Raw genomic sequence first — 144179 nt, 5'->3', positions numbered from 1 at the left:
GCGTATGCTGGCATGTTGTGCACCATGTTGCAGCCTCCACAAAAAAAACCTCAACTCTCTAGAGGGGCCGAGGCAGAGAAGGCTGACATGATTGGCAGATGTCATGAAAGGTGCGGGGGCACACTCACAGGTAGACAGGGCCAAACCCGGCCTACCCCGAGAGTTGACTCCGCTACCAACACACCAGGGAACCAACCACCCCCTTGGTTCTAACATGAGGCGGTTGTTCCTATAACCCCCCAAGAAAAAAACTCCAAAACACAACTGCGGGTATACACTGGCTATACCGCAGTACAAGTGTTTCAGTTTTCAAAAAGGGGTTAACCCAGGCCAACGGGTTGACGAAAACAATTTCGAACCCGGGCCCGGCGGACCGGGACGTACACAGGGATGCCAGAGGAGTTCTACAAGAACCACCTCAACAGCCCCCTCCCAGCCCTGCCTAAGCAGGAGAAGAGAGGGGCGAAAAAGAATGGAGAAGGACCAGGCACCCTCAGCACAGCGCAAGGTACAACACAACATGGACCAAGCAACAGTGAGGGGTAACATGTAGTAACATAACCACGAACATCTCCATAACGTCAAACCCTGCAACGCCCGGGCCGACCCGGCATTTTCCCCCCCGAAAAAAGCACAAGTCCCTCAGGGTACCAGAACAGCAGATCTGCGCCCCGGCGGGTTAACTGACCTGGTCCGGCGCGACCAGAATCAGTCCCGTGGCCTAATCACGCCGCCATCCCCAGTCCCAGGGGGGGGGTAGGTACACGTGTCGATCCAAAACATTATAGAGGGCGCCACCCAGACGGTCCCCTTCGTACCGCGCCCGGTGGCCCACCCCAAGGGCGTGAGACCCCTGTACCAATGCTTTGATCTATTCTGTTAACATCCCCCAGATATGAACGAGAATTCATCGAGACAAGCCTAGTACACTGGTAAACTCCATCCCAGTTTCAATGATGAGCAACCAAGGCGCGCAAGCCCATGCGTGGTTCCTATCAGAAGCACCCAGGGCCAGCACTATGTACACGTCGAGACCCAAAACATATCAATGGACATTCTAACAAGAACCCAGATACCGTTCCGCCAAGCCGCCTGGGAGAACGACAAGAAGACGCTTTTTTCACAGAAAAAAATACGGACATGGGTCCCATACGACGCGGCTGAGGGAAAAACAACACACCGTCAACCATGCTCCATAAAAGAGGGGACAGGGAGCGACGTACCATATGACGGGGGGAATCCCATGACTCAACAGACCATTACAGGCGAGGAGTCAGGGAACTCCCTAAATAATACCCTGTCAACCTGCTCCATAAAGGAGGGGACTGGGAACCCCCAGAGAGACTTCCCACGTGAGCAATAAATTGAAAAGACATATTGCAACATTGAGATATGTAACAATTGGACTAGGACTCTCCGAGGAGGAGGCTCTGAAACTCTGAGGAGGCTCCCTCACTGAGAGGGAGGCTCTGAACTCACAGAGGAGGCTCTGAAACTCCCTGAGGAGGAGGCTCTGAAACTCCCTGAGGAGGAGGCTCTGACCCAATATACACACTACTAGTAGGGAGCAGAGCAGAAGAACAAATCGTCTCTACTGCGTTGCATCACCCACCAAGCTCAATACACATACAACAGAGCAGAACTTCTTTTTAAGTTCTACTCACCTTGACAATCTGAGGAGGAGGCTCTGAAACTCTGAGGAGGCTCCCTCACTGAGAGGAAGGGTCTGAACTCACAGGAGGCTCTGAAACTCCCTGAGGAGGAGGCTCTGAAACTCCCTGAGGAGGAGGCTCTGAAACTCCCTGTAACAGAGGTCCACAACATGGAGCCTGAATAACTCACGGAAGTCTCACAACCAATAGAAACGCGCCCAGTGACGTACTCTATGGCGGGGGAATTCCGTGGCCCACCGCCCAATATGGTGCGGGAGCAGGAAACTCCCTCCCCCCCCCCTCCCTACCCTGTGACGTGCTGATCCAGCAACGTGACAGGAAGCCTGAAAGACAGGAGGTTTTGACCCCTGACCAATCAGAAAAAGGGGAGGAAGGTTTTACCAGTTCACCCCCTCATGACCCCTCACCCCTGATACGATGCAATGACAAAGCAGAGCCATGACACCAGTCATAGCGTGCTACATGAAGCGTTAACAGCTTCACATAGACTCATGTGCGAACCTGCCATCTGAATTTTTACACCTTTCCTAAAGGAAGAAAAACACAAACCAAGAGAGGGCCCCTTTAAGGGCCCTGGTACAAGAGCTTACACATGTGACTTCTGTAGGCCAACACCTAACCCAGTTGTGGATCTTAACGACACACACAACCCTCCATCACAACAAAAAAGGCAAAAGTACACTCTCACTACCGTAAGAGGAACGCTGTTTTTCATAACGAGAGAAGACACAAGTCCTCGATTAAGTACTGGCCACAGGCCTTGCTAAGTCCACATGACAGCGAACAAACAATCTTTTCTAGAAAGAAATTGCTTCTCTAAGCAGGAGCACAACCGCAGCAGAAGCTGAGGGGTTACACCGTATCCCCACAAACATAGTGAAACAATATATTGTAAACAAAATCATGTTTGAGGGGAGGGGGGGGGCCCAGGGGAAAACCGGGGGGAAAAACCACCCCTCACCACCTTACCCCTGATACGACTCGTTTGAACAGGTACAGCCCTGTTAATATGTGAACACGCCACCTGTTTATTGTCATCACAAGCTGAGAGAGGGACTCACCCCTCGATCACATGCCACTATGCATAGCTTTGCAGGGTTATTAACCCAGCCAGTTGTGAGCTCAACTACATTGCCTAACATTACATGAACACACAACTTCTCATCATACAACAAAACCTTCATTTTTACTCACATAAAAAACAACGCAGTTTTCTAGGTAGAGAGAAAGCTATACCAGCGATCAAGACAATTCACACACAACACATGTCGCATCCCCAAATGTAGTGAAGCAACATACGTTTTGGAAAAAACATCGTTATTACAAAACATTCAGAAGGGAAGGAAGGAAGAGGCGTTAAGTGTCCAAAGGACCTTTACCTGCACCAATGAACGCAGGCTGAGTGGAACGCAACACTGGTCTCCACGTTGATGAAGGTCCTCGCTGGCGGGGCAAACGGTGATTAACAGACACAGCGGTGCCGGCACAATTCCCTCATGGGCTGCAGCCAACTAGAGTGTGGAGGAATTCTTATAACGAAACACCAAACCCACTTCCCTCGTGCTGGGTAACTTTCATCTTGAAAGGTGGGGCCTCGCACGGTGACAGAGAGTATCCGTTCGTCCAGTGATCTGGGGGTTTGAACCGCAGATTCGGACACGGTCCCAGGCAAATAGAGCTCCCGATGAGGAGCTCATGTAGCGTGGGCGTCAAACCAGAACCCTCTCCACGCCACTAAGAGGCAGCAAAAAGGGTACCAGCCTGGAGCCGGCTTTCGTAAGTCGTGTAGCCATTCCCCCCATAGCAACACAACTGGTGCTCGCATATCAAAACCATCACTCACCCAGAGAGGCAGCTAGCTCTCACAACAGCCGAGCACCTCTCAAGCAAAGTCCAGCTGCAGTAGCAGAGGTAATACCTGTCCAACTGCAGCTTGGAGGAATGCAGGTGGGGATTAGGCCAGCGACGCGAGCCCCTAATACGAAAATGCCGGTGGAGGTCAGAATGATCATCATCTTCTAGACACCCCAGTGGTGAAGACATTATCGCTGTATTTCCTCGAAAATAGTGAGAGAGAAAACAAAGATATAATGTCAACGTAGATCCTGCATCGTAGCTCCTTTCTTCAATATTTCAGCAGTCTCAAAGTGGTGTATACAGGCACTTGCCGTGGTGAAAACTAAAGAAGGAGCTGTTAGTATGGCCACACCCCTGCTTATGTAGAGGAGTGGATGGGGGTGTAGCCAGGCAGATGAGGTGTGTAAAGGTGCATGTGAACATTTATTCAGTGCTAATACTGATATGGAAGTGTATTGCAGTAGACGCAGAGCGGAGCTATACGATATATAACAAGAATACCCTGAAGACTCTGGCAGGAGCACTCATTCAAGGGTACTATGGCTATGCTTGCACCTCATGGTACCAAAGCACCTCAAAGGCACTAAAAACAAAATGACAAACATCACAAAACAAACTGGTCAGACTACTGCTTGACCTTTCTCCTAGAACCCACCTCACCCCTGCCCACTTTGACAACCTAGGATGGCTTAGAGTAGACGACAGAGTACAGCAACTTGCAATGGGCCTGGTCTACAAGATACACTACACGACTAAGGTACCCATGTACATGTCAAAATACTTCCCAAAGGTCAGTGAATACCACCACCACAACACCAGAGGGAGCTCAACAAATCATGTTAAACCCAGATTCGGCACAAACAAGGGACTAAACACGTTTCGCAATTATGCCACATCAATGTGGAACGCCCTACCCACAGCTGTAAAGGAATGTGAATCACTACCCACTTTCAAAACCACTCTCAAAGAGCACCTACGGGAGACTGCAATTCGAAACTGGCCCCTGTAAATGTCCTAACCAAACCCCCTCCAATGTACAGTAAATGTCCTAACCCAACCCCCTCCAATGTACAGTTACCCCCCCCCCACCCCGCCTTCCAATGTACAGTCCCCCCCCCCACCTACCCACCCCACCTCCTCCAATGTAGTTTCTTCGTCAAATGTATATACTCTTTTTTAGACTCTTTTTGTATCACAAACAGTACTGTATTTGCAAATCTGGTATGTCATAAATGTATAGATGTAGCAGTACTGTCTATCTGTATGTCATGTATGTCATATATGTTATGATGAATTGAAAATGGGGGACCCTGATGTAAACAAGACGAAAGTCTTTCTCTGGTCTGCATCCCCTTAACAATTGTGTGTATTGAGCTGTACTGTATTGTACCCATTCTGCAATCTGTTAATACAATTTTCAATCAATCAATCAATCAATGGTCTTGCTGAGTTTGTTATTTGATCCAAAGAGAATGGACTCTGTTTTACCCAGGTGTAATGATAGTTTGTTATAAGCGAGCCAGGGGCAGATTCTGTCGAGTTCAGAGCTGAGGGTTTTTTCAACCTGCAACTTGTCCCTGTCAGAGACCAGCAGGGCTGAGTCGTCCGCGAACAGGAACATGTTGCAGTCACAGGCTGAAGACATTCCATTTGCATAAATTAGGAACAGTAACAGTCCTAAAATGCTTCCTTGTGGAACACCGCAGCTCACTGGGAGGGGGGGGGAATAGTGTACCGTTTACCTCCACCATCTGTTCTCTCCCCCCTGTTAATGTAGTGTGTGGGACTGGGTGTGTGCACGTGAGATGTGGCTGGACTAATGATGTGCAGGTGTGTTCTATCAGTACTAATCATCTACCTAATTGACTCTACTCCTTCCGTGATGGACGTATCTCCCATCCTTCACATATCCAAAGGAGGGGGGAGGAGATCTGTCACAATATACACACAGTCCTCATATCCCTCCTAGACAGTCCTCATATCCCTCCTAGTTACACATACACACAGTCCTCATATCCCTCCTAGTTACACATACACACAGTCCTCATATCCCTCCTAGTTACTATACACACAGTCCTCATATCCCTCCTAGTTACACATACACACAGTCCTCATATCCCTCCTAGTTACACACAGTCCTCATATCCCTCCTAGTTACACATACACACAGTCCTCATATCCCTCCTAGTTACATATACACAGTCCTCATATCCCTCCTAGTTACACATACACACAGTCCTCATATCCCTCCTAGTTACACATACACACAGTCCTCATATCCCTTCTAGTTACTATACACCAGTGGCGGCTGCTGACCAAATTTCTTGGTAAAGCACAAATTATTATATTATATTATATATTAAATTATATTTTTAAAACATCCCCAAGGCTGCAACACCCCCATTCCTCCCAGGTGTCAGGCTCCTCATTCGCTTCCATTCATTTTGGGGACCATGTTTAAATATCATACTTCTGAAGTATAAAAAAACTATACTGCTGTGACGATTTCAATAAAACAGACCATTCTGAGTCAATGGTACATGCTTGTACAACTGTACAAGCAAAACTGTACATTGGAATATCTAACATGTATTTACCACCTTCCTCTGCACGAGGCCACAGATGGGTTTTATGTAACACAAGGACAATTAGGTGGGTAATTCGAAAGTAAACGCATGCATTTCAGCCACACACACGTCACTGACACACTGGACGCAGCGGCCCAATATATATATATATTTTAAATCCACTCACCATTTGATGTACTTCTTACGAGGAAATAGTGTCCCTCCCATCTGATCACTTGTAAATTAAATCCATCCTTCGATATTTTCTGATGAAACGTTCAATGACCTCGTCTGCTTGCAAACAGGCAATGCAACAAACAGCAGTCTTTTGTGATCTAATCGATCCTTCATTTGCTTGAGGATACTGTCGAAATCCACTAAACATTGTTCTGTTGATGCGTGACACACGTTCCATTTTCGGGACTGTCCGACTCCGACAGGTGGTCACTCAGACAGTCACCCAACATCTTGGGCAGGTAACAAAACACTCCACCCTGGTAGCTGCGGTGGTAGCCCTCCGGTAAGCCCTCTTGGGCAGGTAACAAAACACTCCACCCTGGTAGCTGCGGTGGTAGCACTTTAGCTACGTTAGCTACAACAAGTTAGCTTACAGACAGTCCAAGCCGGCACGTTCACGTCAACTACACTACTTCAACTGAGATAGAAAAAAATATATATCATCAAATGATGCACAATAAGTTGATGAACAATTGAATATAGATCTTATTCTCGATGTCAGTCTCTTTCAAGGCAAATTGCACACAGTCAGTCTCAGTGGTGAGATGATGACAGAAAAATCTAGAACATTAGATTAGGGATTAGTCAATAGGGTCTAGCTGCAGGTCCGTAGGTTTAGCTGGGGCCAATCTCTGATTGGATTTCAAGGGTTGACAGACAATGTGGAACGCCAATCAATCAAGTGCGCTCCGTCTCACTACCCGGCTTTTTTAAACTCAAATAGCCTATTTTGATTGGATAATTATATTCTTAATCCCAACCTGTGCAACTTTTTTTGCAGTAAGTGATTGACAGCTGGCCATTACTGCAGTCAGGTCAGAGAGCTCAGAGCTGTCACTTGGACATTTTTGAAGAAAAATAAAATTCACTGGCATTGTTTTTGTTCAAATTCACTGGCATTGTGAACTGGGGACCAATCCAAGTGCTCCTGCCCGTCTTCGTCAGGGACGCGACAGCGTCAGCGATCTGTTTTTCCATTGGGTTTATCTTATCGAGGGGGAACCCTTGCGAGCACGGGGAGAACATGCAAACTCCACACAGAAAAGCCTGGGAGATACCCCACCTGGGTACCTGGCATCGCGGAAACCTGGTCCCCAAGCGGAAATCGAACACTGGACCTTCTTGCTGTGAGGCGACTCGAGACATCCACTCACAGAGAGACAGGGACAGGGGTTAGAAGAGACATCCTGACTATGTTCCCATCTGTCTTCTTGTCTGACTCTGGAGAAGAATGTAAGTGCATTTTCCATAATGTTGGTGTGTTCCTTTAACACTTTAACTGCCACACACGAGATATCTCGGGTTTCCGATAGTTATGTTGAAAGCCACTCACGAGATTTCTCGGATTTTTTTTTTCTTTTTTTTTTAGCAATCTGAAATCATATTGCATCACGCGAGCCTACCCGAGTATACCCGAGCACCGCCGGCGATCATATGTGGAAAAAAGCGCCCCTATCATCTCCCAGATGACATAAGGGATTTTGGAATGGACTCAATGAAAATGGATGGGGAAAAAAATCCGGTACTCCACATTTTCCAGTCCACTGATCCAGCCGGGGTTACCACAGTTCATTCTGGAGCCTCTCAGCCCCGCGGAATCATGTGTACTACTGTATCACGTTGGATCCATACACTTATCGATTTTTTCGAATGGTGATCAGGAATTGGAATACCATCTGATGTCAGGTAAGGAATCTATGTTATCAGTGTTAGGATAATCAGACTAATTTTGATGAAGATATAGGCTGTTTTGTGAAATGGGCTCTTTCGGTTTCACTGTAAAAGTCCAAGAGGAAATCAACACGGCGATTATCCGTGCGCAGCCCGAATGTGCTTGCGTGCACGTATAATATTGATCATCTAGCGTTTATTTGAAAACGATTCATAAATAGGCTGACGAATATCAACGTTGTGGAATATTCCAGTAAAAGACAATTTTCATAGAATGGTCCAGAATGAACTGTTTTTTATCTCAAAACGGGTGCTTTTCTAAATGCTCTGAAACGGAAATGAAGCGATAAAAAACCAATCTGCCTTGACAGCACTGACTGGAAAAGTAGTCTTTGATAAGCGACGGGCAGATTAGACACATAGCCATAATTTAAAACATAGATTAGGCGATATTAACGTTAACATTGAAGTGGACCGTGGCATCAAGGGGGTAAAAAGGAAAACCCGGCGTGGCACTCAAAGTGTTAAAGGTGACATGCATTATAAATGTCATTTTTCAGTCTCTAGCATTGTATTATAGTAATAGGAGTTAGTATCAATGTGTTTTAGTGTCTAAATACCATATTGGCGGATTGCTCTGATTCAGCTCAGACCCTTTCCTCCTCCGCCCCCATTCTACCTAGACTAGAGAAGTACCTCTACCTTCCTACATACCGGAGAACAGGAGTGCAGTAACTTGCCTATCTTCCACGATGAGCAAACCCTGCAGGACATGTTCTGTTCCTGGCTGTAAAGCTACTAATACGTCTTTGCACGCTTTTCCCATGGATGTCGTACTTCGCCAGCAATGGACCAAGTTCGTTTTTGGGGACCCTCCTAGTTCTGTTGCAACGTCTCATACTCGGGTCTGTACTGCACATTTTTGCACCGACAACGTTGCCAATCGAGGTATTTTTGATGCTGGGGTGGCATCCTGGATTGTTCTAAACAAAGGAGTTGTACCTACTATTCGGGACCCGACAGAAGTAGTAAGTAGATATGTCGTAATTAGTCAGCTAACTAACTAACTGTTGCTACGTTCACTGTGTGTGTGTGTGTGTGTGGGGGGGAACCATTGTTTGGGGGGGGGGGGTGAGGTATGTTATCATCAATACAATCTAACGTTACTGTGTGTGTTCGGCGGTGGGGTATATAATTAATAGTGCTGTCGCAACGTGTCATACTCGGGTCTGTACTGCACATTTGTGCACCGACGACGTTGCCAATCTATCTCTTTTTGATGCTGGGGTGTTTTCCTGGATTGTTCTAAAGAAAGGAGTTGTACCAACTATTCGGGACGCGACAGAAGTACTAAGTAGATATGTCGTAATTAGTCAGCTAACTAACTAACTGTTGCTACGTTCACTGTGTGTGTGTGGGGGGGGAACCATTGTTTGGGGGGGGGGGGGTGAGGTATGTTATCATCAATACAATCTAACGTTAGTGTGTGTGTTCGACGATGGGGTATATAATTTCTGTTTATTTATATTTGTGGCTTGGATTATATAATGTAATTGTTTTACTATTTGGCCTTACTTAGGCCACAAGCTCCAGCGCCCATGTTCGCCTGCCTCCAGCTTCCAGGGACATCAGTTGCCAGACCGACCCCCCAAATATGAGTTCTGTTGGTACACAGCTGTCTAAGAACACTCTACGGTCACATGTCAAGAGTCGAGGTTTGTAACATTTCTGATCAATTAGCAATTAATGTATTCCAACACACATGTAGTTTTGGCAGCTATATATAATAGCCTTTACATATATGATTCCACGTTCAACATTGACTCATTGATGAGCGAGCCCTCGATTGTAGCGTAAGTTGTTACAAAAATCTCCATGGCCGGTAAATAGAAAAGCTGTATAGATGTGCCAGTTGTGCTGTGCTGTGTTATTTATTTGTGTTTTTCTCCCTTGAGCGAGCAGGGAACCGTCAAAACTAATCTATGAGGTCCAGAAATACATAGTTTACGAAGACTGTCTACTAGACTTATTCCAACAGTGTCCGGTGTGCGATGCTGGATGTCATATCAAGAAGACTACGCGAGGGACCTTCTTGGCTATCAGCCAGCTCTGCCCGAGTTGTAAATATAGCAGAAAGTGGTCCAGTCAGCCACTGATAGGGAGCACACCAGCCGGAAATATACAGCTGTCGGCTGCTGTTTATTTCACTGGCTCATCTTTCACCCAAATGGAGAAGGTATTTGATTGCACAAGTCAGATATACATTATGTTTTTGTTTGTAATTCACACATGCATATTAACAAAGCGTTATTAATTTATTCTTTTAGGTTCTCAATGCGTTATGCGTCAAGACAATCAAGTACAGAGCGTTTCGGGGACACGCCAAGAAGTTCTTGGAACCGACTGTTCTAAGTATGTGGAAGACGGAGCAAGAGGTCACCCTCGCCAGATTAAGTCAGAAAACGAAGGTCATAATCGGAGGTGACATGCGCACAGACTCTCCAGGTTAGAAAACAGCTCCCCAATGTCAAATTTCGACTTTATGAATACATTTTTAATATTGCACTACATTGATTGAAATTGTTATTATTATTTTCAACAGGCCACAGTGCTAAGTACGGTAGTTACTCTGTGATGGAACTTGCCACCAATCATATCATAGACGTCCAACTAATTCAGGTAATTAACAAGTCTGAAGACACCGCACCCTTCATTGTGCTCAAACACATCTCACAAAGCTCTCGCTCTTGAATCTTGAATCGCTGTAGGTGTGAAGTGGTCTGGCTGTGTGTGTGGGCGGGGGTTAGGAAATGGAAATTGTGGGATGGGGGATGTAGTGTTTTTAACACGGGTGACTATTTTGAAAAGGCTATTTCATTACTCTGTCTCTCTTGCCTTGCTTGTTGTACCTCAACAGAGCAATGAGGTGGGCGGGAGTTACCATATGGAGAAGGAAGGATTGAAGAGAAGCCTCGCTCTTCTGAAGGACAGAAATGTGACCTTGGACTGTATTGTCACAGATCGTCACCCGCAGATTCAAAAGTACCTGAGAGATCTGGGCATCAAACACTTCTACGATGTGTGGCACGTGGCCAAAGGCACCACACATTCAATCTCTTAGGATGTTGTTATCCTGTTCTGTTTAGATTGACGACTGTTATGTTCTGCTTAATTCAAATTCAAGGCCTGTCTAAGAAGCTGGACAAGGTGGCACAAAATAAAGACTGCAAGGTGATAAAAAAAATGGCGGCAACACTTATCGAACCACCTCTACTGGACTGCTGCCACATCAAAGACGCCGGCTGAGAGGTTGGCCAAGTGGAAGTCATCCCTCAATCACCTGATGAATGTACATGAACACGACAAAGAACCACTCTATCTACGTTGTCTTCATGATGACCGTTTGTCGAGAGATAGTAGCAAGTGGGTTAAACCTGGTATGTCTGTCCGTCTTTCATCATGATTATATACTCAACATATTTATTTATGTTCTCATTCTAGATTGGTGTGATTTACAAATGTATACTTGCTTGAATAATTCTAATCTACTGTAATATACTCTAATGAAATATCTGAATGCAATTTCTTTTTTACTTTAGACTCAAAACCGGCCCACCAGCTCGAGAAGGTGCTGCTAAACACGAGGATCATCAAAGATGTCTCCAAACTAAGTCCACACCATCAAACGTCTTCACTGGAGTCCTATCACAGTGTCATTTTACGTTTTGCCCCGAAGAACGTTGTCTTTTCATACATTGGAATGCTTTGCAGGTATTTTATATTGTGTACAAATGACTAATTATGGACTCATGATGTGTCGAATCACTCATTATGTTGCATTAGATAACCTCAGATCAACTACAAATATATTGCTTATAGAAATTTTCCTTTCAGACTATACCTAGCTGCAATGCATTTCAATGAAAACGCCAGCAAGCTTCGGACGCTTCGGGAGCCCCTGCCTACCGAATGAGCTTTCCCAAGGCCAAAAAGGGTGGACACAGTATAAAACCAAGAAAAACCGCTCCCACAGTCAGTAAGTGAAAATATCAACATTTATTATTGCACACACATGACCTATATAAATAGAAAAATATTTCCACTTACAGTGGAACAGCATTAACAACAATAACAATAAATTGAATAAATAATAACTTTTTTAACATGACAAAACAAATAACAATTAGTCATTTACAGGCTATGTGAACCAGCTCATGGAGCTCCTGTTTGACTGCGTCATTCGTGACCCCCAACCATATCTCCAGGCGGTGCAGCAGATTCCCATCCCAGAACATCTGTGCGCACAGTTTGACAGGCCTTCCATGGAAGAAGCGGTTGCTGCATATGTGTCACGCTCAGTGATGGGAATAACGGCACTATAAGTAACTTCGTTACTAACGGCGTTCGTTTTTTCAGTAACGAGTAATCTAACGGATTACTCTTCCAATCTTAATAACGTCGTTACCATTACTACAAAAAAATGCGGCGCGTTACTATGAATGAACCTGTTTCTTTCATCAGACATATCTCTGCACCGAGAGGCAATAATATGTTCTTCCTTGTTTAGTGGACAGTGCGCGAGCCAAGCATACATGCTGACGATTGGCTGAGGTTGAATACAATGTCATGGTAAGCCAATCAGAGGTGGAGGTGGGCGGGTGTCTAAAGCATCCAGAGTCTGACACACAGCGCGACAAGACAAGCGATCACTGATCAGTCAGCATGAGACCGCGGTCCGTGTAGTGTACGTTTTGAGCTCAAAAACGAATCCAACGAACAACACAATGTCAACATGAGACCGCGGGTCCATGAGCGTTTTGTGTTCACTCTTTGCAGCGCAGGGCACTGAGTGGCTCTACTGCAGTGCTGACAGCCTTATCAACAGTGCTGCACTTCCTGGTTCAATAGCACAGGCTTCAGCTGCTCAGAGATATATATGTCATGCATGTCTTAAATGTAATGATTAGATCAGTTTAGATGATTCGATTAGATTCTTATATCTGTATGTTGTGTATGTCATTGATTGATTGATTGAAAAGTTTATTAACAGATTGCAGAATGGGTACAGTACAGTACAGCTCAATACATACAATTGTTAAGGGGATGCAGACCAGAGAAAGACTTTCGTCATAAATGTCATGAATTGAAAATGGGGGACCCTGATGTAAACAAGACGAAACTCTTTCTCTGGTCTGCATCCCCTTAACAATTGTGTGTATTGAGCCATACTGTATTGTACCCATTCTGAAATCTGTTAATTAAAATGTTCAATCAATCAGTATATATTTGTTATTTATTTTTGGTATAGTGCTTAACAAGCATAATTTAATGTTGCCCAGTTGTGGCCTGTTGAGGGGCAATACATATCAAAAGTTCCAAAACATCTATTCTGTTTGTATTTGTATGATCCACTATATAAACATAGTAATTATAATATCTACATAGCCTACATGGCATTTGATTGGAGGCTAGTCTCACTTTGTCCCACAGCAACATTAAAATAGTTTAGATTTGTGTATGTTGTTTATGTAAAAAAAAATCTTGAAAGTAACGCAATAGTTACTTTCTGAAGTAACTAGTTACTTTTATAATTTGTAACTGAGTAAGTAATTTAGTTACTTTTTGGAAGAAGTAACTAGTAACTGTAACACTGGTCACGCTTCAATCTTGTACCGGCCTGAAGCCAGTGTAGACACCATCAGCATCCGGAAATTCGGTGCGGATTCTTAGCACTACACAGGAAGGGATTACTACCCTCACTCTGCGTCCTAAGAACCCCCAACACCAGGCCACAAAACACCGGTATGAGATATATCTGAAACGGCTAAAGAAAAAGAAGGAAGTATTATATTTATGCACAAATTAAAAAAATAAACGCTGTGAAATTACTATTTGTCATGTCATGTCATTGGACAGTAGCAAGCATTGATTATGGGATGTGCAATAAGGATTAGATCGTGTTTGCAAGAAAGATTAGTATAGTCTGAGAGATGCAAGATGGAGAAACACCTGTAAAAAAATATATAAATCTGTAATAAATATTATTTACTTATTGATTCCGCGGGCTGGTATCTGGCCAAAATCTGCCTTGTAGATATTTGTTGTCATTTGGATAGTATATGGGTTGAAGCAGACTGGTTGCAATCCAGGATAAACAACCATGCACAGAAGTCCCTCGGGCTCCTGGTTTATTCTCCTCCTGACCTATATATAGAAAATAAAATAGTTAGCCATATGCATGGTTTTCAGTGCTACCCAGATGCAAGGTTGTGTGACATTACTACTGTACCTGAGGAACCTCCATGCAGCACACATTCTCCACCTCTGTCGGCATTCGTCCACAATTTCCACAGGTACACCTAGTAGATTGATTTGAGGGTGAAGGAAATCAATCTATCAATGATCAAAATGGCTACAATACAGTACTGCTCAATACGAACACAACTGCTTGAGGATGCTAGGATGGAGACCAGGGCTCCGTTCCCCGTACCTGGCTAACTGAGTTAGCCGGATAATTTTCAGCATAGCTTGACTTAAGCCAGACCTTTCCATTCCCCGACTCTCGATTGTCTAAATCACTATGACAACAGATCAAAAGGTTTGAACCTGGTCGAGGGCAGGGTTAAGTTCAGTTAGCTGGATGAACTATGGCCACGCCCTCGCAAAGAAATCCCAGCTCCCTTCCTGAAATATTTCTCACAGTCTAGATCCCATTATGCCATTCTGAATTATGTTTTTGTGCTTCGTTTGAAATGTAAAATAATAGGTCTGCAGTGATTGATTGATTGATTGATTGATTGATTGAAAACTTTATTAACAGATTGCAGAATGGGTACAGTACAGTACGCCTAAGGAAGTTCCAAGTCAGTCAGAAGATCTTTAAGAACTTCTACTCATGTACAATAGAGAGCATCCTGACTGGCAACATCACCTCCTGGTTTGGGAATAGCATTGCACAAGACCGAAGCAGACTACAAAGAGTGACACGTTCAGCCGAACGCACAATTGGAGGGGGGCTCCCCACCCTCCAGAACATTTACAACAAGCGTTGCAGGGGCAAGGCTAAGAGAATCATTAAAGACTCCAGTCACCCGAACAACTGCCTCTTTGAACTGCTGCGGTCAGGCAAGCGATACCGGAGTCTCAAGGCGAGCACAGAAAGACTCAGAAGAAGCTTCTATCCCCAGGCCATCAGGCTGCTAAACGAACAATGAACACTACACAACAACAACCATCAAACGCACATCGCACACACATCCACACGCACACACTCACTTTAAACAAACACACTGTAGCACCCACTCCACACACTTTATAGCACACACCCACTTTAAACAAACACACTGTAGCACCCACTCCCCACACTTTATATTTATTGATGAAGGATTGCACTACAACTCGTACACCTTACTGTAAATTGTACCTAAATTGTACCTCATCCCATTTCTGCTTTGCACTATATAGTACTGTACATTAGTACACTGCATAGTATTGTATATTATATGGTAACTCAGTTACGTCTATTCTGCATCGAACAATGTACATATGTCTATACTGAACACTGTGACCTCATTTTCTACTTCTAAATTACATGCTATACTATGTTATTTGATACTATCTTGTCTAGCACAGTCTCTGGAGCGTAACAGTAAGAAGCATTTTGTATGAAAGTATTCTGTACTTCTGTATGACAACTATTAAAGAAACTTGAAACTTGAAACTTGAGCTCAATACATACAATTGTTAAGGGGATGCAGACCAGAGAAAGACTTTCGTCTTGTTTACATCAGGGTCCCCCATTTTCAATTCATCGTAACATATCGCTGCTGTCGGGACAAAACCTCATAACTCCAAAAACCCAACTTTTCAGCAGATGAAAAAAACTAACACAGATTTGAGGGTGAATAGAGTTAGGAGGTTTAGACAGATGGTCGGTTTAATGCTTTCCCATTGTTTAAACTTTGTAAAACCCACACACACATATGGAGGATGATCTACGGAGTTGATTTATATAATAAAAAAAAATTCAAAAAATGGAGTTATGAGGTTTTGTCCCGACAGCAGCGATATGACATACATGACATACAGTACAGTAACGCTGATAATAAATCATATTCAGCCTATGAATTTACTTTGTCCTATATAATGCACGTCATATTTATACGGATACGGCGCTCGCGAGTCGCGACACACACAGTTATTTTAATAACGGACTAAACGGATCATTGCAAATGTGAATCCCGCTGGGATATTTTTTATGAATGAAACCTATCGGGTGTTTGGCTCTGATTAGTTTAATATTCTTCGCTGTGTATTTGCTTAACGGAGCACCCGGATGCGTTTCATTCAAGCTGAAGCGTCTATGCACGGATTGTGGATATGAATTATGAGGAATCTGAATCTGTGGAGTATTTAATTGTATCACTGTCACTGTGACAGTGTCACACGTTATTGTGATATTGTAACTGGGATTAAAATATATGAGGAGATGCGCTGTTTGATGGATTTGATGACGTGACGTGACTTGATAAATTGAATGAGCCTTTGACGTTTTTGATGAATGAATTTGAGAAAATGCATTTATCTTTTCAAGCACTGTTATCTGATGATGAACATGAGGTGTCACTGGTATAAACCAAAGGGTAATCAATTCAATGCATGTATGGATTAGGTCCGAAACAGATTAAAATCTGATTAATAGTGTAACTGCAAGCCTCCCTCCAAGCCTCTCTTTGGAAACCATGTATTTATATAGTACATAATACCTAAGCACATACAGATATCCTCATAATATAATTCGTATCAATTAGATATACTATTTGGGCTTGTTTTTATCGTTATTCTGAAAGAGCTGAACTAATTATTTTCGCTAGCAAGATCTCATTTGATTATTCATTCCATAAGCCTACTGCCAGCAGGCACGTTTAAAGAAATATAATCTGATTGATTGGGGTAATGAGGGATTTAAAATTAGCCTATAGATTATGCATTTAACTTGTCGGCGAGGCTATTGAGCCGTACTGCATTGTACCCATTCTGCAATCTGTTAATAAAGTTTTAAATCAATCAATCAATCAATGCCGTTAGAAAATCAGGATTTCTGCTATCGACACTTGCTGTCTTTTCAGCTGAGGCGGCCGCGCGCAATTATCCTGAGTCTCAAGTCTGGTTCAAATGAACGAGACTGAATCCACCTTCGAGGAACAGGAAAATCCCGGATTCAAACATCGGGTAAATTGAATCTGGATAATGGGACTCTTGATCGACTTAGTTGAACCAGGTACGGGGAATAGGGCCCAGGAAAATAGTTTCGTCTTGTTTACATCAGGGTCCCCCATTTTCAATTCATTATTACAATTGACATACAGTTAGGGTGACATGACGTCCCACTTTTGATTATACTGCACAGCCAATTGACCTAGGATGCATGTTCCCAAATAACTTTCCTTTATAATAACGTTACTATATAAATTTGCGGGGGGACATTAGGTCAAATGGCTGTCCAGTACAACCAAAAGTATGGGACACCTGGTCGAGTATACAGAACTGTTGCATATAACGGTATGCTGCTCTTTATAAAGTAACGTTATAGCAAACTATTGAAGCAAGCTAGTCATAACAAGTAAGTACTGCTCAATACGAACACAACTGCTTGAGGATGCTAGGATGGAGACCAGGAAAATACTTTCGTCTTGTTTACATCAGGGTCCCCCATTTTCAATTCATTATTACAATTGAATTGACATACAGTTAGGGTGACATGACGTCCCACTTTTGATTATACTGCACAGCCAATTGACCTAGGATGCATGTTCCCAAATAACTTTCCTTTATAATAACGTTACTATATAAATTTGCGGGGGGACATTAGGTCAAATGGCTGTCCAGTACAACCAAAAGTATGGGACACCTGGTCGCGTATACAGAACTGTTGCATATAACGGTATGCTGCTCTTTATAAAGTAACGTTATAGCAAACTATTGAAGCAAGCTAGTCATAAGTAAAAACTGCTCAATACAAACACAACTAGTCAGAGGTAAACAAGGTAACGTTACTTATAGCAAGCTATCGAAGCAAGCTGGTCAGAAGTAAGTACTAACGTTACTGGCTCTTTTCGGCAAGCCATTAGACTAACGTTACAATATAAACGTACCACTCGGAAACTATTTGCAAGCCTCGCTGTTGCAACTCAACTTCTTCTTCCGAAACATAGTCTGGGCCTCTCTCTGGATCCCAAATATACGGTACCGGTACAGCCATGTTGTATAGTATAAAGTGTTTCCTATTCACCTGGAAGGACGGGGAGATGGGCGGAGCTATTTGGTGGGTGGCTGTCACTCAAAGCATTCTGCTAGTATGGGTGGAGCCAAGCCAATAACAGCCTGAAATCCAGAGGCAGAAAAATGCTGGTTTTGAGTACTTGATTAGAAATATAAAACAATGATTATTTTTGGAATAAACCTTACAGATGACTTACATAGACTCACAGGAATTGTGTAAAGTTGCCCAAATAGTGCTAGGAATAGCAGTGCATGTCCCCTTTAAATGACTCCACCTTCAGTCTCAACCATTGTACATAGTTTATATTGTATTATGTTATTTTTGTTTTGTAGTCTAATGTCTGTCTGTGTTCTGTGTGAATACCCTGTGTGTTCTCCTATTGGAATACCCTCTGCAAGAAAGGAGAGACTCAGACTCAGCTTCTTCCCCCAGGCCATCAGAACACTGATCTCTCCACACACACACACACACACACACACACACACACACACACACACACACACACACACACACACACACACACACACACACACACACACACACACACACACACACACACACTCTTAGCTGTCCATCGTGTTCGATGATGACGCTTGCTCCAGGGATGGGGTGAGGGGGGGGGGACTAGCGATTCTGCCGCTGGTGCCACTTCTCGTGGGCGTTGAGTCCGATCCTTGAGCCGCACACCCGTCCACAGATGGCGCAAGGGAAGCCAGATACCTGTGAGGAGGGGGGTTTGCGGAACCCAATAGCAAACACAGGAGGAGAGAGAATGGAGCGGTTTAGGGTGTTTTAATAGTTCTCCTGTGGTAACATTGACTGTGTATTTCATAATCCATATGTCTATAACTAGAAATATATGCAAAGAGCCTGGTGTGCCGTTTGGAACAAACTGAGTTTCAGTTGTCAGTGCTAAATGAGGAACCATGCTAGAAACAGCTGCACCAGCAGACCAGCCCAACAGTCACTCAACCCCCACTCAAGCAATGGCTAATCTATAGAACAAACAACACCTTCTCGAGTTGACTGTATGTAAATGTAGGTGATTACACCCCACTTGCAGAGGGCAGCTGGTCTAAACAGAGAACAGACTTGCTAAAAGAAGAATGTACTTACAGAATGTTAGACTCAAACTAACTAAACCATATAAATTTAAAAGGTAACTGACTCATTGGATTTGAATATCATTTAGAATGTCAATCTGGTTATGAAGGTAATAGAGTGTCATTTCACTCTTGTTGTAAACCATATAAGCTTTAAATCATAGTTGTAATACAAAGTGTCAGTCTGGTAAATAAGGGTTGGTGCTGGCTCTTGTGGACTATTTGGTATTAGCCTAGAAGCAATGACTGTACTGGGTTCATGCTAGATAGTCCATAGATTCATTACACAAACCATGTATATGGGGAAATCAAATAATATAAAGGGAATGTTAAAATGTCTGATTCATCCCAGAGGGGAGAAAAGGGGCCTCTCCCTCCTTAGCAAAGGATGGGGCCACCAGCAGACCTCCTCGCTGTTGATACTGGAAGAAGACACCCCGAGGAGAGACAGGGGGGCGGGACGCCCCCCCAGAAGATCATCTGATTGGGACCAAAGGAACAGAGGAGACTCCATATATAGAATCAACAAATCTAATTGGACCAAACGTATTATTAGAATGTGCTAGGATTGGTAGATATCAGAGTATAAATAAGGATGTATTGATGAGAGAGGGAGGCCAGACAGATATTCCCCACCCCAGGTGGTCTTCTGGTCTCCAACCCCTCCACAGACTGCCCTATTGCCGTGACGTGAGTAAACTGTATGGAATAACCACTGTTTGTTGTGATATAAAGTAAGATGCCTATCTTAGACCAGGTTTAACCATGTGGTGGCAAAAGTAGTAGTCTATTCCATTGATAAACATGACTACTTTTATGTGCAAACTTGTTTTGATGTGAGAGCCACCGTGAATGGGCTATAATTATGTAAACCTCATCAACCCTTTTGTACATCATGTCTTATGAAAAATGATGAATAATCCCTGTATGTAACTGATGCATTCTCACCTTTGGGCCTCTCGGCAATAAATACATGAGTTTTGAATTAGAACTCTGTGGTCTTGGCTGCACGTTTATTCCTTGCTGGCTATATTTGAAGTCAGATGAGGAGACCATTCTATCACTTATGATCTTTCCCTCCTTCCAGATAACAACCTCATTGTGCTGTAAATAACCTTAGGTATGTGCTTAGAATATACCACACTCCCCAAGCAGATAGAATTACATTCAGAAATGTACAACACACAGGAAGGGAATGTTCTTGGGGTTAGTACAGGTGCACTCCTTGTGCAGTATGGGAGAACGTTCTTCAGGACAGGCGCACTCCTTGTGCAGTACTGGAGAAGGTAGACACAGGCTTTGTCGGAGGGTTAGAGCAGGAACTCCTAGTCAAGCTCCAGGGGTCCAGACGGGATAGCTGGAATGGAGGTCCTGGGCACAAGAGAGGGAATGTTAGAACAGGAATAATTACACGAGAGTGTCTAGCAGGTCTTCTGACTCAGGCGTCGTACCTAGGTAGGCAGTTTAACACTGCGACGAGGGACGACAGGATCCATCAGGTGATATAGGGCCTGCTGATGAGGGAATCCCTCACAGCCGCGCTGATTGATGCTCGTCTGGCAGCGTGGGAATGCTGCCGCAGGAAGCTGCCCATATATGGGCGCGGCAGGATGGGGGCAGAGGAAGGCTCAGGCCCGATCGTGACAGCGCCATAGTTCGGTCTTGGTTCGTTTGGTGTATTTGGGAAACTGCAGTGGCACAAGTGACTTGCCAGGCTGATCTGTCGAGTGCCAGAGTTTCAAGCTGCGTGATGTTTGCATACTTTAGGAGGTCCCTGGTGTAGTCCTTAAAGTGTCTCTTTTGGCCTCCAGCAGCCCGCTTTGCTCCTCTCAGTTGGCCATAGGGGACTTGGCGGGGCAGGCGGTGGTCAGGCATATGTATGGTGTGCCCTATCCAACGAAGATGTTTTTTGGCCACAGCTGCGGCCATACAGATTGAGTTGGTGTTGTTGAGGATGTCTGTGTTGGGGACTCGATCTTCCCAGGTCAGGCCGAGGATCCTTTGGAGGCAACGGATGTGGAAAGCATCCAGGTTGGTGATGTGCCGGCGGTATGGGGTCCAGGATTCTGCTCCATAGAGCAGAGTGGAGAGACATACTGCGTTGTAAACGGCAACCTTGGTGCTGATCTTCAGGTTTCGGTTTTCAAAAACCCTGCTGCGTAGGCGTCCAAAGGATGATGCCGCTTTATTGATACGTGTGTGTATCTCCGCATCAAGGGAGCAGCATGAGGACAGAGTGTAGCCGAGGTATGACTATGTTTTTGTATAGTATAGTTAGGCTGTTAGGATAGTTAGTATAGTATAGTTACATTTATACAACGGCATGCAAATTTCTCGATTCTGATTGGCTGAAACAGTCAACTTACACGTGGGTATTTTTCATAACCCAACGCTCTTGTTCCCAGGACCCACCCACAACCGCATTACTATCAATGCGCGTTTGTGGTTTTAGGAATGAAAGCAAGATGGCGGACAAGCCAAACAGGAAACATTACGAAAGGATAATGGTGATAGGGTCAGAAAGACTAAATGAAAAACGATTCTGTCACAGCGAATGTCTTAGTTGCTTAAACAATGTTGGATCTTGACTGGAAACATCACTGCCTGGTATGGAAACAGCACGGCACAGGACAAGAAGGCCCTACAGAGAGTGGTGCGCTCAGCCGAGCATACCACGGGTATTGCACTACCACCCCTGCAGGTCTTATACAACAAGAGGTGCAAATCCAGAGCCTGCAGAATAATGAAAGACCCTCACCACCCCAACAACAGCCTGTTCAAGCTGCTGCAGTCAGGCAAGCGCCTGCGAACACCAGCAACTAGGACAGAGAGACTTCGGCTCAGCTTCTTCCCCCAGGCAATCAGAGCCTTGAACACTGAACTCTCCACACACAAGCATTGATTGATTGATTGATTGATTGAATTGAAAACAGATTGCAGAATGGGTACAATACAGTACAGCTCAATACACACAATTGTTAAGGGGATGCAGACCAGAGAAAGACTTTCATCTGGTTTACATCAGGGTCCCCCATTTTAAATTCATCTGGACATATATGACATACATGACATACAGATATACAGTACTGCTACATCTATACATTTATGACATACCAGATTTGCAAATACAGTACTGTTTGTGATACAAAAAGAGTCCAGAAAAGAGTATATACATTTGACGTAAAAACTGTACATTGGGGAGGTTGGGTAGGTGGGGTGGGGGGGGGGGGGGGGCTGTACATTGGAGGTGGTTCGGTGGGTGGGGGGGGGGGGGGTTGGGCAGGAGGGGTGGGGGGGGGGAACACTGTACAACTGTACAAGCAAAACTGTACATTGGAATATTGACAACCATACTGTACATTGGAGGGGGTTGGGTTAGGACATTTACATGGGCCAGTTTCGAATTGCAGTCTCCCGTAGGTGTTCTTTGAGAGTGTTTTTGAAAGTGGGTAGTGATTCACATTCCTTTACAGCTTTGGGTAGGGCGTTAATTAATTAGTTAATTGCGTTTACACATTGATGTGGCATAATTGCTAAACGTGTTTAGTCCCTTGTTTGGGCCGAATCTGGGTTTAACATGATTTGTGGAGCTCCCTCTGGTGTTGTGATCGTGGTATTCACTGACCTTTGGGAAGTATTTTGACATGTACATGGGTACCTTGGTCGTGTAGTGTATCTTGTAGACCAGGCCCATTGCAAGTTGCTGTACTCTGTCATCTACTCTAAGCCATCCTAGGTTGTCAAAGTGGGCAGGGGTGAGGTGGGTTCTAGGAGTAAGGTCAAGCAGTAATCTGACCAGTTTGTTTTGAGATGTTTGTAATTTTGTTTTTAGCGCCATTGAGGTGCTTTGGTACCATGAGGGGCAAGCATAGTCGTAGTACCCTTGTATGAGTGCTCCTGCCAGAGTCTTCAGGGTGTTCTTGTTTACCAGAGAGGAGATCCGGTACAAGAATCGAGTTCGTTGGTTGACTTTTTTTATTACATTGGATGCCATTTTGTCACAGGAAAGATTAGCCTCTAGGATGGAGCCCAGGTAGGTAATTTCATCTTTCCTTGTGACAATATTGTCACCCACTGTAACTGAGAAGCTGTCGGTCTTGCTGAGTTTGTTATTTGAACCGAAGAGAATGGACTCTGTTTTGCCCATGTGTAATGATAGTTTGTTATCAGCAAGCCATATGCAGATTTTGCCTAGTTCCGAGCTGAGGTTTTTTTCAACCTGTAACTTGTTCTTGTCAGAGACCAGCAGGGCTGAGTCGTCTGCGAACAAGAACAAGTTGCAGTCACAAGCTGACGACATGTCATTTGCATAAATTAGGAACAGTAGCGGTCCTAGTATGCTTCCTTGTGGAACACCACAGCTCACTTTGAGGGGGGGGATAGGGTACCGTTTACCTCCACCATCTGTTCTCTCCCCTCTAGGTAGGATTGCATCCATCTCACTGATAGACTATCAAAACCCATTGCTTTTAGCTTGTCAATCAGAATGGAGTGATTGACCGTGTCGAAGGCTTTTTGTAGGTCCAGCATGACCATGCCGCAGTATTTGCCCCCGCGTCCACCTCTTGTTTGATGTGGTCATTCAAATAGAGAAGGCATGTGTCAGTGGAGTGGGATGTTCTGAAGCCAGATTGGAATTCGTAGATTAGATTTTTTTCCGCTAGGTACTTTTCAATCTGTTCGTAGACCATTTTTTCCATGACTTTCGAGATGGAGGTAAGAATAGATAGAAACAGGGCGGTAGTTGCCTGGGTCTAATTTACTGCCCTTTTTGTGCAGAGGGGTCACTCTCGCAATTTTGAAGTCCTTGGGGACGTGTCCCTGTTTTATGGAGAGGTTTATTATGTGTGTGATGACTGGGGTGATGGCGGCTGCTGAGTCTCTGAGGAATTTGAAGGCCAGTGGCCTTGTTCGGTTGGAGGGCGCTCAGTTTTTTGAGTACCTCATCGTTACCATTTCCAGTTTGAAGTCGTCTTTGTGGACGCCTAGGTTCTTGTAGTATGCTACTATGCGTTCTACCCCATAATGCCCTGAGTGGGAGGGTAGTTTGTTTACCAGTGTTGTGGCTATGTTTGTGAAGAAAGTGTTTAAGTAATTGGCTACATCCAGCTTGTCTTTATGTTTATGTTTATGTTTGAGAACCTGGTTTTAAGTTTTTTACTGCAGCCTAGTTGATTATTAAGTCATTTCCAAAGTTCACATGGTTTATTTTTGTTTTCCTCAGTTTTGTCATTGATGAAATTTTTTTTAGCAGTTTTGATCATGGAGTTTATGTCATTTCTTAGTCTGTTTCTTTCTAGTTTGAGTTCAGTCACGTGGGCTTGGAGTTCACTGCTCGTGCTTTTGTTAAGCTTTGACTGACTTTTACGAAACTCAGAGCATTTTTTGTCTCTGGCTTTCATAGCGGTCAGTATTTCAGTGTGCATCCACGGCTCAGCGCGATTTTTTACCCTGGTGGTTCTTAGGGGGGCCATGTTGTTTAGTATTGTTGAAAATTTGGTTTTGAAGCCAAGCCAGGTTTCTTCAACCAGTGTACCATTGAGCTCATCTGACCAGTCCAGGCTCTCCAGTTCAAGGTTAAAGGCCTCGCTATAGGTTTTGAGGTCTCTAGATTTGACTGTTTTGTGACAGTTGGATGCCTAGTTGAAAGACAGTTGGATATCTTAGTTTGTTGGATGTCTTAGGCCCCGTTTAGACGAGCGTTTTGTGAACAGAAACCGCAAAAGTCATCTTGCGGTTTCACTTTTAATTTTATGTTTAGACGAGCGTTTTGGAGTGGAATTCTCCGTGCAGACGACGCTGTAACGACGGAGACCCGCTGTCACACGATTGGCGCATATGTCACATGACGTGCTGTGAAGACCCGCCCTACTCTGCCTCTGATTCACAGACTGTGGATGGGGAATGTGATTGCACCAAAGCAGAGTCACTCACAGACAGTGGGTCCACTCACGCCGCGGGACAGATTCTTGTGTATTTAACCCTTTCACTGCCACACGACAGCCGGTTGTGTGATAGTAAAGGGGTAACCTTTTGTCGTGTGGCAGTGAAAGGGTTAAAAGTACTGCCAATGTAGCCTTCAGGTGATCTCCGTTGATATAAGTCAGACATACTTGCTTTGTTTACGTCTCGGCTACTGGCGCATACCTGCTACCTGTGACGTAAGCAGTACGCGCGACCAGAGCCGTGACAAACCTTTCGTCATCGTTTTATCAGATTTATACGTTTTAACAGTTTAGACGAGAGCGCAAAGCTTTTGCGTTTCTAGGAATTCCACCCTGGAAGGTAGTCTCACTTTTTTGCGGTTTCACCCCGTAAAAACGCCGTTTCCGTATAAACGAAAGGCACATCCGAAAAAATATTTTTGCGGATTCACCTGCTAGCGTTTCCGTCTAAACGGGGCCTTAGTTGAGAGACAGTTGGATGTGTTAGTTTGTTGGATGTCCTACTGAGAACAGTTGGATGCACTTCCGAGCTGCTTCCACATGGAGGCAACTTCTCTTTTTATTTTTTTGGGAACTACTTTTTCTGGCGGATGGTTTTTTCAATAAATCTTCAATTAATGTGTGTTTATTGTATAGCAATAAGGTTGGATGAATGTGCCAGTTGTATAAAAGCCATTACACCACGCGCAGTCGTGGGTTGTGACAATTAGACCATGCCTAGGGGGGTCTAACGACCACCCCTAGGCATGGTCTAATTGTCACAACCCACTCCTGCGCGTGATGTAATGCTTAAATAGCATAACTGTATAGTAGTGTATATAGGACTCATTACCTTTAATTCATAAGCTTAGCATTGTATTGTATTCTATCTTAGTACCTTTTATCATGTCTATTTTATTATCTATTCTATTTTATTCTATTATTATTTGTATTCTTGCACAATCAAGGTGGGCATGGCCACCTGCATTTCACGTGTTTGTATGTGACAAATAAATATCTTGAATCTTGAATACCCTGTGTGTGGTCCTATTGGAATACCCTGTGGTAAATGGCTGTTTTTTTATATAACAGCTTTTATCCAAAGCACTTTACAATTTTGTTCCTCACATTTTACCCATTCACTCACACTTTCACACACCGACGGCGGAGGCAACCATGCAAGGTGCCAACCTGCTCATCGGGAGCAATTAGGGGTTAAGTATCTTGCTCAAGAGGACACATCAACACACTGCCCGGGAGGAGTGGGAATCGAACCAGGAACCTCCGGATTGCCAGACGACTGCTCTACCTCCCAAGCCACTGTCACCCTATGTTTTGTCCTATTGTAATACCCTGTGTGTTGTCCTATTGGAATAGTACAGATGTTCTTGCGCCGATAACCAAGTCAAATGCCTGTGTATCCCTACATTGGCAAACATGATTTACTGTATTATATATATTATGTACTACATTATATAACATACTACATATTACATTAAAATATGATGTAATGTTTTATATTATGCCCGATATGGGTATACAGACCCTTATCTGTACCTTTGTGTATACTGTTTACTTTTAGTCATACTTTATATTCAGATAAATATTTTGTATTGCCTATATTTATGTCATTCTCCTATTACCCTGCCCTGACCTGTATCTCCCCTCCCCCATGCTGGTATGACGCCTGAATTTCAATAAAGGAATATCTTAACGTATCTTATCTTAACACTTTAATCGCCATGGGTTAAATTCATAATTTACCATCCCTCGCCAGCTCTATTTGCAGGGCTATAACTTTTTAAATTCTATTGCTAAATTGCCATTATTATGGCCCATTCAATGTCCTATATGTATTGTTCAGGGTGTAGCAACGTTAAACTTTTTCATTCACATATTCATACTAAAATATGGTCTAAAGTGTATGTTTTTATCGTTTTCTGCAGCTTTCTTCAGAACGTGATTTATAGCCCCAAATGCATTGATGATCAAATACAGTTTGGTAGGAATCTGTGCGAGATAAAAAATGTCAACTGCACGTACTTCTAGAAGTTTCTACGCATCATCTGATGATGACCGGATGGGCGGGGGATCGTTTATAATTCCGTGGGCAGCGTTAGATGATTCATCCAGAGTGGGTCATATGTTCATCAGATCAGTTAGTATATAAAACGTTTGAAAATAACGCTGAATCTTACCGTGGCTTCCTCGCGCCGCTGGCAGATGAGCGTGGAACAGATTTTTTTCTATTATGGGATGTAGAACTGCCCGATCCATTTCCAGGTTGTATAATAGTATATACGTCCAAATAACGTTGTTTATTGAGTTAGGGCGAGCGATCTATTATCCAGTGTTTCAAGATGGAGTCGCGGGAGCTATAGTGAGTGGCCGGACCACATATGGATGAGCACTACCGGTTCAAAGGTTAATATCCGGTTGGCGATCTGCCGATCGGCCACCAGATTGCGCTCTTGAACCGCTAGAGAGTTGAGAGGAGATCAGCAGTGTGTCTCAGGGCTCCGGAAAGGAAATATGATTTCGATGACAGATTTTTGAAATATTGACATCAAAGACGAGTAACGGCGTCTTCGGCAGAATGAGCATGGCTCGGAATGACGTGAAAACTCGTCCGCGGCGATCATAGTGTTAATGTTTTATGTATGTATTATATCATACTGATCATGGTCAAAGACCTGCCTTAAAGGGGCAGTTCACCCCCAAAAAAAGAAATAATAATAAAGAAAAATATGTTTTTCCTCCTACCCGGAGGGCTATCTTTTCCATCCAGATAGTTTTGTGTGATTTGCCTAGTTTTCGAGATACCTGCTGTAGAGATACCTGCTGTAGAGATATCTGATGAAGAGATACCTGCCATAGAGATATCTGCTGTAGAGATACCTGCTGTAGAGATATCTGCTGTAGATACCTGCTGTAGCTATCTGATGTAGATACCTGCTGCTGCTGTAGAGATATCTGATGTAGAGATACCTGCTGTAGAGATACCTGCTGTAGAGATATCTGATGTAGAGATGTCTGCTGTAGAGATACCTGCTGTAGAGATATCTGCTGTAGAAATATCTGCTGTAGATACCTGCTGTAGAGATACCTGCTGTAGAGATATCTGCTGTAGTGATATCTGCCGTCACTCCAATACAATGGAGGTGACTGGCACCCAGTTTGTGGCGCTTAAAGCACCAATCACATTTTAAAAGCTGAAAAACAATGTATTTTTACAGATATCATGATGACACAATTACTCAAGATAATTTTGTGGTGAGCAGTTTCTTTTAGGAATATAACTACCTACCTCATACTATAGTCTAGCATAACTCGTGTCTGAATGTCTGAATATACATGCATATAATCCTATAATCCTAATATATATATATATATATATATATATATACACATCTGTCTGTACATACCGGCATATAATCCTTTTTACATATCTGTAGATACTATATCTATATATGTACATATCCCTTACCTACTCTTACTATACGCTGCTGGCCAGTATGACTTACTACCACAGTGTCTTTATACCTGTATCACTGTACATATTAATACTACAACTCTGTACATACATCAGATTAGCACTATTACTCAGTAGTACTCATTTATATTTTTTTCGTTGTACTGATTGATTGATTGAATTGATTGAAAACTTTATTAACAGATTGCAGAATGGGTACAGTACAGTACAGCTCAATACATACAATTGTTAAGGGGATGCAGACAAGAGAAAGACTTTCGTCTTGTTTACATCAGGGTCCCCCATTTTCAATTCATTATATGACATACACGACATACAGAATGAATGAATGATGAATGAATGAATGAATGAATGAATGAATGAATGAATGAATGAATGAAAACTTTATTTAACAGATTGCAGAATGGGTACAATACAGTACGGCTCAATACATACAATTGTTAAGGGGATGCAGACCTGAGAAAGACGTTTGTCTTGTTTCCATCAGGGTCCCCCATTTTCAATTCATATAGACATTTATGACATACACAACATACATGACATTTATGGCATAGGGACATATAGGTATTTAGTACTGATACATTTGTGACATAACGGTATTCAAATATACAGTACTGTTACCCCTAGATCCTGACAGAGTATATACATATGATGGGGAGGGGACTGTACATTGGGGGGTGGGTGGGTGGGGGGGAAATATACATACGGCGGGGAGGGAATATATACATGCGGTGGTGAGGAGACTGTCTATTAGGAGGTGGTGGGGGTTTTGGGCATTTACGGTGGCCAGTTTCGAATTGCAGCCTCCCGTAGGTGCTCTTTAAGAGCGGTTTTGAATGTGGGCAGGGATTCACATTCCTTTACAGCTTTGGGTAGGGCGTTCCACATTGTTGTGGCATAATTGCGAAACGTGTTTAGTCCCTTGTTTGAGCCGAATCTGGGTTTAACATGATTTGTTGAGCTTCCTCTGGTGTAGTGGTTGTGGTATTCACTGACCTTTGGGAAGTATTTTGACATGTACATGGGCACCCCGGTCGTATAGTGTATCTTGTAGACCAGGCCCATTGCAAGTTGCTGTACTCTGTCGTCTACTCTAAGCCATCCTAGGTTGGCAAAGTGGGCAGGGGTGAGGTGGGTTCTGGGGTTCAGGTCAAGTAGTAGTCTGACCAGTTTGTTTTGTGATGTTTGTAATTTTGTTTTAAGCGCCTTTGAGGTGCTTTGGTACCATGAGGTGCACGCATAGTCATAGTACCCTTGAATGAGTGCTCCTGCCAGAGTCTTCAGGGTATTCTTGTTTACCAGAGAGGAGATCCGGTACAAGAATCTAGTTCGTTGGTTGACTTTTTTTATTACATTGGATGCCATTTTGTCACAGGAAAGATTTGCCTCTAGGATGGAACCCAGGTAGGTAATTTCGTCTTTCCTTGTGACAATATTGTCACCCACTGTAACTGAGAATCCGTCGGTCTTGCTGAGTTTGTTATTTGAACCGAAGAGAATGGACTCTGTTTTGCCCATGTGTAATGATAGTTTGTTATCAGCGAGCCATATGCAGATTTTGCCTAGTTCCGTGCTGAGGGTTTTTTCAACCTGCAATTTGTTCTTGTCAGAGACCAGCAGGGCTGAGTCGTCCGCAAACAGGAACAAGTTGCAGTCACAGGCTGACGACATGTCATTTGCATAAATTAGGAAGAGTAGCGGTCCTAGTATGCTTCCTTGTGGAACACCACAGCTCACTGTGAGGGGGGGGGGATAGAGTACCGTTTACCTCTACCATCTGTTCTCTCCCCTCCAGGTAGGATTGCATCCAGCTCACTGATAAGCTATCAAAACCAATTGCTTTTAGCTTGTCCATTAGAATGGAGTGATTGACAGTGTCGAAGGCCTTTTGTAGGTCCAGCATGACCATGCCGCAGTATTTGCCCGCGTCCACCTCTTGTTTGATGTAGATAGACAGTACTGCTACATCTATACATTTAAGACTGCACTTGTATAATGGCAATACATTTGAATCTAATCGAATCAAGGGTAAACAAGTTTCAAATCTATAAATGGCTTATTTGTGACTATAAACTTTATAGTCACAATATATAATGTAATATAGTATAAAGCATCACGCCAGGCCTCGGCTGCCTGTGGGACGAGGGCTCCGCCTAGTGGTAGGAAAGCTGCAGCGCACCCGGTTGTCCGGGTCTTGCTCAGCCAACCAGGAAAGAAGGCTTCCCGTGATCTGGACCAAGGCGGATTAGACTAGAATCTTTGTTCCCGACCTCCTCCTCCAACGCCTAGAATTAAAAATAACACGTATTTCGCCCAAATGAGCTGCCAATGTATTTGCCGCAAAATGTCGCTTGAATAATTGCGTCGCTTGTTTTGGACAATCTCGATTATTTGCTCTTTTTTTTTTAGGAAATATCAAAACAGAGACCTCCGATCGTGGAGAAAACCAGAGGCACACGTTCGGCCTTGTTTTCAGTCGGACTGTCGGGATTCAATGGGAACTGAAAGTGAGAGGACTCGAGGTGCGTTTTTTGAGGGATTTTCATAAATTTATGAGCGGAGATGTTCAGTTGTACACAGACTAACGCATTACTACGTCCCCACCACGCTGTAGTTGAGGCGAGGTCAAATCACTATGAATTGAAAATGGGGGGGGGGCCTGATGTAAACAAGACAAACGTCTTTCTCTGGTCTGCATACCCTTAACAATTGTGTGTATTGAGCCGTACTGTATATTGTACCCATCCTGCAATCTGTTAAATAAAGTTTTCATTCATTCATTCAGGTAATTGACCAGATGTTACGTCATTATTAATTCACTAAAGCAACTCGCCAGTGAGCGTCACTCTTTTTTTTCATTGTGTCGGAACGACACCACGGCTAATATCGGGCTACGGTGACGATCCTTATTAAGTGGCCTGGGCGTATTAACTTTAATTTTATACCATCTTACGAGGAATGTATTGGCTATAAAGATTACAATTGGCAAATAAACTGCTATAGGGTACTACTACAGCACTGCCATTCTTCACCCCCGTTGGAACAACCAACGGTCTGTTGTGTTTCCTGATCTTAATATATTCCACACACAATCCCACTAACTGAATGAATTAATGAAACTAACCGCGCCGTCTACCTTACTCAAGGCACACTGGGACGAAGCATGTCTATGGACACACAGAAGAAGCCCCCAAGTGTGGGATTCATTGCAGCTACAGCCAGTCTATCATTGATTGATTGATTGAAAACTTTATTAACAGATTGCAGAATGGGTACAGTACAGTACAGCTCAATACATACAATTGTTAAGGGGATGCAGACCAGAGAAAGACTTTCGTCTTGTTTACATCAGGGTCCCCCATTTTCAATTCATCGTAACATATGTGACATACATGACATACCGATAGACCGTACTGCTACATCTATACATTTATGACATACCAGATTTGCAATTACAGTACTGTTTGTGATACAAAAAGAGTCCAGAAAGAAAAGAGTATATACATTAGACGTAGAAACTGTACATTGGATTGGGTAGGTGGGGGGGACTGTACATTGGAGGTGGTTGGGTGGGTGGGGGGGGGGGGGGGGGGGTTGGGTAGGAGTGGGGGGGGGGGGGTTGGGTAGGAGGAGTGGGTGGGGGACACTGTACAACTGTACAAACAACACTGTACATTGGATTATTGACGAGACCATACTTGGTAATTTACTGTACATTGGAGGGGGTTGTGTTCATTTACAGGGGCCAGTTTCGAGTTGCAGTCTCCCTTAGGTGTTTTTTTAGAGTGTTTTTGAAAGTGGGTAGTGATTCACATTCCTTTACAGCTTTGGGTAGGGCGTTCCACATTGATGTGGCATAATTGCGAAACGTGTTTAGTCCCTTGTTTGAGCCGAATCTGGGTTTAACATGATTTGTGGAGCTCCCTCTGGTGTTGTGATCGTGGTATTCACTGACCTTTGGGAAGTATTTTGTCATGTACATGGGTACCTTGGTCGTGTAGTGTATCTTGTAGACCAGGCCCATTGCAAGTTGCTGTACTCTGTCGTCTACTCTAAGCCATCCTAGGTTGTCAAAGTGGGCAGGGGTGAGGTGGGTTCTAGGAGTAAGGTCAAGCAGTAGTCTGACCAGTTTGTTTTGAGATGTTTGTAATTTTGTTTTTAGCGCCTTTGAGGTGCTTTGGTACCATGAGGTGCAAGCATAGTCGTAGTACCCTTGAATGAGTGCTCCTGCTAGAGTCTTCAGGGTATTCTTGTTTACCAGTGAGGAGATCCGGTACAAGAATCGAGTTCGTTGGTTGACTTTTTTTATTACATTGGATGCCATTTTGTCACAGGAAAGATTTGCCTCTAGGATGGAACCCAGGTAGTAATATCTTCTTTCCTTGTGACAATATTGTCACCCACTGTAACTGAGAAGCCGTCGGTCTTGCTGAGTTTGTTATTTGAACCGAAGAGAATGGACTCTGTTTTGCCCATGTGTAATGATAGTTTGTTATCAGCGAGCCATATGCAGATTTTGCCTAGTTCTGAGCTGAGGGTCATGTGTTGGTCACTAATTCCACTGTGTCTCTCTCTCTCTCTCTCTCTCTCTCTCTCTCTCTCTCTCTCTCTCTCTCATTACAGGTAATGATCTTCCGGTTTCATATCTGCGCCTCTTGGCACCACCCTTGCAGCTCTTCTCGGCTGCAATGTGGCAAGTTGTGCAGCAGCGTCTCGTGGATCACTATGGGATGCTGGAGGAGTTCGTCACCACGGTGACCGACCTGGTTCCGGAACTGATGAGCTACAGACAGAGGGCCCAGCTCGTCATGGGACTCAGAGCGAGGGTTAGTGGGGGCTGAACCAGCTCTGTTTTTCATGTTTAACCCTTTCACTTACCACACTACCAAAGGGTTATAACCCCTTTCACTGCGACACTACAGAAGGTTAACCCCTGGGTTAACTTTCCTGTAGTGTGGTAGTGAAAGGGTTAAGCCGCGGTCTCCTTCCGTGTGGGAGATGGTCGTCGGGTCACTCCCCGCGCTTCTTTCTTTTCGTTTGTTTTGGACGTTGCACAGTGTAGCTAACTAGGAGGAAACAGGGCAGAATGGGACAGTGACACACTTAAAGTTCAGGAGGCCCGTTTCGAGATCAAATATGGGGCCCATATCGTATATGAATCACCCCGATGTACACTTACAGGAGAATGTAACGCGGGCCTTGGACGTGAACTGAAACATGCCTCTCTGACACGCAAATTCACTCTCTGACTTAAATGTGTAACTGCTCTCAGGAAATTCTCTATCTCTCAAACACACACACAGACACACACAGACACACACACACACATACCAGCTAAACCAGAGAAAGATATTTTCTGCTTACTTTTCAACCCTAAAATTAATTCTTACCGAATGAAACGGCAAATTCTGAGGTTTCTGAAGCATTGTATTCTAGTGACCCAGAGTCACAATAGGAAGCCAATGAAAATAGAATGTTTTAGGCAAATTTGCGCATAAGGCGGGAAGCTACTGTGCCAAACTCACCACGACGCGGACGCAGCTCAACTAGACCCTGGAGAGGAAGCTACTGCAGCCACTGAGCCAAACTCACCACGACGCAGCTCAACTAGACCCTGGAGAGGAAGCTACTGCAGCCACTGTGCCAAACTCACCACGACGCAGCTCAACTAGACCCTGGAGAGGAAGCTACTGCAGCCACTGTGCCAAACTCACCACGACGCAGCTCAACTAGACCCTGGAGAGGAAGCTACTGCAGCCACTGAGCCAAACTCACCACGACGCAGCTCAACTAGACCCTGGAGAGGAAGCTACTGCAGCCACTGTGCCAAACTCACCACGACGCAGCTCAACTAGACCCTGGAGAGGAAGCTACTGCAGCCACTGTGCCAAACTCACCACGACGCAGCTCAACTAGACCCTGGAGAGGAAGCTACTGCAGCCACTGTGCCAAACTCACCACGACGCAGCTCAACTAGACCCTGGAGAGGAAGCTACTGCAGCCACTGTGCCAAACTCACCACGACGCAGCTCAACTAGACCCTGGAGAGGAAGCTACTGCAGCCACTGTGCCAAACTCACCACGACGCAGCTCAACTAGACCCTGGAGAGGAAGCTACTGCAGCCACTGTGCCAAACTCACCACGACGCAGCTCAACTAGACCCTGGAGAGGAAGCTACTGCAGCCACTGTGCCAAACTCACCACGACGCAGCTCAACTAGACCCTGGAGAGGAAGCTACTGCAGCCACTGAGCCAAACTCACCACGACGCAGCTCAACTAGACCCTGGAGAGGAAGCTACTGCAGCCACTGAGCCAAACTCACCACGACGCAGCTCAACTAGACCCTGGAGAGGAAGCTACTGCAGCCACTGTGCCAAACTCACCACGACGCAGCTCAACTAGACCCTGGAGAGGAAGCTACTGCAGCCACTGAGCCAAACTCACCACGACGCAGCTCAACTAGACCCTGGAGAGGAAGCTACTGCAGCCACTGAGCCAAACTCACCACGACGCAGCTCAACCAGACCCTGGAGATTCACATGACTTGGTTCATGTCAGGAGCTAGGTTTATTCTACAAGGTTTGAAAGACTTTGTCAGTAAACATCTTTCTGTGTTGGTGATGGTTCCTTTTCAAGCGTTTCCACCGCATCAGTTATCCACATTGGCACAGTGTGGCGCATTTGCTTCATCAATCCAGGGTGCGTTTGCTTCATTAATCCGGGGCCCTGCCAGCGAGTGGGGCCCGTTTCTGTTGAAAATGGTGAAACATAGCTCACTGATTCTTGAGAGTCGGGACAAAACACTTTTTAAATATAATATTTTGAGAATGCACACTATATTGATTAGAGTTATATATTCATGTAGAGAAAGGTCTGAGCTATTTAACCGTGTAAAGGTGCGGTCTCTACATAGAAAAACATTTTCAACAAATTCACATGTTTCCCTTTGAAACTTGACTTGTGTTAACACACAAAAAAGTATATAATTCTAATTATTCCAGTCCAACAAGAATCTAAAGTTCTGAAGTATGTTGTAATAGTGTTTAGTTACTCTGGTATGCAATCAAATATAATATATAAACCTCAGGTGTAATTTCACACTATTCTGAAAACCCAGATTTAGAAATATTTGCATTTTCAAACTTTGTTTTTAATTTTGATATGATACAAAAAAGATCATTAAGTAAATAAGACACAAGGATGAAGATCTAATGCTCCTTTATTACTTAAACAACATAAACTGAAGAAGGAATTTGTATTTTCCCCAAAATTAACAAAAATAAACATCTGACGGTGTTGACAAAGATCTGACGGTGTTGACGAGAAACTGACGGAGTTGATTAAATTGGATTTGCATCTCTGATAAATGAACACATGCATCTTTTAAACAGATGGAAGTGACAATAATAAGAATAATAAAAATTTCTGATTTGTTTCAGTATGATGTCTTGAACTGGGCAGAAACAGACATCCTTCTTGCCACATTTGGGCTGAACCTTTTCTGTTGGACCATGGGGATGCAGAAATTCCACTTTCACATCTTGTTGCTCATTATCCACATCAATGGTCTTGTCTAGCCACCAGTGGTCATCATATACTACTGCTAACCAGTCTCCATTACTAAGGCTGCTAACAGTCGTTACTGTCACTGTACCCTCAGGACCTTTCAAAGGTTCTTCGTCCAACTCCTCCATTACATCTTCCATCTCCCTCCCATCTCATTTTCCATCTCCTCCCACAACATGGCCAAAGGTCTCTTCTTCCTTGCCCTCTGTGTATCACTCTGCTGTTCTCCTCGGTTGCCATGGTAATAGGAGGTAGCTGACTGAATCCAACATCTCGCAGCAAAAGCAGGATAGTTGTCTGTGGTGGATCCTGTCCTTATGTGCGATGATCTGGTGTATTTGTCTTGTTGAGGGAACCGGTTTGAGAGGATTCATGAGAAGTGTGTTGTATCTTTGCATGTCTTCTTCCACAATGTGATACAGCTGAACACCATTCAGACTGTTTGAGACCTTTTTGAAGAATGTGTCCATCCGTCACATCATTTCCTCTCAGGACCAGGTTGTCAGCTGTTCTTTTTACAGTTCCGCCAATACCGTCTGGTGCGCCCTTACCATGGGATGTGGGGAAGAATTTCCAAGTTGTCCTTTCAAACCCCAGTGTAGGTGAGATACCAGACGGAAGAAAAAAGTTCTTCTTGTTCTCATTTGTTCTTGTTTACTTGGACCATCAGACCAAAAGTGCACGGTGGTAACCTGTGGATATTTTGTCTTGATATCTTTTAGGACTGGATCCATTTGTGTGCAAAACCCTGCCTTTCCACCCTTAGTGTAATACATTCCGGTATGGAGTGTTATCTGTGGCAGATTTTGTCCGAAATGGCAGGCCTGAACTTCAGCTTTATATTTGAATTTCCAGGTTTCTGAAAAGTCAACATGGACAATTGCTGTACTTTCATCACAGGACTCAATTGTGTTGTTGTATTCTTTTGACTGGTTTCGCACTGAACACACGTGTTGTGGTTTCCTTTCTGAGTTTTTGCTCATAGAGTTTGATGAGCTCTGAAAGGCTGCCTCGGTGTTCAACGAGCTTAGTGTTGATGTGGATTCCATTGCGTGTGTCTTCTTGAACTCTCCCACTGCCTCCATTGAACATCGATTTTGTCTTGCTCTTGGGTTGTAACTGTACCTTTGTTTAGACATTGTGAGCAGGCGCGAAGAAGGCAGGCCTCACTTGCTGGAGAGCAACAAACTAATTGAAAACTGTCATCCAGTTTGTTTGACTTCACAACACCAGACATTTTAAGGACCTCGAGCATTAAGCATGCATTTTCATGTATTTGACACAGACATGTCTTCCGATCAGATGCTTTTGGTGCTGTGACATAGAAGGGCCTCAGAGCACAGAATGAAGAATATCTCAGCTTTACAGTGGGGTTCATAATCTGGAATTCAGTGTGGAGGTTGAGCATGGAGTCTGGCAGGATCATTCTCTGCTGCTTGATCTTGTTCCTGGTGATTGTGTCAGTCTTATCCATCGTCACACATGCAGAGTTCAGGAAGAAATCCTGAACAGTCTGTGTTATACCCTGTATGAATGTTGGATTTTTCTGAGGCTGCTCCTTTTCTCTCATTAACTTGTAGGTTAACCCAAGCTTCATTTGTTGAAGAAGACAATACTTTTTAAGAATCGTGCCTGATGACACACTCAGTGCTGGTTTTTGGCGCCGTGGGCCAGGAGTTTGTTTGTTTGTCTTCAGCTCTCTTCTGAGGATGTTGTGGAATAGAAGGGCCTTTTGGATTTTCAGATTCCTTACTTTGCTTCCTGATAGCATCTTCTTTGTTTCCGTGCCTGGAGAGTCCAGTGGTGATGTATTTGTAGCCTTTTTTCTGCGCATTATTGTTTTTATCAGGTTGTTTCGTTGCTTTGTTACATTTGTAATCTTATCTTTCATAGTTTTTATTTCTCTTGAATGCCTTTTTCACGTTTTACTTCGCTGCTTTTCCTGTCTGAGAGACTCCCTGCGCTGTCTGGCATTGTTATCTAGAATATCCTGATCTTGCAGACTATCTGGGGGGGTGTCTGCCTCCAGCACCGCACCTTCACAGGACCTTTTCTGTCTGCACCTTTTCTCGACCTCTCTCCAATATTTTCTCCGATACCTCTGTGCACTGTCTCCCATCTTGTCTATTTCTATAACTTTTTTTTTACTTGAACCCTCTTCTTTCACCTTTGTCTTTCCTGCTCTTGCATGGCATGTTTGCTCTCTTTGTCACTGTATAATTTGTCTCTTTTGTTGATACTCTCTATTTCTTCTCTTTCGCTCCTCAACTGACAATTTTTGTCTAGCCATGCTTTCCTATAATACAAAAGTCATGAAAATGTATTAGAATAAAACTATAAAATCAGGTGTCTATTTACTAAACATGATTGATTGATTGATTGATTGATTGACATCTACAACTAGATGTTGCAAACATCTTCACACTGGCTTGTGCAGACAACATCCATGTTCAGTGGAAGCAGTGGGAGCAAATTCAAGAAGAGTCATTCCAATATTTCTGGGGTATATTACAAAATGTCCAGGATTATTTTTCTTGAACTCTACACTTGTGACAACTGATAAGATTGTGACAACTGACTAGCAAAATATTATCCTGTTGATCACTCCATACCATAATGTATTACACTGTGGATGGAAAGAGTCAGATAAAGGATGATGCAGCAATCTACAGTAGACGCACATGGACCAGTCCTATATTAAGAATTATTATAAAGATATTAAGATGAAATATCCACAGTTTACCACCATGCACCTTTGCTCTGATGATCTAAGTAAACAGTACAAGAACAAGAATAACTGTTTTCTTCTGTCTTGTATCCCTACTGGGATATGAAAGGGCAACATGGAACTCCTTCCCTGCTCTATAAGAGGCAAGAGTGTAGATGTTTGGTAGTGAAAACTACACACTGCACCAATATGATTTTACATCAATCAATCAATCAAGCAATCAATCAACCACATAGACAAGTGATATATTTATATTTATGTATTAACACATGTGCTGGGAAAGTAAGACAATTATTCAATAAGCAGACCACAGCCTGCCCATGCTCTAAAAGTCAGAAGTGTATTGTAATGCATGCTATTATGTGCACACTTCTGTGCAGATACAACTCTGAAATAACATTTAAATCCTTTACCATGTTCAAAAATAGTATAATAATAGCATATTATGAGGTTATTGATGGATTTGTCAACTCCGTCAGCTTACACGTCAACTCCGTCAGACACAAAATCTGACGGAGTTGATGTCTGACGGAGTTGATAAAAGGGCACACATTTTCCCTCCAAGCCTGTATTGTGTACTGCAGCTAGCTAGTTTTTTGGCAGTTGCTAGCTGTTTTAATAATCTCACTGAAACACTTGAATTCAATCCACTATTGTTTTTTAAAAGTATAATAACGGAGAGACGGTGTTGACATGTTCCAGCTGTGACCATAGGAATATTGACATTGTTTGTCTAAAATATCAAAAAGTGTAAAATTGACCAGACCATGTGTGGTAGTGTTGCATTCACCACAGGCAGGGAAGCGTGTTGCTTTTTAACAGCGGAGCAGTGCAAGAATGTAACAATGTGACCGCGGGAGAGCGGCAGTGCGGAAATAGGCTGTCTCTAAGACAAACTCTAACCTTAACCAGCTCCTTAACAGCGCCTAAACTTAACCGTTCTAACCTTAACCAACTCCGAAAACAATGCCTAACCTTAACCTTAACCTTAACCATGCCTAACCTTAACCTTAACCATAGAAAGAATATTGCCATTCTCTAAGACAAACTCTAACCTTAACCAGCTCCTTAACAGCGCCTAAACTTAACCGTTCTAACCTTAACCAACTCCGAAACAATGCCTAACCTTAACCTTAACCATGCCTAACCTTAACCGGCGAAAGAATACACGTTAAAAAAAAAATCACGTTAAAAAAAAAATGTCATGGGATTCGAACTCGTCAACAACGGACCGCAGGACCGCTGCGCTGCCAGGTGAGCTGTAGCGCCGAATGAAAATCATGGCGGATTAGGGCGGTTACATAATTCCGCAAGCTCTGCCGCTCCGCTCTGCGGTTGCCGCGCCTGCCGCGGGGCGTGTCGCAGCCAATCAGGGAAAACGCGGAAGCAACGGCAGCACTGCTCCGCTGTTATTAAGCAATAGGCGGCAGGGAAAGGAAAAGGGGTCCTCAGGGATAGAGCTGGCCATGCTATTGCCTGATTTAATTAGGTTTATGAAAAAGTCTATTAAGTCTAATATTATTTGAGCATGCATTGTTTTATACATTTATAACCCTTATCCTTGATTTGATATGTATGTTTTTACAAGTGGAGAGGTTTTTCAAGCTTTTTTGGGCTGGTCAATAATGTGACCCTTGCTGAGGACAAGCAAATTAACATGGGAGCTTCTAACCACAGATTATACATTTAAACAAATATCCCCCCAAAAACAAATATATGTGCTAAAACATAACATCAGTATACACAATACCTTTAGATTGAACTTTGTGAGCATTTCAATCATTATAAATTTATTTATTTTTGATATAAATTAGACTTTTCTATGTAGGACATGTTTTGTCCCGACTCTCAAGAATCAGTGAGCTAAGGCCTTCTATGACGGAGACCTTTGGTTTTAATTTCTCTGCACGTGTTGTTCACTCCTCTCCAGAATAGACTAAATCAAATCAAATCACATTTATTTGTAACACACGTTAATGTCCCCATGGGCCAGACACGTCTTCTTTAAACAAGTCAAGAAATATCACAATAAATCAAGTACAAAACAAAAACACCATGAAGTCCAAAATAAAATAAAAGATTTATTAATTAATAAATGAATGCAGGGTGCTCCAGTAGCACACCATGTTACCGCGCTCGCGCGGGACTCCGTGCTGCGTCACGGATCTGGTTGACTCCGAGTTCGATTCCCGGACCCGCCGTCATTTGCCGAATGTCTCCCCCTGCTCTCTCTCCCGTTTCACCCTGCAACTGTCGGTCATGCTTGACCAGGAAAGCGATAAACGCTAAAAAATAAAGTAAAAAAAAAAAAAAAAATGAATGCAACACTCCCAGACATACGAAGGTAAGGTAAGGAAAAACTCACTAAAAACCTAGCAAACTAGTGCAAGTGATGACCGCAGACATCACATCTAGCATAGGATGCCTACCGGGAAAATCTGAGTGTAAATGGCTGCATTTATATAGCGCTTTTATCCAAAGCGCTTTACAATTTGTTCCTCACACTTTACCCATTCACTCACATTCACACACCGATGGCAGAGGCAACCATGCAAGGTGCCAACCTGCACATCGGGAGCAATTAGGGGTTAAGTGTCTTGCTCAAGGACACTTCGACGCGCTGCCCGGGAGGAGTGAGAATGCTGTTCATCGACTACAGCTCAGCATTCAATACCATAGTCCCCTCCAAACTCATAGCCAAGCTCAGGGACCTGGGCTTGAACTATGACCTCTGCCAGTGGGTCTTGGACTTCCTGACGGGCAGACCCCAGGTGGTAAGAGCCGGCAACTGCACCTCCTCATCCATCACGCTCAACATAGGGGCCCCCCAGGGCTGTGTTCTGAGCCCCCTCCTCTACTCCCTGTACACACATGACTGCATAGCACAGCGGAACAACAACACCATCATCAAATTTGCTGATGACACAGTAGTGGTGGGCCTGATCTCTGCCAACGACGAAAGGGCCTACCTGGAAGAGGTAGAGAACCTGTCACAGTGGTGTCAGGAGAACTGCCTCTCCCTGAACGTCAGCAAAACAAAAGAGATGATTGTGGACTTCAGGAGGTCGGGGGTCAAGGACTACAGCCCCCTCAGCATCGACGGGGCACCGGTTGAGAGAGTGAACAGTTTCAAGTACCTCGGAGCCCACATATCCGAGGACTTGACATGGACCACACACATCGACAGTGTTGTGAAGAAGGCACGACAACGCCTCTACTTCCTCAGGCGCCTAAGGAAGTTCCAAGTCAGTCAGAAGATCCTTAGGAACTTCTACTCATGTACAATAGAGAGCATCCTGACCGGCAACATCACCTCCTGGTTTGGGAATAGCACTGCACAAGACCGTAGCAGACTACAAAGAGTGACACGTTCAGCCGAACGCACAATTGGAGGGGGGCTTCCCACCCTCCAGAACATTTACAACAAGCGGTGCAAGGGGAAGGCTAAGAGAATTATTAAGGACTCGAGCCACCCGAACAACTGCCTCTTTGAACTGCTGCGGTCAGGCAAGCGATACCGGAGTCTTAAGGCGAGCACAGAAAGACTCAGAAGAAGCTTCTATCCCCAGGCCATCAGGCTGCTAAACGAACAATAAACACTATGCAACAACCATCAAATGCACACAGCACACACACCCACACGCACACACTCACTCAAACAAACAACACACTGCAGCACCCACTCTCCACACTTTAGATCACACAAACACACTTTACACTTTATATTTATTGATAAAGGATTTGCACTACAACTCGTACACCTACTGTGAATTGTACCTAAATTGCACCTCGTCCCATTTTTGCCTTGCACTATATAGTATTGTATATTAGTACACTGCACAGTATTGTATATTGTATGGTAACTCAGTTACGTCTATTCTGCATCGAACATTGTACATATGTCTAAACTGAACACTGTGACCTAATTTTTTTTACTTCTAATTTTACTATGTTATTTTATTTCATACTTATCTTGTCTTGCACAGTCTCTGGAGCGAAACAGTAAGAAGCATTTTGTATAAAAGTATTCTGTACTTCTGTATGACAACTATTAAAGAAACTTGAACTTGGGAATCGAACCGGGAACCTCTGGATTACCAAACGACTGCTAGCCTAGTTGAGATGCTGTTGCCATAACAATCTGGGATGTTTTATCTACAAGGCGGCCCAAATCTACTTCAACACGATGTGAACACGCTTGACAGAAATACATTTGTGAATGGGACGGCTTTTGCTGTTCGATCGTTTCACGTGACATTGTTTGTTTTTTTGCCCCAAAACAGCTGGTCCTGGAGCTGTGTCGAGGCGAGCACCCCGCTGCCCTGCAGACCATCCAGTCACACCTGGACCGGATCAAAGCTCCCGTCAGCACCGCCAAGGACCACCACGTGAGTGTTCTACTGGTCACCAGGAAGAGGGAAATAAACACATGTTACGCATGCCCATGTGTCTATGTGCATGTCTATGTGCATGTGTCTATGTGCATATGTCTATGTGCACATGTGCATATGTCTATGTGCATATGTCTATGTGCACATGTGCATATGTCTATGTGCATATGTGTGTGCATAATGTGTATGTGCATATGTCTGTGCATAATGTCTGTGCATATGTGCATGTGCATATGTCTAGGTGCAAATGTCTATGTGTCTATGTGCATACAGGCCTGGGCCCTCATTTATCAACAATTCTTAGAAAGTGTTCTATTTTTGTTCTTAAGCACAGAATTTAGAATGTGTGTACGCACAGAAAAATCGGGATTTATCACACGTGCGTACACAGGTCCTCGTGCACGATTTTAAGTATTTGCATATAGCACCGCCCGTAATGAACCATATACGGTAATGGAACACCCCCATGAAATGTGGGAAAATGGACTAAGCCGAGCAAAGCGTGTTATCCATAAGTTGATATCTATTAACTTAAAGACCATATTAACTAATAAAGACTAGGGATGCACCGAAAATTCGGCTACCGAAAATTATCGGCCGAAAATGGTTAAAAAGGCTCTTTCGGCTTTCGGCCGAAAGGGTTTTAGCACCGAAAATATATGACCGAAAGTCAAATAACGTGTTCGGACGTAACGGACTCGAGCCACCCGAACAACTGCCTCTTTGAACTGCTGCGGTCAGGCAAGCGATACCGGAGTCTTAAGGCGAGCACAGAAAGACTCAGAAGAAGCTTCTATCCCCAGGCCATCAGGCTGCTAAACGAACAATAAACACTATGCAACAACCATCAAATGCACACAGCACACACACCCACACGCACACACTCACTTAAACAAACAACACACTGCAGCACCCACTCTCCACACTTTAGATCACACAAACACACTTTATATTTATTGATAAAGGATTTGCACTACAACTCGTACGGTACACCTACTGTAAATTGTACCTAAATTGCACCTCATCCCATTTCTGCCTTGCACTATAATAATAATAATAATAGATTGGATTTGTAATGCACTTTTTGTTCGCTGGGATCCCAAAGTGCTACACTACATGGTTAAAACAGTTAAACAAAATAGAATAAAATAGTTATTAGTAAAACAAATAAAATAAAATACAGAATAAAAATAGAACATAGTTAATTAAAAACATAGTATAAACAGACAATTTAAAAACAGAGCGCAATAAAATTTAAATAAAAAGCTAACAGTCAAAGGCCTTTTTGAACAGATAGGTTTTCAGGCCTGCTTTGAAAGAGTCCAGGCTCTGTGGTGCCCTCAGCTGGATGGGGAGGCTGTTCCACAGGCGTGGTGCAGCCGTGCAGAAGGCTCGGTCACCCATGGTGCAGAGCCGGGTATTGGGGACCTGAAGGAGCAGGCTACCTGCAGATCTGAGGGTGCGGGTGAAGGATTGTGGAGTGATGAGTTCCTGAAGGTAGAGGGGTGCGTGTCCGTTTATGCAGTTATGGGTGATTGTAAGGATTTTGTAGTTGATCCGGGATGAGACGGGGAGCCAGTGTAGTGAGTGAAGGATGGGGGTTATGTGATCGTGTTTACGGACTCTCATCAGGATCCTGGCAGCGCTGTTCTGGATGTATTGCAGCTTTTGGATGCTCTTGCCAGGAATCCCGATGAAGAGTCCGTTACAGTAGTCCAGTCTTGAGGAGATAAAGGCATGGACAAGCTTCTCTGCATCTGACAGGGTTAGAATGGGACGGAGTTTTGATATGTTTTTTAGGTGATAGAATGAGGTCTTGCAGAGGTGTTTTATGTGGGTGTTGAAGGTCAGGTGGGGGTCAAATCGAACCCCCAGATTTGTGACTGAGGGGGAGAGGGGGATTACCTGGCCGTCAAAGGTGAGATGGGATATGGATGAAGACTGAACCTGGTGGGGGGTGCCAATTAGGAGTGCCTCGGTTTTCTTGCTGTTTAGTTGGAGGAAGTTGCTGTTCATCCATGCCTTTATCTCCCCAAGACAGGTGGTGAGGCATGACAGAGCTGCAGAGGGGTTTGGGGCCGTTTTTATGTAGAGTTGTGTGTCATCGGCATAACAGTGGAAAGACATTCCATGTCTGCCGATGACACGACCGAGGGGGAGCATGTAGGTGATGAATAGAATGGGACCAAGAACCGACCCCTGCGGAACACCACAGGTGACCTCGAGCAGCCTGGACTTGTGTCCTCCCAGTGAGACATATTCTGTCCTGCCTAAGAGGTAGGACTGGAACCACTGTAGTGCATGGCTCGACAGTCCAACAGTGTTGTGGAGGCGCTCCAGGAGGATGGTGTGGTCCACAGTGTCAAACGCCGCTGTCAGATCGAGGAGGATGAGGAGTGATGGTGATCCTGCGTCAGCGGTCATTAGGAGGTCATTCGTCACCCTGAGCAGAGCTGTTTCCGTGCTGTGGGATGAGCGAAAGCCTGACTGGAACTTCTCGAACAGGGTGTTATTTTTAAGGTGGTCCTGGAGCTGGGAGGCAACTACCTTTACCAAAACCTTGGATAGAAAGGAAAGGTTCGAAATAGGCCTGTAGTTGGCAAGAACCTCCGGGTCCAGGGTGGGCTTCTTTAGGAGGGGGCTGATGATGGCAACTTTGAGGGTGGATGGGATATGGCCAGTTTGAAGGGAGAGGTTAACAGCCTGGGTGATGATTGGGCTGATGCTGGGGATGTTTGATTTGAGCAGGGCAGTTGGAATGGGATCCAGGGTGCAGGTGGATGGTTTCATTCCTCTGAGTGTTTTTTCAATGTGGCTCTGCTGAACCTCAGTGAAACATGGGAGAGATGGCAAGCTCTCAGGTGGTGGGTTAGAGGCAGGGGGAAACAGAGAGGAAGAGCTGGGCATCAGAGAGCGGATGTTGTTTACTTTAGATCTGAAAAAGTCCATAAAGTTATTGCATCGCTCTTCTGTAGCTTCAGTGGATGAGGATGGTTGTGGCTTCAGTAGGTGATTTATGGTGGAAAAAAGCTGCTTAGAGTTGCCAGTGTTTTTATTGATGAGGTTGGAGTAGAAATTTGACCGTGCATCTTTCAGTACTATATAGTATTGTATATTAGTACACTGCATAGTATTGTATATTATATGGTAACTCAGTTACGTCTATTCTGCATTGAACATTGTACATATGTCTATACTGAACACTGTGACCTCATTTTTTTTACTTCTAATTTACATACTATACTATGTTATTTTATTTCATACTTATCTTATCTTGTCTTGCACAGTCTCTGGAGCGTAACAGTAAGAAGCATTTTGTATAAAAGTATTCTGTACTTCTGTATGACAACTATTAAAGAAACTTGAAACTTGACGTCATTAAAACGCGACTACAGACATACCGGTAGCATGCACAACATGTAACGTGAGCAGCTTGGCAGCTCTTCCTGCATTCTACAGCCTGTGATAACTAACTCCTCTTGGGAGTAGGGATGCCCCCCGAAAACCCGGTTCTAAACTAAATTAGAAAAAACCAGAGTATTGATCAGCTCCGACGTTAACGGTACTGCTATCAGTAGTCTAGGAGCGGATTAGCTACGGAGCTAACAGTGTACCATCCATCTGCGACGCAACGGTGGCAGCAACAGTGGACACTGAGTAATGTTAACGTTATGACGAGTTCATACTACACTACACGTATGAACTCGACATAACGTTAACGTTACTCCGTTTAAATGAAGTGTTTAATTAGCAGCAATCTGTTGTTGAAAATGTATTATCGTTAAACCGGAAATGGAAATGCGAGGACAGGAAGTCGTCATCAATCGTTGTAGTCTTTTAGTCTTAACAGTCTGGAATTAATGTATGCATTCAAAAGTGCTGAATAAATGTTTTATGGGCCCATAATAGTGATTATTAATATTATTTAAGTTAAGTTTAGCCATAATCATGTCTTTTGCCATAATCAGGTAGCTAAAAAAATATATATATATATATTTATATTAATCATATTCTGCCTTTCGGCATTCGGTTTTCGGCCAACTGTTTCCTATTTTCGGTATCTGTTTCGGCCAAGAATTTCCCATTCGGTGCATCCCTAATAAAGACTGTGCTGGAATATGACTGCCTTTTTCCGTTTCGTTCGATTAATACCCAGGGATTAAAGCTCTCCTCAATTTTATTCCAAATTGCGACGGATTTTCCGTAAATTTTCTACCTGCTGCATATGATTTGTAAAGGCATACAATCTATTTTGATGTCGGTATTGGGTAGCCTATATAAACAATAATACGAGAGCATATACAAGAACAATGAATCTCACTGCCATGTATGATGTAGCCCAGGGATCGGCAATAGGCGGCCCGCGGGCCGACATTGGCCCGCCAGCAATCATTTCTGGCCCGTCGGATTATTTTGAGAATATGATATTTATTTTACGCGTGGGAAATATTCACTCGGGACGCCAAGGTGTCTTTTATTGTGAAGCTGTATCTATCTACCGGTAGTCATCAAAAGCATGTCTGTCACTATAGCCAATTGAAATGCTAGAAATGGTCACATGGACTGGGAGAACCGCGTGTATATTTCCCTAACGCACTTTCACTTCCGCGTTCGAGATGGAGCGAGTAACAAAATGTGTTAAAAAAAACAAAACAAACATCTTTGGATAGCTTCTTTGCAACGGGGAAATATAACGCTTCTTTTAATAAACGGGAGCCATACTTAAAATACGAGTTTATCGCAACAGGTCGGTGATTCTTGCGTGCCGAGCCGACGTCCTCTGCATAATATGTGGCGACAACAACAACAACGAGGAAATGATGACAACTGTGTTCAAGTTGGCAGATAAAGTAGCTGCATTCAACGCCAATCTGGAATTGGAGGGCGGCGAGTGGATATGTGACATGTTTCAAACATTAGCAGGGATTTTGGAGGACTTAACAACAAACAAGGTATGGTGAGTCGTGTTTTCATGCATTCTGATCTGTTCATCACTCGCCGCGGTGATCTGCAACAGCTGATCTGCTGTTCATGAATGAATGAATGAATGAAAACGTTATTTAACAGATTGCAGAATGGGTACAATACAGTACGGCGCAATACACACAATTGTTAAGGGGATGCAGACCAGAGAAAAACGTTTGTCTTTTTTCACTATATTAAATTAGCCATTGTTTTTGATCCTGGCCCGCCAAGCAATGGCTTGGGGAAAATCTGGCCCGTGGCCAGATCTAATTGCCGACCCCTGATGTAGCCTATACGCCATGTGTAGCCTGCCTATATGTGATCAATACAAACTTGAACTTGAATTCCATCATGTCTGTGTGCGGGTCTGCGGGAGCTCACAAGGCTGTTGTCACAATGTAAATAAGAACGTGCACTGAAAAGTTACAGTATGTAGTTGGTTGATTATTTGTATGACAGTCGGTAAACCCTTGCAAAAAGTATCAGTTTTATTTAATGAATTGAAAACATGCAGCATTGCCTTCCTCCCGGCATGCAGCAACGACATGTATCAGGCAAATGCGCATCACTATGCGCATCAATATTCACATAACTGCATTTCTGATGGAGCTTTGACAGCTACAGTAACAGTCTATTGCTCGATCCATCTCCAATATCACGATGGACCGTGCCGGTGGCAAAGACCCGAGGGTGGAGAGGACTTGAATGAATTCCATCATCATATTTATATGTTGTGTCTGTCCACTATGTTTGTTACTTTGTTATTTCTCACCCCTATCTATGTAAAGCGACCTTGGGTCTCTTGAAAGGCGCTATATAAAATGAAGCTATTATTATTATTGTTATTATTATTATTATCACGTCTGTGCGGGAGCTCACAAAAAAAACTGTCTTTTAGTCTCAGTGAAGTTTCAACAGAGGTAATCTATTCTAACCAACAAATTGAAGTAGAAAGCATTTCGTTGTGACCAATCTTATTTGGAAACATGACACAAAATAATAGTATTTCGCTTTTTATTTGAAACAATATTTAATCGCGTTTGGAGGTGGGTGTTCTGCGTCTGCCCCCCCATGCCAAACAAGCAGGCCAACCTCTTGTTCGCGCGTGAGCACGTTATAATTACACTACTGTCACTATTTTACAATGAACTATAATGAATTACGGGTCATACAGAAGTTGAACACGGCAGTGTTGAAACTAATGCACGGAAGCTTATTTCCGCGTTGTAGACTGCAGTCTTCATATTCTACCACCGGGCGCCAGGTACGCACGGCCGGAGCTGTGCGTAAATATACGCACAAAGTCAAGCACACGTTGATTGATTGATTGATTGAAAACTTTATTAACAGATTGCAGAATGGGTACAATACAGTACAGCTCAATACACACAATTGTTAAGGGGATGCAGACCAGAGAAAGACTTTAGTCTTGTTTACATCAGGGTCCCCCATTTTCAATTCATCAGGACATATATGACATACATGACATACAGATAGACAGTACTGCTACATCTATACATTTATGACATACCAGATTTGCAAATACAGTACTGTTTGTAATACAAAAAGAGTCCAGAAAAGGGAGTATATACATTTGACGTAAAAACTGTACATTGGAGGAGGTTGGGTGGGGTGGGGTTGGGGGGGGAAAACACTGTACAACTGTACAAGCAAGACTGTACATTGGAATATTGACAACCATACTAGGTAATTTACTGTACATTGGAGCGGGTTGGGGGGGGGGGGGACACTGTACAAACAAGCAAAACTGTTCAAATTGATAAGTCCCACACTTTGCCTAGAAACGATCGTACGCACGGGTTACGCACATATCTGTGCGTACGCAACGTTGATAAATGAGGGCCCTGGACTGGCCATCTGGCATACCGGGCATTTTTGGGCCGTTATGATTTGATAATATATATATATTTTTTTTTTAACCTTTTTTTAAATAAAAAAAAAAAAAAATGTGTTCAACGACTGGCCCACTACTAGGCTGGGACAGTGGCCCATTGGTACTGACTGACACTGGGCTGGCCCAATCACATATCTTACTAAGCACCCCCCCGCCAGTCGTGCAGGTACATGACTGAGAGAGGGGCTGGTACATGACTGAGATGGGGCTGTGGTACATGACTGAGATGGGGCTGTGGTACATGACAGAGGGGGCTGTGGTACATGACTGAGAGGGGGCTGGTACATGACTGAGAGGGGGCTGGTATACAGGACTGAGAGGGGGGCTGGTATACATGACTGAGAGGGGGCTGGCTGGTACATGACTGAGAGGGGGCTGGCTGGTACATGACTGAGAGGGGGCTGGCTGGTACATGATTGAGAGGGGGCTGGTAGGTACCATGTATTGGTACTGACTAACACTGGGCTGGCCCAATCACATATCTTACTAAGAACCCCCCGCCAGTCGTGTGGTACATGACTGAGAGGGGGGCTGGTACATGACTGAGATGGTGCTGTGGTACATGACTGAGAGGGGGCTGTGGTACATGACTGAGATGGGGCTGTGGTACATGACTGAGAGGAGGCTGGTACAGGACTGAGAGGGGGCTGGTATACAGGACTGAGAGGGGGCTGGTACATGACTGAGAGGGGGCTGGTATATAGGACTGAGAGGGGGCTGGTACATGACTGAGAGGGGACTGGTATACAGGACTGAGAGGGGGTTGGTATACATGGCTTGAGAGGAGGCTGGTACATGACTGAGAGGGGGCTGGCTGGTACAGGACTGAGAGGGCTGGCTGGTACATGACTGTGAGGGGGCCCAGCTAGTACATGACTGAGAGGGGGCTGGTCCATGTATTTGTGCATCATTGTAGGTCAAACCATTAAAAAGTTAATTTCCACAGCAGCCATTTTGGATTTTGGTCTCTCACAAATTTCCCCCGCCTTTTAAAAAAAATACACCCCGGCTAAATTTGTTTATTAACCCTCCTAGATGACAAATCCATTGAGAAACGAAGTGCCACAGGTCCATATCGTATCATCATAATATTATTTAAAAAATCATTAGGATAAGGGTTCCCTTGATAAAGATGCATGAAAAGGCTGTATAATATACAACACCTGTACCTCAACTGCAAAAACTGCTTTTTTGATTTGATTAGATTTGTATTTGGAAATTAAAAACTCATCATAAAAACTAGGGATGTCCGATATTATCGGCCTACCAATATTATCGACCGATATCGGCATTAAAATGTGATATCGGAAAATATCGGTATCTGTTTTAAAAAAAAACTTTATTTACCCAGGCAAGCAAGTAAGAACAAATTCTGATTTTATTTATTGTCAAAAGTATGCATAATGTTGTGTTAATTCCACAACAAGAGATATGTAATGTTAATTACCTGAAATAATAAAAAAAATTGGGGGGGGGGGGAAACCCTGCATATATCTATCGGTTGATATCGGTATCGGAAATTAAGAGTTGGACAATATCGGTATATCGTATAGGTAAAAAAGCCAATATCGAGCATCCCTAATAAAAACGAATTATCTTCCTGAGGATATCACCTAAAAGCATTCATTAAAACACTTATTTCCAAGGTGGTCCTCGATGGAAGACATAAAAACACAGCACATATAGCCTACTCAACTGCAAATTTTTGCTCAACTGCAAAAATGTATGCCTACTTATGTATTATCCTACAGAGAAAAACACATTCACAACAGGCAGCAAAGTTTATTTTCAGCCAAGTATGGTAATAAGGTAACTATTAGGATATATATGTGGTATGGATTACTTACTCTTATAACTTATTACTATCTGTCTCCACCTACACAAATTGTTTTTGTACTGTCCATTTGGCATGCACCTTCACATGGTAGGCACATTAACTGTAGGTCAAACTCCCCAAACAAACAAGCACACCATTGATTTAATTGCCATATAAATCACATACAAAGATCTAACTATTACTCCTCTCTGAACATGAATATAAAACAAGAAGGTGATCTATTAAGGCGAGACACTACAGGTGAATAGGGTAACAAATTTAACTATTAGATATCACAATGAAACTTCCCCAGTTGATTACTTATATTAAGACAAGACTTTTTTGTATTACAAGTTTTCTGAAATTGTATGTTTAAATATGCAAATGAGGCATGATCTACTTAAATATGCACTAATTTGCATATAATTCCAGGACAGAAATCTGAACATTGGATAAAGCCATTTTCAAAATTATAGTTTAATTTTGTTGACATATTAGAGCCAAAGGTTATTACAGAGGGGATTTTGGATATCTCTTTTTATCACTCTATAAATCAGAAAATACTCCATTCAGTAAATCTTTATGGTAAAATTCCATATTTCGCCATGTTTTTAGGAATAAAATGTGATATAAATCAGGGTATGAATGCGATATCAACAAACCCTTCTGTAAATACCTTCAGAACATAGATATGAATAGAACTGGAAGGTTTGGTGTATGTGAGTGCTACTGAAGTGGAGATTTCTGGCTCAGAGTATGAGGAAAAACTCTCATTTGACGCCGGAAATGCCACTCAGAAAGGGTTAAAAAGGTCCACGCACGAATAACATGCACGCGCGAATAAAAAAAGCTTATCGGATGCTAGCACGGCCGTGACGTCACTCGGTGCAACATATGCCTTATGCCCCTCCGGGTCATAGTACTACTGGGCTGGCTATATGGCTCCTGCTAACGTTAGCATTATGTCTACTGTCGTGAATCATTTTAAATCGGGCCATGCAAAAGAGTTTGGGGAACGAGCAAAACGTGCAGGTCCTCCTCTCAGACCCGCGGGGCACACACCACACCGGCCAGCAAGCCACACATCCCGGCATGTTGATACGATTAGTAGCTAGCTAAGTTAGCCAACGTAGCCCAGCTCAGCCCGGCAGCCAGAACTCTCGAAACTCACAACAATGCCCGATCCAAAATGGTTATCTCCTCTTTGTATACCTTTGTCCTCACACGTATTCTGCCAGGGAACTTATGGACACGACAATAGTAGTAGTTATAAGGTGTTTGAGATTGTAACGTTAGTTAGCTCATAGCTATCGTGATTGACGCACCGAGTGGGGCTAAAATCGTATCAACATGCCAGGATGTGTAGCTTGCCAGCCGGCACGACGTGCGCCCCACAGGTCAGAGAAGAGGACCCGCACACCCCACTCGTTCCCCAAACTCCTCTGCATGGCCCGATTCAAAATGATTTTAGCCCCACTCGGTGCATCAGTCACGATAGCTATGAGCTAACCAACGTATACAAGGAGGAGAGAACCACCTCAAATCGGGCATTGCTATGAGCCTCGAGAACTCCGGCCACCAAGCCACGCCAGCCAACCTAGCCAGCTACTAACACAATATGTACACATATGTAACACAATGATTTACATTATTACAAATAGTGGTTCACTTTAGAGATGAATGGCTATGATCACGGAGCAATAGTGTTAGGTGAAACAGAGACTAGCTCCTCGGCTAGTAGTAACAAGAAGGCTCTCTGCTTCCTGCCGTCTGCCTGTGAGTCTCAGAGCCCCTGCTGCCCTGTACTCAGTGTGACGTCATCATTAAGATGACACACGCACGCTATGAAACCATGGATTAAAATATGCATGTGCGTGGAGGTTGTGGTTTGGTCAACAAAATGTTTGATAAAAACGCTAAAACTGGGTCAATTTCGATAATTTTTTCCCCTCTCTTCATGAAAGTCACCGTTGCCCTAGTCACATTGTTTATTGAACAAAAATACAACCTGCAAGTTGGCCTTTAAAACTCATTTTTGGGAAAACGCCTTCAAAGTTCTGTATTGTAAAATACCATACTTTTTTTTTTAAACAGATATTTACAAACACAATACCTAATCAAACCATTAGTAATAGACAACCTAAACACATGCCTGATAACTGAATAATAATAATGATGTTATTGAACTGAACAGAACTACACACAGTGTAGTACCCCCTAATAGGCAAAAAATATTTGAATAGATATCACTATGAAACTTAACCAGTTTGTTATGTACATATAAACTAAGAAAAAATATATTGCAAGTTTTCTGAATTTTATGTTTATATATGCAAATGAGGCACTTCCCCATTAACACTTTAACTGCCGGAAGACGCTTTTAGGCGTCCTTCCCCGCCATGCTCAAGTTGCCGAAGACGCCGTAACTCGTCTTTGATATCAATATTTCAAAAATCTGTGATCGGAATAATATTTCCTTTCCGGGGGCCCTGAGACACAAGTGTGATCTCCTCTCAATCCTCTAGCGGTTCAAGACCGCCATCTGGTGGCCGATCGGCAGATCGAAAAAACGGATGTTACCTTTAACCCGGTAGGACTCACTCCATATGGGGTCCGGGCACTCGCTAGTGTTAGAGAGACTCAGTCTTCACACAGTGAACATCGATCGCTGCAAATAACTCGAAAAAACAACATGATTTGGACGTATATATTACTATACAATCTGGAAATGGACCGGATATTTCTATATCCCATAATAGGAAAATGTCTGTTCCACGCTCATCGCCCAACGGCGCGAGGAAGATACGGTAATATTCAGCGTTATTTTTCAATGTCTCCTATACTAACTGATCTGATGAACATTTGACCCACATTAGATGAATGGTATAACGCTGCCCACGGAATTATAAACGCCCCCTCGGCCATCCGGTAAACATCAGATTACGTGTAGTAACTTCCAGAAGTCCGTCCAGTTGGATTTTTTTATATCGCGCCGATTGCTATCAAACTGTATTTGATCATCAATATAATGCATTTGGGGCTATAAATCACGTTCTGGAGAAATCTGCAGAAAGAGATGAAAACATACTTATACTTTAGATCATATTTTAGTATGAATATGTGAATGAAAAAGTTTAACGTTGCAATATACCGGGCTATAATGACCAGCAAGGGACACACGACCGATTATATAAGGGAGAAATGGGAGAGAGAACTAGAGATAGGAATAACAGGGAAGGAATGGGGGAACATATGCGAGGTACAACATTCAACAACAGGATCGAGAATATGGAAAGAATTTGGATGGAAAAACATAATCAGATTCTTTATAACCCCAGAGCTGAAGGGAAAATATGCACCAACACAAAAAGCATGCTGGAGGATGTGTGGGAAGGAGGGGGCAAATCACACGCACATATTCTGGGGATGTCAGAAGCTGAAGGGGTATTGGGAGGAGATAGGGGAAGCGATGATCAGAATATTAGGATACGGGCTACCACAAACAGGACTGGTGCTTTACCTGACACACGAGGGAATACAAGGGGGGGACAAATATTTAATAAAGATAATGTTGATAGCGGCCAGAAAAGCAATAACGAGACTGTGGTACAAGGAAGACCCACCGACAATAGCAAAATGGGTAGGAATAGTGGAAGAAATACAGGATATGGAAAGGATAACACACATGCTGAGGTTACAGGAAGAGAAATTTGGGGAAAGATGGGGAAAGTGGGAGGATTATAAAAGGAACGAGAACGACATCACAGAGGAAGAACCAAATGCAACACAAGAGGGCGAAGGGTAAAGGAGGAAAGATGTTCAAGGAGGGTCTATGAACCCATGTCACACACCTGTGCTTTAGTTAGTATTTTCTATTTTGTTTTTGGGATATTACAATTGCTGAATGCTTTTATACCTTATTATTTATGTCTGTTTAATGGTGTGATATTAAATATTCAGGGATGATGTGGTTTGTGTATGGGTGAACCAAAAGGCAAAGTGAAAGTTAATAAACAAGAGAAAAAAAAAGAAAGGACGAAGGATAAGGGAAGAAAGAAGCTCAAGGAGGGTCTCTGGACCCAGATCACACATACAAGCCTTAGTCAGCATTTATCATCTTTGAGTAGGAATTACCTGTTTATGCCTGTTTAAGGGAGATACACAATCAGCCTTTGTATCAAATACCTAGAAAACAACAGTAGGGGAACCAGACAACTAACCATGATACCCATGTAAATATTTATGTGCACTGTTTTTTCTTTTTGTTTTTATTGTGATGCTAGTTTCTTTATTTTTTATTATTTATTTTTTGTAAGTGCTGTCTGTCTAAAAACTGTTAATAAAAAATTTAAGTTTAAAAAAAAAAAAAAAAAAGTTTAACATTGCTTCACCCTGAACAATACATATAGGACATTGAATGGGCCCTAATAATGGCAATTTAGCAATAGAATTTAAAAAGTTATAGCCCTGCAAAGAAGGGGAATTTCTCCATAGACAAATAGAGCCGGCAACCTATGGTATATCATGAATTTAGCCTTAGGCAATCAAAGTGTTAAATATGTGCACATTTATGGATGCAATAAGGCAAAATGAAGTAAAATAAACAACTAAATGTGTGTTATTGATGTTTTATTGTCACTAGTTTCATAGAAGACATGTTTAGGAAGCAAAATATAACAATCTCAAAATCAACAAAAAAAGTATAGTTGCCTATTCACCTGGGGTGTCTCGCCTTAACTGTGTAAACCTTATGCAATATTCATCATTGATATTTGAATACTTGAAATCTGTACGAACTGAGTAGTTGGTATCAAATGAAATAAGATGGAACAGCTCCATGCATTCATTGAATAAACAACTATTTGCTCATTATTTGATTATATGCCGTTTTTATTTTTCTAAGCTCCTGCCCCTTGCCAGAATAACATCTTTTAAATTTAGGTGTCAAATGTTTTATGTTTTTATGTACTAACGATTACTGTCGAATCAATATATAATAAGAAATTAAACCATTTGCCCAAAATCTGCGGTAGACTATTGATCCTTTAATAGACAAATCTGTAGAATCTGTGTTTCCCACATTATGACATGTGGCTGTCATTACTCACAGAGCGTCTGGCATTACTCACAGAGCACCTGCCTGCCTGTTTTATTCACATGAGAAGTGTAGGGATGGATCCAGTCAGGTTTGTGGGTGGAGTGTCGCTTACCATCTGTGAAGACGTTTAAAGAGGGGCCCTAATTGCTATGTATTACAGGTGATGATTAACCAGGTGGAGGAATCTGAAGTCAACTTCGTAGAGCTGGTCCACACCCTGCTGGAGGACCCTTCTGAGAGGGAACACTTCTTCCAGGTGGGATAACGCGCCGGCTCTATCCACGAGTTCAACTCCTTCAGTCTAACAGTAGTAGTAGTGAACAGTAGTGAGTGGCAGGATCCAATCAGACAGTAGTAATAGTGATGATGGTGTACATGGTCCAAACCGTAGTAACACACTGCACCAGAGTCCATGCAGTGTTTTTTATTAAGAGTCAGATAGTCCTAACAGTGTTTATTATTAAGAGTCGGATAGTCCTAACAGTGTTTATTATTAAGAGTCAGATAGTCCTAACAGTGTTTATTATTAAGAGTCAGATAGTCCTAACAGTGTTTATTATTAAGAGTCGGATAGTCCTAACTGTGTTTATTATTAAGAGTCAGATAGTCCTAACAGTGTTTATTATTAAGAGTCAGATAGTCCTAACAGTGTTTAATATTAAGAGTCAGATAGTCCTAACAGTGTCTATTATTAAGTCAGATAGTCCTAACAGTGTTTATCATTATTAAGAGTCAGATAGTCCTAACTGTGTTTATTATTAAGAGTCAGATAGTCCTAACCGTGTTTATTATTATTAAGAGTCAGATAGTCCTAACTGTTTATTATTAAGCGTCAGATAGTCCTAACAGTGTTTATCATTATTAAGAGTCAGATAGTCCTAACTGTGTTTATTATTAAGAGTCAGATAGTCCTAACAGTGTTTATTATTAAGAGTCAGATAGTCCTAACAGTGTTTATTATTAAGAGTCAGATAGTCCTAACTGTTTATTATTAAGCGTCAGATAGTCCTAACAGTGTTTATCATTATTAAGAGTCAGATGGTCCTAACAGTGTTTATTATTAAGAGTCAGATAGTCCTAACAGTGTTTATTATTATTAAGAGTTAGATAGTCCTAACAGTGTTTATTATTAAGAGTCAGATAGTCCTAACAGTGTTTATTATTAAGAGTCAGACGGTCCTAACAGTGTTTATTATTATTTTATTAAGAGTTAGATAGTCATAAACAGTGTTTATTATTAAGAGTCAGATAGTCATAACAGTGTTTATTATTAAGAGTTATTAACAGTTCTCAAGTTCACCAGCCGATATCTCTCATCAGAGTCTTGACTTGTACCTGTCACAGACAGGTAGTGGAATAAATGTGTGGTCGGTCGATTCACACTTTAATTTAACACTCTAGTGTTGTTAATTTAACACTAGATGCTCGCTCTTTCCCTCTCTCTCTCTGACTAAAAGGAGATCTTCCCAGTTCACTTTGGCTCCAGGTACGAAACAGCACTTGAGATGCTGGTGTGGGAGTTTATCACCAGACTAGAGGAACTGCTTCCTGTTCCAGACTTCACTCAGGTACTGTGTTGTTAACATAAACTAAATCAAATGCACTCCTATCATAGCAAATGTTAAAAAGGCTTTTATTTTATTGGCTTAGAATTGTGCATTTAGTGCATAGCATAGGATCAAAATATATATGCTAATATATATGCTAACATATTGTAGTGCAGACAGGTTTTCCTGTCAAAAAACGAGAGCAGAGAAAAACGAAACACCCCGAGGAAGACCTGTCCTTGTCGCTACACGTTGGTTTTTTAGTCACTACAGTGTTTCCCCTGAAAAAAATCAGCAGCGGTGCTGTGCCTCTAGGGGGGTCCGGGGACATTTTAAAGTTAAATGCATCAATCTGGTGCACTTTGAGAGCAAAATAAAGAGGCTATCTATGATGAACTTTGTGCTCAAAACACAAAATCGACTAGACTGCAGTGCTTTCTCCCTGCAGCCTTTTCCTCAGGTCAGTCTTTTACATTAACACTTTCAGTGCCCATGACGTCCTTTGACGTTTTATCAGCCCAATGCCTGAATGCCCAAGACATGTATTAGCGTTTTTATTTTTTTATTAGCAATCTGATTTCATATTTCATCAACCGAGTCTCCCGTTGGTACAGCAGCTCCTCCAGCAGCTCAGAATGGAAAAAAGCGCCCCCTATCGTCTATCCCTGTGTAACTGCAGGTCAGTCGCTTAGATCAGTCGATATGTAGAGGCGGAGCCAGCTGGCTCCTTGAGCTGGCAAGCTGTCTGCTCAACATGGAAGTCATCGCGGGACGGGAATCAGCCTGGAATATATATTCACAGTAGCCAATCGATAGTAGACAGTAGTGATCGATATTTGGAATGACGATCAGGAATTGGAAGGATCTTTTTGGAGAACATCTGATCTGAGGTAAGGAATCTATTTTACCAGTCTTGGGATAATCAGAGTTGTATTCACTGAGATGTCAGCGTTTGCCCTATTTGTGTGTGTGTGTGCGCGATCGCTGATGAGGAAATCAGATAATCGATTTTTCAGCTTGCGTCTCCAGCGTGCATACGTACACATATACTATCGATAATCTAGCTTTTATTTGAAAACGATTCATAAATAGGCCGAAAAATGACAAAGTTTTTGTGTATTCTAGAATATTCCAGTAAACGTCTTTTATCATGGAATCTTTTTATTTTCCTTGAAAACGAGGGCTTTTCAAAATGCTATAAAACGAAAATGAACCGATAAAAAAACAATCCGCTTCGACAATGTTGACTGGAAAACGAGTCATTGATAAGCGACGGGCAGATTAGACACATAGCCATAATTTAAAACATAGATTAGGCGTTATTAACGCTAACATTGAAGTGGATGGTGGGCATTCAACCGGTAAATCAAGGTTAAGCTTGAGCTCTGAAAGTGTTAAGCACCCCCCACAGCCCAAATAAAATGATTAATTTTTTTTTATAAAATTATAATATATATATATATATATTTTTTTTTTATATACTTTTTTTTAAATAGTCTAGTTCATAGCAGTGGCGGCCGCTGCTGAATGCATATAGGGGAAACACTGCACTAAAACACATAGATCTTCTCCAGAGCAAGAGAGGTCTGGAGAAATTCACAGTATAATAAATGACTAAACTCCAATCCACACATCTCTAAGGTGCAATATCTTCTGCTGATATTTATTTTCTCTACTGTATGATGTTTTGCAATGTTTTTTTTAATGTTCTTGTGAATAAGTGCATGTGTAGCTGTAGCAGAGGGTATGGGTACATGAATGTGTGGTGTGATAGTGAGTATGGGCAGTGTGCGAACCATACCATGGTCTTCGGGGGAGCTCATTATTTTTCTTTCGGGGGGGGGGGGGGGGTCAGCAGCGCTGCGCGTGCCTCACAGGGAGGACTTTACTGTGACGCTTGCTGCTATAGGAGTAACATTACAGAACCACACATAGTCCACACCACACAGGTCTGCATGCATGATGAAGACGCACATATTGACATACACATGCTCAGATGAACCCCTCTGATCCAACACTAAAATTCACACACAACAGTCCTATTTACACATAAACACACGGATGAACCAATACCGAACAACAAGTCCACGACCAAACACATAGAGTCTAACATTATTATAGTAGGCATATGCAACGTTATCGCCACCCACCTGATGGTGACACACAACAGTCCTATTTACACATAAACACACGGATGAACCAATACCGAACAACAAGTCCACGACCAAACACATCGAGTCTAATATTATTATAGTAGGCATATGCAACATTATCGCCACGCACCTGATGGTGAAGATCTGCCCAATTCTCAAAATCGGCATGTCACAGAAGTAGTCCCCGCAGCAGGCTGCTTCGCCTTCTTTGTAAAACCAAAATTGGTTAGGAGGCTCTTTGGTTAGGAGGCTCTTGGTTCTTTGATATTTCGTTTAACTTTTGACATTATCTGACCTGAATACCTGTATTTTCTTTTTTTTAAACGGCGGGTGAAGTTTTATTTGTGCCTGCAGGCTGCAGCGCCGCCACGCTCCGAATGGTAAACGCAAGAATAGCCATCTATTACGAGTAGGGTATATCTGCAGTGCCGCAACCCCATAGAGTTATGCTATTGTCTATTATGGTGAATTAGTGCGCAAATCATTAATCATACATCAAAATAGCCTAATTTTATTATTATACACGACGATGACGATACCGAAAATTACAGAAAAATTTGAAATGCATGGCAAAAATAGCATTTATTGTCGGTATTTTAGAGACCCCCCAAAAATTCACAAATCATGTTTTCAGGGGGGCTGATGTCTCATATAGGGCAGCCATGGCTCCCCCAGCTCCCCCATGATTCGCACCCTGAGTATGGGTACACTAATGTATGTATGGTAGTGTGTGTATGGAATGTATGTCTCTGGTAGTGTGTGTGTAGTAGGGCTGAGCCCGAACGTTCGGACCTTCGTTCGTTATGTTGGCATTCGAATTCTAAATCAACATTCAAATTAATTTTTTTTTATAAATTATTATAATTTTCTTTATTTTTATTTTTTAATATATATTTTTTATGTGTCTATTCATTCTGTTTAAACCAATGGGGGTTTTCTTCACAGTTGCAGATAAAGATTAGGCTACACTAATATTATAGTATTAAAACTGATGAGTTATATTCATTAAATAAAGTTGATTTAATCAAATAAAAAGACTCATTTAATGAGATTAATCACTTTATTCAAATTGAGGATTTAGTTTGAAGATATTTATTTAAAAAAAATAATAATGATAAAAAAAAATTATTGTTATTTTTTTATTATTAAAAACGAAGGTTCGAACGTCTGTACGAAAAACCCTGACGAAGTTTAGTGTTTCTAGGTGCTGCACAAACTAATTCTGTTGTACTGTATTGTGCTTAATGACAATAAAGCTTTCTACTTCTACTTCAGATGGTGGCCTGGCTTGGAGAAACGCCGACACTGCTGGATGCCTGTTTACAATCCTTTTCTCCTCCAGAAGATATAAAGGCTGTACTTGAACACCACAGGAATATGGGTCACGTTCAGGAGAAAGGTAGTTCATAATGTCGCACCGTAATTATCATCTTTTTAGGCTTAAAACAAGCGCTGATGAATTAAGGCATGAAGCATCAATACAGTGTCCTTATTATCTCTCAATTATATATGTTGCCTTTCCTGAAATATGCTCTTGTCCCATTATGCAGTACAGATTGTCAAAGTGCAGAACATAAATACACCAGTCCAGTTACAGCATGTACAATAATGCTGTATATATATATATATTTATTCTTACCGTATGTATATATATATATATATATCCACATCTGTCTGTACATACCTGCATATAATCCTTGTTACATATCTGTAGATACTATTATCTATATATGTACATATCTTACTTGTTACGCTGCTGGCCTGCTACGACTTACTACTATAGTGTCTTTATACCTGTATCACTGTACATATTAATACTACAACTCTGTACATACATCTGATAAGCACTATTACTCAGTAGTACTCATTTTATATTTTATACCCAGTTTAATCACCTGTACATTGTATATTACTATTGCACTTTAGAGTTACATTTGCACTCTGGTTGGAAGCCAAACCTCTTTTCATTGTAGGCTACTGTACTTGTGCTGTATAATGACAATACATTTGAATCTAATACATTTTCTAGAGGCAAAGTACATCATAAACTGTTAATGTCACTCATTCAACTCACACAGGGCACTTTGTGTGAGACCAGTGCCACAGAGGAATGCTTTCAGTGGGTGACAATATTGTCACAAGGAAAGATGAAATTACATACCTGGGTTCCATCCTAGAGGCAAATCTTTCCTGTGACAAAATGGCAACCAATGTAATCAAAAAAGTCAACCAACGAACAAGATTCTTGTACCGGATCTCCTCTGGTAAACAAGAATACCCTGAAGACTATAACAGGAGCACTCATTCAAGGGTACTACGACTATGCTTGCACCTCATGGTACAAAAGCACCTCAAAGGCACAAAAAACAAGATTACAAACATCACAAAACAAACTGGTCAGAGTACTGCTTGACCTTACTCCTAAAACCCACCTCACCCCTGCCCATTTTGACAACCTAGGATGACTTAGAGTAGACGACAGAGTACAGCAACTTGCAATGGGCCTGGTCTACAAGATACACTACACCACTAAGGTTCCCATGTACATGTCGAAATACTTCCCAAAGGTCAATGAATACCACGACCACAACACCAGAGGGAGTTCCACAAATCATATCCAACCCAGATTCGGCTCAAACAAGGGACTAAACACGTTTCGCAATTATGCCACAACAATGTGGAATGCCCTATCCACAGCCGTAAAATAATGTGAATCCCTACCCACCTTCAAAACCGCTCTAAAAAAGCACCTACGTGAGGCCGCAATTCGAAACTGGCCCCGGTAAATGTCCAAACCCCCCCCCCAATGCAAAGTATATATTCTCTTTTAGAAACTCTGTAAATAGACAGTACTGTATATTTGTATATCTTGTATGTCATAAATGTCTGGATGTAACAGTACTGTATGTACTGTTATGTACATACAGTACTGTTATGTATGTCGTGTATGTCATAAATGTTATGAATTGAAAATGGGGGACCCTGATGTAAACAAGACGAAAGTCTTTCTCTGGTCTGCATCCCCTTAACAATTGTGTGTATTGGGGCGGATAGGTGGCGCAGTGGGCAAGGCGCTCGCCACCAACGCAGGAGATGCTGGGTTCGAGCCCAGCTCTCGGCGTTGCTACCAGCTTGGCTGGTCGTTCATACTAATACAATTGGCAGTATTAGGGGGTGGGAAGCTGGTGGGTGGGGATCGGACGTTGTGGACAGCGACTCCTACAGGTCGGTTGGTGCGCCTGCGCAGTAGAATCAGGAAGCGAGGAGGGCGGCGTGTCCCTCCCACGCAGACCCTCGCCGCTGAGAGATCGCGCTGTTCAGGTGAAAAGATGTGACGGCTGCCTCCTCGAGTACCGGCGGGGGCACGTGATGCAAGGCTTCGTCCACATTGCAGCCGGCTTGTGGGAGGCATGGCCAACAGCGTTCGAGACAGGGGAGGGTAGAATTGGACAATACGAAATTGGGGAAGCGAGAAAAATAGAAAAATGGGGAGAAAAAGTAGATCAAAAAAATTAAAAACAATTGTGTGTATTGAGCCGTACTGTAGTGTATTGTACCCATTCTGCAATCTGTTAATAAAATGTTCAATCAATCAATCAAGCTCACTTTCCCTCATCTTTGAAACATAATGGTCGTCGAACCAGACGAGAGTCTCACGTCTCATCTCGTCGTTGCAGATCCTAGTTTACTGCCCATGGACGACTGCATCCTCTCCTCCCTGTCCCTGTCACCCCTGATGAGACTGGCGACCGCCGCCGCCTTGCCCTCGTGTGCCCCGGACGATGCGCCTTGCCCGAAGAAAGAGGAAAACTCCGACATTCCAATCGACCAGGAGCGTCCGGAAAGCGACGGGAGGAGTCTGGCGGACAGACCCAGATACGGACTCAGGGAGAAACGTGGTCTCTGGTTGAAAGTCGGGAGCGTGCCCGGTGGCCTTCTGCAAGAGAAGAGAGAGCAAAACGCGGACGGCACGTTTCAAGCGACACCCGGCGTTGACCTTTCGCCATCCGCTGAGGCCGCAGTCTCCACGACCAGTGAGAGCCTGAGGGGAGGAAGGGCAGCGAGGAAGAGGAAGCTGAGCGGTAGTTCAGAGAATCCCTCAGTGCAGCCCGCGGAGGCATCCCTCTTTCTGTGAGAACATCCTCCTTTGGAATATAAACGTATTACTCGTGAAGACGTATTACTTCATTGACATTTTAAAGGAACACGCCCACATTTTGGGAAATTAGCTTATCGTCTTCTCCAGAGAGGGACAAGAAGATGGATACCAGTTTTCCTCTCTGCGTTCAGTAGAAAGCTATCTGACTGCACGGTAGCCTAGCTTAGCACAATGAATGGAAGCGGACATGGCCTTGTCCAACTAACACCTCTCCCGAAGGCTAACCGCTCATGTCCGCTTCCATTCATTGTGCTAAGCTAGGCTAACATGCAGCCAGATCGCTTTCTACTGAACGTACAGAGAGGAAACTGGTATCTATCTTCTTGTCTCTCTCTCTGGAGAAGACGGTAAGCAAATTGCCCAAAATGTTGGCGTGTTCCTTTAAGGGCGGGGGATATGGCCAAAATATCATATCATGATATTTCTACACGTTTTCACTATGTATCATGGTATTTTACGTTTTTGCTTTTCTACGGTTATTTTGCGAGTTACTGAATAGTATTTAATTTCATTTTTATTTGTTCCGTTCGTGGTAATTCCATAAAATACTTCATAAAAGCACCTCTCAATTTGCGCATTGCATGAGTGAAAAGGAGCAGGGAGAAGAACATTTTATCTAGCCTGCTGCCCCCATACTCAAAACAATAAATAAACAATTGAAATAGATGGTCTGTCAATTACCCATAAATATGTAAACAATCAATACTTACAATAACACGAAAAAAAAAATTGTCACATGGAAAGCTATTGCCCCTTAACTCAATCAGCGCCGGACCCGATGATAGTCGGGTTAATTCGCCAACCGTTCAGCGCCAGACCCGAGTATAGTCGGGTTTTCATCGTTATTTCTTTTATTCGGTATTCCCATTCATTACAGGCACACGGACATCTGGGTTAACATGGGGAATCATCCTGAGAATGCCAAAGTGCAATACCGGCCGCATCCACCCAGGTGGCAGTATCGAGCACCCTTTGAAACATTATATCTTGGCCGGTCGGATTTTTATTGGTCGGGCAAGGGGATCGGTTGTCCCAATCGGATTGAGAAGCGTGAAATGCTCCCGGTGCATGATGTGTGGCGGATTATGTTGGCGACACGATCGACACCAATACTATGACTCGCAATCAGATAATTGGAATATTCTTTTTGGGGTACATCCTAGTGAAGGTAAGGCCTGCTGTGATCCAACCATGACTTAACTTCGATCACAATATATGTGTGTAACGTTACTCCACAACGTGTGCCGTTGGTCACGATCAAAGCATCAAAAAACTACCACCCCCACCCACCCTTTCATGCATTCATGATGAAACATAATACCGATAATATAGATGTGATTTCGAAATAGTAGCGAGAAACAGAAATTTCTTTAGTGAATTGCACGTATTGCTGCATAGCGTAGTTTTCTGGGATTAGACAGGATTACTCTAAAACTATACTCATATTCACCACGGTATAAAACGGGAATGTATGGATGATTTCTTTAAATCATTCTGTTTTACCGTCTTACAGATTTACGGCACATACTGAAATACACATCTGTTTTAAAGAAGTCTAGTAGCAGTATCTAAATCAACTGATAACAAAATAGTACTCTGTTGTCAGCCTTTAAACGTATAGGCCCAAATTAAAATATTTGAGATTATTAAACAAGTAAAAGTAAGTAAATCAGGAATGTCAGAGTGGCTGTGACCAAAAATATCGTAGAAATGTGGATTGTGCAATGAATGGATGAATATATATAATATATAATATATTACCACGCTGAGGTTTTAACCAGTGATCGCTCACCCCTTCTCTTATTCTCTGTGTACTTGTTTTATTACAACCTGTCTCTGTTTTGAACATTTTCAGGGACTCTGTGGAACTTGAGAGTTCTGGAGATTCTCCTCTCATCTCCATTTGGGGAGAATACACAGGTGGGTGTCTTTGTTCTTCTGTCTTATATTATGACACATTTGTGATGCTAGATTTGAGCTCTAAAACTCTGTTCTGAATTCAACTTAAAGGGGAATTCCACATTAACATTCAACTGATTCATTCTTTCTATGTGGCCGATCTCTGCTCGGGAACATTGGCTGCAGAGGGTGTGAATTTATTCTCTAGTAAAACAACATTTTTACAAATACAAGAGACCCAGAGTGGAATTCCCCTTTAAGTATACTCAGAAACCCTCCATATAGACAGTCAAGTCCTATGTTTAAGTTTATTTGGAACCCCATTAGCCACAGCAGTGCTGTGGCTATTCTTCCTGGGGTCCATAACACATAAAATACAGTTACAGACTGTATACAGACATCCACATGGCATACAGACAAATGAAAAACAACAAGAAATACTCCTAATCAATTCATAATACAATACAACAAGACATACTCCTAATCAATTCATAATACAATACAACAAGACATACTCCTAATCAATTCATAATACAATACAACATACTTCTAATCAATTCATAATACAATACAGCATAATATACAATTTAGCTTTTTCATACATTATCTACGTTTATATGAACCAATTATTCAATCTTCTAATATATCCATATCAGACACATACATTTAAATTCAAGTTCAAGTTTGTTTATTATTTGTCACAACAAAATACAGAATACTTTATGATGGAATGTTTGTTTCTGTATGAGCCCCTGAGAGTGTGCTACACATATAGTAAAAAAATAAGTAAGTAAAAGGTAGGTAAAGGAATGTTCAGTCAATATACATGTAACAGGGAGGTACGATGCAGAAATCAGATGAGGTACAAAACGTAGGGTAGGGTGCAAATGAGGTATGAATGTAGTGCAAATCTCTTTAATAATAGATAAATATAAAGTGGGTAAAGTGAGTGGTAAGGTGAGTGTTTGTTTAAAGTGAGTGTGTACATGTGGATGTGTGTGCAGTGAGTGTAGATGATGGGTTGTTACATAGTGTCATTGTCATTGAGCATCCTGATGGACTGGGGATAGAAGTTCCTTCTGAGTCTCTCTGTACTGGCCATGAGTACATTTACACATTTACACATATCCCTATTTCCTTATCAGACACATACGTTTTCATTTATGTACACACTAGGGATGTTCGATATTGGCTTTTTTACCTATACCGATATTGTCAACCGATACCTATATACCGATACCTAATATATGCAGGGTCCCCCCCCCCCCCCCCCCCCCAAACGGAATAATTTCAGGTAATTAACATTACATATCTCTTGTCGTGGAATTAACACAACATTATGCATACTTTTGACAATAAATAAAATCATTATTTGTTCTTACTTGCTTGCCTGGGTAAATAAAGGTTAAATAACTGTAAAAAAAAATATATGTATACCGATAATTTCGAATATCACATTTTAATGCCAATATCGGCCGATAATATCGGACATCCCTAGTACACACCTTTAATATCCATTAGGGAATGTCAATTTCTCTTGTTGAAAATGTTGAAATTTTTGTTGAAAGTAATAATATTATTTTATTATATACATTTTAGATCTTCGGGAGCCTGCTTGTCCTGTAATAACTGACACAAAGGTCCCCTGGTCGGACGAAGAGACTCTCTGCCTGCTGGACATCTGGGGGAAAGACTCAGTGCAGCGGGTTCTGAAAGGCTGCTTGAAGAATCGCCACGTCTTCACCATGATCTCGCAGAAGATGGTGGAGCGCGGCTACATGAGGACGGTGGAACAGTGTCAGACCAGGATCAAACGTCTGAAGAAATGCTTCCGCCAGTGCATCCAACACAACAAGTCAGTGCCACACCACCCAACAACACCCACGTTTTCACGATTCACAATATGTATCGTGTTATTTTACACTTGCTTTTCTATTGTTATTTTGCGAGATACTGAACAGTATTTCATTTTATTTTTATTTGTTCGCCGCTCGTGGTAATGCACAGTTCCGTAAAAAAATATTTCATAATCAAAGCACATCTCAATTTGCACATTCTATGAGCGAAAAGCCGTTGCTGTTTTTTGGCAATATTTTATATTTCTTATTATATCTTGATTGTAATCAATAGTATGAAAAAAATAAGACCATTTAAAAAAATCATTCCGGTAAGGGGCAGGAGCTAAAACAACGACATCCAATCAAACGAACAAACAAGTCAAATGATTGGAACGAGCAAGCTGTCTATCAAACCCTCTAGTGACACGCATGCTTGTTATGCGCATAACAGGTTTGCGCGAGTACACAAAGACCTGCTGCTGACACATAGCTGCCTGCTAGCTACCTAGCTACCTGCTGCTAACACATAGCTGTCTGCTAGCTACCTAGCTACCTGCTGCTAACACATAGCTGCCTGCTAGCTACCTAGCTACCTGCTGCTAACACATAACTGCCTATTAGCTACCTGCTGCTGACACATAGCTGCCTGCTAGCTACCTAGCTACCTACTGCTGACACATAGCTGCCTGCTAGCTACATAGCTACCTGCTGCTGACACATAGCTGCCTGTTAGCTACCTGCCGCTAACACATAGCTGCCTGCTAGCTACCTAGCTACCTGCTGCTGACACATAGCTGCCTGCTAGCTACCTAGCTACCTGCTGCTAACACATAGCTGCCTACTAGCTACCTGCTGCTGACACATAGCTGCCTACTAGCTACCTAGCTACCTTCTGCTGACACATAGCTGCCTATTAGCTACCTAGCTACCTGCTGCTGACACATAGCTGCCTGCCAGCTACCTAGCTACCTTCTGCTGACACATAGCTGCCTGCTAGGTACCTAGCTACCTTCTGCTGACACATAGCTGCCTGCTAGCTACTAGGCTTGGGCGGTATAACGGTATTACGATATACCGGGGTATTTAGAAATACCGACGGTATTGAAAATCAATACCGTCCGTCACCGTCAAAATCACAGATGCGCTTCAGCTTCTATTACAGTGAAACATAGTTTTGAGTGTAGTGCACACACGGGAGTGTAGTGCACACACGCGCCAGCAGAGGGCGAGACCAGTCTAGTGGACCGAGTGGGTCACAACGGTGTTCACGTTTTACAGTAATGTTGCGACAGTGCTGTGAAAATACCGTAAAGCGTTGTGACGAGAGTTGGTGTGTGTTGTTGTGGAGTGGTGCACTGGTGGAGCAAGCAAATAATCCGTCTCTTATTATATGTGAACTAAAGAGTACAAGGTTTACACAACAGCCCCCACCCGCCTTTTTATTGTATTTGTATCGTCCTGTACTATCCGCTGTCAGCTGTTTATCTCTCTGTGAGCTACTGAGCTTGATTAGCTAGCGTTAGCTCACGCTAACTAGCGTTAGCTCTGCGGCTAATCTTAGATTACCCTGAACTAAATCAATGACTAGGTTATAAAGCATTCGAGTAGTTTTCACTGCACATAGAAGTAGCCAAACAACGGGAGCATTTCGGGAGCATATGACCAAAACTCATGCAATTTCGAGCCCTTAACGAATCAAATAGTCTGCCAAGGCTAGATGCTAACGCAGTAACGCTAACGGTGCAGGCTTCTGACTACCAATCTGAGAGCTGACGATGATTTGTTTACTTGGTAACACGGGTTGCAACCCCCCCGCCCCCCGCCCCCCGCTGGTGAAAATGAAAGTCATACCGTCAAATACCGTGCACCGGGGTATTATGTGATAAAGGTATAACGGTATGAAAAAAAGGTTACCGCCCAAGCCTACTAGCTACCTAGCTACCTGCTGCTAACACATAGCTGCCTGTTAGCTACCTGCTGCTGACACATAGCTGCCTGCTAGCTACCTAGCTACCTGCTGCTAACACATAGCTGCCTGTTAGCTACCTGCCGCTAACACATAGCTGCCTGCTAGCTACCTAGCTACCTGCTGCTGACACATAGCTGCCTGCTAGCTACCTAGCTACCTGCTGCTAACACATAGCTGCCTACTAGCTACCTGCTGCTAACACATAGCTGCCTACTAGCTACCTGCTGCTGACACATAGCTGCCTACTAGCTACCTAGCTACCTTCTGCTGACACATAGCTGCCTATTAGCTACCTAGCTACCTGCTGCTGACACATAGCTGCCTGCCAGCTACCTAGCTACCTTCTGCTGACACATAGCTGCCTGCTAGCTACCTAGCTACCTGCTGCTGACACATAGCTTAGGGTGACCATATTTTGATTTCCAAAAAAGAGGACATGCTGGCCCCAGCCTCAAGATTCTTAATGATACTTTGCACAATCGAAGCGGGCATGGCCACCTTCATTTTACTATGTCTTATGTATGTGATGAATACACCTCTTGTATCTTGAATCTCTACTCAAAGTTTACTCAAAGATGCCTTATTGTTTTAACTTCTTAACATGCACCCAGAAAAGTGGCAATTTTTTTTACTTGAACTTGAGGACTGCATACTTTTTTTGCAAAGCTTATCTTTATACTTTATGCTTAGCACACGCATAAGCCTGGTCTCTTTTGAAAGATAATGTAGTAAATTCCCACAGACTTTCTACAATAATTTGAGGTTATTGTAGCACAATTACAATGAGATTGACTATCTGGAAGGAGGAGGAAAGATTCATACTGATAGAATTGTTGGTCTCCTCATTCTGACTTAGCAGATGAGGAATAAAACGTGTAGGCCAGACAAACCAGAATTGTAGTTCAACTCAGCTGATTTATTTGATCAGAGCCAGGAGTCCAAGGTGAATAGAACAAAGGATTTATCAGAAAACATCAACATGGCTGCTGTACAGAAATATCACAATCAGGTTTGCATCTCAAACCTAAATACTGCACATCAAACAGTCACTTGGTTAACATAATTTGAACATACATGGTTTACTGTACACATTATACATGAGTAAATCTGGTTTACAGATCAGGGATCTGTACATTACTCTAATCTATAAACAACCATTGGTGTTTCCCATGATTTACTCACGTAAAATGCAATCAGCTCACAGTAGTCTCTGGGTGGTGAAGCGGTGGCGGAGCCCCCAGACCCCCTTTTGGTGGTCCCGGTCTGAGAGCTCTCGAATTATCATTTAGGGCCCTCCTATATACTATAATTTCTAGCCAATAATACATATGGCTGGTCCAATCCAGCGTCTTCTTGTGGGGGTTGATCTCTTGTGGGGGGTTGGTGTTTTCTTCCTGTTGGGGCTGGTTACCCCTTTGATCTCCTGTGTGGATCTTGACTCAATACCCAGAGGGGGCCGCTAGTGGCCCCCGTCATGGTCTTCCTGATGGTTCTGTCCCAACAGGTCCCAACTTTAACATTCCTTCTATATGGCTATAGATGTCTAATATCATCCCAGTACAGTCAGTGCTTTCTTAGACTGATACCAGACATCATATGAGACCTTTTGATACTAAACAGTTGATTAATAGATTACTTTGTCTGTGAGTTAGTGTCCATGCTTCAACAAGTCTAAACTGGTCTGCCCTGTGTTCAACCCAGCTGTCTCTGCTTCTACATTTACATACTGTGTGTTGTTTGTTCTCTAAATTAGTCATTGCTTGAGTGGGGGTTTATTGACTATTTCTGTAACACCAGTATCACTTAAAACACCCTCTACTGTTGAAAGGGCACACATTCCTTTTTGCAGTATGGTTCTCTAATTTATTCACACATATTAATTATGAAATTCCAAGGCAATATTACCACATTCCCCACTTTGGCAATTCACATTGTCATATACTGTATATTGACTTGATTTTCATACTAACCATACATTATAATAATAAAAATCATATTTTTCCCAATTTTTCTCAATTTTTCTTTTTTCTCATATTTTCTTTTTTTTTCATTATTCTTTGGTACATATCATCAATTAGTTTCTTCTTGTCTTCTTCTTTTCTCCCCCACATTCCCCTGACTATGGCCCCCTCCCGGGGAATCCTGGTGACCCATTCATCCAGATCCCCAATTAACCTATTCTGCCTTAATGAAACAGTGTTTACCACCTACTATCATCAGGCTTTGTTCCTCTGGGCTCACAGCCAGAGGCTTATTTGTTGAAAACAATTAAAACAATGTAATCTAAACATTACACATTAAAGTATAATAATCACAAATTCTAAAACCCAATTTTCTTAAGTTATATGAAAGTCTGTTTCCACATTTTTTTTAGATGATCTGGTTGAGAGAAACATACATTAGTATCACAATCACAGAATTCATTTTACATTAATTTTTTTTTTTTTTCTTTTTCTTCGCTTTGACCCTTTTAACCTCCTTCCAGTTAAGAGTACCCTCCTCCCGTTCGGATGCACTCCTTTCCCTACTTAGATGCACCTCTCCCCTCCAGGATCAGGAGATACCACGTGTGGGGAAACCGGCTTTTTCAGGGCCGCATTGCCGCCTACACTGGACCCCCTCTCACCCAACCAAGGATACAGGCCTCCACTTCCAGGCTAAGGTCTCCTCACATGAACATAAGAAGTCCCCTTATTTTACCTTCAGGTGCAGTTTAAGGCTGGGTCCCTTTCCAATCTTAGGAGAGACAATTCAGATTCCTCTGAACTGACACCCCTCATCCCTCTGCTTCCCAGTGGTTCTTTTCAAACCTGCTGATCACAGAAGCACAACTCGCCTACTAACGCATTCGGTTTCGGCTTATTGTGGCCTGACTGTACATTGAGCCCGACGCATTTATGCCCATACTGTCCAGTCACTCACAGTCCCACTTCCTGCGTTTCTGTGACTATAAGCAGGGTCATAATGCTCATCGGACCGACCGGTGACGCAGTCGATAGAGATCTCATAGTCCATCATCAAGTCAGGACCCCAAGCAGCTGAGGTCCGTAGTACCTCCCAGCCACTCAGTTTTGAAACCTACGGTCTGCTCCCCATCCCACTTGCTTTGGGTATGGAAACTTTGACCGTTTTCACCAGCCTGGCCTGTTCAAAGCAGGTGCTGTGCCCCTTCCGGCGCACTGCCCCACTACTAGGTTTGGACCGTCGTCCACCTACCACCCAGTGCCCACATATACATTACATGCGACGTTATCTGGGCCGACTAGACGGTAACACAGTAAGATGTTGGTCACCTTGCCAGACACGAGGGCCTTCAGTTTCTCCCCAGCACTATAGAATTGATTTAACGTGCCCAGGGAATCTTCCGATTCCACCGCCGCCTGTTGAGGAGTAGAGGTTCGGAGTGCCCACCTCCTCCCTACTCCTGCTAATCCTTTTCCCAAGTCAGCCCAATCACATTTTGCATAATCAACTCAGTTGGTCTTCTCACCTCTCCCCCCTTTTATGAACATCCCTATGGACATAAACCTTACCACCTCTGCGCACAGACGGACAGGGAGGGCGGAGCAGCACCCAAGGGAGAAAAAAAAAATGTTCACCAGAAATTACCGGCCATAACCTACACCTAATCTCCTACCTATGTGTATGTGTTTAGTTCAGTACTCTTGCGTTGTGTCATAATCTATACCAGTTGTTACCGTTCAGTCACCTCCCGTTCAACATACCCAATCAATCACACAGAGGCCCTTGTTCAACGCTTTGGTTGCACAGTCTCCGACCGTTTTCGCCCCCCCCCCCCCTCCACCCCATGTCGGCCAGCCTCAGCTGAAGCCAATGTTTTTAGGCCTGGACCTTGTCATATTCTGTCCCATGACTGTATTTTCATGGATCTACAGACGAACGACTCTGTCAGTCTGGAGGTTTATCTCAAACCCCCGGCCTTCGTATCCGGGGCTATACTGAAGGAGGGGTAGCGTCCCAAGCGACCTCTCTTCATAATCCAACAATCTCCCACAGGAACTGACTGAACGGGTTCACACCATCGTGTCATAATCTAATGAAATGTATTCCTACACATTTTCCCCATGATCCCTCCACTTGTGATGGTCCATCCTCCCTCTCCGACTGAACTGCAAGGGAACAAAAACACAGAACAAATTTTCCTTATACAATATGTCAAATATTTCTCAAGAGACGCCAAATGGTTAATCATTATGCAAAACGTAATGGGACCACTTAACTGCCATCGATCTGTCCCAATGTATCCTTACGCCTCAACCGTCCTCTCACCAGATCATAGAGAAACAACAAACAAAAGGCAAATAATCAAAAAAACATTCCAACAGATGTGAAAATCAAATGAAATTAACCAGCTCCAACCGCAGACCACCCTAATGGTTATTTAGAACGAAAAGAAAAGAAATCAAAACTCTACATCTAACGCTTTCATAACCAAAACAGTAAATCAACACATCTCATCACGCAACCGTACCATTCACACATGTCAGTGACTTTGACACCTCTTAAGCCAGCACATTCTCTTTCTACAGGCTCCATCCACACCCATTCAGGCCACACAACATAGATTAAAAATAGAAAAGAAATCTAAAAATGTAACTTCAATACCTCATCCCTACAAAACATTCAACAGAAATCAAATCAAATGAAAGTAATAAAGACAAACTCCTTCAGTAAAACAGATGATATGAAACAAATGATAATGGTATAACCCAAGTGGTTCGATACACTCCTTACCTAAACACATTTTGTTATTTTTAAGACTAGTTTCACCTTAAGTGAAAGCTAAGTTGTGTGTGTGTATGCATGTGTGACCAAATCGTGTGAATGTGTCTGTGTGTGTCTGTGTGTGTGTGTGTGTGTGTGTGTGTGTCTGCGTGTGTGTGTGTCTGTGTGTGTGTGTGTGTGTGTGTGTATGGGTAATGTAAGGCAGAACATGGGGCCCATCCCCCGCTCAAGCACCCACTGAAATCAAAAGACACTCAGCTCATCCTCACATTTCTAGGTAAACACTCATAAACAAAGCCATTCACGCTTGTTTCACTCATGCATCCAAACTCTCTCATTCAACACACACATTTAACTCATTAATCATCACTCAGGTCCACAGACAACGTTAGTTTCCCTTCCTTCCTGCTCTCATCTCTTCTACTCTCTCATCAGGCTACACTCATCCCTGGCTAATACAATTCACACTTTCTCACCATACAGTTCTCACTGTATCTTCTACTCCTCACATCCAGAGGAAGTCTGGGAACCCCCTCAGCGATAGACCCCAAAACATACCCAGTGTCCTGAGAGCCAAAGCTAATCCTTCTAATCAAACAGGTAGCCCCCCAATGTAATTAACCTCATCTGAGCTGGCTATCCTAATTCAATTACTGTGCTCACTCCTCCATCAGCTGTGTTCTGTATTAGCACGCTTCCTGTCTCAACATTTCCCCTGTCATAAAAATAACTGCCAACTGTTCTCTCACTCTACAACTGTCTCCTGCATCTTCACCTCTGACCTCTCTCTCCTGTTGCATCTAATCTCACGTCATCCTGTCATATAAGAACAGCTATTGTAAGCAGCTGTACACACGACCCCCCTGGGCCGTTTACTGCCTCAAACGGATTCCTACCCCCCGGGCAATATCACCTCCTCACTTTCGTCTCTCCATGCATACAGTCTCCCCTGAGCATAAAGGCTTTTGACACAAAGACCCTATCTCCTCACTTCATGAAATAACCCTCATCTGTAAATCATTAAATGGTTAATCACACTTCTCATCTTCCCAGAGGCAAGCCGCCCCCAGGTTTTTGAATTAATCACACATTCCCAGGGAGAAGGCCAACCCCCTCCCCAGCGTATAAAATTATTAAGGATTAATAAAAACAATCATGTCAAAATTTGTCATCTTCAGCAAGCCTCCATCAATAAATTATCCTACAAGTCGGAGGCTTGTGTCAACATTTTAACACTGTATTAAAGATTTAACAATCTAAAACAAGCATAAACACATGTCCTAACCATATTAACAGTGTATTAAAGATTTAACAATCTAAAACAAGCATCAGTAAATTATCCTGCTTCACAACCGGGCTTGTATCAAATTCCACTACAAAAACATTTAGCAAATAATATAAACATTATCCTATTTAAATCTTCAGTGTTATTAAAGCTATAACAAGTATCAACATCTGACATTTCAACATCAATGCATTCTATACAAGCATCTTAATTCAAGCTAGCATAACATTTATAGTGGTTAGTTTTAAATGCTCTTTTCCTCATACACGTGTGAAACTGGGGGACCCTGATGTAAACAAGACAAAAGTCTTCCTTTGGTCTGCATGCCCTTAACAATTGTGTGTATTGAGCTGTACTGATTTTTAATCAATCCCTAGTCTTTCCCCCCTGGTTAAAAATATATCCCTGTGCATCACAGACAATACTACAATCTTAGTATATGTCTAGCCGGATTGTGAACCCCAGATTTATCATAGGCAATGTATCCATTATTTCATTCCTCCTCAATAGGCTCACTGTATTGTTTGCACCCTAAGTAAACCCTTACTGACTATCACCCCTAACCTAACCACTATACATGTTACATCCCTTCCCCTGCTTACACAAAAATACAATGCACAATATACAAATACAACCATATTACATAATGCAGAATATCCTCTTACCAGTTATTTCTATCCTCTGAGCGAACTATTCCGAATGCACGAGACCCCATCCACGTTGTACCGCGCATGCGCAGTGGCAACCGAAGCGGCTGTTAACGTTGCTATAACAACCAAATTCTGCCACGACATTCATAAATCTGCCACGATATTCATAATCTGCCACGACATTTATCACGTTATCTATCACGTTATCTACCCCTTCCCCAACATCGTCCTCAAAACTCGAAACGTGACATCTGCCGCCCTCAAACGCCACAAAACAACGGCATGCAAGCTAACTAGCTTTAGCCAGCTCTAATGCGACGTTCAAGGCCCTCACGGGAGCCGTGCCTTTCAAGATCCGTTCATCCACGCAATTCGCTCAGTACCAACCAAAGCATAAACAATTCACACAAGCTTAAAATAGCCAACCACTCTAACAGAAATTAAATTTTTAAAACAAATACACCAACCAACGCCGCACATATAGTTCAACACGAATCCTTTCTCCTACCTACTCCGCCTCACTTCATAGCACCGCGAACGTTACATACTCTCCACAACACTATGACGTCAACAAGCAGCTTCTCCCTCACATCAAACACTATCGCTACCGCATCAATAATAACCCCCAAAACGGCAACAATCACTCCAGTCTACGTCTAGATTCGCCTTACCTGCAATCGCCGCCACAGTGTTTAAACAATTCTCTCATAACGCCATCGTAACGTCCCCAGCTTCACCGCGGACTTTTCCACAGAGCTAAGCCAGCTATCCCTAACCACCAGCAGGACTCGCCTCCAAATATGTCCGTTGGTCATCAAAATATCATAACAAAATAACAATAAGCTCCTACGTTTCGCCAATCATTCATAACCATAGCCATACTCTCCATACAACCATTAAGTACTTATCAGCCAGTTTGACCGAATTGTTTTTGTATCACAGCGAACGTAATTAATCAACAGGCCGGTTTCGCTCAAGATTATTGTGCTATAATTCTATCATAGAACGTACAACGCACCCTGAACACGCCGGCACCCTACACTTCTATCAATTACTACGTCTTTGTCCTGTAATCGCACAGACCCCTGCGCTGATCATGCCAGGGTCTAACAATCTTTCACCATACTTGACTTGCATGTTCTGAAATAGTAACAGAGCCCTTAGCCCGACGCATTTATGCCCATACTGACCCACTCACGGTCCCCGTCCCGCCTATTCTGTAGCTACAAGCAGGGACACAATGCACCTTGGACCCAGCTCCCCTTCCATTTCAGAACAGTCAAATCTCCTCGTCTTACCTGCGCCCTCTTCCTGAGAATAATTTTAGGGCAATTACATACTCAGAACGCGCTCCTGTCGTATACAACAGAATAACCGTGCTTCCTAGCAAGAAAAGCCTTTTACCTGCCGTCTGATACGACGCCACCCCCGTTATAACATGACCAGATATCCTGTGCGGCACCAATACGCAATCACATTATTATAACATGAGGCCTTGTAATTACTCCAACTTCCCCGTACAGTTCATAAAGCATATTCCATACGAGTTAACCAACCCAACCCCCGTGGCCCGCTGGGCCGAGACCGGCCTCCTGTGTCTGAATGAACACACAAACACAAAAAGCCCACGTTTGCATGTTCACTGCACAACAAGCGCGATCGTCATACCTCCGGACATCCTAACCTAAGACACCGCACTCCCCAACCCTGCATGCAAAAAGCCATATTCACCGTGGGCCCCAACAGTGGCGTACACAACCAACCTTCATCCTGCTCCTCTCCCTCCTCCATTCAGACAACAAGCCCATCGTTAATCACTTCAAACGCAGCAACACCCCAGCTCTTCGCCCCGTGTCCCCAACACACAGCAAGGTCCAGATATGATACATACAACAAGACCCTACCGCACCTTTTCAGGGGGAGACACAAAGGGTAGGGAAGAACGGCACCATTTCTGTAGTAAATTCCCACAGACTTTCTACAATAATTTGAGGTTATTGTAGCACAATTACAATGAGATTGACTATCTGGAAGGAGGAGGAAAGATTCATACTGATAGAATTGTTGGTCTCCTCATTCTGACTTAGCAGATGAGGAATAAAACGTGTAGGCCAGACAAACCAGAATTGTAGTTCAACTCAGCTGATTTATTTGATCAGAGCCAGGAGTCCAAGGTGAATAGAACAAAGGATTTATCAGAAAACATCAACATGGCTGCTGTACAGAAATATCACAATCAGGTTTGCATCTCAAACCTAAATACTGCACATCAAACAGTCACTTGGTTAACATAATTTGAACATACATGGTTTACTGTACACATTATACATGAGTAAATCTGGTTTACAGATCAGGGATCTGTACATTACTCTAATCTATAAACAACCATTGGTGTTTCCCATGATTTACTCACGTAAAATGCAATCAGCTCACAGTAGTCTCTGGGTGGTGAAGCGGTGGCGGAGCCCCCAGACCCCCTTTTGGTGGTCCCGGTCTGAGAGCTCTCGAATTATCATTTAGGGCCCTCCTATATACTATAATTTCTAGCCAATAATACATATGGCTGGTCCAATCCAGCGTCTTCTTGTGGGGGTTGATCTCTTGTGGGGGGTTGGTGTTTTCTTCCTGTTGGGGCTGGTTACCCCTTTGATCTCCTGTGTGGATCTTGACTCAATACCCAGAGGGGGCCGCTAGTGGCCCCCGTCATGGTCTTCCTGATGGTTCTGTCCCAACAGGTCCCAACTTTAACATTCCTTCTATATGGCTATAGATGTCTAATATCATCCCAGTACAGTCAGTGCTTTCTTAGACTGATACCAGACATCATATGAGACCTTTTGATACTAAACAGTTGATTAATAGATTACTTTGTCTGTGAGTTAGTGTCCATGCTTCAACAAGTCTAAACTGGTCTGCCCTGTGTTCAACCCAGCTGTCTCTGCTTCTACATTTACATACTGTGTGTTGTTTGTTCTCTAAATTAGTCATTGCTTGAGTGGGGGTTTATTGACTATTTCTGTAACACCAGTATCACTTAAAACACCCTCTACTGTTGAAAGGGCACACATTCCTTTTTGCAGTATGGTTCTCTAATTTATTCACACATATTAATTATGAAATTCCAAGGCAATATTACCACAATAACATTCTGAAGTTTCTTACACAATAAAGAAAAATCACTTTATAGTGCTAATGAGTAACATAGGGCTGAACTTGAGTTGAACTTGAACTTGTGTACTCACGTTTTTGTCTTGTGTAGTAGTTGCAATATTCCAAAATAATATATATTTTTTTTTGTATAAGCTGGAAAACACAGCAAATCCATAGCCTGAAGTCCAGGTCCAAAATCTTATAAAAATCCATTCAGAAATTAGTCTTCTAGAGCAGTGGTTCTCAAACTGTGGTATGCGTACCACTAGTGGTACTTGGTGGTACTGCTGGTGGTACTTGAAAACATTTACAAAAAAGCACAATTTTCTTTTTCTTTTTTTTTTCAGTCAGGCCACTGAAAAAGCAGGAGCAGGCCAGGCCAGTGTTTCTGGTTGTGGCGGCGCGATAGTTAGATAACCTAAGTGGGGAACAACCAGGAGATCACTGTGACGGAGAGTAATTCAGTCTAAACAGTCATAAATCTTTAATTCAACTGCAGCCCTGATCATAACCTTTATTTTTATTTTTTTTTGTAATGTCAGATAAAAAATGAAATACTCCCACTTTTCTGAAAAGAGTTGGTGTTAAATCTGACATTACAAAAAATCCATCAAAATCTGTGTTGCTGCTAATCATTGACACATGCCTAGCCTGTAATAATCCCCCCCAGAAAAATGTACTTTGCATTTGATATATTGAAAATATTTTACTTTGTGCGTTTCTTTTAACAATAATTTGTGATGCCATCACACAAACTGGCATTTAAAGGGTAAAAATTCAAAAATGTATTGAATATGTGTTTTCTTTTATTTTTTACAATAATTTGTGATGCCCATCACAAACACTGGCATTTAAAGGGTAAAATTTCAAAAAGTCCTGCACCAGAATGCAGGAAATTAAGTTTTTGTAACAAAATAATTGTGTGTGTGTGTGTGTGTGTGTGTGTGTGTGTGTGTGTGTGTGTGTGTGTGTGTGTGTGTGTGTGTGTGTGTGTGTGTGTGTGTGTGTGTGTGTGTGTGTGTGTGTGTGTGTGTGTGTGTGTGTGTGAGATATGATAGACAATTGCTTGCTGTGTGAGAGAGAGAGATAGAGAGAGAATTAAGTACATTTGCTGAAATACAGTTCTTAATTTTCTCACTTGCTATGTGAGAATGTTAGTTATTATGTTCTCAATGCCCCTTGCATTGTATGAGTTGTGTGGAAGCGTTTGCTAGTTCTAGTGCTATCCCTTTGTACATTGTGGCTGTGTCTGACAAAAGTTAACAATAAATAATGGTATTAGGAATACATTTGCCCCCTGCGTGAACTGTGCATAGCTGAATAGACTGTATTTTAACGCCGGTCATATGGTGGTACTTGGAGAGCCAGCTACATTCTCAGGTGGTACTTGGTGTAAAAAGTTTGAGAACCACTGTTCTAGAGACATCCGGGTCAGCGTTTCCGTTAGCCGGTAATTACCGGTATTTGACCGGCAAAATCTGTTGAAGTCCGACATATTTAATCTCTCCGGTCTTAATGTCCGGTGAAAATAATTCCCTGAGTCTAAGCACAATTTGATTATTTGAATTGTATTAAAATAGGCTAAAATTAAATAGCCTATGCGATGAACGAAACGATCATTACATTTGTTTCCTCGTTGCTTCTAATAATGACAACGACGTTGTCAGCGAGAGCTTAGTGCTGGGTGTGCAAACTTTTGTGAAGCTGCAGAGCCGGAGCAGCAGCAGCACAATGCAGTATTCCAGCAGTACTCCAATTCAGCCATTTTCAGCCAATGTTGGGTGGGGGGCGCTGCTGTGCGGTTCCCAGAAAAGAGCCAATAACAGCTGAATCAGCTGCTCTGCAGCGCCATACTCTTTGCAAATAAGTCGTTGCGAGGTGGAGAGAGTCGTCACGCAAACCACGATACCGATAATGTTGCCGTCTCTCTGCTTTCTCAGTTCTTCGCTTGATATAATTAATACAAATGTCCAATATAACGGAATTCGTTAGCTCATAAAAATGTGATTATAACAGACTGCTGTTTAGTGTCGGACCGACTGCCCACATACGCGGTCTATTTTATTTCAAGTCAGCAGCAGCACGGAGTATCGAGGGACTTATTTTATTTGGAATATATTAATGACTGTATACGCAAAAGTAGCCTAGTTTTAAGTAATAATATTATAAATCTACATGCCTTGAGGATGACATTCTTTATATAGCCTGCCTATCAATTGTTTTAAAGCTCAATAAACTATGACCGGGGGACTTCCGGTTTAACGTACTATGGAGTGACACGCAGATTTAAGAGCTCCGGCAGAATTGCCTAATTATATAATCTAAAGGCACCCTTTCAAGAAGACGTTTTTACTAGTATTGAATATAATACACCCGTGAACTAGACAGTTTTTGTTTGGGCTTCAAAATGCCTCCAAAAGTTACTAAAATACCGTGTATAATATCTCAGTCGCAGCAGAAAATAACGCAATGTGGTGCGGCCCCGCTCTCACGTGAGCCTTCGATCCACTCTCTCCCAGTGGATACCAGGGAGTCAGAAGCCGCGGCCTTCAAGTTGGACATTCTTGCAACTGTGCGCAATGATATTGCTGAAATCTTTAAAGCTGAGTTGCACTCGGCTCTGGGAAATGACCTAGTAACCATCAAATCCGAACTACAAGCCATGAACACTGAATGGTCAGCCAAGATAACAACTTTACAATCTGAGGTAACGCTGATAAAAGGCACAGTGGCAGGAGTGGAAGACGCGCTAACCACATGCACCGACGACGTCGCCATTTTGAAGGAGAAAGTTGAACATCTTGTCAAAGAACTGATTAAAACAGAAGATAAATGTGAAGATCTCGAATCTAGGTCTCGTCGCAACAACATACGGATTGTTGGCGTTCCTGAAGGTACAGGCTCCCCCCTCACGACTGCAGCCGTCTCCAGGCTGCTTAAGGAGGCTTTCAACATGGAGAAGGAACCTGTGTTGGACAGGGCGCACCGTACACTCCAGGCCAAACCCCGACCAGGGGAGCGACTCCGACCGGGGGAGCGACCTCGCACAATTGTGGCCAGACTACACTACTTTTCAGACTGTGTCGACATCCTAAAGAAAGCAAGAGAGACGAAGAGGATCATGTACGAGGGGGTGTCAATCTCCGTTTTTCCAGACCACACCGCCAAGATAGCACGGGCGCGTGCAGCGTTTAACGAGGTGAGAAGCCAGCTCCGAGAGGTGGAGGGGCTCCGTTTTGGAATTCGCCATCCAGCCCGCCTCATCGTTACCTATCGCGGCAAAGAGAGTCAGTTCGACACACCTGAGGAGGCTGCAAATTTTGTCAAATCGTTGAACAGAAACGGGGACTAGACTGAATTAAAGATGGGACTGTTTTCTATTAGTTTCCACGGACTGATTGGTGAGTCAACGACATATTCGGGCCAACTATTTAAGTTGTATAAAAGAAGAAAAATGAAAGCCTCAACTTGTGCTCGCTACACATAATAGGATGTCAGTCAACTGCTATTTTATTTTTTAGATTTGAAAATTCCCCACGTTGCATTTTTAGATTTGAGTGGTACAGTGTTTATCATTACTGTGTAGCTGCTGCCACCGCAACCAGGTATGGTGTAGGTCAATACAACAGTCATTTTCTAAACATTAGAGTTGGGTGGTACAGTGTGTATTTTTATTTTTGTTGTTATTATTATTCTATGGCTGTTCCCGTGTGGGTGCGCTGTCCTTCGTGTGCGCTCTGGCCGCGGTCCGTCGCGGTCCGCGGGGGAGACACTCCTCCGCCTGCGGGTGGTGTGGGGCCGTGCCGTACGAGGGCGATCAAGATACCACTTATTCCATTATATCTGAAAATGTACCACGTTTATTTAAGTTGTAGGGTGTTTTCATCATTATTTTCTGTAGCTGCCGTCCCCACGACACACATAGTGTGATGTCGGTTAGTGCCAGATGTTTTTTGTATCTGGGAACTGACCACGTTTAATTTACATTTATAGCACATGGCCAAGGGGGTCGGGGGTAAACACTAGATTTAAGATGCCCTATAACTGTGAAGGGAACACGTTCTATATCTGAAAATTGACCATGTTTAATTTACATTTATATCATATAGCCATAAAGCCGTAGGTTGAACAATAGAATTAAGTTGTAATAAGATCTTATCATTACTCTTTGTAGCTGTTGTTCCCACTACACATAGGCGAGAGGTTGGTCAATACACCATTTATTCACTATACCTGAAAATTGACCATGTTTGATTTACATTTATATCATATGGCCATAAAGTCATAGGTTAAATACTGGATTTAAGTTGCACTGTACTCTTATCATTGCTCTTAGTAACAGTTGTGCCCCTAATCGTATGGTTTGAGGTTGGTCAATATACCATATATATATATGTATAATTTGTTTTATACCTAATCACGCCTGATTTAAACATCTACCAATTTTCTCCTATTTTTGAAAATTGGCAGGTTCAATCTGCATTTATACCCTATGACCATACATGTTGTAGGTTAAGCACTAGATCTAAGTTGCACTGTATTCTATGTTTAATGAGGTTGACATTGGGAGGGGGGATATTCCAGAGCCTGAATATTCTTTGTAATGGGTGTACCCACTACATATAAGGTCTGGTGTCGGTCAATAACCAGTGGTTTTCTATTTTTGAAAGTTGACCATGTTTAATTTGCATTTACATCCAAGGACCATAAAGTCATAGAATAAACATTAGATAAAATGATCCTTTATTTTGACTCAGGTTGCACTGTATTCTAGGTGCCTAATATTTACATATAACCCTGCTGAGCTCTTTTTTTTTGTTTTTGTTAGCCATGGTTATAGCCGTAAGTATCACTGAAGGGAAAGGCTCCTGTTGGAGTCAGCACGGTTGTTCCCATCATTCGGGGATGGAACACTTGATGTGCGGGGGGAGGGGGGAGGGGGGTGGGAGGGTTTGCTTTTGTTTTTGTTTTATGGTACTCTGTTATTCTTATACACTCTGTCTGTTTGCTGTGATTGACATTTTAGCGTGTGCTCTTCTAGGTCCGATGCACGGCAGTCTACGTTGGTACCCTTCCCTGGTTGGGATACTATTATACACTCTGCAACTATTATTATGTATGATGTCTGACCCACTAACAACTGACAATGACTAACGCAAAGGTTTCGGTGGGACTGGGGAACACAGTCAGATTCTTCTCATGGAATGTGGGGGGAATAAATGGGCCGGTCAAAAGGGCTAGGGTCTTCTCCCACATAAAAAAATTGAGAGGCGATATTATATTTCTTCAAGAAACACATTTACGTACCACTGACCAGGGGAGACTCGCTAGACCATGGATCGGTCAGATTTTCCACTCTAAATTTGAAATTAAAACACGAGGGACAGCCATACTGATAGGCAAGAAAGTACAGTTCACTCCCGTTAAGACTGTTTCAGACCCCAATGGTCGCTATATAATAGTAACTGGCTCACTATATCAGACCCCAGTGGTCCTTGTGAGTGTGTATGCACCTAACTGGGATGATGTTAACTTTATAAAGAAACTGCTGTCCTCACTTCCCGACTTAGACACACATCACTTAATACTGGGAGGAGATATCAACTGTGTAATGGACCCCCACCTTGATAGATCGAGTACCAGGACTGCTGTGCCCTCAAAGATGTCTCAAACATTGTCCACTTTTATGAATAACAATGGCTACATTGACCCGTGGCGATTTCTGTATTCTACAGATAAACAATTCTCTTTTTTTTCTCATGTGCATCACTCCTACACACGCATAGACTATTTTTTCTTTGATAAGGCCTTATTACCGTCTTTGTCCTCAGCTAGCTATTCTGCTATAACTATTTCAGACCACGCCCCCGTAACCTTTGAACTTATTTTCAAATCTAAACCCAAAGAGGCCCGTTTCTGGAGACTGGACTCTACCCTACTGGCATCGGATGAATTCTGTAACGTGGTATCTCAAGCGATTGACCTATTTCTCGAGACAAATAAAAATGACGAAACCTCACCCTCATTATTATGGGAGACTTTCCCCACCTTTACAAAGTGGAGTGACTTAAAAGATTGTTTATGAGAGTGTTGTCGCAGATTTACTGTAGATAGCCTAGGTCCCTTACACATGTTCAAGACTGCCAAACTCGCAGACGGTAAAGTGTAAGAAGAAAGAAATTCCTCTTCCAAGTTGGTTGACAGGTCAATCAGTCTGCCAATATTAGTCCCTTGGGGAGATGGCATGTGAATTGACATATAGCGCAGAATAGCTAAATACCAACCCCCCCTAAAATCCCCCTAGCCAAAGTTAAGAAGGACAAGACAAAAACCAAGACAGACAAGACATTTCCTCCTCCCCCTCCCCAGAGTCCGCCGGACCCCCCCGATCAAGCGCCCCAACCCCGCTCAGCCGCACACGGCGGTCTTTACCTTCTCAGCTGCTGCGAACCACAGGTCAATGCCAGCCTGCCCTACCCCAATCACCCGAGCCGTGGATATCTCAAGATAAATCACATCCAATAGAGTTAGGGACCAGTTGATCATTGTCAGCTTCTCAGGCTCCTTCCATCTCATTGCTATAAGCTTCTTCGCTGCTGTGACGCCCGCTAGGACAACCCTTTTCAGTTGTACGGACGCGGGTAGTGTCGTTATATCGTTCAGGAGTAGCGTAACAGCTGTGAATGGGATAGTTAAGCCACACAGATCTGAAAGTTTGTCCGTTATTGACCTCCAGAAACGGGCCACTGGTGGGCAATCCCAATACATATGCATATAAGTGCCAGTGGCCTTTTGAGAGCACAAAGTGCACCGAGAGTCGGTTATCAGTCCCATAGCAAATAGCTTCCTAGGTGTAAGATAGGTCCTATGAATATAATTAAAATTAATTTGCTGGTGATTGGGGTTGCGGGAAGATAATGCCACATTTGCCCAAACATCATCCCAGTCAAACTCGGGGTCCAACTCCGGGATATCCACACGCCAGATTGTATCCAATGATACATTTTTATACGTGGATTGAATTAAGAACGTATAAAAGTCTGAGACAAACCCTCTGGATGTCGTTCTGTCCACTATGAGCCTGAGGAAGGGGTGTGGTTGCAAAGCTTGAGCCCACGGTACGCCATGCGCCCTCAGTGCTGACCTTAGTTGAAGGTAAAGAAAGAAGGACTCGCCGGGAAGATCATAAAATTCTCTTAAGTCCTGAAACGCACGGAGGCCGTTCTTATCATAAATATCCTCCAGAGTATGCACTCCCCTCCTTTGCCATTGAGGAATATTAACCGGCTTGTGTCCAACAAGTAATTGCTGGTTATTAAAAATTGGAGAGTCCAGGTGCCAAGGGCATTTAACCCCACACGACCTCTGTACATTACGCCACGTTTGGATCACGTGAGTAATGATCGGTCCATACCTCAGCCGGCATTTCGCAATAGAGACAGTGGAGTACACTACATCCTGCAATCTTAGCGGAGACACCGCCGCCGCTTCTAAGGAGCGCCACGATACAGCCTCTACAGGGTCTAGCCAGCACATCAGAGGTCTCAGTGAAAAGGACCAGAAATAAAGTTTAAAATCAGGGATTGCGAGGCCCCCATCTTGTTTCCTACGTTGAGTAGTAGCCCTTTTGATTCTCGGGCGTTTGTTATTCCAGACAAACTTAGATACCATCGATTGTACCTTGCGCCAGTGGTCTATTGGAGGGGGCAGGGGGAGCATTGAGCTAATAAAATTTATCCTAGGCAGGATGTTCATTTTGATTATGGAAGCCCGGGCTTGTAAGGAGTTAGGAAGGGACGACCACCTGTCTAGATCCTGGCGTATTTTATCATAAGTACCCGTGAAGTTGTACTTAGTAGTTTGGTTCAGCGTGGGGAATATCTCTATGCCCAGGTATTTAAAATGTTCTACTATGGGGATATCAGCTGGTAGTCGTACCGCCTTGGCCAGTTCATTAAGAGGTAGGCAGGCTGATTTGTTCCAGTTAATCTTAAAACCTGACAATTTACCAAAGTCGTCGATTATCCTCAATAATTTTGTGGCCGACCGGGAGGGGTCGTCCATGAAAATCAGCAGGTCATCCGCATAGAGAGCAATTTTGTGTGGAGTATTGTTGACCATTATGGGGACGATGTCCTCCGATTGCCTAATAAATTGGGCCAAAGGTTCGAGGGAAAGCGCGAACAGTCCCGGGCTCAGAGGGCAACCCTGTCTAGAAGATCTGGAGACTGGAAAGAGTGTGGAACAGTTTTTGCCTGTCAGTATCATCGCAGACGGCGAGGCATACAGGACTTTAATCATATGAATGAAACTCTTTCCAAGACCCATGACCTCAAGTACCTTCCACAGGTATGACCACTCAAGTCTGTCAAACGCCTTCATGGCATCCAAAGACAGAACTGTGGATGGAGTTGTATTGTCTTTACTGTTATCGATTACATGCAACAGCCTCCTAAGATTATCTGCAGCCAGACGCCCCGGGATAAAACCAGTTTGATCGCAGTGTACCAATACAGACATAAATCTCTGCAGGCGACGGGCCAGCACCTTGGCAAACACCTTTAAATCGGCCCCAAGAAGACTCAAGGGTCTATAGCTACCACAATCATTGGGATCTTTGTCCTTTTTGAGAAGTAAAGAAATCAACGCCATATTGACATCTCTTGAGAACTCCCCTTGTTCGATAGCGTAATTGATCATATCGAGCATCAATGGACCCAGTTGGTCCCAGAAAGCTAAATACACTTCGGGTGGAATACCATCCCAGCCTGGCGCCTTACCCCTCTGCATTTCAACAATAGTCTCCCTCAATTCTACGAGAGTAATCGGTCTCCCCAGTTCCTTGGCCTCTTCCTCAGAAATGTGGGGTATCTCAAGCCCGCCAATGAACGATTCAAATCTAGAGTCATCCAGATTACCCTCTGAGCTATATAACTGTGAGTAAAACTCTTTAAAAGTGTCATTGATCTTTTTCGAATCAGTAGTGACTGCACCCTGGCTCGTCCTAATCGAGGGGATATCTGAGAAATGATCATTTGAGCGTATTTTCATTGCCAATAGATGGCTAGGTCTGGAGCCGTGAAAATAGTAATTTTGTCTTGTCCTATGAATCAAGAACTCAGACTGTTGTTTAAGTATGGAGTTTATTTCTTTTTTGACTATCTTACGTTGTGTGTTTAGTCGTTCATTATAGTCAGTTTGCAAGGATGCGTATAGGTCCGCATATAAAGATTCCAGTCCTTCTAGCTTTTTTGACCGGGATTTTCGCAAATTGGAGGCAAATAGTGTGACATGACCCCTGATGAATCCTTTCAATGCGTTCCACAGGACCCTAGGGTCTTCTACCGTGCCAACGTTGATCTGCAAAAATTCAGCTAGTTTACTCCTGAACTCAGAACAGAAGTCATCGTTCTTTAGCAAGGTCGAATTAAAACGCCATCTGGGAGCTCTTGCGGAGAGCCTGCCAAAGGTTGCCGTAAGGAAAATCCCCTTGTGGTCTGAGAGAGCCAAGGGAACCAATGAGACATCGAAACTATCAAACATATTAGGGGACGCGAATGCATAGTCAATTCGAGAGAAGCTTTTGTGTCTGGCTGACAGGTGAGAGTAATCTCTGAGGGTGGGGTTGCATAAGCGCCAGAGGTCTGTGAGCCCCGTGTCTTTGGCCCACATCCTGAGGGCCTTAGAGGCCCGTTTCTGGTCGCTCGTTTCAGAGGGCCCGGACCTATCCATCTCCGCATCCCAGCACGCATTAAAATCGCCACCCACAATGAGAGCGTATCCATTAAGTTCCAACATATTCTTCGTGATTGTATTATAGAACGCTGAATCAAATGTGTTAGGAGCATACAATGCTATTATAGCCATCTTCCTATGCAAGAATTCAACTTTTGCTATAGTAATCCTTCCCTCCGTGTCCGACCATACATCCAAGATTTTGATATCAAGGTTACGTCTTGTAACTATGACTACTCCTTTCGTCTTATCATCGGCTGAGGATGAGGAGATAACGTGATATTGCCGATTTGCCAGTCTTGATACGTCACCTACCATTAAATGCGTCTCACTAAGGAGAGCAAGGTCAATATTTCTCCTCTTCAATAGCCAAAGGACACTGGCACGCTTGTGTGGGGCGTTAAGCCCTCCTGCGTTCCAAATTAAAATATTCAATTTAGCCATGGTCGAGCTTGTATAAGTGCGTAGAGAACATACCCGTGCAGCCAGGCTGAGTACAGAGGTGCCGATCCCGGCGGGCCCGGACGGTCAATCCCAGGAGTTCAGAGGAGGAACACTTACACATATATAAGACAACAGTACATAGAACACATAAAAATACCACCCCAGCTACAGCCCCCCCTCCTTCTACTCTACACCCTAACCCACCCGTCCTACTATAAGTTCCTCTATACCCACTCTCCAATCCCCACCCTATGCCCCATCCACTGAGGATGGTCATCTTCCTATCACTTCCCACTAGAGACATGGATCAATAAGACGCTTCCCACTCCCACCCCCCTCTAGATAAACCCCTGAGTAAACCCCCACTAGTCCAATAAACACAAATAATAATAAAATAAAATTCAATAAAGATATCGGTCGAAACCCACCTGAGCCCTGGCCCCAACATGAGACAACCATAATGGTAAAAATAGCCATTATTAAATAATAACTCCGCATCAACCTGCAGCCCTCTATTTCCGAATCTGCGCTTCAACATCACATTGTTATAGCCCAAAAAGGTATAGGAAAATTCAAAACAAAATTAAATTAAAGCATCCCAGCCGATAGTCTAAGGCAGGTTCGGGTCACAGGTTAATTGTGCAAAATTGTGTGAACAGTGTCAATTAAACAATGACAAAAAAAAAGGAGGAAGGGAAAAAAAAAGGTTATGGTCAAAGTGCACCCCTTTAGCCGTCCCTCTGATCAGGCACAACGGCTGAATTGACCTAACCTATGTAAGAATAGAATTAAACACAATCATTCATTAATCAATCCGGGGATGGTAATAGGCAACACCTGACACCACCTGTCATCATACATTGTTTCAATAAAGATATCGGTCGGAGCAGTTAGTCCAAGGTAGGATCGAATCACAGTTAAATTGCTCATTCAAATGCCCTTAAAACAGCGACACTAATTATTATACAATTACTCAGCATCAACCCTGTAACCAACTACCTTGGAGTCTGCATATTAATGTCGCAACGTTATAGCATAAGTGGATCACGGAAAATTCAAAACACATTTAAGGCAGATTAGCAGTTAGTCCAAGGTAGGATCGGATCACAGTTAAATTGCTCATTCAAATGCCATTAAAACAGCGACAATAATTATTATATAATTACTCAGCATCAACCTGTAACCATCTACCTTGGAGTCTGCATATTAATGTATCAACGTTATAGCATAAGTGCCTCACGGAAAATTCAAAACAAAATTAAGGCGAGTCAGCAGTTAGTCCAAGGTAGAACCGGATCACATTTAAATCGCGCATATAGATGACATAAAAACAGCGACAATAGGAAAGAAAAAAGAAAGGAAAAGAGGGTAATGGCTAGAGTGCAAGCCATATAACCATATAGCCATGAAGTGCAAGCCATACCCGACCCAACCTGTTATCAAATATTGTATATGCATATTCAACCGACCTTGGCATCTACTTTGGATCACCAAAGCTCAAAACAACCTGGACATAAAAATAAAAAGCATACCAGAAGTTAGTTAGGGACTCGGTCACTCTTGAACTGTGCAAACCAATGTCCCTTTGAACAGCAACAGCGACCAAAATACGTAACCATTAACGGGTCTCGAATGTCTCGGCGCAGACCATAGTCGAAGCCCGCTGGCTAGCCCGAGGCTAGCGCGTAAGCTAGTGGCGAATCCGGATAGCACGTTAGCCTACTATGTACATTGTTCAGCTAGCTCGTTAGCTTCCAAAGAGGCGATACACAAGTACGACCATGAGGTCAGCTTTAGCAAGTAACAGAAGTCATTGGGAAGCCCCGCTAGTTGGATGGGCAGAGGACAGTTAGCATGTCTGGGCATGACAGCAAGTGTTTGTGAATAGTCGACCTAATCAATGTATATAGGCCCAAACCGCCAAGTCACTCACCCTCCATAGATATCAAGCAACAGACTCGGGTGTCTCCGCGAGATATTCCTTCGCTTTAGCCAACGACCAAAACAAACGCTGACCACCGACCTTCTCCAACACAGATAGTTTCGCGGGAGCGAATAACGTGGGCCTTAGGCCTAGTTTCCATAGCTTAGTCAGGACCACCTTGTACTCGGCTCTCTGAGCTTGAACCTCCGGTGTAAAGTCCTCGAAAATGGCCACTTTGTGATCGCCAAGCCTCAGAGTACCCCTTCTGGTACGAGCCGACCGCATGATGATTTCTCTTTGTTGGAGTCTGTTCAGCTTGACTATGATGGGCCTCGGTTCTTTGTTCACGCCGGGAGAAAACCTGCCCGCTCTGTAGGCCGACTCACAGATAGGAGGCGAGGGGAGGACGTCCGTCCCTAGTATCTTCTGCAGCAGTTCGGGCATGGTCTCAGAGAGACGGCCTTCACCGCTGGTCTCCGGTACTCCAACAATCCTGACGTTGTGGCGTCTATCCCGGGACTGCATCTCCTCCATCGCCGACTGTAGTTTGTTGACTTCAGCCTGCCTAGCCAGCAGGACGGATTCAAGACCCGCCATCTTCTCACACTGTGATGATACCTCCGTCGTTAGCATGGCTAGTTCGTTAGCATTAGCCGATGAGGCAGCGTGAATCGTCTCCATCTTGTCTGTCAGCGGGACTACCGCCAGCCGTATTTCTTCTGATATCTCACGACGGAGGCTGATACAGAAATCCGCCAACACTTTCTTCTGTGCTTCAGCGATGCGTGCCTCAGAGTCTGCGTGTACTTTCTTCTGTGCTTCAGCGATGCGTGTCTCAGAGTCTGCGTGTAGCTTGGTCATGACCAAGAGCACAGCTTCGCTTAACTCCCCGACAGCGGGAGACGGTGCGGCCATGCTCAGCGGCGCCGGTGTCGTGCCTAATTCTTTCATGGCTCTGGTTTCCACCCCCGCCATCGTAGAAAGTCGAAAAAAGTTGATGAATGTATACTAAACACGACGACCTAGCAAACAGATAAAAAACAAATAAAAATAAAATAAAGACTAATGGGGAGAAACGTATATTCAGCACGGTAGAAGGGAGCTCATGTGAAACACGTCTACTCCATGATCGCTCAGCTCCCACCCCTCGCCGAGCTGTGTCTCTTCTTAATGTGGACAATAAAATATTAGCTAAAGCGTTGGCATGTAGACTAGAGGCTGTTCTCCCCACAGTAATATCTGAGGACCAGACAGGCTTTATAAAGAACCGCCATTCCTTTACAAATATTCGTAGACTGTTGAGCATTATTGGACTACCAAGCTCTCAAATAGTCCCGGAGGTAGTGGTTTCTCTGGACGCGGAAAAAGCCTTCGATAGAGTGGAGTGGGACTATTTGTTCTTTACATTAAAACAGTTTGGATTTGGGGAAGAAATGTTGGCGTGGATACGCTTACTGTACACCGCCCCCCAGGCATGTGTCACAACTAATGGCTTCAGTTCTAAGCCCTTCCCACTCACACGTGGGACACGCCAAGGGTGCCCACTGTCTCCATTGATTTTTGCGGCGGCCATTGAACCCCTGTCCATAGCTCTTAGAGCTGAATCCTTGTTCTCTGGCATTAGGAGGGGAGGTAGCGAGCATAAAGTATCTCTTTATGCAGACGATCTATTGCTCTACATATCAGACCCAATGGCCGGTATCCCAAATATTTTGTCTCTTCTAAAGGTTTTTGGAAGCTTTTCTGGCTACAAATTAAACGTACAGAAAAGTGAATGCTTCCCAATTAATGATCTCGCCCGGAATATTTCCCATCGCCTTCCATCTTTCCAGATAGCGGATACTGGTTTTAAGTACCTGGGCATTAACATCTCCCAATCTCTTTGCTCTCTTCGAAAACAAAACTTTACCACATTAACAACAAAGGTAAAGGCTGACTTACAGAGGTGGAATGGCTTACCCCTGTCCTTAGCTGGCAGAGTACATTCCATTAAAATGAATGTATTACCCAGATATTTATACTTATTCCAAAGTCTTCCCTTATTTCTCCCCAAAGCATTTTTTCTTGATCTGGATAAGATGATCTCTTCATTTATCTGGGAGGGCAAAACACCAAGAATAAAATTATCCTTGCTGCAAAGGGATAGGAGTCAGGGAGGAATGGGCCTACCAAATTTCATGTTCTATTACTGGGCCGCCAATCTTCACAAAATTGTCTTGTGGACGAGTGAACCGGACAGCAGCTGGGGTCAACTTGAGGCCAGTTCTTGCCCAACATCTTCCCTTCAAGCTTTAGCTTGTGGTGAAATGCCACTATCACCAACAAAATATAGTAAGAACCCAATTGTTGTTTCCACATTAAAGATATGGGCCCAGATGAGAAAGATATGCGGGTGGACTAAGCTCACTATGTCAGCACCCATCTGTAATAACCACCTTTTCTTACCTGCTACACTGGACTCTGGGTTCGCTAGATGGAAGAAAGAGGGACTAATAACTTTGAGTGACTTATACATAGATGGTGTATTTGCAGAATTTGGGGACCTATGTGACACATATAACTTACCTCACTCTGACCGGTTTAGATATTTCCAGATTCGGCATTTTGTGAGGACCCATTCCCCTACGTTTCCACAGTTGCCCCCTCCATCAGGTGTGGAGCGTTTTCGACACTCGGCTAGTATGGATAGGGGCCATGTTTCATATCTCTATGATACCATACCTAGAAAAGACACGGCCATAAACAGGATTAGGTCGGGGTGGGAGACTGAACTAGGGGTGGCCTTCTCGGATGAATGGTGGGGGGACGCACTAGAGGGAGTTAATACCTCTTCCTCCTGTGCCAGACTTGGCCTTATTCAGTTTAAGGTCCTTCACAGAGTCCATTATAGCAATGCCAGATTGGCTAAAATATATCCCAATGTGACGGACAACTGTAACAGATGTGCACAGTCACCAGGGGATCTAACCCACATGTTCTGGTCCTGCTCGAAATTGATAACATTCTGGAAGTTCTTTTTTGATACCATCTCGGAGGTACTGGAGATTACTATAGTGCCCTGCCCCCAAATTGCTATCTTTGGGATCCCCGAGGAGGATGTGATCTTGACCAAAAAACAATACAATGTAGTGTCCTTTGCCTCACTGATTGCCCGCAGGAGGATACTCTTGCATTGGAAAGCAGAACCTCCCCCATCATCCAGATTATGGCTGAATGATGTGATGTCATTCCTAAAACTGGAAAAAATTAAATTTACAATTCGAGGATCAGCTGATAAATTCTACACACATTGGCAACCGCTAATCTCATATGTAGATAGAATAGATCCGTTTCCTCCTGACTGAAGTTATGTCGAGTGCCATGTAGGGGGGGGACAGTTTTCACTGAGTGGGTTTACCTGTTGATTGGGGGTGTTGGGGACAGTAGGCGTGTATTTATTTAATCTCCCACCTCACGTATTTAGGGTCATGCGACCTGGCTGGTGTATCGGACCTGGAGTTGCACTTATGTTTCATTATATCCATAGCAAATATACTTATCCTTTAAGAGTACCATATTGCTGTTAAAGTGGATCCTAATGTCACATTTTGTATTTGTCTTGTTTTATTTTGTATGTATTTATTTACTTTTGTACTGTCTTTTTTATTTTTCTGGGTGGGGCGGGAGGGAGGGATATTCAGTAAGGAAACAACAAAGGACATGACATCTGTATGCAGGATATGAATGTAAATGTAATCTTTGAATAAAAAACTTTGTTTATAAATAAACTATGACCGGAATTAATCTCATTTGTCCGGTAGATTGAAATCTTGCAGGTCACGGAGACCGGCAACAGTTTTTTCTAACGGAAACCCTGATCCGGGTAAAGCCACACATTTCACAGTGCGCCAAGAAAAAAGCTCTCCATCTCTCCATTTCCTGATCCAAGTAAATTCATTGGAATTTGTATCACTTGATCATGTCTTCGTTTGTAAATGTTCACCTAGATCCTTGATTCGTACACCCCCACGTGGGATATCACTGTAAAGCTATACACTCATTGTTGGCTATAAGTTACAACGCTGACCAATAATTTTTGCTATCGGCGGATGATTGACTTCTGGAGCCTCGGGAGTCCGGGGTGATAATCTGACGCGCCGCATAAAAAGACGCTCACCTGACATATCGGCATGTAACTCGAGAACCGATGAACGGATTTTGTCGAGTGAGATGGCATTCGAACGGCAACAAATAACGCTTCAATTCGGTAATTTATATGTTCGGCGAGAAATGCAGCCCGAGCCTTCAGACACTCGTAAAGTGCTGTGAAATTGAAACTGAAACTGAAAAACCCGGACATTTTCATGAATTTATAAACCCCCCCCGGACGCCCTGGACAGGGCGTGAAAAGAGGACATGTCCGGGCAAAAGAGGACCTTTGGTCACCCTAACATAGCTGCCTGCTAGCTACCTAGCGGGACGTGGCTTTGGAGGCATCCTGATGTGTCCTGATTGGGAAGGGCGTTGTTGAATTCGGTTTTGAAAATACTAGTTCTGCCCAAAATCAACGGCCGCCTATTGCTCCTTAGGATGTATATTTACAAAGTATATGAGATATATAATATTTCAGTGATATTTTTAATGGCTCGAGCCCCACTTATAGATTGGGCTTACAGCTGGAATGGAATGCAAATATGCAATACTAGTTTTAGTGCAAGAAATGACCTTTTATGAATGCAAAAAGAATTACCTTTTCCGGGTGTATGTCATGTGAGATGGAATTTTTGAAAACGGAACATTGTGATGACGATGTAACATTGGCTGCTGGCCGTTGAAAGCTTGTTCCAAAACACTACCTGTAAGGGTTATATTTAAAGGAACAAGCCAACATTATGGGAAATGTTCTTACCGTCTTCTCCAGAGTCAGACAAGAAGATGGATACCGATTTCCTCTCTGTGCATTCAGTAGAAAGCTATCCGGCTGCAAGCTAGCCTAGCTTAGCACAAATGAATGGAAGCATATACGGACCACTGGCCTAGCTGTTGGCCAAAAATACCTCTCCCGGAGTTTTAAGCTAGGCTAGAGGTCCATATCCGCTTCCATTAATTTGTGCTAAGCTAGGCTAGCTTTCAGCCGGATAGCTTTTCTACTGAACGCACAGAAATTGGTATCTATCTTTTATTCTGACGCTATTCCAGAGGATTGCATTTGCACCTAAAAGCATTACCTAAAACACTTATTTCCAAAGTGGTCCACGATGGAAAACATAAAAATACAATAAAAACATAAAAAACACAATGCAACTTAAAAAAAACACATAAATCTTGACGCCTTCCTTTTAAATCCTCACGCTCTTTCCCCTCGGCTGCTGCTTTCTCCGAACCAGTACCAGAGGGAACGCCAGGCTGGAGTGCAAGTTCTACGACGATCTGGAGCGCGTGCTCGGCAGCGAGGCCCCGTCGTCGGTCCCGGAGGTCACCTACCAGGTGGAGGACGGCCTCCTGGAGGGCCTCCTGGACGGGGACCAGTCCCAAGATGCAGAGGACTGCCAGTTCCTGGGCCAAGAGGACGTCGGTTTGTAACACAGACTTTGTATTAACCATTTGTCGTGTGGCAGTGAAAGGGTTAATGGCTTTATCCAAGTTTCACGTTTGTTTTTATTTGTCACGTTGACTCACGTACAGTATAAGGTACATGTACATTACAGGGAAATGCTTGGTTCTGTATGAGCCCCTGAGAATGTGCTTCATGATTGATTGATGATGAATAGTTTATTTTCGGTATTTGTTTACAGACAAATCAAAAACACACGTGTGGACTTTCAAAAGGAAAAGAAAAAAAGAAAAAATCACAAATGTACATAATCAAAGTAAGCTCACACACAAAATCCAAACTCAATGACAGAAAAAAGGAATAGGCTGAAGCACATGCTTATTTTTGCCTATCCTTTACAATTCTTAAAAACTAAATATATGGCCAATTGCGGCCCGCTGGATGATATTTTGCGGCCCCCCAGACGATTTTTTTTTTCTTTTTTTTTTTTCTTTTTTTTTTTTTTTTTTTTTGCAGTTATGTCATCACAAACACTGGCATTTAAATGGTACAAATAAAACAATTCCTGCACCAGAATGCACAAAATCACAAAATCTCCTGGTGGGGGACCCCCCGCTTAAAAAGTGGCCCAACTGCAGGGCCGGATTAACGAACGGGCCGTCCGGGCCGCGGCCTGTGGGCCTCTAGTGATGAGGGGCCTAAAAAAATATATATATATATATATATATATATATATTTTTTGTATTTTATTTTTTTATAATTTTTTAAACAAACACATAAACAAACATGACAACACACGATAAGATATACAAGCATTAGTTGACAGTGCACATCCAATGAAATCACCATTTAGTTAATTGTCTTATACAGGATATACCCCTAATACCTGTTATCTAAAAACCTATACACATATGCTCTAGCTCGTACCCCCCCCTCCCGGACCCCCCATTGGATAATCCAACCATTATAACTTGTTCCTAACCATACACTACCATTATATGCTAGCTTTTATTCTCTCCGCCACTTCTAACCACATTGTCATTTTGGATTCATTGAGACCCAAAATTCTTGCTGTAGATATTTCTTGATAAATCACATCGAGATATGTAAGAATCCAGACCTTCCGGCACATTTTTTCCGGTTGAAACCATCGTGATGCTATCAGCTTTTTAGCCACTGTGATACCAGATAAAACCAATCTCTTTCGCTGTGGATGTTCTGCATACTCAAAAACATCATTCAGCAGTAATACAGAGGGGTGTACAGGTATATTCAGAATTAAGAGATTTGATAATTGCTGGGTCACTTCTTTCCAGAATATCTTAACTGGTGGGCAGTCCCAGTACATGTGCATAAATGTCCCCTCGTCCCCATTTGTACATAAGGAGCATTTGGAGTCTTGTTTAAGACCCATTCTGTTCAGTCTTATAGGAGTCAAGTATGTCCTATGGATATAGTTAAGATTGATTTGTTGATGGTCCGGGTTCCTTGATGCAAGTCGAACATTTGCCCAGGCTTCTTGCCACTCAAAATCTATTTCCAGGTCTGGTATATCCCTCCTCCAAATAGAGTATAGGTGGAGGGTTTCATACGAGGCCGTTAGTAATTGATGATAAAAATAAAATAATTTTTTTTTTAACTTAAATTTTTTTTTGAACGCCCCTCGTCACTAGAGGCCTTTTGGAGGCCCCTCATCACAAGAGGCCCCAAATTAGTATTATTATTTTTTTAACTTTTATTTTTTATTTTTTTGGAGGACCCTCGTCACTCGAGGCCTTTTGGAGGCCCCTCGTCACTCGAGGCCTTTTGGAGGCCTCACATTTATTTAAATTTTTTTTCTTATTTTGGAGATCGATGTCATACTGTGACACTGAAATTAAAACATATTTCATCAACTAAAATATACAGTACGTCACACCCTGCCGTCTGCAAGTGGCTAATCTTGAGTATTTTTTCTCCTCTTCATAAGAGTTTGAGGTTTTCCGTTTGAGGTAAAAACAGCAATAAAAAGTCAAAACTTGCATCTCCACATCCCAGCCCCGACGCCTGAATACTTTTACCAACGGATTTCCAGTTCCGCATTCGCGTTCTGCGCTCTGATTGGCCACTGACGTTTCTGGTAGCGCCAATCGTGTGACGCCTCTTTCTTTCACCGGTTAAGCTTAGGCACTCTTTCGAAGTTGGTTAAGGTTAGAGTTTGTCTTAGAGCAGGGCGATAGAACACCAGCCCTGATTCCATACTCTAACCTTAACCAACTTCGAAAGAGTCGCCTAAGAAACGTCAGTCAATATTTCTATTGTATTTTTTTTCTTTTATACATACATACATACATACATACATACATACATACATACATACATACATACATACATACATACATACATACATACATACATACATACATACATACAGCTCCACCCCCACCTAATAGACAGTCCCCTCCCCACCGTATGTAATGTAATGTATATATTCTCTCCCCACCATATGTATATTTCTCTCCCACCCACCCACCCCCCCCCTAATGTACAGTCCCCTCCCCATCATATGTATATACTCTCTGTCAGGATCTATGGGTAACAGTACTGTATATTTGCATATCATATATGTCACAAATGTAACAGTACTATATACAGTACCTGTATGTCATGTATGTCCCTATGCCATAAATGTCATGATGTCATATATGTTGTGCATTTCATTGTATACTTGCCGTGACAAATAAAACTCTTGACTTGACTTGACATGTCATACATGTCACTATGAATTGAAAATGGGGGACCCTGATGTAAACAAGACAAACGTCTTTCTCTGGTCTGCATCCCCTTAACTCTTTCAGTGCCACTCACGAGATTTCTCGTGTTTTTTTATAGGTGGTTGCTAGCCACTCACGAGATTTGTCGGATTTTTTTTTTTTTTTTTTTTTTGCGATCTAAAAAATTATTGCATCACCCGAGCCTACCCGAGTATAGCCGAGGGGCGCCGACGATCACTGTGGAAAAAAGCGCCCCCTGTCGTCTCCCAGATGACATAAGTGATTTTGGAATGGACTCAATGAAAATGAATGGGGAAAAAAATCCGGTACTCCACATTTTCCAGTTCACTGATCCAGCCGGGGTTACCACAGTTAATTCTGGAGCCTCAGATCCCCGCGGATCATAGAGATCTACTGTGTCGCGTTGGATCCATACACTTATCGATTTTTTCGAATGGTGATCAGGAATTGGAATATACCAGTTGGATACCATCTGATGTCAGGTAAGGACTCTGTGTTATCAGTGGTAGGATAATCGGAGTAAGTTTGATGAAGTTATAAGCTGTTTTGTGAAATGTCTTCTTTCGGTTTCATTGTAAAAGTCCGAGAGGAAATCAACAGGGCGATTATCAGTGCGCGGCCGTAATGTGCGTGCGTGCACGTATAATATTGATCATCTAGCGTTTATTTGAAAACGATTCATAAAAAGGCCGACGAATATCAACGTTGTGGAATATTCCACTAAAAGACGATTTTCATAGAATGCTCCAGAATGAGCTGTTTTTTATATCAAAACGGGGGCTTTTCTAACTGCTCTGAAACGGAAACGACGCGATAAAAAAAGAATCTGCCTTCACAGCACTGACTGGAAAATAGTATTTGATAATGCGATGGGCAGATTAGACACATAGCCATAATTTAAAACATAGATTAGGCGATATTAACGTTAACATTGGCGCGGATGGTGGCATTCAAGCGGTAAAACGGAAAACCAGGCATGGCATTGAAAGAGTTAACAATTGTGTGTATTGAGCCGTACTGTATTATTTGTACCCATTCTGCAATCTGTTAAATACAATTTTCATTAATTAATTAATTCATTCACAGACAGTAACACAGGACAAAAACACATTTCAACCCCCTCCCTTCCCTAATTATAATTTAAATTGACATTCACGTAAAAGTAAGCTTACTATTCTAATATTATATTCTTGTCTCCAAAGTGTGTGCATGTTTTTTTTCTTCCTGAGGATAGCGCCATCCCCCCATCTAAACATGATGTGTTTCTTTTCTCTTCATGATTGATTGATTGAAAACTTTATTAACAGATTGTAGAATGGGTACAGTACAATACAGTACAGCTCAATAATTGTTAAGGGGATGCAGACCAGAGAATGACTTTCGTCTTGTTTACATCAGGGTCCCCCATTTTCAATTCATCATAACATATATGACATACATGACATACAGATAGACAGTACTGCTACATCTATACATTTATGACATACCAGATGTGCAAATACAGTACTGTTTGTGATACGAAAAGAGTCCAGAAAAGAGAGTATATACATTTGACGTAGAAACTGTACATTGGAGGAGGTTGGGTAGGTGGGGTGGGGTTGGGGGGTGGGGGGGACTGTACATTGGAGGTGGTTCGGTGGGTGGGAGGGGTGGGTGGGTGGGGGACACTGTACAACTGTACAAGCAAAACTGTACATTGGAATATTGACAACCATACTTGGTAATTTACTGTACATTGGAGGGGGTTGTGTTAGGACATTTACAGGGGCCAGTTTCGAATTGCAGTCTCCCGTAGGTGTTCTTTGAGAGTGTTTTTGAAAGTGGGTAGTGATTCACATTCCTTTACAGCTTTGGGTAGGGCGTTCCACATTGATGTGGCATAATTGCGAAACGTGTTTAGTCCCTTGTTTGAGCCGAATCTGGGTTTAACATGATTTGTGGAGCTCCCTCTGGTGTTGTGATCGTGGTATTCACTGACCTTTGGGAAGTATTTTGACATGTACATGGGTACCTTGGTCGTGTAGTGTATCTTGTAGACCAGGCCCATTGCAAGTTGCTGTACTCTGTCGTCTACTCTAAGCCATCCTAGGTTGTCAAAGTGGGCAGGGGTGATCAAAGTCCTTTTAGCTTGGCCCTCAGAGCCTACCACTTCTAAATATTCTATATATTTTTTTAAGTGACATATAAAAACGCCACTGTGCGTGCGTGCGTGCACGTGTATGTGTGTGTGGGGGGACCTCCACAAGAATCTGGCCCAGGGGCCTCTGAAGTCTTAATCTGGCCTTGCCTAACTGGGGCTATATTTCGCACTATATTTCCTGGCCTGAATGATTTCCCCAATCTGGCCCTGGTTAAAAGCCTCCAATGCTTATTAGTGTGTGTGCGTTTGAACGTTTGCATGTTTCAACCATACATTTCCATAAAAAATTTTAAAAAAATACTTGAAACCCTTTTTGTGTGGAATATTTGATGCGGCCCAGCCTCACCCAGACTCTACCTCCAGCGGCCCCCAGGTAAATTGAGTTTGAGACCCCTGGCCTAGGTCCATTTCCGGTTTGTATGTCGCAATAAACGCCGAAATCATATCGATTTATTAAGTTTATAAAGCGATCCATTATGTACATAATGTCTGTCGGGAGCCTTGCAACAATGTCTGACGGCCGGATGAATTTAATCGACGGACATCGGCCACTTCCTGTTGTTCCGAGTGTAACTTGCCCGACCATCCACCAGGCGGCGGTATTGAGCCGTCGTTGCCTTCACTTTTAGGGTCCAGCTGCAGCGTCGGAGGTGTATATATGAATTATGAATGCCATGGCGAAAAAATTTAATATTGATCTCAATAACGCTGTACAGCGAGATCTGGCGGTCAAAGCATGGCGGGCAATAACGCTTTAAAGCGTGGATGGCGGTGGATGTGTTAATGTCAAGCCCTGCCTAACAGTGTTTATTATTAACACTTTGATCGCCGAGGTTAAATTCATAATTTACCATCCCTCGCCAGCCCTATTTAACATGGAGAAGTTCCCCTTCTTTGCAGGACTATAACTTTTTAAATTGTATTGCTAAATTGACATTACTATGGCCCATTCAACGTCCTATATCTATTGTTCAGGGTGTAGCAACGTTATACTTTTTCATTCACATATTCATACTAAAATACGGTCTAAAGTATAAGTATGTTTTTATCGTTTTCTGCAGCTTTCTCCAGAACTTGATTTATAGCCCTAAATGCATTATATTGATGATCAAATACAGTTTGGTAGGAATCTGTGCGAGATAAAACATTTCAACTGGACGTGGTTCTAGGAGTTACTACGTATGATCTGATGTTGACCGGATGGGGGGGGGGGGGGGGTCGTTTATAATTTCGTGGGCAACGTTATATCATTCATCTAGTGTGGGTGATATGATCATTAGAGCAGTTAGTATCGAAGACATTAAAAAATAACGCTGAAACTCACCGTAGCTTCCTCGCGACGTTGGGAGATGAGCGTGGAACAGAATTTTTTCTATTATGGGATGTTGAAATATCCGTTCCATTTCCAGGTTGTATAATAGTATATACGTCCAAATCATGTTGTTTATCGAGTTATTGGTAACGGATCACTATCCGTTGTGATCAGCTCGAGTCCTGGGACTATTAGCGAGTGATCGGACCGAATTGAAATGAGCACCAGCTTCCACTTACTGTTTCTCCCCTGGGCGATCGGCCACCAGATGGCGCTCTTGAACCGTTGTAGAGTTGAGAGGGACTCAACAGTACATCTCATGTCTCCGGGGGAGAAATATGATTTCGATCACAGATTTTTGAAATATTGATATCAAAGACGCTGTCCAGCGTCTTCGGCAGAATGAGCATGGCGGGGAAAGACGTGTTTCAGCGTTTCCGGCGATTAAAGTGTTAAGAGTCAGATAGTCCTAATAGTGTTTATCATTAAAACCTGTTAACCTGCAATGAGTCTCCTGGCCATTTTCGTTTTTGAGGACTGCATACTTTTTTGCAAACCAAAACAACATACTTTATACTTATAGCACATTCTGAAGTTTCTGATTCCAGATAAAATATTCACTTTTAGTGCTAACGTAATAGAGTACCATAGGTCTGAACTGTTACTCAAGTTTTTCTGTAGTAGTTAGTAGTCCAGAGGTAGTATTTCCCCAGAAGGTGGTATGGCTTACAAATTCAGATGGAGCCATCGCCTGAAGCCTTATGTAGTACATATCCAAATTTCATAAAGATCCATTCAGAAATGAGTGATTAGGAGTGATTCTGGTAAACTGTGTACAAAGAAAAACTCAGTTTTCTCATAGACTTCAATTAATTTGGCTTCCTGTTAAAGAATTTTGTTGTTCACCTAGATCCCTGATTCACATATCCCGACATGGGGTAGCATTGGAAGCCACACTCATTGGCTACAACGATCCACAATCATTTTCGAGATCGGATCTAGATTGACGGAACTACTGCAGCCTGAGTCGGGAGTGGTATTTTGCACAATACTGTGTACTTTGCACAAGCCTCAAATACCGGCATGTAACTCGAGAACCGCTGAACGGATTTTGTCGCTATCGACAAAACAAATAAGCCTTCAATGCGATATATATATTGTATTAATTAAAATATGCACACCCGAGCCACTAGGGGTCGCCAAAGTGCCGGTTGCAAAAAGTCCGAAAAACGTCCCATATGAGGGACGTTGCAGCTTAACACATCCTGCGCCATAAACGTTGTACAACGTGTTTCAAGTTCATGCGAATTCTGCCAATCCACGTTGGCAGAATTATGTTATTCATAATTCCCTCACGCAGCCTGGTATGATGCAGTGGGAGCATGCACAACTCTGCGACGCTTCAATACTGCCACCTGGTGGATGATCGGCGAGTTGCCAAACCGGAAGTGGATCTTTTGTGCGTCTTGGAAATACGTCCGGCACTCGCATATTGTCGCGGGACTCAAGACACACACCGTGTATATGGATCGCTGCCATAACTCAATAATCTATATGATTTGGGCTGTTATTATTATTATACAAACCGGAAATGGATCGACTCGATCGCCATCAAATAAGTGGGATCTTTTTGCTCCAGTCTCACCGGCCAACGGTAAGAGGACACTGACGTCATTTTCAGCGCGTTTGTTTATTATTATCCATGCAAACTGCTCCGATCAATATATCACCCATACTACATAAAGCATTTACCGACGATCACGGAATTATAAACGACCCGTTCACCCGCGCATGATCAGTCATAACGTTTAGGATCATGTACAGTTGACATTTTTTATATAGCGTGTATCGCCAACAAACGGCATTTGATAATCTATATATGTGTTATGCCTATATCTCACGTTCTAGGAATTACTGCAGAAAATGATAAAAACATATTTATATTCTAGACGGTATTTTCGTATGAACCTATGAATGAAAAAGTAAAACGTTCCTACATCCTGAACGATAGATAATCGATGTTGAATGGGCCATAGTAATGTCAATTTAGCAATACAATTTAAAAAGTTATAGCCCTGCAAAGAAGGTAAACATCTCCATAGGCTTAGACTGGTGGCAGTGATCAAACATTGATGGATATAAGCGTGGCAGGGAATGTGTTAAGAGAGTCAGATAGTCCTAACAGTGTTTATTATTATTAAGAGTTAGATAGTCCTAACAGTGTTTATTATTAAGAGTCAGACAGTCCTAACAGTGTTTATTATTAAGAGTCAGATAGTCCTAACAGTGTTTATTATTAAGAGTCAGATAGTCCTAACAGTTCTCAAGTTCACCAGCCGTTAGCTCTCCAGCAATTGGAAGCAGTCCGTGCCCACGGTTGTGGAGCTTGATGGCTACCGGCACAAAGGACTGGCCGAGGCGGTTTGTGGCATGTCGTGTTTACAGTAGTTACATGAAGGTATCACAACTAATCTGACCATGATGATACATTATTGTAATTTGTAGAAAATTCTACACGTAAGGGGCTTTAACACGGACGACATGAATCGTAGTGATGCACGATATATCGGTCGCCGATTTAATCAGCCGATATGGCTGTTCTTTTACACATCTGTATCGGCCCGATATCAAGATAGGGCCGATATGGGCAAAATAAATTCAAAAATATTTTTTTTAAATCTTTTTACATGTTTTGTATAGTATATATGTATAGTTTCAAAATATCTGTCATTTCTGAAAATAAGTTACAAAAGTTTAAAAAATAAATGCGTTTTGGAAAATACCTCTTTATTTGATTATCATAAAGTGTTTTCTATACAGAGATATCGACATCGGTAAATATCATTATCGGCCAGAACAGCAATATTAATATCGGTTATCGGTATCGGCCACAATTTTCACATCGGTGCATCACTAATGAATCGTGATTGTGGAAATCGCATCCCCAAAAAAAAGCGCAGTTTCTTCACGTTTTCATTCAAGGAACCAGGAGCGTGGCGTGGACTGACTTGGAGACCCTGGCCCTCATAAACACCTGGGGAGAGGACAAGATGCAGCAGGACCTCCGGGGCATGCACAGGAATGGACACATCTTCGCGGTCATATCCAACAAGATGGCTGCCCAAGGCTTCTCCCGCTCGGCGGAGCAGTGCCAAACGAGGATCAAGAGACTGAAAGCAGGTTTCAGGCAGTGTTATGACAACAAGTATGTATGTTTTACTGCTGTTCTATTAATTTTCTACATCATGATTGAGTGACTGGTGGTAAATGTGTATGTTAACCCTTTCGCTACCACACTACAGAAGGTTAACCCTTTCACTGCCACACTACAGACGGTTAACTGCACTTCCAAAATATATCCATTCTTTCAACTCTTTTAAAAAAATAACATTGTTCCAAGGTTGTTAAGAATTCACGATTCGACAAGCGTTCATGAAATCTGCTCTTGAACCGTTTTTTTTATTATTATCTTAAATCTGTCTTTTCCTTCTCACCCAACGCCCAGCACGCAAGGAGAGGAGCAAGTTGAGTGCAAGTTTTATGAGCAACTGGAGCTAATCTTAATGAAGGAGCTGCCCTCCTTCACGGTGTCGGTGGAGAGCAGCATTGATCTGGACATGGATTCTAGCCAAGGAGAGCCGACAGAGGAAGAGTTCTCCACCTACGCTCTTCAGGATATTGGTATGTACCAAGGTCCTCCACTAATGTAATAAAATGCATTTAGCTGTGTTGCAGTAATGGTAACACATCAAGATCATCTCATTTCTCTTTTGGAATGAATAGACAAGCCTACATCACCTTCATAATCACCTACATATTACCTTCATATCACCTTCATATGACCTACATATCATCTTGTTTTTTTAATGGTATTTTAGAGTTTGTAATTTCCAGGAAAACTGTAAAAAAAAATTCATCCTGCACACGGGGGAGTGTACTAATTTAGCATCCAATGAAATGCTTTCTAGAAGGACATTTACAGCACATTGTAACTAAGCAGCACTCTGCCTCTTTAACTAAATTGAACAAATGTTCAATGTTAGCTTGTTAGCTAACGTTACTAATGTTGCATCACGTTGCTAACGTACGTTGCTAACATTAGCTTGCTAGCTAATGGGTCGACCGTAATGCACATTCAGCACCTTAGGCCCTCAGTTCACGGTTTCCTTAGGCCCTAAAAAACTAATGTAATTGTAGAGTGCTAACATTAGCTTGCTAGCTAATGGGTCGACATCAGCGCTATTGGTTAACACTTTCAGTGCCCAGCAGGGGGCGCACGATTTAGTGCTTGAATGCCCACCATCCACTTCAATGTTAGCGTTAATATCGCCTAATCTATGTTTTAAATTATGGCTATGTGTCTAATCTGCCCGTCGCTTATCAATGACTCATTTTCCAGTCAACATTGTCGAAGCGGATTTTTTTTTATCGGTTCATTTCCGTTTTATAGCATCTTGAAAAGCCCTCGTTTTCAAGGAAAATAAAAATATTCCATAATAAACGGAATGTTCTAGAATACACAAAAAACGTTCGAATTTTTCGGCCTATTTATGAATCGCTTTCAAATAAACGCTAGATTATCGATAATATATGTGTACGTATGCACGCTGGGGCCGCGATCTGATATCTGATCTGATATATTTCCTGATCGCTCGCACAGCCAAACAGCCATATGACATATAGGGGAAAAGCTTATATCTCCGTGAAAACAGGTCTGATTATCCTAAGACTGGTAAAATAGATTCCTTACCTGAGATCGGATGGTATCCAAAAAGATTATTCCAATTCCTGATTGCCATTCCAAAAATCTATCCTTTTATTGATCCAACGCGTATACTGTAAAACACATATTACACGCTGTTCGGAGGCTCCACAATGACTGGGATCATCTCCGGTTACATGCGTGAGAAGTAAAATGTGGATTCCGGATTTTTTTTTCTCATCCATTTTCATTGAGTCCATTCCAAAAGGGTGCATTACCATCTGGGAGACGATAGGGGGTGCCTTTTTCATATCTGAGCTCCTGGTGGGGCTGGTTTCCCAACGGTAGACTTGGTTGATGAAATATGAATTCAGATCGCTAATAAAAAATAAATCACGCTAATGGGCATTCAGGGGGCGGGCTGCTAACACGTGTTATGTCGTGGCTGGCATTCAAAGTGTTAACGTAAATCACCATTCAATATCCACGACAAGTCTCTCCCTACCTTCCTGTTTTTAAATGGAACACGTAAATGTGTGGAATCAAATAGTATTCTGCTAGCCATTTCATGGGGACTTTAAGAATCAACAGCCTTTTGCAGACTATAAAAAGCAACACACAAGGGGTAAACAGTGCTGGATCATAGGGCTGGGCGATAAAACGATAACGATAACTATCGCGATAAATTATTTCCTCGAAATAAACATGAAACCTGGTCGCAAAGTTTCGATATATCGATTTTCCAAGCTTGGATATGAGCACACGCACTAACAACCAATCAGTGAAGGAGATGGCCGATAGCGGAAGGAGACCCGGAAGGAGGCACGGAGGTAGGACTCAGTAAACAAGGCTGGCTATGGCTAATTAGCTTGCACAGCGCTATTTTACAGTTTACCTGCCGAGTTGGTGTGTGTTTTGAATTCTGAGGGTAACTGTTATAGTAGTGTGGGGTATACGGTGGACGTCGTTGCAATGAATTGGGCGGAACAGAGTATTTTAGGGTCATTTCTAGTACATTATCATGAGATATTCCGCTCGGAAACGAGGCTGGCTATGGCTAATTAGCTTGCACGGCGCTATTTTACAGGTTACCTGCCGAGTTGGTGTGTGTTTTGAATTCTGAGGGTAACTGTTATAGTAGTGTGGGGTATACGGTGGACGTCGTTGCAATGAATTGGGCGGAACAGAGTATTTTAGGGTCATTTTTGAGTCATGAGATACTCCGCTTGAGATACTCCGCTTGCTTTGGCTAACTGCTAACGTGCGCGGACTGATGACGACATCAACTCGACTCTCGAGACATTCACAGCAGCAAAACAAGTCAGCCCGCGTATCGGCGCCAGGCATAATAAGTTAATTAAACTTGACAGACATTATATCGACGATAATTATCCATATCGAGTTATATGAAAATAATTTTATAATTTTATCGCGATAACGTTTTTGGTCATATCGCCCAGCCTTACTGGATCATAACAACTGATTTACTTGTTTTGGCGCAGCCTTGGTGACATGAGCTGAATTGGTGTAACGGACAACTGGGGTACTGTTGTGTATATTATAGTATGCACTCTCAGGCATTAAAGCGTTCCGTCTCCAGATGGATTTCCGTCAATTTGATTCGGAGTTCCGTCAATTTGATTCGGAGTCTGACGGAATTGGCTACCTGCCCTGGTATAATATGATTTGTAGATGCATACAGATTGAAACTAAATTGAACCAATCAGAGGCGTCAAATATCATGAAAAAGGGATTTTTTTTTTACCGCGGCATAGCCGCGCCAAGCAGTCATTGGAGAGCTGCGGAGCAATAATGGCAGGACTCAGCGACTCGAGAGACAGGATAACGCTGCTCGCTCTGCGGTTGCAGCTGGAGGCTATTGGGCGAGTGACATTTGCGAGGTCTGAGAGGTCTGTCCGCCACATGGCGGGTAACAAAATAGTAATGTAATTTATTATTAAAACTGCAGTGTGTTTTGTTTTTTTACGACAGTCGCCTTTTTTGCAGCCTCGCGCGTCAACTCTCCTTGTTTACCGACGTCACATCCACCACCTGCTTGCAATGTAACGCTGCTATACCGATTAGCTAACGTTAGCTTAATAGCGTCGGTTAAATGGAAGGAGTAAGCTGGCCACTAAAAAGAAAAACCACTGCGGTTTTCTCAGACGAAAGGGATGAGCGGCACCACCCAACAAAAGAAAGTTTCGAGAGGAATGGAAGTTTGAAGATAGCGGTGTTTCAAGAGACTGGCTAGGCTACTGGGGGCTGAAGTGATGAGTTAACTTGTTCCGTGTTCCGCAACTATGTCAAAAAGAAAAACAGAAACAACACATTTTTCATTGTTGTGTTACTTAACAGTACAAATACGTGAGTCCCCTGTTGTGGTTGTGAGTATCCTTTATTAGCTTAACTCCGTAGCAACATCACACAGGTGTATCTGTGTAGACAGTCTCCTCCCCACCGTATATTCTCTCCCCACCCATATGTATTTTTTTTCTTATTATTATTTATTTATCATATGTATATACTCTGTCAGGATCTATGGGTAACATTACTGTATATTTGCATATCGTATATGTCACAAATGTAACATTACTATATACCTGTAGTATGTCATGTATGTCCCTATGCCATAAATGTCATGATGTCATGTATGTTGTGTATGTCATAAATGTCACTATGAATTGAAAATGGGGGACCCTGATGTAAACAAGACAAACGTCTTTCTCTGGTCTGCATCCCCTTAATTTAACAATTGTGTGTATTGAGCCGTACTGTATTGTACCCATTCTGCAATCTGTTAAATATTGATTGATTGATTGATTGATTGAACATTTTATTAACAGATTGCAGAATGGGTACAATACAGTACAGCTCAATACACACAATTGTTAAAGGAAAACTCCAAAATGTTGGCAAATTAGCTTATTTAACATCTTCCCTGGAGTTAGACAAGAAGATGCATACCTTTTTTGTCTCTGTGCGTGCATTTAGCTTTGGGAACAGTCGCTCCGTTAGCGTAGCTTAGCTTCATCACTGGAAGTGGGGGGGGGGCCGGAGCCTGACGTTCCTGTAAACATGTTGTGACCTGTGTATTCACCACGTGGAGAAATAAAAAATGATTGAATTAGACAATTACGTTTTATAAGCAAATATACTCTGACATTTTTTTTGCCTAACCACTCGAGTCTCTGGGCGCAGTCAGTGGTTTCAACGTGAAGCCGTGTTTGTTGATATTCTCATTCCTTCAAAGGATCCGAACCGATTGAAGTTTATGGATACCATGACTTAAAATCCTCTTACCTTGACGGTTAAAAGCCTCCCCAATTTAGAAAACAGTAATCCAATGGCTGGTATTGATAATATAATACTAACTACTGCACGCTCGGAGCTAACACAGAACAGGATGGTAAAGGTTTTCAAAATAAAAGTGCAACGTTTATAGCAGCGGAAAACGTTTATTTTGTACATTATCTAACGTTAACACGAACCTAAACTAACGTTACAACTAACCTAAAGTTAGTTTAGGTTCGTGTTAACGTTAGATAATGTACAAAATAAACGTTTTCCGCTGCTATAAACGTTGCACTTTTATTTTGAAAACCCCAGAAAGGAAGTCATTATATTTGCTTTACCATCCTGTTCTGTGTTAGCTCCGAGCGTGCAGTAGTTAGTATTATATTATCAATACCAGCCATTGGATTACTGTTTTCTAAATTGGGGAGGCTTTTAATCGTCAAGGTAAGAGGATTTTAAGTCATGGTATCCATAAACTTCAATCGGTTCGGATCCTTTGAAGGAATGAGAATATCAACAAACACGGCTTCACGTTGAAACCACTGACTGTGCCCAGAGACTCGAGTGGTCAGGCAAAAAATAGTTCCGAGTATATTTGCTTATAAAATGTAATTGTCTAATTTTTTATTTCTCCACGTGGTGAATACACAGGTCACAACATGTTTACAGGAACGTTTTGGAGTTGTATTTGGTGACTGTAAGACCCTGTAGGGAACGTCAGGCTCCGGCCCCCCCCCCCCCCACTTCCAGTGATGAAGCTAAGCTACGCTAACGGAGCGACTGTTCCCAAAGCTAAATGCACGCACAGAGACAAAAAAGGTATGTATCTTCTTGTCTAACTCCAGGGAAGATGTTAAATAAGCTAATTTCCCAAAATGTTGGAGTTTTCCTTTAAGGGGATGCAGACCAGAGAAAGACTTTCGTCTTGTTTACATCAGGGTCCCCCATTTTCAATTCATCATAACATATATGACATACATGACATACAGATAGACAATACTGCTACATCTATACATTTATGACATACCAGATTTACAAATACAGTATTGTTTGTGATACAAAAATAGTCTATAAAAGAGAGTATATACATTTGACGAAGAAACTGTACATTGGAGGAGGTTGGGTAGGTGGGGTGGGGGGACTGTACATTGGAGGTGGTTGGGTGGGGTGGGGGGGGGGGGGGGTAACTGTACATTGGATTATCGACGAAACCTTACTTGGTCCCAAGAAGAGGCTCTCGTGTATTAAATAAAGTATTCATTCATTCACTCTGGATCTGGTAAATCCGGTAGCAATACACACAATTGTTAAGGGGATGCAGACCAGAGAAAGACGTTTGTCTTGTTTACATCATCAGGGTCCCCCATTTTCAATTCATAGTGACATTTATGACATACACAACATACATGACATCATGACATTTATGACATAGGGACATACATGACTTACAGGTATATAGTACTGTTACATTTGTCACATATACGATATGCAAATATACAGTACTGTTACCCAGAGACCCTAACAGTAAATATATACATATGATGAGGAGGAGACTGTACATTAGGAGGGGGTGGGTGGGTGGTAAAAAATATATACAAACGATGGGGAGGAGACTGTCCATTGTTGTTGTGGCATAATTGCGAAACGTGTTTAGTCCCTTGTTTGTATGACAACAAGCCGTTTAGTTCATGGTTCAAAGTAATGGGAAAAGGGTGCTAGCTCGCCATCAATCAGAAGCTAGCCACAAGACTTGCATTCACGCTCTCCAGCACAGCCTCCCTGCCTGGCACAACAACCACAACAGTAGGGTCTATAGTCACAGTCAGGACAGTAGGCTCTACAAGTAGGCTCCCTTAAAACGCTAATGCTATTAAAAGAAAAATACAGTGTTTGTTAACACATTGGTCGCCAAAATCGCTTTTCAGCGTTATTACCCGCCATGCGTTGACCGTTTTTGAGATCAATATTTCATTTCTTCGCCATGGCATTCATAATTTCATCCACCCAACCCCCGATGCCCTAGCGGGACCCTAGATGGGACTGCAACGGCTCAATAACGCCGCCTGGTGGATGGTCGGGCGAGTTACACTCTCGCAAAAACCGGAAGTGTCATCGGTGCATCGAGGAAATTCCTCCGGCAGTCACATCTCGCTACGGGACTCCTGACAGACACTATAGTACATGATTTCGGCGTTTATTGCGCCATACAAACCGGAAATGGACCTAGGCGATCGAATAATTGGGATCTTTCACCGCCAGTCTCATCTGCCCACGGTAAGAGAACAGTAACGTTATTTTCAGCCCGATTGTTTATTCATTTCACTGCAAACCATCTGATCAATATATCACCCATACTACATAAAGCCGTTACTGATGATCAAGTAATTATAAACGACCCCCCCCCCCCTTTCCTCCACGCATGATGAAGCATAATGTATACCGATCATACACATTTGAATTTTTTAATATAGCGTGTATGGGAAAGAAACGCCAATCGATAATCTATCATATGCGTTTGGGCCTATAACTAGCGTTTTTGGAATTACAACAGAAAAGATTAAAAACATACTTATATTCTCGAAGGTATTAACCCTTTGTCGTGTGGCAGTGAAATTGTTAACCTTCTGTATTGTCGCAGTGAAAGGCTTAACCATTTGGTAGAGTGGTAGTGAAAGGGTTAACACAACGTTCCCACATCCTGAACGATAGATAATCGATGTTGAATGGGCCATAGTAATGTCAATATAGCAATACAATTTTAAAAGTTATAGCCCTGCAAAGAAGGTAAACATCTCCATAGGCTTTTAACGTGGCAGAGAGGGGTATGAGATGGGCACAACCCCCGGCGGTCAATGTGTTAAAATAAGAATGACTTGGCCTGAAAAAAAGTTCAGTCAGGAGAATTTTTTTTGCTTTAATCCCTGCACTCTACCCTTCATAGAGATCTTCTCTATGTTCCCTCGGCACCATGGTTACCTCAGATCAAGGTTGCCTTAGGCCCATTGTTACCTCAACATAAATTGACAAATACCCAAAGGGAACTTATATTAGGTTACGTTCACACTGCAGTAGGCTGGGCGATTCTTGCTAAAATGTGAATCACGATTTTTCTCTAAGAATTGAGATCACGATTCTCTCACGATTCTTATTTTTTCAATAAAATCATTTAAAAAGTAAAGTAAAAAGTAAAAAAATAATAATAATAAGATTTTTATAACGTTATTTTTTTTTATATAAAAAAAGAATTGTCATAATTTAGAAATGAGATTGCATAGGTAAAGTAAAAAGTAAAAAAAAAATAATAATAATAATAAGATTTTTATAACTTTATTTTTTTTTATATAAAAAAATAATTGTCATAATTTAGAAATGAGATTGCATAGGTCTATGAATCGAGATCGCGATTTTTTTTTTCGATTAATTGCCCAGCACTACACTGCAGGCCTTAGTGCTCAATTCAGATTTATTGCTCAGATCTGCTTTCTTTGGCTGTTTACATCATTTTTTAAATGTTGCAAATATCAGATTCCAGTGTGAACTGGTCACTGCTCCTGAACTGACCCACATGTGCAAATGAACAATAACAAATGATGAATGTAAAAAATTGTGACGAATGTAACTGTAGAGAGACGTAAAAGTCACATGACTGTTCAGACTGAGGTCACATTGCAAAAAAAAATCAGACCTGTGTCTTGAGTTAGGACCACATAATGAAAGTGGCCCAAACCTGAATTGAAAAGATCACATTCACATGTGATTTTTTGTGAAAAAAATCTGACCTGAGTCACATTATGAGCAAAGACATCTGGGCCATTTTTGTCTGCAGTGTGAACGTAGCCTTGGAGCTGTTAAACATCCCTTTCTCATGAATGGATGAATGCCATTATTATCTCCACCAAGCGGAAGTCTGGGGGGAGATCACGTAATCGGTCCGGTGTGTGTTTGTGTATCTGCCCTCTGTCTGATTCGGATGAAACGTTGCACATATAGGCTGACGGCAGGCCAAGCACCTGAATTCTCTAATATTTTTCAAATGTTTTGAATCAGTGTCCATTGAAATAGATATTCTGTACAAGGTTACACCTTTTGGACTCAAGGGGGCGATACTAAACACAGGTAGTGGTGGAGAGTTGCTCTCTACTGAGCACTCCTTTCTAGTTTCAGGTCAGTTTGGGGGTGGGACACAAAATGACTAAAACAACCCATAGGGGCTCAAATTGGTGCAGAATGCAAACAATGTGCCAGAAATTGTAAACAAACAAACCAAAAGTTCCACGCAAACATGAGGTGGACCACCCTTAACACTTTGAGTGCCAACGACGCTATATGTCGTTAGTTCATGCCGACCGTTGAGTGCCAGCGACGACAAATAGCATTTTTTTGTCTTTTTTTGTATTAGCGATTTGAATTCATATTTCATCAATCTAGTCTCACGTTAGTGCTGCAAACTCTCTCTGAGCTCCATTGGGAAAATACCGCCCCCTATCGTCTCTCCCTGTTGTACTGCACCCCATTGGATTAGACTGAATGAAACACATGGGGGGGGGGGGGGGATTTTACTTCTCCGGCAAGCCATCCGAAGAGATCCAAGTCATTGCCGAGCCGCAAAACAGCGTGGAATACATATTTCCACTACCCAGCGCTGAATCAATAAACACGGTCGATATTTGGAATGGCGATCAGGAATTGGAATAATCTTTTTGGAGAACATCTGATCTGAGGTAAGGAATCTATTTGACCAGTCTTAGGATAATCAGAGCTGTTTTCACAGAGATATCAGCGTGTGCCATATGTGTGTGTGTGTGCTCTGATCAGGAAATGAGAGAATCTATTTTTCAGCTCGCTTCTCTAGCGTGCATAAGTACACGTATACTATCGATAATCTAGCATTTATTTGAAAACTATTCATAAATAGGCCGAAAAATTACAATGTTTTTTGTGTATTCCAGAATATTCCAGTAAAGGGCGATTATCACAGACTCTTTATATTTTCCTTAAACTTTCAAGAAAACGAGGGTTTTTCAAAATGGTATAAAACGGAAATGAACCGATAAAAAAAAAACCAAAAAAAAAAAAAAAATCTGTTTCGACTGTTGACTGCAAACAAGTCATTAATAATAATAATAATAATAATAATAATAGATTCAATTTGTACCGCACTTTATATTCGCGAGAATCTCAGAGTGCTACAGGAGATAGACAAAAAGTTAAATGAATAAAATGAATAAAAACTATTAAAAAGACTAACAACCAGTGAAATGGAAGAACATAAGAGTAAAATAAAATTTAAATAATAATAAAATGAATAGAAGTAAAAAATAAAAGTAAAAGAAAAATTCAGGCAAAAGCCTTGTTAAAAAGAAATGATAAGCGACGGCCAGATTAGACACAGCCATAATTTAAGACGTAGTTTATGCGTTCACAACGCTATCATTGAAGTGGGTGCTGGCATTCAACCATGTTTTGAGACGGGGAGGCGTGGCATCCAAAGTGTTAACATGTCAAGTTTCTTTATCACCTGCTTGTCTCTAGAGTCTAATGTCAGAGTGCATCTTTACTACCTGCTTCTCTCTAGAGGCTAACATGGGTGTGCATCTTTATCATCTGCCTGTCTCTAGAGTCTAATGTCGGTGTGCATCTTTATCATCTGCCTGTCTCTAGAATCTAATGTCGGAGTGCATCTTTATCATCTGCCTGTCTCTAGAGTCTAATGTCGGAGTGCATCTTTATCATCTGCCTGTCTCTAGAGTCTAATGTCGGAGTGCATCTTTATCACCTGCCTGTCTCTAGAGTCTAATGTCGGAGTGCATCTTTATCATCTGCCTGTCTCTAGAGTCTAATGTCGGAGTGCATCTTTATCATCTGCCTGTCTCTAGAGTCTAATGTCGGAGTGCATCTTTATCATCTGCCTGTCTCTAGAGTCTAATGTCGGTGTGCATCTTTATCATCTGCCTGTCTCTAAAGTCTAATGTCGGAGTGCATCTTTATCATCTGCCTGTCTCTAGAGTCTAATGTCGGAGTGCATCTTTATCACCTGCCTGTCTCTAGAGTCTAATGTCGGAGTGCATCTTTATCATCTGCCTGTCTCTAGAGTCTAATGTCGGAGTGCATCTTTATCATCTGCCTGTCTCTAGAGTCTAATGTCGGAGTGCATCTTTATCATCTGCCTGTCTAGAGCAGGGGTCAGGAACCTTTTTGACTGGGAGAGCCATAAAAGCCAAATATTTCTAAATATATTTCATTGAGAGCCATATAGTATTTTTAACGTATAATAAATTAAATATGTCTTACTTTTAATGCGACTTCTGGTGCTGCATGGTTTTGCTGATGGCCTTGTAATCTGGTTCATACGTGGTGAGGTTGAGCTTCATGCAGGCGTTGAGGCTTCCATCAGTTAAACGTGAGCGTAGGTTGGTCTTAATGTTCCTCATATGCGAGAATGACTGCCCACATGCATATGTAGAGCCAAACATGGTCAATACGGCAATACTCACGCTGCATTGTGTGGTATGTCACAGGAAGCTTGTTCCAAGTTTTAAGAATCAGCTGGTCTTCAGGTTGAAGATTTTTAATTTCTGTCCACTTGTCCCTCGCCAGCTCTGCTCGCTATATCTTCAGCTACAGATACTATTAGCTGTATCTTCAAAACTAATTTCTGTTTACTTTAAAATGACACAGTATTATTAAGAAATATCACAAGTATTAAAAAAAAGAAAAAGAAAAAAAAAATCTTTTTTTTTTTACTCAAAAATTTCTGGGAGCCATATGCTGTCACCAGAAGAGCCATAGGTTCCCGACCCCTGCTCTAGAGTAATGTCGGAGTGCATCTTTATCATCTGCCTGTCTCTAGAGTCTAATGTCGGAGTGCATCTTTATCATCTGCCTGTCTCTAGAGTCTAATGTCGGAGTGCATCTTTATCACCTGCCTGTCTCTAGAGTCTAATGTCGGTGTGCATTTTTATCATCTGCCTGTCTCTAGAGTCTAATGTCGGAGTGCTTCTTTATCACCTGCCTGTCTCTAGAGTCTAATGTCGGAGTGCATCTTTATCATCTGCCTGTCTCTAGAGTCTAATGTCGCAGTGCATCTTTATCATCTGCCTGTGTCTAGAGTCTAATGTCGGAGTGCATCTTTATCACCTGCCTGTCTCTAGAGTCTAATGTCGGTGTGCATTTTTATCATCTGCCTGTCTCTAGAGTCTAATGTCGGAGTGCATCTTTATCATCTGCCTGTCTCTAGTCTAATGTCGGAGTGCATCTTTATCATCTGCCTGTCTCTAGAGTCTAATGTCGGAGTGCTTCTTTATCACCTGCCTGTCTCTAGAGTCTAATGTCGGAGTGCATCTTTATCATCTGCCTGTCTCTAGAGTCTAATGTCGCAGTGCATCTTTATCATCTGCCTGTGTCTAGAGTCTAATGTCGGAGTGCATCTTTATCACCTGCCTGTCTCTAGAGTCTAATGTCGGTGTGCATTTTTATCATCTGCCTGTCTCTAGAGTCTAATGTCGGAGTGCATCTTTATTATCTGCCTGTCTCTAGTCTAATGTCGGAGTGCATCTTTATCATCTGCCTGTCTCTAGAGTCTAATGTCGGAGTGCATCTTTATCATCTGCCTGTCTCTAGAGTCTAATGTCTGAGTGCATCTTTATCACCTGCCTGTCTCTAGAGTCTAATGTCGGAGTGCATCTTTATCACCTGCCTGTCTCTAGAGTCTAATGTCGGAGTGCATCTTTATCACCTGCCTGTCTCTAGAGTCTAATGTCGGTGTGCATCTTTATCATCTGCTTGTCTCTAGAGTCTAATGTCGGAGTGCAGGCGGAGAGAAAGAAGGTCCCTTGGAACGACAGCGAAACCCTCATCCTGCTGGAGATCTGGGGAGATCAGCAGGTCCAGCAGAACCTCCGACGCTGTCCCCACAACGGTCACATCTACTCCGAGATATCGGAGAAGCTCAGCTCCAGCGGCTACTGCCGCAGCTCCGAGCAGTGTCACACCAGGATCAAGCGGCTGAAAGCCAGCTATCGCCAGTGTCAGGAGAGCATGAGGTAAGAACACTGTGTTAACCTTTTCACTGCCACACTAAAGAAGGTTAACCCTTTACTATCACACTACCAGTGTGGCAGTGAAAGGGTTAACCTTCTGTATATTGTCGCAGTGAAAGGGTTAACCGTTTGTTAGTGCGGCAGTGAAAGGGTTAATCACCAGTGTCAGGAGAGCATGAGGTAAGAACACCATGTTAATCCTTCAGCCCTTAGGACAGTCCGAGCTCAGTTAAAATATTATGTAAATAAAATACTCATCAACCACAGGAAAAAGGTACATATTGTACATTATGTCATAGCCATAAGTAATATATTTATGTATTTACAAATAAGTACCGTAATTCCTCTAATAGTGACCCGGGCTTGTATTTGTTTCAACTGTAGCGGGTACCAGGCTTTTATTAGGAGGAGGCATGTATAAGAGAGAGGCCTATATTTCTAATTTTCAAACGGATCATAATGAATAAATCAACATTTTGTGTCAGTTTGAACCCAGTAAAATGTACTGGGTTCATTTATTGAAACCAAGTACTGTATGAAACAGGTGGTCTCTGGTCATTTCAACGTTTTCAAAGTGAAATCAAGTAACTTTACCTTGGCAGCTCCGGGTACTCTAGGTAGCAACGTTAGCTCTCATAACGTTAGCCAGTTAGCAGCTCCGGGTACTGTAGGTAGCAACGTTAGTTCTCATAACGTTAGCCAGTTAGCAGCTCCGGGTACTGTAGGTAGCAACGTTAGCTCTCATAACGTTAGCCAGTTAGCAGCTCCGGGTACTGTAGGTAGCAACGTTAGCTCTCATAACGTTAGCCAGTTAGCAGCTCCAGGTACTGTAGGTAGCAACGTTAGCTCTCATAACGTTAGCCAGTTAGCAGCTCCGGGTACTGTAGGTAGCAACGTTAGCTCTCATAAAGTTAGCCAGTTAGCAGCTCCGGGTACTGTAGGTAGCAACGTTAGCTCTCATAACGTTAGCCAGTTAGCAGCTCCGGGTACTGTAGGTAGCAACGTTAGCTCTCATAACGTTAGCCAGTTAACAGCTCCGGGTACTGTAGGTAGCAACGTTAGCTCTCATAACGTTAGCCAGTTAACAGCTCCGGGTACTGTAGGTCAGTGGCGGCCGGCCGATAGTGGGCGCTAGAGCGCCGCCCTCCCTGGTTAAAAGAAGAAGAAGAAAGAATTATTTGCGTGAGGAGGAAGTAGCCTATTCATCCCCCAGCCGGCGCCTAGCCCCCTCCACTCCGTTTTCATGGGCGCTCATTTCTGCTCCGCCGTAATTGCGCAACTCACAGGGCAAAATGCAAATACGTATAAATAAATACGTACGTACAACATAGCGCTGTCAAATACAATACCAGAGGGTGCTTGCTCGAGTGCCCGATGTAGTCACTATTGGCTGAGAGTGGCATGTGACATTGCGTCCCCAGACGTTGGGCTCTGGGCTCTGCAGATTATGCTATTCGAGGGGCTACTAGGAAATAGTAGTTGTCGGAAATTGATAATAATCACAAGATACTGTACATTCAGACAGTGTTGGATCTAACTAAATAGATTTATATGGACACTTTTATGGAAAGTTCAAGCCTGGAGTCTGGACCACAAAGCTTCTCGAAGGGTAGGCTATACTCTGTCTTAGCTGGTTCGACAACAAACAACAACACGCTATAATGGCTAGCTGGATGCAGTCTGGACAGTGGATATACATCAACAGTCTGGGACAGTGGACATATACACTTTATCAAGCCCTCCTGGACCGCGTTTCAACTAAACAAAGTGAGTTGCGGTCTCTCTCTCGCTCTCTCTCTGTTATCTGAGCGATGCTGTGTTGTTGTTGAACGAACTAATTAATTTCGCCGCGGGTGGGGCATAATCAACCAGACAATGAATGGTAACTTTGGATTTAAAATAAGTGGATTATGGCTTGTTCAATATCTCGCCCAGTCTATGTTTGAATGAATGAATGAAAACTTCATTTAACAGATTGCAGAATGGGTACAATACAGTACGGCTCAATACACACAATTGTTAAGGGGATGCAGACCAGAGAAAGACGTTTGTCTTGTTTACATCAGGGTCCCCCATTTTCAATTCATATCGATAGTTTAATAGCTAGCCTTGGCTCGTTTAACAATATGCAAAATATGTGTACAGCCCTGTACTCATACTGAAGTTATTCTTGGTATATAAGCACTTTGAACTGCAACCTCTGTATGAAAAGTGCTATACAAATAAAGTTATTATTATTATATACTACACATACTACTAGGTTTGATTGTGTAACGAATCGATTCCACGTCGCGCTGTAACGAATCGATTCTCCCCCCCCCGGAGAAGAATTCACGAGCCGCCACTGCTGTAGGTAGCAACGTTAGCTCTCATAACGTTAGCCAGTTAGCAGCTCCGGGTACTCTAGGTAGCAACGTTAGCTCTCATAACGTTAGCCAGTTAGCAGCTCCGGGTACTGTAGGTAGCAACGTTAGCTCTCATAACGTTAGCCAGTTAGCAGCTCCGGGTACTGTAGGTAGCAACGTTAGCTCTCATAACGTTAGCCAGTTAGCAGCTCCGGGTACTGTAGGTAGCAACGTTAGCTCTCATAACGTTTCCACTCGGAAAGTAGTGTCACCATGCTTGCTCTGTTGTTGTTGTGTTTTACGTGCTGCGCGCGACCCGTGTTCCATACGGAAGTAAGGAGAGGTTCGCTCACGCGTATATTAGTAACCCGGTTTGTATTAGGAGGTCGGCTTATAATTGCTTAGCTCAACAGCGCACCCGGACATTAATAGAGAGTCGGTTTTTAATTGAATACAGGTCACTATTAGAGGAAATACGGTACATATATTACATATAAAAAATCTTTTACCGTTTTGGGAAAACGTTTGAGTTCCCTTGCTGGCGAATGAACCCGGGACGCTCTGGGACGCAAGAGCCTTTACCTCAAGACTACCAAGACACACCTTTGATTATGGCCACCAGTTATGTCATCAGGGACATTGAATGAGTGTTGTGTTAAAGGGGAACTATCTTACTATTTCTTTCACTATTTGGGCAATTTTACACAATTCCTGTGAGTCTATGGAACACATCTGTAAGGTTTCTTTAAAAAAAATCATTGTTTTGTATTTCTAATCAAGTACTCTCAAGCAGCATTTTCTGCATTCAAGATTCCAAGCTGTTTTTGGCAGGGCTCTGCCCTGCGCTTCCGCATTATTCCCACTGCTCCGTTGTTGGGCGAATTGTTGATTGTGGGCGGTGCCTGCAACCACAGAAGGGGCTGAGATATGCAAATCAAGATATGCAAATCAGCATCTCTACGTAGACAAGCGAGGAAATTCTGAATGGCTTAGTTCACTGGGGGAGGATCTTGTATCAACTGAAGTGGAGGAGTGGGACTGAATGAGAATTTCATATCTAGTCAGTGTTGGTACAACCCCACATTGCTAGAAAACAATGCTAACCACTGGAAAAGGCCATTTATAAGATAGTTCCCCTTTAATTGCAGTCCTATTGTCTTATAGTGACGGCCACCTTATCATTAAGTATTCAATGTCCCCGATGGCATCACTGGTGACCATTTTCAAACAAATTTTCTCTCGATAACCGTCAAACTAAATGAACGTGTGGAAAACGAGTACATTATTGGAGGAAACGATTGTGTACCGTGTGCTCATGTGTGACTAACTCATTGCTACCATCTCTGCATCGCTGTTGTCCTCAGTTCATCTGGAAGCGATCGAGTGGATTTCAAATTCTATGACCTAATGGAGCAGATACTCGAGAAGCAGCCGTCATCTTCCACGTTGGTCACAGAGTCTATCGAGATATCGGAGGATTCCAGCGGGGAGTCGATAGATGGCACAGGTAAGAGATCCCTGACCCGAGTGCTATGATCTGGGCCCTATTCCCCGTACCTGGTTCAACTAAGTCGATCAAAAGTCCCATTATCCAGATTCAATTAACCCGATGTTTGAATCCAGGCTTTCCCTGTTCCTTGAACGCTGATTCACTCTCGTTAATTCGAACCAGACTTGATACTCAGGATAATTGCGCGCGGCCGCCTCACCTGAAAAGACAGCAGGTGTCGATCGCAGAAATCCTGATTTTCTAACGGCATTGATTGATTGATTGAAAACTTTATTAACAGATTGCAGAATGGGTACAATACAGTACGGCTCAATAGCCTTGCAGACAAGTTAAATGCATAATCTATAGGCAAATTTTAAGTCCCTCATTACCCCAATCAATCCGATTATATTTCTTTAAATGTGCCTGCTGGCAGTAGGCTTAATGGAATGAATAATCGAATGAGATCTTGCTAGCGAAAATAATTAGTTGAACTCTTTCATAATAAGTAGATAAAAACAAGCCCAAAGAGTATCTAATTGATACGAATTATATTATGAGGATATCTGTACTGTATGCGCTCTGCTTAGGTCTTTGAGCACCTGGAAAAGCGCTATATAAGATAGATGTATTATTATTAGGGATGTCCGATATTATTGGCCTACCGATATTGGCATTAAATTGTGATATCGGAAAATATCGGTATCTGTTTTCAAAAAAAATATATATATATATTTTTTTTTTTACATTTCTATAACCTTTATTTACCCAGGCAAGCAAGTAAGAACAAACTCTGATTTTACTTATTGTCAAAAGTATGCATAATGTTGTGTTAATTCCACAACAAGATATATGTAATGTTAATTACCTGAAATTATTATGTTTTTTTGGGGGGGGGAAACCCTGCATATATCTGTTGATATTGGTTGATATCGGTATCGGAAATTAAGAGTTGGACAATATCGGTATATCGGTATCGGTAAAGAAGCCAATATCGAGCATCCCTAATTATTATTATTATTATTATTATTATCATGTACTATATAAATACATGGTTCCCAAAGTTTTCAAGGCGCGACCCCCGAAATAACATGTCAGAGAGGCTTAGGGAGGCTATACAGTTTCACTATTAATCAGGTTTTAATCTGTTTCGGAAAATCATCCATACATGCATTGAATTAATTAACCTTTGGTTTATACCAGTGACACCTCATGTTCATCATCAGATAACAGTGCTTGAACAGATAAATGCATTTTCTCAAATTCATTCATCAAAACGTCAAAGGCTCATTCAATTTATCAAGTCACGTCACATCATCAAATCCGTCAAACAGCGCATCTCCTCATATATTTTAAACCCAGTTACAATATCACAATAACGTGTGAGTGACAGTGATACAATTCAACAATCCACAGATTCAGATTCCTCGTAATTCATATCCACAATCCACGCATATAAAGACGCTTCAATTTATGCTTAAATGAAACACAATCCGGGCGCTCCGTTAAGCAAATACATCTACAGCGAAAAATATGAAACTAATCAGAGCCAAACAGCTGATAGGTTTCATTCATTAAAAATATCCCTGCGAGATTCACATTTGCAATGCTCCGTTATTAAAATAACCACATAGTGTGTGTCGCGATCGCGAGCGCCGTATCCGTATAACTATGACGTGCATTATTTAGGACAAAGTAAATTCATAGGCTGAATATGATTTATTGTCCGAATTTTTGGTCTATTATTTTACATTTCAAAAGCCCCCTCTAGAAAAACGAAGCACAAAAACATAATTCAGAATGGTATAATGGGATCTAGACTATCCTCTTTCAGGAAGGGAGCTGGCATTTATTTGCGAGGGTGTGGCCATGCAGGTTATCCAGCTAACTGAACTTAACCCTGCCCTCGACCAGGTTCAAACTTTCTGATCTGTTGCCATATTGATTTAGATAATCGCACGTCGGGGAACGGAAAGGTCTAGCTTAAGTCAAGTTATCCTGAGAATTATCCGGCTAACTCAGTTTAGTACTCCAGTAATATAACATAAGCAGTATAGTACAGTACTCCAGTAATATAACATACCGTAATTCCTCTAATAGTAACCGGTATTCAATTAAAAACCGGGTCTCTATTAATGACCGGGTGCGCTGTTGAGCTAAGCAATTATAAGCCGGCCTCCTAATACAAGCCGGGTTTCATGTATATGCTGGCCTGGCTGTGCAGTAAATACCATATAATGGTATGGTGTTAATGTTTACCAAGAGAGTAAGCCTACCTCAGAATTGTATAAAACGAAGTTGTTATTATTATTATTATTATTATTATTATTATTATTATTATTATTATTATTATTATTATTATTATTATTATTATTATTATTATTATTATTATACCAGTATTGTGATTGCACTATTTTACTTTATTTTACTTTTTTTGACCACCTGTAATTGCACTGTTTACTACCGTATTTCATACAGTACTTGGTTTCAATAAATGAACCCAGTACATTTTACTGGGTTCAAACTGACACAAAATGTTGATTTATTCATTATGATCTGTTTGAAAATTAGAAATATAGGCCTCTCTCTAACATGCCTCCTCCTAATACAAGCCTGGTATCAGCTACAGTTGAAACAAATACAAGCCGGGGTTACTATTAGAGGAATTACGGTAAGCAGTATAGTACAGTACTCCAGTAGTATAACATAAGCAGTATAGTACAGTGTACTCCAGCAGAATAACATGAGCAGTATAGTACAGTGTATTCCAGCAGTATAACATAAACAGTATACATGCCTGCAACAACATTCATTTTGGACCCGCCAAAATTTTTTAAATGATAAATTAATGAATCAATCATTTATTTTGGGACTCTGTGGATGTATTATTTAAGACGGATGTTTATCTATAGCACCTTTAATCACACCAGCTATCAACTACAACTAACCAAAACGACCAGAAATTGCTATTGAATGTAATTTTGTCTCGATGCTCTAAAGAGGGAGAGGTCAACACACCATGTGAGAAGGCGACGCCCGGCACGTGGTCGGACTCCGAGACCCTCGCTCTGATCCACGTCTGGGGGGAGGAGGACGTGCAGAGGGCGCTGAAGGGCTGCGTCCACAACGGACACGTCTACGCCGACATCGCGGAGAAGATCCACGACCGGGGCTTCTCCAAGACACCGGACCAGTGCCGCTGGAAAGTCAAGTCCCTCCGGAGCAACTTCCGCCAGAGCTACGACAGGAAGAAGTAGGCATCCATGTTGTTCACTCTTCATCATTTAGTACATTTACATGATTTAGTACATTTATATCAGAGCTACGACAGGAAGAAGTAGGCATCCATGTTCACGCTTCATCATTTAGTACATTATAGTTACATTTACATCATTTAGTACATTATATTTACATTTACATCATTTAGTAAATTTACATAATTTAGTACATTATATTTACATTTTCATAATTTAGCACTTTTACATAATTTAGTACATTATATTTACATGTTCATCATTTAGTACATTTACATCATTTACTACATTATATTTACATTTACATCATTTAGTACATTATATTTACATTTACATCATTTAGTACATTATATTTACATAATTTAGTACATTTACATCATTTAGTACATTTACATCATTTAGTACATTTACATTTTCATAATTGAGTACATTTACATAATTTAGTACATTTACATCATTTAGTACATTATATTTACATTTACCCCATTTAGTACATTTACATCATTTAGTACATTATATTTACATTTTCATCATTTAGTACATTTTCAGTTCAGTTCAGTTTCAGTTTATTTAAAAAGGACAGGACACATTAATTAACATTTCTGTAAATGTGCCAGTTTTAGCCAGCTGGCTAATTCGCAACTGTAGTCCTTTTGGCAAGATGTTATAAAACCATACACCTAAAACAGAAGCATTCAAAGTAAAACACAATATTTACAACACAATCCAACATAATAGTAAAAGCAATATTTTACATAATTTAGTACATTATAGTTACATTTACATAATTTAGTACATTATATTTACATGTACATCATTTAGTAGGCCTAAATGTAATTGTTATTCTTATGGTGTTTTGTTCAAGTTCAAGTTTACTTTATTTGCCATGTTCAGTAGAATTGGAATTATAATGTACAAAACAGAGCTTAAAAACAGAGGAGGAAGATAAATGAACCATACAGACGTATTACAAGAATACATGTAAGCCGAAACAGACGTCACTACACACAACAACAACAACATCCTTTTGTGTGCCAGATCAAGCATCAAGCAATTAAATCAAATCTTATAATCCTGTATGACAAGACATAACTTTTGTTAATCTTAATTTCATTCATTTTATTTAAAATGTCATTCATACACAAATCTAGAAAGTATGGAGCTACTCAAACGTTCCTTTTTTGGAACGGGTTACATTATAGAAACATTTGGCATAATATCCAACATTGCTTCATAACAAATAATTGATTGACTTGATCAAATGGATACAGACAAATCTCTGATGGTTGGTCATGTGACCACTGTTCTCAGACCTGATGGTGGTCATGTGACCACTGTTCTCAGATCCGATGGTGGTCATGTGACCACTGTTCTCAGATCCGATGGTGGTCATATGACCACTGTTCTCAGATCTGATGGTGGTCACGTGACCACTGTTCTCAGATCTGATGGTGGTCACGTGACCACTGTTCTCAGATCTGATGGTGGTCATGTGGCCACTGTTCTCAGATCTGATGGTGGTCATGTGACCACTGTTCTCAGATCCGATGGTGGTCATGTGACCACTGTTCTCAGATCCGATGGTGGTCATCTGACCACTGTTCTCAGATCTGATGGTGGTCACGTGACCACTGTTCTCAGATCTGATGGTGGTCACGTGACCACTGTTCTCAGATCTGATGGTGGTCACGTGACCACTGTTCTCAGATCTGATGGCGGTCATGTGACCGCTGTTCTCAGAAGCTGCTGCGGTCAGGCAAGCGCCTCCGTATACACGCAGCAAGAACAGAGAGACTAAGGCTCAGCTTCTTCCCTCAGGCCATCAGAACAATGAACACTGATCTCTCCACACACAAGCACACATGAACACACACTTTGACAACTTGAATCTGATGGTGGTCATGTGTCCACTGTTCTCAGATGCGGAATAAACAAAGTGGAATATAAGTTCTACGCTCAGCTTGAAGGAATACTCGGACAGGAAGCGGCATCCATCGATGAGTATGACGAGAGAGACGAAGAAGCAGACCAGGATGCAGGTGCAGCCGTACTTCTGATATTCATCTTGTTTTCATTATGCATGTACTTGTATTGGACCATGGTTGTATCGCATATACCAACATGGTATTACACCAAGTTATACAATAAACAAAGTATAGAATAGACGTTTTACATCTTTTAGGAGGGATGTGTATGAATGATGACATAGGAATGAATATATATATATATTTTTTATGCTTTATTTATAGGTTTTCAGTTTATAAACATAGAAAAGAGACAAGTACAACCCCCTCCACCAAGCTCAAGGCCATAGTGGGGGAAAATATATATATATACTACTGACTTCAATATATATATTTATTTTTATTCCATTTCCACAGATTTGTAAATGCCATGCTCATGGTATTCCTGTCTATAATTGTGCAACTTTATGCTCATTTTATGCCCATGTCTATGTTGTGTCTACATCACTGCTGTGAAGCACTTTGGGCTGCAATTCTTGTATGAAAGGTGCTATATAAATACAGTTTATTATATATATATATATATATATATATATATATATATATATATATATATATATATATATATATATATATATGCACATACACGTATACATACACACACACGCATACATACACATACACTATAATAATAATAATAATATCATTAACAGTAATGAAAAGAAAATGGGGAAAATAAGAATGAATAAAATAAGAAATTAAATTAAATGAAATAGGAATAGTTTGAGTGAGAACGTCAAGGAGAAGTTCTGGAAACATGCCCCCCCTTGTTGTCTCCTGACACACACAGACGCAGACGGAACAAAATACACTCCCTGGTCTGAGCAGGAGACGCTGGCCCTCATCGAGCTGTGGGCCACGGACGACGTGCAGCGCAGCCTGAAGACCTGCCTCCGCAACGGGCACGTGTTCGCCGAGATCTCGGACAAGCTGGCGATCGTCGGGCACCTGAGGACACCGGAGCAGTGCCACTCCAGGATCAAACGCCTGAGGAAGACCTACAGGCAGTCATGCAACAGCCGGAGGTAGAGGGGGCAGGCAGACTGATTGATTGACTTGAATGAACTTGAAAAAGAACACGCCAACCTTTTGGGAAATTGGCTTACTGTCTTCTCCAGAGAGAGACGAGGAGATGGATACCAGTTTTCTCTCTGTGCGTTCAGTAGAAAGCTATCTGGTTGCACGTTAGCCTAGCTTAGCACAATGAATGGAAGCTAACACGACCGGTCAGCCTAGGCATTGTCCAACTAACACCTCTCCCGAAGGCTAACCGGTCATGTCCGCGTTTCAGCGTTTTTGTTTATCATTTTCGATACAAACTGCTCTGATCAATATATCACCCATACTACATAAATCATTTAACGTTGGTCACGGAATTATAAACGATTTATGTCTATATCTCACGTTCTAGGAAATACTGCAGAAAACGATAAAAACATATTTATATTCTAGACGGTATTTTCGTATGAATGTGTGAATGAAAAAGTAAAACGTTCCTACATCCTGAACGATAGATAATCGATGTTGAATGGGCCATAGTAATGTCAATTAATTTTTTGATCCACTTTTTCTCCCATTTTCTATATTTTCTCCCATCCCAATTTCGTATCATCCAATTCAACCGTCCCCTGTCACGAACGCTGTTTCTTGCCTCCCACAAGCCGGCTGCAATGTGGACTAAGTCATACATAGCACAAGTCCCCTCGGGTACTTGAGGTAACAGCAGTCGCATCTTTTCACCTGCGCAGCTCGATCTCTCAGTGGCGAGGAGTAACGCGTGGGAGGCTCACGCTGCCCCCGACACTTCCTGATTCTACTGCGCAGGCGCACCAACCGACCTGTAGGAGTCGCTGTCCACAACGCCCGATCCCCACCCATCAGTTTCCCACCCCCTAATACGGCCAATGTGTATTAGTATGAACGACCAGCTAAACTGAAAGCAATGTGGAACGCTGGGCTCGAACAGGCGAGCCCAGCGTCTCCACATTCGATGCGAGCGCCTTGCCCACTACGCCACGTAGCCGCCCTAATTTAGCAATACAATTTAAAAAGTTATAGCCCTGCAAAGAAGGTGAACATCTCCATAGACTTACAGTACTGGCAGAGAATGGTATAAGATGATCAAAGTGGTGGCAGGGAATGGGTTAATGAACTTAAACTCTAGGATCTAGTCACTCTTAATGAACTTAAACTCTAGGATATAGTCACTCTTAATGAACTTAAACTCTAGGATCTAGTCACTTTTTTTTTTTTTTTTTTTTTAAACTTTGGCCATTTCCCTGGCTCTTTTATACGTTTATCGCATTTATACTTTGGTCAAGCTCGACCGACAGAAGCAGGCTGAAAGGGTTCAGATGGGGGGGAAGACACTCTGGGAAAGGCACGGCTGCCGTCCGGGATTCGAACGCGCTCAGCCCCAGATCCGTGACGAGCACGGTTGTCCACGGCGCTGAAATAGCACTCGCGGTACGTGGTGAGCTACTGGAGCTCCCCCGATCTAGTCACTCTTAATGAATTTAAACTCTAGGATCTAGTCACTCTTAATGAACTTAAACTATAGGATCTAGTCACTCTTAATGAATTTAAACTCTAGGATCTAGTCACTCTTAATGAACTTAAACTCTATGATCTAGTCATTCTTAATGAATTTAAACTAGGATCTAGTCACTCTTAATGAACTTAAACTATATGATCTAGTCACTCTTAATGAACTTAAACTCTAGGATCTAGTCACTCTTAATGAACTTAAACTCTAGGATCTAGTCACTCTTAATGAATTTAAACTCCAGGATCTAGTCACTCTTAATGAACTTAAACTCTAGGATCTAGTCACTCTTAATGAACTTAAACTCTAGGATCTATTCACTCTTAATGAACTTAAACTCTAGGATATAGTCACTCTTAATGAACTTAAACTCTAGGATCTAGTCACTCTTAATGAACTTAAACTCTAGGATCTAGTCACTCTTAATGAACTTAAACTCTAGGACAGGGGTGTCAAACTCATTTTCACAGAGGGCCACATCAGCATTATGGTTGCCCTCAAAGGGCCAAAGACCGTATAAATGTTAATGTAATATAAAATAAATGTAGCTACTCATTTACATATTGTTAAACATGTTGTTTCTGTATTTATTACTTATTCAAGTTATACATATTGCATATGCATTTGCATAGATGTAAAAATATATGTTAGCTTATGTTATTTTAACAAATAATTTTAGTTTATCAGAACCCCATATTACTCCATCAATCAATGATCAAACCATTCAAGTAAATAACAAAGAAGTATATCATCAAATACAAGCTATGACATTAAGTTTGTTCAAAACCTTTTTGTCACAGTCAAGAGGGGCAGAACTAACAACTGTGAGCTGCTAAGAACACGTGGGACAGATGTAGCAGATGTTACAAAAACAAATGGCTGCACACAACCTTGCAGAGGTCATACATCCAACTAATGGAAGATAGTTTAATTAACTTTAATTAACAGATTGCAGAATGGGTACAGTACAGTACAGCTCAATACACACAATTGTTAAGGGGATGCAGACCAGAGAAAGACTTTCGACTTGTTTACATCAGGGTCCCCCATTTTCAATTCGTAATGAAATTGCTATTATGTGTCTGCATGAACACACAACTGTAACTGTACTCAGAAATAACAAAATAAGGGTTGTCTCAGTTCAACAACTATATTGGTCAAGTTTTGGGTGGGACTTGTTTGCGTCCCTACAGCTTCTTATTCAATGGACCTGTCTCAAAACCCTGCCCTCTTTTCTTGATCCTCCAATCACAGCTGTCGCTTACCTCTGACTTCCTCGTACAAACTTTGTTTGTACGAGGAAGTCAGAGGTAAGCGACAGCTGTGATTGGAGGATCAAGAAAAGGGGCAGGGTTTGAGAGTATATGCTCGGTTATGTCACACAGCCAGTTTGCATCTGACAGTTCAGACAAGTTTCTTCAACCCTTTGTTACCTATTCCGCCTGGATCTTTTTTGTATTTTGGGCTGTAAAATTGTCAAAGAATGTCTGAGGAGTAAGTGCTTTTGGCTTTTTTCCTTTGTTACTTCATCAATACCTCAGATGTTCAACATACATGTATGTGTAAGAATGTGTAATAACTAAGGCTGTCAAAGTTAAAGCTTTATTAACGCATTAACCCACAATTCTTTTAACGCCGCAATTTTTTAACCCAAGATTATGTTTAAAAAAAAAAAAACGTTTTTTTTTACCAGAGCTCTTGGGGGCCACATCAAATGACGTGGCGGGCCACATTTGGCCCGCGGGCCATGAGTTTGACACCTATGCTCTAGTCTAGGATATAGTCACTCTTAATGAATTGAAACTCCAGGATTTAGTCCAGGGGTGCCCAACCGGTGGCTCGCGAGCCGCATGCAGCTCTTTGCCCGCCAATGTGTGGCTTTTTTTTTAATTGTTAATTTGCATGTTCTTGGTATCTGATTCTAGGGACATCTATGGATCTCAGGGAATGTATTCCCAGTGTCAGAAATATTGTGTATGTTACTAGGTTTGAGTAAATTGTAATGAACCAAAGGAGAATTATATATATATTTTTTTTTATCTTTGACTGTGAATAACACCATGCTAAAATTGACCTAGTATCACCAGGCGTGAGTTCACAAGTACAGTTACTTTCCAAAAATGTTCATCAGATTGCAACGCCGTTTTTTGCTAGACGTTCACAGAAAGGTAGAGAAACTAACTGTGTTCTGTATTATGGCAATAACGTTCAGGTTTGTGGGAGATAATCCCGAAAAATAAGAGAAATAAAAATGGTAATCCAGAAGTCAGATGATTGACAGGGGCTGGCATGAGCTGGGTAGGGTAGTTTTTCTAAATTCGAAAATCAAAAGCCCTGGGTCTCTTCCTTCAAAAGACTACACTCACTCAAACAATAGACAGAAGGTTAACCCTTTACTATCACACAACCGACGGCGACCATCGGTTGTGTGATAGTAAAGGGTTAACCTTCTGTAGTGTGGCAGTGAAAGGGTTAATGTACTTAGGAGATAGGTCAATTTGATTTGTAATGCAACTGGGAACAAAAGCTCACTGTTGTCCCTGATTTGTCTCTGTCCAGAAATGGAGAGGAGCCCTTGGTCTTCAGATATTACCGCATCCTGGACGCCGTGCTCGGCAGCGACTCTCCCTACGCAGACGTCAACGACATGGATCTGACTGGCGACGCCACCATCCACTCACTCCTGGAGGAAGAAGAGGAGCCAGAGATGTGTATGTTTCATATTATGAAATTTAATGATTTGGTTTATTATATGAATATGTACTGTTGGGCTGTGGTAATTCCATGTACGTATAAATAAATGATGAAATATGATTTGAGAGATATTTGTAAATTTACTGTTCAAAAAGTTAAGAAGGATTAAAAGGAGGTGTATTTCTATTATTGGGGTTAACTTGTAGAACAATGCTGATACAGTTAAGAATGAGTCATTCACTTTTGGTTTTTAAGAAAATAGTTTGTAAAGCTATTTTTGAAAACTACAAAGGTGAATAATACTGTTTTTGCCGTTTTCTTTTAGAATACTGTTTTGGAGTCTTAATTTTGTTAAGAATATAGGACAGGCATATATAAGCATTATGCTTCAGTCTGTACATTTTCAGTCACTGTAAAATCAAATATTGTTAAATGATTGTGTATATTATATTGTGTGAGATGATGACTGAATAAACTACTACTACTATGTCGTAGCTACATTTCAAAATCAAACCAAACCTTTATTTATTCTCTTACTTTGAACAGAGGACTTTTTACTTTCACCAGAGCACTATTTTATCTGGGTATTTTAACTGTGTACTTCTTCCACCGCTTCTTAATATGTGAATATGTGAATGGAAAAGTCACTTTAAAGGAAGGAGGTATTGTATAGTATAGTTTAGATATATTAAGAGTTAGAATTGTCAATTGTATATTGTATAGTAGTGTATATAGGAACCAGTTTCTCAGGAACTTAGCATGTCTTTTTTTTATCATGCATATCTTGTGTCTTACCTATTTTCTTTTTTTCTATGCCTATTTTTATTGTATTTTGCACAATCAATGCAGGCATGACCACCCGCATTTCACTGTATGCCCTGGTATGTATGTGACAAATAAACCTCTTGATTCTTCTTGATTCCTCCGCGTGTGCATCCTTTCAGACGACCAGGCCTCGACCAGTCACCTCCTGTCTGAATCCAGCCGGAAGATGCCCTGGTCGGACAGGGAGACCCGGGTCCTGCTGGAAGTCTGGGGGGAGGACAGTGTCCAGGTCACCCTGAGAGGCTGCCTGAAGAACCGCCACGTGTTTGACTACATCTCCCAGAGGATGAACGCCCGTGGTTTCATCCGGACCACGGAGCAGTGCCACACCCGCATAAAGCGCCTCAAAGCCGGCTTCCTCCATGACAAGTCAGTAAAGACTATGAAGTTATCCATCATTACCTTGGGCAAGGGACCAACTCCAGTTGTAATGCCAGTACCTTGGTCAAGAGACCAACTCCAGTTGTAATGCCAGTACCTTTGTCAAGAGACCAACTCCAGTTGTAATGCCAGTACCTTGGTCAAGAGACCAACTCCAGTTGTAAGGCCAGTACCTTGGTCAAGAGACCAACTCCAGTTGTAAGGCCAGTACCTTGGTCAAGAGACCAACTCCAGTTGTAAGGCCAGTACCTTGGTCAAGAGACCAACTCCAGTTGTAATGCCAGTACCTTGGTCTAGGGACCAACTCCAGTAGTAATGACCAGTACCTTGGTCAAGAGACCAACTCCAGTTGTAATGCCAGTACCTTGGTCAAGAGACCAACTCCAGTTGTAATGCCAGTACCTTGGTCAAGAGACCAACTCCAGTTGTAATGCCAGTACCTTGGGCAAGGGCAATGGCAGGATATACTGTACCTAGCATGCATGTCTTTTTAAATCAATTGGTCTGCTCTGTCAAGACGTTGGCTTAGTCATTTGTATGTTTTTATATATAAAGCCATTCTGGGTAGACTCCCCTGTCTTGCAAACGTGCGTGCGTACGTGCGTGTACTGTATTAAACTGCTGTACTGCTGCCATTCTTGGCCAGGTCAGATTTGAATCTCAATGGGTAATTTTATTTTTAAACACACGGTGGCGCTGTGGCACATGGTCATAGTGAGGGGGGAGGGGAGGTACATACCACTGTTTAGGGGAAGCCCTGTAAATATTGATGACGATTTCAGTTCCCCGGTAACAGCGGTACAGCCGTACAACGCGTCTTCTTTAGTTTGACCTGTTTCTGCCCTTCAGGGAGGAGTTTAAGTTCTACGACCAGATGGAGGAGATCTTCAGCAGGGAGCTGAAGGCGGACAGTTCAGAGGGAGAGCTGTTCGTGATGGAGGAGCCCCCCGAGCCCACGCCCGAAGCTGCTGACCCCCAGGCCGGTGAGGCAGCCGCTCGGCATTTACTGAACTGTGACACATTTATTGAACTGTGAGGCAGCTGCTCAGCATTTACTGAACTGTGAGGCGACCGCTCAGCATTTACTGAACTGTGAGGCGACCGCTCAGCATTTACTGAACTGTGACACATTTACTGAACTGTGAGACAGCCGCTCAGCATTTACTGAACTGTGACACATTTACTGAACTATGAGGCAACCTCTCAGCATTTACTGAACTATGAGGCAACATCTCAGCATTTACTGAACTGTGATACATTTACTGAACTGTGACACAACCTCTCAGCATTTACTGAACTGTGACACATTTACTGAACTGTGAGGTGACCGCTCAGCATTTACTGAACTGTGAGGCAGCCGCTCAGCATTTACTGAACTGTGACACATTTACTGAACTGTGAGGCAGCCGCTCAGCATTTACTGAACTGTGACACATTTACTGAACTGTGACACATTTACTGAACTATGAGGCAACCTCTCAGCATTTACTGAACTATGAGGCAACCTCTCAGCATTTACTGAACTGTGATACATTTACTGAACTGTGACACAACCTCTCAGCATTTACTGAACTCCGACACATTTACTGAACTGTGACACAACCCCACAGCATTTATTATTTACGTTACAATAAATATAGGCAATCAAAAATGTTAATCTGAAAATATAGTATGAGTCAAATTAAACAGTATACACAAGGTGCAGTATACACAAGGTGCAGTATAGACCAGGTGCAGTATAGACCAGGTGCAGTATACACAAGGTGCAGTATACACAAGGTGCAGTATAGACCAGGTGTAGTATAGACCAGGTGTAGTATAGACAAGGTGCAGTATAGACCAGGTGTAGTATAGACCAGCTGCAGTATAGACCAGGTGCAGTAGACACAAGGTACTAAATATTGTATGAGGGAGACTCGAGGCACATGTGTGTCTCCTCCACTAACGATCTAAAGTTGCGTTTATCACCTCAGCAAACCACTGGATCGCCGACGGGTCCAAGTTCCCCTGGGGAGACGCGGAGACCGAGATCCTCCTGGACATCTGGGGGAGCGAGGACATCCAGGAGAACCTGAGGGGCTGCAGCAAGAACAAACACATCTTCGGCCAGATCTCCCAGGCCATGGCCAGCCAGGGGTACCTGCGCACCGCGGACCAGTGTCAGTCCAGAGTGAAGCGGCTGAAGGCTAACTTCCGTCAGTTCTCCGAGGGCAAAAAGTAAGTAGAGCGGTAGTTGATTTCATGATCGAATCAAACAAAATGTAATGATTTTTTTTTTATCTACTTTTTCTCCTCCTTTTTCTGTGATTTTTTTTCTCCCCATCCCAATTTACCTCTCGTGCCAATTCTCCCTCCCCTGTCATGATCGTTGCTCGCATATGCCCCCCACTGGCCGGTTGTAGGGAGGATAGAAGCCTTGCATCACATGTCCCCTCCGATACATGTGGAGGCAGCGTGTCACATCTTTTCACCTGCCAGCACGGACTCTCATTTGGCGAGGAGTAACATGTAGGAGGCTCACACTGCCCCCGCCATTTTCCTGACTTTGCTGTGCAGGCGCCCCAACCGACCTGTAGGAGTCGCTGTTCACAACGACCAGACTACCACCCTTCAACTTCCCACCCGCTAACTCTGCCAATTGAGTTAGTATGACGGCCGGCCCAAGCCAGAGGCAACGCCGACAGCCAGATTCGAACCCGGTGTCTCTTGCGTTGGTGACGAGCGCAATGTCCGCTGCGCCACCCAGCCGCCATAATGTAATGTAATGTAGAGACTTCATTCCCCGCATTTAGCTTGCAAACAAAAGAATGATCTGTCTTCAGGCGAAGCGCCAGCTAGCGTATATCAGGGACTCGGCGTTCCTACCCAACACCTCGCCAAGAACAGAGCGAAGCTGTCTGGAGTAGATAAGATGGATGGCAGGCCCCCCTCCCGCGCGTACGCCTGGCGATGTACGCGAGCTGGAGGGGAGGAACCCAAGACTGTCTCATCACCCATCACCAAAGCCAAAACTCCCCCCCCCCCCCCCCCCCCCCCCCCCCATGACGGCAACTGTAGTCATAACCTCCCCCTACGGTACTAGCTGATGGCAACTGTAATTTGTCAAAGCCGGAATCTCTCTGTCCTCCCTCCCACCCCACCAACCCCTCCCCTCGGGGTGCTTCAGAGACACACAGACTCACGGCTAGATTAACATGTTTCAACAAATGTACATGTTGGTATTAATTAAGGGTTGTGCCATTATTGCTATGCAAATGTAATAATTGTGAATGATTTTATGTAATGAGTTGTATGTGTTGTTTTCAAGCATCCTTGACTTCCAAGGACAACGATGTAAATAAGTCATTGGCTTTTCGTTCTTCTCCTTGACAAAAGCAAATATGTGATGTAATGATCTGTATATGTTTTGTTGTCTAAAATAAATACCATACCAGCTAACTGTTTTGCTTTGCTTGCTTACATTTTCTGTAGCAATTTGACAAGAATAACTTGATGTTGCTGTTAAGAATATGAGCTTTATTTTTGGTGCATGAGATTCAGAAAACGGATGGCTTACCCCCCCCCCCCCCCCCCCACACACACACCAGGGTTTCCGTTAGCCGGTAATTACCGGTATTTGACCGGCAAAATCTGTTGAAGTCCGACATATTTAATCTCTCCGGTCATAATGTCCGGTGAAAATAATTCCCTCTAAGCACAATTTAATTATTTGAATTGTATTAAAATAGGCTAAAATTAAATAGCCTATGCGATGAACGAAACAATCATTACATTTGTTTCATCGTTGCTTCACCAAGCAGGTCTAATAATGACAACGGTGTGTCAGCGGGAGCTTGCTGCTAGATTTGCGAGAAGCATGCAGCCGCAGAGCCGCAGCTGCGCACCAGCTGTGCCGGCACAGTGCAATACTCCAATTCAGCCATTGGCAATTCAGCTGTTGGGTGGGGGGCGCTGCTGAGCGGTCCCCAGATAGGGCCTGAAAACAGCTGAATCTGCTGCTCTGCAGCGGCATACTCTCGCAAATAAGTCGTTGGGAGGTGGAGATTCATCACGCAAACCCACGATAATGTTGCTGTCTCTCTCTGCCAAATTTCTCAGTTCTTCGCTTGATATAATTAATACAAATGTCCAATATAACGGAATTCGTTAGCTCATAAAAATGTGATTATAACAGACTGCTGTTTATTAATGGGGCCGACTGCCCACAGACACCTATTTGATTTAAAGTCAGCAGCAGCACAGAGTCTCGGGACTTATTTTATTTGGAATATAATGACTGTATACGCAAAAGTAGCCTAGTTTTAAGTTAAAATATTATAAATCTACATGCCTTGAGGATGTCATTCTTTATATAGCCTGCCTATCAATTGTTTTAAAGCTCAATAAACTCTGACCGGAATTTCTCTCATTTGACCGGTAGATTGAAATCTACCGGACACTGAGGCCGGCAACAATTTTTTCTAACGGAAACCCTGACACACACACACACACTCCCCAAATGAAAGTTTGTTGTGGAAAGGGTTCATGTTTTTGAGTCTCATTGGGACAGAGAGACTCCTTCACAGGGCTCTGTCATGCACCCACATGTTATTCTAAATGTTATTGTACTATTGAGCAAGTTTGGTGTGTGCCTGGTTTGTCTATATTTCACTATTCATATAGCCACAATAATCCAGTGCTACATTAATTTCAAACCATAAAACGGTAACTGGACTTGTTTGTCAGGAGGTAATTGATGCATGTGATCTTGATTTAGTTGATCAAACAAGCCTTGATTTTAAACCAGGTGTGTTCATGGTGAGAGGGCTTTTTGCATAGTACCTGCCAAGGCATGTTTGTAACTTAAATCTATATTTTTTGTAGGAATGCGTCTCATTGTGTTTACTTTTAACCCTTTCACTGCCACACTACAGAAGGTTGACCTTTCACTACTACAGATGGTGTGGTAGTGAAAGGGTTAACCTTCTGTAGTGTGTGGTTGTGAAAGGGTTAACAAGACCAGTGCGACAGTGGCTAGTCGTCTGGCAATCCGGAGGTTCTCGGTTCGATTCCCGCTCCTCCCGTGCAGGGTGTCGATGTGTCCTTGAGCAAGACACTTGACCCCTAATTGCTCCCGATGAGCAGGTTGGCACCTTGCATGGTTGCCTCCGCGGTGTGTGAATGTGTGAGTAAATGGGTAAAAATGTGAGTAACAAATTGTAAAGCGCTTTGGATAAAAGCGCTATATAAAAAAGCAGCCATTTACCATTTAACACTTTGTCGTGTGGCAGTGAAAGGGTTAACCTTCTGTATTGTCGCGGTGAAAGGGTTAACCCTTTGGTCGTGTGGCAATGAAAGGGTTAAAGCCTTTCAGTGCACAAGGTATGACCTTGTTGCACTCATGCACAGTTCTCCCATGATATCCTGATTTTAAATGATGTGATAGTTGTCTTCGTTTACCAGAGGAGACGCCACGATAAGCCAGCCGGGGCTATTTCTGTCTGTTTACGCGACGTGATTTCTCTACGCTTGTATATGTGTGTATAATATGTCACGTTACTTGTGTCATGTGGTAACCAGGCGACAAGATCTGAATTGTTGTTTTAATATTCAATATTTTAATATTTCCAGAAGCAGAGACAAACAGGAATGCAAGTTCTATGATCGCTTGTCGCAGATATTTGGCTTGTCTGCTGACGCCCCTGAGGATTCTATCCATGTTACAGGTGAGACGACCAAAACACAAAGCCTAGATGTGTGTGTGACTTTTTCTGTTACTGCAAAACAAAGCCTAGACATTTGTGTGACTTTTTCTGTTACTGCAAAACACAAAGCCTAGACATTTGTGTGATTTTTCTGTTACTGCAAAACATAAAGCCTAGACGTGTGTGTGACTTTTTCTGTTACTGCAAAACATAAAGCCTAGACATATACTTGAACGTTTACCTTAAGTTCGAGTCCCTAATCTCGTTGTACCCAAGTATAATGACAATAAAGTCTATTGTATTCTATTCTTCTATTGTTTCTAGAACCAGGGAGCTGTCCGTCACCGTAGAACATGGACCACAGGAATCTGTCGTCTGACGTACACGTCTGCTGGAAGGAAGTGATCCTGGGGGATCTAAACAGGAGATCCTGGAGGATCTAAACTACTACTATTCAGAGAGACGAAGAAGCACCATGTGTCAATTAGATTAGAGGAACTGGAACTCCTCCCCGGACTCCTCCCCTGACTCCTCCCTGATTCCTCCTCTGACTCCTCCCCTGACTCATCCCTGACTCCTCCTCTGACTCCCCTGACCCTTTCGGGTGTCCCATTTATTTTCTACCTGTAGTTTTTAACCCTTGTGTGGCGTTAGTGTTTTTGTTACTCACCCAAAGTCAATGGATTTGAAAACAATGAAGCCATAACGATTCATGTGAAAATACCTAACGGATGTTAATCATATCTCAATTACAAGCAACCTGTATGGCAGCATATATGGTTCATATTTGCCGTTTACCTCTGCTGACCACCCGGTAACTGACCCTGGAATGAACATGACGACGAACCAGATAATCGGCACATCAACTGAAGGACAGGAGCACAGAGTATGTAGCTGTGGCTGGTCCAAGGTAACATCCATCAGAGGCCTGCGAATACATCAAGGGCGGATGAAGTGCTTGAAGAAAGTGAGGCCGGGACCTCGCATTGACCATTATCTTCTGAGAGAAAGGTCAAGTCAGGCGAGTGAAGCTCAGCGGCAGGATTTAACCCACCGTCCACGAGCATCAGTACCCCAGTGGCTGAAAGTAATTCAAGCACATCAGAGAACTTGGAACCAAGTCACTTGCAACCTTCTTTGGAGAAGAACATGCAAGGCCACAGACCTCATGTCAAGTGGCCAAAGTCCAGCAGCAAGAAAGAGTGGGCGACAATCGATGCAGACCTGGATCAAAATCCTGGACGGAATCAAAGGAACAGTGGAAAATAAACTGGATAAAATGGGCGATCTGATCTACTTCTATGGCGCAGAAAGGTTCGGAATGACACCAACAACCCCTCCCAAGTCCAGAAGGCAGCAAGAAATCCAGCGCCTTGTCAAAGAAAGAAGGGACTTGAGGAAGCAATGGAAGAGAGCCTCATTGGAGGAAAGAGTGAGCATCGACCTCCTGCAAACAGACCTGAAGGGACGCCTGGGAAGACTGCGGGGAGCTGAAAACCTCAGGACTCGATGCAAGAGGAAGGAAAGAGCGAGAACATCCTTCTACAAGGATCCCTTCAGATTTGTGAAAGGACTCTTCACAAAGGAAAAGAGCGGGTCACTTAAGGTGCCAAAGAGGGAGTTTGAGGACCATCTGAAAACAACTCACACAGACAGCAAAATATATGAACAGAGGGAACTACCACCAGACATGCCACCAATTCCTCAACCAGAACACCAGCTGGATGACTGTCCTCCAAGGTGGAGGGAGGTTGAGGAAGCAGTGAGGAAGGCAAGGGCACCTTCAGCTCCAGGACCAAATGGAGTTCCATACCGGCTGTATAAAAACTCCCCAAATATCTTACGCTATCTGTGGAGGCAAATGAAGGTGATGTGGACAAAGCAAACCATCCCAAAAGCGTGGCGAAGAGCAGGGGGAGTGGTAATCCCCAAGGAGAAGGCTGCCTCAAACATCGATCAATTCCGGCAGATCAACATGCTGAATGTTGAAGGGAAGGTCTTCTTTAGCATTGTTGCTAAAAGGATGACAACATACCTGAAGCAAATCAACTTGATTGACACATCTGTGCAGAAGGCCGGCATTCCTGGTTTCTCAGGATGCTTGGAACATACAAGCATGATATGGCACAAAATCCAATCTGCCAAAAGGGAAGGAAGAGACCTGCACGTCTTATTCCTGGACCTAGCCAACGCTTTTGGATCCGTCCCCCATTCTCTCATCTGGACAGCCTTCAACTTCTTCCACATCTCAAATACCATCACAAACCTGGTGAGAAATTACTTCCAAGATCTGCAATTCTGTATCAAAACAACAGAATACACAACATCATGGCAATCTTTGGAAGTGGGAATAA

The 144179-nt window shown here is 42.6% G+C and overlaps 1 protein-coding gene across 1 annotated transcript; it reads left to right on the top strand.

Moving 5' to 3' along the window:
- Positions 1-31970: 31970 nt before the first annotated feature.
- LOC311241979 (uncharacterized protein) lies at positions 31971-137002 on the top strand (the record flags this gene model as incomplete). The annotated part of the gene is made up of 21 exons (XM_084330934.1): positions 31971-32001; positions 33431-33633; positions 43387-43491; positions 57449-57544; positions 58746-58856; positions 62264-62387; positions 64666-65119; positions 67003-67067; positions 68646-68901; positions 73405-73515; positions 98154-98341; positions 107529-107751; positions 108052-108227; positions 120338-120587; positions 124294-124436; positions 127419-127671; positions 129593-129711; positions 130487-130721; positions 134801-134952; positions 135880-136133; positions 136991-137002. 21 exons carry the CDS (start codon positions 31971-31973, stop codon positions 137000-137002), a joined length of 3561 nt encoding a protein of 1186 aa, XP_084187060.1.
- Between the last annotated feature and the right edge of the window lie 7177 nt (positions 137003-144179).

This window comes from Notolepis coatsorum (assembly GCF_963971535.1).
Source record: "Notolepis coatsorum genome assembly, chromosome: 15".
NCBI classification, from domain to species: domain Eukaryota; kingdom Metazoa; phylum Chordata; class Actinopteri; order Aulopiformes; family Paralepididae; genus Notolepis; species Notolepis coatsorum.
The sequence above is the reverse complement of the archived record's forward strand: the minus strand, read 5'-3'. Positions and strand labels throughout refer to the sequence as shown.